At 40.9% G+C, this 144179-nt stretch overlaps 1 protein-coding gene across 2 annotated transcripts; it reads left to right on the top strand.

Moving 5' to 3' along the window:
• The first annotated feature begins 41942 nt into the window (after nt 1-41942).
• Nucleotides 41943-120622, top strand: LOC126258921 (zinc finger protein ZFP2-like). 2 transcript variants are annotated; one of them, XM_049955681.1, is made up of 5 exons: nt 41943-42710; nt 64932-65133; nt 68138-68299; nt 82773-82915; nt 119378-120622. In XM_049955681.1, exons 2-5 carry the CDS (start codon nt 64951-64953, stop codon nt 120573-120575), a joined length of 1686 nt encoding a protein of 561 aa, XP_049811638.1. In that variant the 5' UTR covers nt 41943-42710; nt 64932-64950; the 3' UTR covers nt 120576-120622. The 2 variants fall into 2 exon arrangements, with proteins under 2 accessions (XP_049811638.1, XP_049811637.1); XM_049955680.1 differs by lacking the exon at nt 119378-120622 and adding an exon at nt 112381-114053 and having other exon boundaries at nt 42150-42710.
• Nucleotides 120623-144179: the final 23557 nt, after the last annotated feature.

Raw genomic sequence — 144179 nt, 5'->3', positions numbered from 1 at the left:
TTGGCTGAGGGGGGCAAAGTCAGTCGCGAGCAGCGATCTCTGGGGCAGCGGCCGACGCTCCTGTGGTAATAGGCTTACCCAGGCGAAGCGGGGCAACGACCTGGGCGTACCGTTATCCCTTCCTGTTCGTGGGACCAAGATGACTACAGCTGAAGCTTCTTCTTTTAATTTAAACTAACAAACATCACAGATTAGACAAGAAGTGGAACTTGGTTTTATTGCCTCTGCGCAGTATTTCAAGGTCATGGGATTAATTGACTCTATCAGTGCTGCTAATGGGAAGGTGACAGCACAACAGTTGAAGACTCTAAGAGAGAACTTGGTAAATTGGGCGGTAACAACAGCCTAGCTCGAATGACAGGTGGAGGAATTGCAGAGACAAAATGAGATATTGGTAAGAACTCCACCAAAGTCTTATTCCGCAGTTGCTAGTATAACTGTTGGAAAGGAATCCATTGAAGCGCCAGTGAAACCAATAACGACCTTATTTATAAAGCCTAAAGAAGGAAATGATATCAAGGAAGTAAGAGAGACATTTATTAAAACAGTGGATCCTAAAAAGGAAAAGGAAAGATTAATAAAATAAGAATGGCAAAAAATGCATTCAGAGTTACCAACGATTGAGGACTCTGCGAAAATTTTGAACAATGGTGTGCTGAAAGGTAAGTATTACTGTGAAACGCCTAGGAAAAGGCGTCCATTGTCAATAATGTACGGTGTTCCATCATACAGGAGGGATGAGGACGTTGTGAGGCAATGTACAGTCAAAATTTTGCAGAGGTTTATGCCACGGAACAATTTATGAAAGAATTTAAATTTCGTTTCAAACGAGGACAGAAGGATAAAGAAACTGTCCATCGTGTATTTGAGACAGATTTAAGGAAAAAGATCTTTGTGACGGGAAGCCTGTATGTAGGGTTCAGTTGTGTTGCTGTTAAGGACTACTCCGTAGTGCCAAGGTGCAATAAATGTTGTGATTAGATCCATTTGGCCAGATTCTGTGATAATGAGAAATCAGTGTGTGCCCATTGTGGCGAAGTCGAAGGACGAGAAAGCAATGTGTATTCCGTGCAAGTATTGGCGCAAAAGGTGTGAGTCACCAGATGTTGACTGTCCGACAAATAAAAAGCTGCTGACAAGATTGAAACAACGAACGGATTATGGCTAGTGCAGGTGCAAGGCTAAGGTATAGATCACCCAGTAAGGCTAGGAGGGACGTAAGGAGGGGACATTTAAGACGAACAGCTCTTCATGGGAGCGTTTCGAGTGTTGAAGTTGGGAACAACGATGATGTAGATAAGTGTGGCGAAGCCTGGCAGATTGTGTCGATGGGATTTTGTCATGAAAGTAAACATACCACTCGGAGTGTTGGGATTCAAACAGGGGATCAAGATGTCAGCATGGCTTGGCAGGCAGCTGGTAGAATGAAGATCGTGTGGAGACTGGCAGCCGATCGAAGTCAACACAGGTTACTGAACAAGACTTAGATGTACAAAATAAGAATCCGGATGAGTTGAGAGCAGTAGCCTGGGAAATTTATACACGTTATGCGAGGATGCCTTGCGTTTAGCAAGGCTGCAAGATCCGAATGTGTTGATTGTGGCTTTAAGACAGCTTGTGAGTTAGAGGAACCCGGAGGGAAATAGAATTACCTATCCTCTTCTGGAGGATGTTGATTTCATACAGCTGGCTTCTTTAAATCTCCCAGCAAATCATGAACAGCTTTGGAAGTTAGTAGAAAAGTATACAAAAGGCGGAGTAGGAAGTTAGATTTAACAAATCTGTACGAGTAGATGGTCGTGGCATATGGTAGAGTAGCCTTCGATGGCTCTAAAACGTGGTCTGACTCGTCTGTTTATACGGGTCATTCGCCCCCCCCCCCAAACGCCTTGATCATTATTTAAAATTAAAATTTTACATTTAATGCTATGAGAATCCCAAGTTGTAACACAAGAAATTAGAAAAGTGGCCTAAGAATGGCAAGGAGACATACTATTTGTTCAAGAACCTTACAGCCGGAGGTGCAGACTCCCAAACATGCCCGTTACATCTCAAGCAGTTGTAGAAGGAGATGCTCCAGTGACTGCTGTAGTAATACTTAATAAATAAATATAAGTAGAGAAGTTAACTAATTATTGTAACGAGCCGGCCGCGGTGGCCGTGCGGTTCTAGGCGCTCCAGTCCGGAGCCGCGCTGCTGCTACGGTCGCAGGTTCGAATCCTGCCTCGGGCATTGGTGTGTGTGATGTCCTTAGGTTAGTTAGGTTTAAGTAGTTCTAAGTTCTAGGGGACTGATGACCACAGCAGTTGAGTCCCATAGTGCTCAGAGCCATTAGAACCATTTTTTGAATTATTGTAACGAACATGTAGTCGCATTGCAAATATTTTCAGCTGTCACTGGTTTGCAGTTAGTATGTATTACCAGTACAGGTATAAGAAATATACATGGCACAGTTGAGAGAAATAGTGCGGGCATTAGAGGGTAAAAGAGTCATAATAGGTCTTGATGCGAATGCTAAGTAACTGATGCGGTATATTGGAACACAAAACGACAAAGGCGCGGCCTTAGAATATTTTATAATGGAATTTAATTTACATGTTGTTAATGAAGACGGGAATCCTCCTACCTACTCAAATAGAGCTGGAGTGAATACTAATACAGATGTAACGCTTATAACTGAGTCAATGGTGACGAGAGTTCAGGGCTGGCGGGTCCTAGATTCTGTTACCAGCAGTGATCATAATGTGATTGAAATAGAGGTACGAGATGATCAGGAATACTCACATCAGTGGCAAACAATCAAGACTTACACTAAAAGTAATTGGGAACTTCCTCTCCGGGAGTTTCACCCTCCAGAGCAGGACGATGGTCTTTTACCCGATGTTGACATAGCCGCAGAGAGTGTGACGTCTTCTATGAAGGACGTTATAAATAGGACAGTACCAGAGACGAGGGGATCACTTGCTCCGAGTCTTGAACCATGGTCTCCAGGATTGGATGAACTACACCGGAGTATGTGGAGCTCAAGAAGGACATACCCGAAAAGCTATATACCGGATGGAAGACAATTTTCATTACAAATTCATAGAAGGAATCGTTAAGCGTATAAGGAAAGAATAAGGGAGCTACGAAGACGAAGCTGGGATAAATTTGTTAAGGAAAACTTTTGTCTGGATCCTTCCATCCTAGAGAAAATTCGAGTGCCCATAGTCCTCTCCACCATCAAAGCAGACAATAGGGATGCTGAGACCACTCTGGACTGGGATAGTACAGCAGATGAATTATTAAAGGTTTTCTTACCAGACGATAATCCTCAAGAGGACATATCTGTACAGGTGGAATTAAGGCTTGCTACTGAAGAAAATTATGAGAACACTGTTCAGATTTATCCTTATTCGATTCGTGAGGTAACAGAGAAACTAATGATCTTTAAAAGAAATAAGGCATCCGGTCCGGATGGTACACCAGTTTTTGTGCTTCAAAAGCTAGCACCTAAATTGTCCCCAGTGTTGGCTCAACTGTATAATGCTTGTTTAGAACAGAGGAAATTTTCCAAGTGCTGGAAGAAGGCCAAAGCAGCAGTTCTTAAAATGGAAAGGACAGAGATCCGGCGAATCCAAAGTCTTCCAGACCAATTTGTCTACTGGACATAATGGGGAAAACGTTTGAAAAGCTTCTCTGCGATAGACTGGCTAGTTCATCGGCTTTTGCACGGCATGAATGAGTGGCAGTTCATATTTCGGAAAGAAAAATCGACAGAAGACGCTATTACCAGGCGATCAGTGTCGCACACTCCTCGGCGTGCAAATACGTACAAAGGGCGTTCAGAAAGTTTTGCACAGTCGTCTCTAAATTTTTATTTTTTTGCAGCAGGAGAATGAAATTTTTTGTGAACATACTTGGAACATTTGTCTATAAGTTGGTGTATAAAAGTATTTTCTTTTATTTGCAGTTGAGCCACAATGGACCGTGAAGTAGATGTCAGGTTACGACAACGGTCGGTGATGAAGTTCCTCTTCACGACTGGCGATGATTTTGCCACATCGATTCACAGGAAGTTGCTCCTTGTTTATGGGGATGACACAGTGGATCGCAGCAATATTCAGCGGTGGTTGCAGAGGTTTAAAGAAGGCGATTTCTCTCTACTGGACAATTCACGATGCGGTAGACCATCGACGGCAGTGAGTGATGCGAATAAGGAGACCATTGATCAAATCATCCAAAATGACAGATGTGTGGCGACACGACAGCTTGCTGTAATGACTCGTTTGTCATTGGGTAGTGTGGTATCACTGGTTCCCTCGTAAGAACAAACCTAGACTTTCACGAACAGCAGGCCAAAAGGTGATGGCCTCCTTCTTCTGGTTCAGTGTGGTGTCATTTTCATTGACGTTTTGGAACCTGGCACCACAATTAACCGGGACCATTACTGTTTGTCATTGGACAAGCTGCAACGTGCCATCAAGACCCTAAACCACAGCTTTAGGGTCAGCTCATCAGACTACAACATGACAATGCCAAACCCCACACAGCCCTTATGACGCAGGAGAAAATCAGGAAAATGGGTTGGAAAATTGTTCCTCAAAAATGGTTCAAATGGCTCTGAGCACTATGGGACTCAACTGCTGAGGTCATTAGTCCCCTAGAACATAGAACTAGTTAAACCTAACTAACCTAAGGACATCACAAACATCCATGCCCGAGGCAGGATTCGAACCTGCGACCGTAGCGGTCTCGCGGTTCCAGGCTGCAGCGCCTTTAACCGCACGGCCACTTCGGCCGGCCAAAATTGTTCCTCATCCTCTCTATAGTCCGGACTTGGCTCCATCTGATTTTTACCTCTTTGGTCGTCTGAAGGCCCACCTGCACGTAAAACATTTGATAGTGAGAGAGACCTTATTTCCTGTATCAAGCGATGGTGTAAAAGTCAATACCCAGAATTTTAGCAAAGTGCATTTACATCACGGAAAGAACATTGGGCCGGATGTGTCACAGCTGATGGAGGCTACATTGAGTAGGCTCAATGTATAACTAAATGTTCCAAGTATGTTCACAAAAAATTTCATTCTCCTTCTGCAAGAAATAAAAAAATGAGACGACTGTGCAAAACTTTTTCAATGTCCTTTGTAACTTGAATCATGGTCGATATTGCTGAAGCCTTAGACAACCTGTGATGGCCCTCCCTCTTCTCTCAGTTAAGGGAGATGAAATGTCTGGGGCTGGTAAAGTTAGAGGCCCCAGGGCGTTCTGTCTTAAAAAGGATAACTAAAGGTTGCCCTCAAGGCTCGGTATGTGGTCCCATATTTTTGGGACATCAACATGGGGCCGCTGCTGAACACCTTGCAGCAAGATGCAGCCGTCCTAGGGGCTATGGCTTATGCAGATAATCTGCTAGTTATGGTCCAATCCAATTCTAGAAGGCAGGTGGAAGAAAGAGCAAGAACAGCAATGCTAAGGTTAATGGAGTGGTGTGAAAGATCCAAATTGAAAGTGGCACCACAAAAATCTAGTTTTATAATGTTCAGAGGCAGAATCCAAAGAGATGCAGATATCAATATAAATGATGTGGCGATAAGATGTCAAATAGAGGCAAGATACTTGCGTTTCCACCTCGAACAGAGACTGATCTTTGACTCACATATGGAGCAAGTTCTGAATAAAACTCTTGCTGTATGCAATAAAAGAATAAGTACAGAGCAACGGACATTTCATCTCCCATCAAATGCAATAAAGTTCTATTATAAGAGTCAGCTTGCATGAGTACTTCGGTACGGGGCAAGTGTCTGGGCCCATAGACTCAGGCTGGTCAGGTGGTCTATGGCTGTTAGATGAGTCCAGAGAAACATAATTATAAGATCGATCAGGGCGTTTGGAACTTCCCCACTGACGGGATAAACTTTATAAGGTTACTCTGCACGTCGTGTTTCGCAAGAAGTACCTTACCCTCCTCCAACGCTCCTCTCAGAACATGGATGAGTAAAATTATTATCAAGTGGAAGTTTGTTAGTGCTCTCTGATAAGTGGATGCGATTGATTTTGGAATCTGAGCTCCTTAACTGTGAAGCTAGCAGAACTTACACCTGCTCAAATGAGAACAAATATCCCTGAGAGATTAGTCCACAGTGAATTCATGAGAATCCTCATGCGGCTCCGAAGGCAATTAAAATATCTTTACAGACCTCATTATGAAGCTGAAAACAGCAGCATCACATTGGAGAAAGTTAAATCATCGGAAGAATCTAACGAGGTAAGTAATAGTAAATTTTGTGTTCGTAGCCTTGTACCTAACGATGCAGCAGAGCTTCGCGCCCTTAACTATCAGCTAAGGTTCGTCACTGACGTCATTTCAGCGACCAATAGCAAATCTTCGTTGATCCATTATTGACCGTGGGACAACGGCTGGCATGTATTTCTTGATGCAATAATTTACCAACAGCCGTATGTGTTGTAGAAATTTATTTTATGAACTTCTTATGTGCTACCAGTTTCGGCATTACATTGATGCCATCTTCAGGCCCCACACGTCATAGTCGTAAAATCATCACACACGGAAGGAGCCATATAACTGGATCCGTGAATCAAATCGTTATACAACAGCTCTTGGTGGCCAGGTGACACAGACGATATAGCGATTTTATGACTATGACGTGTGGGGCCTGAAGAGACATCAATGTAATGCCGAAACTGGTAGCACATAAGAAGTTCATAAAATAAATTTCTACAATACATAGGGCCGTTGGTAAATTATTGCATCAAAGAAATAGCAAATCTGGCTCTACCGTTACAGAAAAACTTTGGTTTACATGATTCATGAAAACACTGGACTCCGACGACGGATAACCACTAGGAAAAAAAGTGTTATAAAACAACTCACCATTTTAGCCTCTTGTCTTTCGTTGGATGGAACAGTTCATTCTTTCCCAAATTTCCTGTTTAGGGTGTTCCCTTGGCAGAATGTAGTTCCGCCATCTCTTTACTCCTGTTCTTTGTCCTGAAAGAAGCAGAAATAAAACTGCAGTGAACGGCTGATGAAACTTCACTTCAGCACAGTAATGCACTCGTACTGAAATTATGTTTTTAAATGCGTTGTACTAAAATAAACTACTATTTTTTACTGCAGACAGGTTGCTGTATTAAGTCGTTTTCATCATGGCCAGTTAAAAAGAAATGCCTTACCTTTCTGTCCTCTCAGGAATTTCCACTACATATACTGGGAAACAAACTATTGAATACTATGATAGCGGGCTTATATATATATATATAAGTTGTCTAAATATTCCAGGCAAATATAGTGTTTAAAAACTGATGTTTCTGATGATTCGAAAGTGGGGGTTCTCGAGCTAAATAAATATTCGACGAGATCCAAGCTGTTCAGCACACGAAAGTGCTGCGAAAGAAACACTGTCCCTTGACTGCAATGATGAAGATAATACTATACATTCTAGTTAGGAAAAACTTTCCGTCCTCTACATTGGCGGAATTTTACGCTACTAAACAATACGTTTACACGAGGACATCTAGAACGTTTATTTCAAATCATCGTGTGGAGTTCCGTAGCTAATGGACATAACCGAAACGTATGGAATAGCTCAATATTGATACTCACTCACCATGTAGCCCAAATGAAAATCTAAAGTACGAAAAAGGAGACAAGGAATTTTGCCAACCAAACACAATCTACATCTTGAAACAAATGCGTTGTTATGGAAATGAAATATGCGCCCAAGTCATTGTTCATAGCTCGTTACCTAACCATATTCTCCCGGTGCCTCTTTCCCTCCGAAATCACGTTACGCATGCATCCGTTACCTCAAGTTACCTGGATTTCCAGTTTGCTCGAATGTTCTAAGTATTATAAATGGCTTTCTATTTCCCGTCGAAGAGCACCTAAAATACGATGGGATTCCAAAAACAGAGTTACACGTTATTATGGCAGGCCAAGTAAGTTTTATTGAATGCTCCTCTACACTTCAAAGTGACACCGATGCATGACATTTTTTCAACAAAGCATTCTCCATCCTCATGTGTCATATGCCCTACATTCAAATTTTACTTTTTTTCTATAAGGGACGTTCAGGAAGTTTCCGTTTGAGGGCATTGCTGCAGGATATAAACGACGTAATACGACACCGATGCGGTAAGCACCGATGCAGGTATATAACACCGACATGTAGGTAAGGGATTGGTGTAGCATTCGTATCCTTACGATGTGCCAGTGGTTAGCACACTGGACTCGCATTCGCGAGGACGACGGTTCAATCCCGCGTCTGGCCATCCTGACTTAGGTTTTCCGTGATTTCCCTAAATCGCTCCAGGCAAATGCCGGGATGGTTCCTTTGAAAGGGCACGGCCGACGTCCTTCCCTGTCCTTCCCTAATCCGATGAAACCGATGACCTCGCTGTTTGGTCTCTTCCCCCAAACAACCCAACCAACTTTCCGATGTGCGTGCGGTAAATGCGGAAACGTGAACTATGGCGACATTATTACCAAATCCGGTATTGGGTAGCATGTTTGCCGAAAGACACAGTAGTGCAACGGTGCGCCAAGGGATGATGCCGCTGCTTCTTGATAACGCACGTCTGTATATCACAAATGTCGTAACGCAGAGGTTACGCCAACTCAGTGAAGACTTCTTTTTCAGTTAGTCTAAGCATTAATGTCACACGCTCTTTGAAGTTCGGTGTGACAGTTCGGGCGAATATGGTGGCAGTACGAGAAAACGAGTTTGTGCAGTCGAGGTATGCGGTCAGATGTTGCCCAACACACTCCGGTTTCAATTTCTGTACAGTACTCTCCGAATATGCCGGCTGTGAAGCAGAAACAGTTTAAAAACTGTCACGGAAAATTAGCCGTTGCCTTAGGTGCGAACTTCCACAAATCGTTCCAAGGCTGTCGAAAAATGTGATCAATCATTTTTGATCCTGTACACCAATCCACTGGTTGTCATTTGGACTCTCAGCCATACTGGTAGCTTCATTTCTATACCTACATCTACACTACGCAAGCCCCCTTATGGTGCGTAGCGGAGGGTACTTTGTATAGTCCTTTCAGTTTCCCTCTTTCTTGTACCAGTGGAGACGATTTGCAGGAAGGAAGATTGTTGGTAAGCTCGAAGTCTCTTTAGTTTTACCAGCTGGACATTTTAATGGACCATACGTGTTGTTGTTGTGGTCTTCAGTCCAAAGACTAATTTGATGCTGCTCTCCATGCTACTTTTCCTGTGTAAGATTCTTCATCTCCGGGTAACTACTGCAACCTATATCCTTCTGGATCTGCCTACTGTATTCATCTCTTGGTCTCTCTCTACGATTTTTACCCTCCTAACTCCCTCCCCCCCCCCCCCCAGCACTAAATTGGTGACACTTTAATGCCTCAGAATGTGTCCTACCAACCGATCCGTTCTCCTACTCAAGTTGTGCCACAATTCCTCTTCTTCCCAATTCTATTCAGTACCTCCTCGTTAGTTACGTGATAAGCCATCTAATCTTCAGCATTTATCTGTACCACCACACTTCAAAATCTTCTATTCTCTTCTTGTGTAAACTGTTTATCGTCCATGTTTCACTTCCATACATGGCTGCGCTCCATATCAATACTTTTAGAAAAGACTTCCTGACACTTAAATCTACACTCGATGTTAACAAGTTTCTCTTCTTCAGAAGCGCTTTTCTTGCCATCGCCAGTCTACATTTTATATCCGCTCTACTTCGACCATCATCAGCTATTCTGCTGTCCACGTAGCAAAACTCATCTGCTACTTTAAGTACCTCATTTCCTAGTCTAATTCCCTCAGTATCACCTGATCTAATCCGACTACATTCCATTATCCTCGTTTTGCTCTTGCGATGTTCATTTTATGTCCTCCTTTCAAGACACTGTCCATTCCGTTCAACTACTCTTCCAAGTTCTTTGCTGCCTCTGACAGAATTGCAATGTCATCGGCCCACCTCAAAGTTTTTATTTCTTCTCCGTGGACTTTAATTAGTACTCCAAATTTTTCTTTTGTTTCCTTTACTGCTTGCTCGATATACAGTTTCAATCACATCCGGGATAGGCTACAACCCTGTCTCACTCCCTTCTCAACCACTGCTCTCCATTCCTGCCCCTCGACTCATAACTGCCCTTTGGTTTCCGTACAAACTGAAAATAGCCTTTCGCCCCCTGTGTTTTACACCTGCTACCTTAAAATTTGAAACAGAGCATTCTGGTCAAAATTATCAAAAACTTTCTCTAAGTCTATAAATCATTGAAATGTAGGTTTGCCTTTTCTTAACCCATCTTCTATCAGAAGTCTTTGGGTTAATATTGCCTCGCGTGTTCCTACATTTCTCCGGAATCCATACTGATCTTTCTCGAGGTCGACTTCTACCAGTTTTCCATTCGTCTGTAAATAATTCATGTTAGTATTTTGCAATCGTGACTTATTAGACTCAGAGTTTGGTAATTTTCACACCTGTCAGCACCTGTTTTCTTTGAAATTGGTATTATCATATTCCACCTGAAGTCTGAGGATATTTCGCCTGTCTCAAACATCTTGCTCACCAGATGGAAGAGTTTTGTTAGGCCTGGCTCTTCCAAGGCTATCAGTAGTTCTAACTGAATGTTGTCTATTCCCGGAGCCTTGTTTCGACTTAGGTCTTTCAGTGCTCTCTCAAATTCTTCATTCAGTATCATATCTCCCAACTCATTTTCATCTGTGTCCTTTTCCATTTCCATAATATTGCCCTTAAGTACATCACCCTTGTATGGACCCTCTATATACTCCTTCCACCTTCCTGTTTTTTTATCTTTGCTTAGGACTGGTCTCCAATCTGAGCCCTTGATATTCATACAGGTAGTTCTCTTTTCTCCAAAGATCTCTTTAATTTTCCTATCGGCGATATCTGTCTTACCGCTAGTGATATATGCTTCTACATCCTTACATCTATCCTCTACCCATTCCTGCTTATCCCTTGTGCACTTCTTGTCGATCTCATTTTTGAGACGTTTGTATTCCCTTTTGCCTTCCACCAGTTAAATTCAATATTTCTCGTGTTACCTAAGGATTTCTACTAGATCTCGTCCTTTTGCTTACTTGATCCTCTGCCGCCTTAAGTATTTCATCTCTCAAAGCTACCCATTCTTATTCAACTGTGTTCCTTTCCCCTGTGCTTATCAATCGTTCCCTAATGCTCCCTCTGAAACTCTCTACAACCTCTTGGTTTTTCAGTTTACCCAGGTCACATCTCCTTAAATTCCTACTTTCTTGCAGTTCCTTCAGTTTTAATCTACAGTTCATAAGTTATGAGTTGTGATCAGAGTCCACATCTGCCCCTGGAAATGTCTTATAATTTAAAACTTGGTTCCTAAATCACTGTCTAACCATTATATAATCAATCTGAAACCTTCCAGTGTATCCAGGTCTCTTCCACATATATAACCTTCATTCATGATTCTTAAACTGTTAGCTGTGATTAAATTATACTCTGTGAAAAATTCTAGCAGGTGACTTCCTCTTTCATTCCTTTCCCCCGTCCATATTCACCTACTACTTTTCCCTCTCTTCCTTTTCTTGCTATCGAATTCCAGTCCCCCATGACTATTAAATTTTCGTCTCCCTTAACTATCTGAATAATTTCTTTCCTCTCATCATATATTTCTTCAGTCTCTTCATCAGCTACAGAGCTAGTTGGCATATGTACTTGTACTACTGTGGTGGGCGTGGGCTTCGTGTATATCTTGGCTACAATAATGCGTTCACTATGCTGTTCGTAGTAGCTAATCCGCGTTTCCAATTTTTTTATTCATTATTAAGCCTACTCCTGCATTACCCCATTTGTTTTTGTATTTATAACCCTGTATTCACCTGACCAGAAATCTTGTTTCTCCTGCCACCGAACTTCACTAATTCCCACTATATCTAACTTTAAACTATCCATTTCCTTTTTTAAATTGTCTAGCCTCCCCTGCCCAATTAAGAGATCTGACATTCCACGCTCTGATCCGTAGAACGCCAGTTGTGTTTCTCCTGATAACGACGTCGTCCTGAGCAGTTCCCGCCCAGAGATCCAAATGGGGGACTATTTTACCTCCAGAATATTTTACCCAATAGGACGCCATCGTCATTTAACCGTACAGTAAAGCTGAATACCATCGGGAAAAATTACGGCTGTAGTTTCCCCATGCTTTCAGCCGTTCGCAGTACAGCACAGAAAAGCTGTTTTGGTTGATGTCACAACCCAGTTCAGTCAATCATCCAGATTTTTGCCCCTGCAACTACTGAAAAGCCTGCTGCACCTCCTCAGGAACCACATGTCTGTCTGGTCTCCCAACAGATACCACTCCGTACGGCTATTTGTATCGCCGAGGCACGCAAGCCTCCCCACCATACGCAAGGTCCATGGCCTATGGGGAGAAGGGGGGGGGGGGGAATTATACGTAGGGGGAAATAAAATGTGTATTGATTCTTCTAGGAAAGCATGTTTACAGATCTTCAACAGTAAACCGTACCGTGAGGCACAACGTCTGGTTTGTAGCGTCTACCACAGGTTGGACATTTTCGTGAGGCTTTCACGGGTCCTGAGCGAATCTGTGAAGAAACACGTTCCTCTTCTTCTCGATTTCGCCTATCCATTCTACCTTGTACGGGTCCAAGAGTGACAAGCAATATTCAACAAACGACGGTTTTGTAAGCTGTCTCTTACGTGGGTGAACCAACCTTTGATAGGATTCTTCCAACGCGTCTGTCTGGCGTCTGATTTTCTTGTTTGTATCAGGTAACATTACTGCAGAAAGGTCATTAATATGCAAAAGATAAAGTAAAAGCCCCAAGATGGAACCTTGTGGGACACCACATTTTATTAGTACCCTGATGGATGGTGGCTTGATAGCTTAATATAATACTCTTACCTGTTGAAACCCTTTGTTTCTTCTCAGAAAGATATGATTCAAACAATTTTGAGAAATTTTCTCTTATACTACAGTATTCTAATTTACTTAAAAACAGCCTATAGTTTGTAGCATAAATTAAGTACATTCTCTCTGTATATGTAAATAGTCGTCTCAGTATCGGAACGCTTTAGTCTCACGAATAAAAGCATTGACGAATTCTCGACCTTTTCCTGACATGCTGTCTCATTTCCATTCTCTCGTAGTCATTGAAGTACGTAGAAGGAGGTGTTACGGTATGGGGACGTTTTTCGTGGTTAAGGTGTGTGCTCCCCTTACTGCGCTTAAGATTATACTAAATACGAAAGACGTGAACACGTTTTGAAGCATTGTGTACAGCCTTGCAGTAGAGATCGGAGACGGTGATTGAATCAGCATGTTAATGCAACCTGTGATAAAGTAACATCGGTTAGGCTATGTTTTGTGGACAATAACATTGCTGAAATGGATTGGCCTGCCCAAAGTACCAACCTGAACTCAATGGAACAGCTTCATGATGAGTTACGATGGAGACTTTACTCAGACCCCAGCGTACAGCATGACTACCTGTTCGGATTCCGGCTCACGAGGAACAATGGGCTGCCATCCCCCCCCCCCCCCCGGACATTCAGACATATCATTAAAAGTGTTCCCAGCCGAGTTCAACCCTTCATAAAGGCGAAGGTCAACACACCCCAGTAACAGCATCCATCAATAGATACCCAGCTCACAATGGGGCTTACCAACAATTATTCTTCCGGTGAATTATTTGTGATTAGAACAGGAAAGTGGGGAGTCACAGTGTTACACAAACAACCTTCCGACACACAATACTATGTGACTTTTGGAGTCGAGACGTAAATGTAGATGCATATCAACGTACGAAATATAAGGCCCCATACTGACTTGCAATGAACGATCTTGTTATAAGCAGGTAACGAGATTATTTTAGTAAAAAGATTGTTTTTCCAGAAAACGTGGCACAAAGATATCGTAATTTTGCGTGCTGTGAGTTCAGTTAGAATTAATAATGAGACCTGCGATTAAACTCTGGTAATTGATATGGTACTAAATTCATTTTAAAAAATCACGCTTTTGTCTTACGTAATAAACACGATTTTAATTTGTAATTGAATACTACCACAGTCGTTACTGACTACAAAAATATTCATTATTATTATGTTTATGAAATTTTTATTTTTGTCTTGTTTGTACTTACTTATTGATTCTGCTGTGTACTTGTGTGTGAATGCGGTCCCAGATTACAACAGTATTATTTGTTGCCTAACATATCACGCAGACGAAGCCTCGGGGTAAGTCAACGATCGCACCTACAACAACATTAATTAAATTATATTTTCCGATTTGATTGGTTTGTTTTCAAAACTATGCACTTTAGACTACAGTACTCGGAAAAAGCGCTTTCGTATTTTCTTAGTTGAAATACTATGTGTCAGATTCGCTTGTGGTCGGTATCATATTTGTCATATATCAACAGAAAAAATGACTTTCGTCATTCTTAGAATAATACTTTCATTAAAATTGATTTTAATCACAAAAGGGGTGAATAATGCTGCTTGCTTTAGTCCGAAACCGCGCTGCTGCTACGGTCGCAGGTTCGAATCCTGCCTCGGGCATGGATGTGTGTGATGTCCTTATGTTAGTTAGGTTTAAGTAGTTCTAATTCTAGGGGATTGATGACCTCAGATGTTAAGTCCCATAGTGCTTAGAGCCAATAATGCTGCTTTGGAGATCTTTATTCATTTGGTATGGACGAAAACAAACAGTCAGGTAATAACTTGGAGACTGCGAGTATATATTCTTCACACCACCGACCAATCGTAAGTGTACTCTGTTGGAGCTCTGTGTACCAGTATGGTGCAAAAGCAGGAACACTGACACAATAAATGTATACTTAAATGAGTCAGTGCAATTTGTATCTGAAGCCACAGTGAGACTTTGGTTCCATGTACTTGCAAACCGCACTCTGCCAGACCTTAGCAGACGACAGCCCACAATTCAAAACTGAATAAGTGGCAGACTCCCAAGAACAACTCCAATCCACAATTACCCAATAATGCTCCATGCTCCCATTTGAAGTCCTGCAGATATGCAGTGAGATGATGTCCTGCTTCAGCGTCAACGCTTTATTCTGGAGAAAGAATGGACAGATAAATGGAAGTCGAACAAAACCCCTCTACACCAGCGTTAGAGCGTAAATTATTTAGGTACATTTCGTGCCCTCTAAACAAGTTCCGAACACACCATGCCAAACCTAGGGCAGCCCCGCATACATGAGATATTGTCAATAGCCCTGAACGTGACAGTAGAGAAGAAGAAACCTCTAGAAGTGCACTGATGTCTTAAGATCAACATCTGAATCTGTTCATTGGACAGCTAATATTTGTATGGATTAGTGAAAGTGTATGTCTGCAGCAAAATGATATTTTTTACATAATTCATGAGCTGTATTCTTTTAGAATTCGGGGTATGAATTTTTTGTTGAATTTGTGATCAGCAACTTGGTTTTCTTTTACAATATTTGTAATATGTATAACCTAGTTTGCCATATGAGAAAGAAGTGATACAAAATAATATACCAAAGATAGCTTAAAAGTCTTCTTCAGGATAATTTCTTCTATTTTACTAACAATGTATATTTAGCTACTTGTGGTTATTATGCAAAAGAATCAGTTACTTGCATCTGTTGTTCACATAAGAAACTGTTGTTTCGTCGACTTATCTGTAAAACGTCAGCATACAATCATATTCTTGAAGTAATGGCACAAAGAGTTCGATGTCCTTATCAAAGGGTGAGCAGTAGAAACGGTGAAGACCTAAAGCTTTCGCTTATTTGATACCCCAATAACTATAATGCAGGTGGCAGAAAAATTTCTTTCAGTGACAAGGCAGAATGAGGATTCATATTCTTTGGCTAATAGTAGAACTCCTCGGACCGCTATTAACTGTTGGCGTACTGAAAAATACTCTAATACAGAGTTTTCATATGGGCAAGGGGGTGACTCATCCAGCCTTTTTGCATTCACCCTTTTACCTTCCTCGAAACTGTGTCCTTTGAATAATTGATAGCTACATGGGATGCCGTGTTGAGGAGTTCATCCAGCACGTGACAAACTGTCTTGTTGAGTTGAAAAGAGACAATTTTCTGTATGTTGAACTCTAGGTTGAGGCTGATTGGTTACTGCAAGAATACATTAGCATTTAGATCCTGACTTGTCTGCTTATGCTGAATACTGTGAGACTACCAGCTTAAAAAGAGAACTCGCCTGTGTAGTCTTTGTGTGTTGTACGTACACTAATTATTATATGGAACTAAATAGCGACAACAGAGGTTAGAGGCCAGTTTTTACAAGAAATTTTTCTCTGTAAAGGAAAGCACGAAATTTGCTAAGCACATATATTATAGTGAGAGACTCCACCTCAGTGTGCATGTAATGAACTTCATTGCATTTAGATTTTAAAAATGTGGCTGCACCATACTGATTTGTTTCAAGTGGAATAACACTGCACTAATAACATAATTTGACGGATCCACTGCGACAACCAGAGGTTTGCAGGACAAATATGGTACAAGACACAGTGCTAATCGTAATTTCTGTTTTAGCGTTTGAAATATCTCTTCAGACTCACGCATCTATTTGAAATATACGCCTTTTATAAGTGCCTGTAGCAATTTGTTACCCTAAAATTTGTTGCCTGTAGTTCTTTCAGGTTATGACACGTCGCTTGTTCAGCAGGTGATAAACATTTTTACTGCCAATAAAGCCTGGACGAACCATCAGTCTTTGAAAGTATAGTCGTTTGTTTGGATTACAACTAATTGTAAGACCTCCAAATTGAAAAGTTCCATAAAATTCCTATAAATTTTCTGTATGCTTCTGTCTTTAGCACCAGTAACAATAACGTAATCAATACAGCTAAAAATATGAATTGTTCTTTGAAAAACGGATGGAACACGGAAAGTTTGAAAAGACAGAGGTTGTAGTATTGGTGTAGTCGGAAATCAGTGTTTCATACCAATAATTCTTGTGGCGGTTCATCTGATAAATCAATATTTAAAAAAAAAATCAGACCATTCATAATGCCATAATGCAAGCATAAATCTTGTGATCACTGACAGCTCTAAAGTCGTCAAAAACGTGGAGAAATCGGATAACTAAAAGGGATACCCAAGGACTCATTGGTATGGTCGTGAACACGTTCACATTCTGTCAGTTCTCTATCTCTGCCTTTGTGACATCTTGCATCACATGTGGGATGGGACATGCATATGCCGGTAATGCTTCTAAGGGCATGTGAATAAGAACCAGTTATTTATTCCTTATCCTAGCAAAAAGGAAAACACTCCAGGAAAATTGCTTGAAAAAGTGTTTTTTCGCTAATGTGGTAACTGGCCATTTTATTGAAAAAAAAGTTCTGAAAACATCTGTTGAAAATTCTTGACATTCATTGAAGCAATGATTAGAAATCGAAATTCAGGAGATACTTGTCTGCAGACAAGACAAAACCGCATTGCAACAAGAAGCTTGTGCTGACCATATGGAGTCGCTGAGGTGCTAAAAGACGATAACACAGGAGACCAGTGGAGAAAATTGGTATTTCAATCTATTAAGGACACTGAGGCGTATCCATTTGTAAAGTCATTGAGGTATGCATCACTGCTTGCTTATCTGCCTTGCGGCAGTTTTAGAGTGAATAGCCCCCCATGCTTCCCTGTCATCTGCTTTCCTCTTCCTTCTTTGGTTCTCGCCTTGCGGTCTGCTGACGTCATCCAGTATCTGGTATCTTCGTCTGCCGTTCCCTCTCTTCCCCGTAACAAAATCTTCATTTGCCTCTACTAGAGGGCAGTCTCGTCTCAAATTATGTCCCATCCAGTTTAGCGTCCTATTCTTCACTGTCAGCAACTTCCTCCGATGTTCTCCAACTCTTCTCCGTGCCCCCTCGTTCCTAACTTTATCAGTCCATCTGATATCCATTGGGTGGCATGTCCACATTTCACAAGCTTCAGTTTTCATCTTGGCCCGTTTTCCCAATGTCCATGTCACTGCTCCCTACAAGGCCATTCTCTAAATCAGGCTTTTCGCTAGTCAGTTTCTTAATTCTGAGTTCGAACCACTAGCTAATAGTATTTTCTGTTTCTGAAATGCCTCTTTCTCCAGCGCCATTCTGACTTTGATGTCATGTTCACAATGCATAACTTCCTTAATTGCACTTCCTAAACACCTGCATGCTCTCGCCTGTTCTGTAGTTTCAGGCCCTAACTCATGCTTCGTTCTTCTTTTATTTATGCCTTTAACCATGCATTTCGTTTTTTGTTATTATTTTTATCATACCGTACGCTACACAGGCTACATCCAGAACATTTAGAATTTGAATCAGTGTCTCTTCATTTGCGACTCGTACCCTTCCCTTCTGTTTCAAGAACAGATTTGTTGTCTTCTCTCCTTCTACTTGTGACACCGAAAATGCATATAAAATACGAGGGTAATCCCAAAAGTAAGGTCTCCTATTTTTTTATAAGTACATAGACCTGTTTATTTCTACAATGGTTTACATCAGTTTACAGCTTGAACATTTAGCTGTTTTTCTACAAAATCACCATTTCTGTCGATGCATTTTTGTAGGCGCTGTGGCAGTTTTTGTATGCCCATGTCATACCAGCTCGCTGCCATGCTGTTCAGAAAGTTATGAACCTCGTCTTTCACCTAGTCGAGCTGAATCGCATTCCGGCCAAATGTTCTTTTAACTTAGGGAACAGGTGATAGTCACTGGGCGCCAAGTCAGGGATATAGGGTAGATGGGTGATTATGATCCACTGAAACTGTTGCAGGAGAGCAACGGTGTGCTGAGCGATGTGTGAGCGAGCGTTGTCATGGAGAATGTGTACGCCCTTGCTCAACATTCCTCTTCTCCGGTTCTGAATTGCCCGTTTGAGTTTTTTCAGAGTCTCACAGTACCTGTCAGCGTTAATTGTGGTCCCAGTGCTCTACCTTTGACATGTCTCCTCAGAAATTGACGGCCTCGAGCTCCTTTGTTCGTCGTGAATTTCGGTCCGACCAGCTGCAAACTCTCTTATGAACATTTTTGACATCCATGCACGACTCACCATACACTTCCGTCAAGTGGCGATGGAATTCAATCGGCGCAGTGCCCTTTGCGTTTAAAAACCGAATAACTGCGCGCAATTCCCACCTGGCGGTAACATTCAACGTGAGCTCCTTTCTCAACGGCTGCCAAGTCAAGACTGAGCGCCTCAGCGCTGCGTCTGCATGTTTACACACAGCGCGTGAAGCACTCTTCGTAGCAGTGTGACCAACTGCCACACAAACAGAGTTCTGTACTTATAAAAAAATAGGAGACCTAACTTTTGGGATTACCCTCGTACCTTCTGCATTATCCAAAATTTTTCGCCGTTCAATATCCGTTGATAACTTTTACTGTACTTCGGATTCTAAATATGTAGGCTTTATTGCAGAAATTATATTTAACATGTAATGGAGGTAATACTGTATTTATTTCTGGATGCATATCACTGATTTTAGTTATAATGTAAATACTGTAAATTGCTGGGTAATAGCCAAGGAAACGTTAATTTTCATGTATTCATAGCAACGACGAAATGGCAGTGGTTGTGCCGTTGTCCATCATTGTCTCAGTCGCACTGCGATCAGAGAGGAAGCAGAGCAGCTTGAGTCATGAAAAGAGTGCGGAAGTGTTTATTGGGCGCGCCCGCAGACGCGGTGTACAGCTGTGATCGCGCCAGTGTTGACGCATCTAATTCGTTAACACGCGAGTAGTGAGAGGTCGGTAGGGGTGGACAGGTGGAGGAAGCTGCAGTTCTAACTGTTGCCTGTCCTGTAAGTATCCGTGGCACTGGAGACAAGACGGGGTCTCTCATCGAGCAGCAGCAACAGCGGCAACTCACCATTGTCGTCGGCTGCATTCCTCGACGTCCGCGCAGCTAAAACATCGTAAGACTCTTAAGTGAAAAATATAATATTGTACAGGCATTAACCAGTTAACCAGTCACATTTCTTTCACAAAGTATGACTAACTTTAATAATAACCTGCAATACTTAAAACTTGTGGGGCACCTGTGTTTTCATTGTACTCAGACATTATTATCAAGCAGGGTCTGTTTCCTTTCCATCGTAAGAATATGAAAACTGTTTAACTATTTACTGCCAGTTTTTTTTAAATGACCAGTTGCAGTATAAATTTTCTGCCTAGTAACTGTTCATTGTTGTATTTCACAACAAAGGCTTAAGTGATATGTAGTTTTGAATATTAACTTCATTCGTTTGAAGTAACGTAAAATTTCACTGGCAAATCTAATAACTGAAGATACAGTATAAATCAAGAGTGCACAATTACATTTTTTCCGTATTTAGCTTACCGACTGACTTCTCCTTGGTTGATATGTATTTTACTGTTTTTATTTCAAAAGTAAGGGAGTGAGACAGGGTTGTAGCCTCTCCCCGATGTTATTCAATCTGTATATTGAGCAAGCAGTAAAAGAAAAAAACAAAAGAAAAATTCGGAGTAGGAATTAAAATCCATGGAAAAGAAATAAAAACTTCGAGGTTCGCCGATGACATTTTAATTCTGTCAGAGACAGCAAAGGACCTGGAAGAGCAGTTGAACGGAATGGACAGTGTCTTGAAAGGAGGATATAAGATGAACATCAACAAAAGCAAAACGAGGATAATGGAAAGTAGTCGAATTAAGTCGGGTGATGCTGAGGGAATTAGATTAGGAAATGAGACACTTAAAGTAGTAAAGGAGTTTTGCTATTTGGGGAGCAAAATAACTGATGATGGTCGAAGTAGAGAGGATATAAAATGTAGACTGGCAATGGCAAGGAAAGCGTTTTTGAAGAAGAGAAATTTGTTAACATCGAGTATAGATTTAAGAGTCAGGAAGTCGTTTCTGAAAGTATTTGTATGGAGTGTAGCCATGTATGGAAGTGAAACATGGACGATAAATAGTTTGGACACGAAGAGAATAGAAGCTTTCGAAATGTGGTGCTACAGAAGAATGCTGAAGATTAGATGGGTAGATCACATAACTAATGAGGAGGTATTGAATAGAATTGGGGAGAAGAGAAGTTTGTGGCACAACTTGACAAGAAGAAGGGACCGGTTGGTAGGACATGTTCTGAGGCATCAAGGGATCACAAATTTAGCATTGGAGGGCAGGGTGGAGGGTAAAAATCGTAGAGGGAGACCAAGAGATGAATACACTAAGCAGATTCAGAAGGATGTAGGTTGCAGTAAGTACTGGGAGATGAAGAAGCTTGCACAGGATAGAGTAGCATGGAGAGCTGCATCAAACCAGTCTCAGGACTGAAAACCACAACAACAACAACATTTAAAAAGTAAATTGAGTTCCTCATTTGCTTCAATTAAACACAAGTCAGTCTTTCAATAATCAAATGTAAATTTCCTGCATTACGTTACTCGGAGGCTACTGAAAGTATTTTTTTACGTATCAGAGTTTTAGTTGCATTTATTTAACCAACAACTTCATTTAATTTTACTTTCAAAATTTAGTATTTCAGAACAAGAAACTGCAAACTCAGTTCTTTCTGATTCATTTATTTCCTCGTGAACTATTGTGTTGCAGAAAAGCTTGACAACCTTCTGTTGCTAAGCCAGTGATTATTGACTTAAGTTTCTTTGACATTACCTTTCTTAAGATTCTGGAGATTCATTGCTCATCTGCACCTTTTAGCTAATCAGTGTTTTTTGTATTATCAGTATTTTTTGTATTAAATATTACGTGGTACCCTTTTCCCCCCTATGTGTATCGTGAGCGTTTGCACTACATTCCACCCATTTCAAAATTATCATCAGTGTTTAGATTAGGTTTAGAATATATTCTTCCTTCAGAAGGGTCTGTTGCACGCTGTCCTCCTACTAACCAGTACTATTTTCCTTCAGTAGCTATAGCCTTGCTCAGTGTAAAATGTCATCAGACATATGCCATCACAGTCAATTATATCACGATCCAGTTGGCCGATTAGGAAGGGGGATGTTACACACTTTAACTTCCAAGATATCCAACAGCTTGTCCCACTGCATTCCGTCAAATACTTCTTTCCCTTTTCTATCTTTAGCCAATAGTCCTTAGAAGACCAATGGCATCGAATGCCCCTTTTCCCATTCTGAAACCATGTTGTTCCTCTTCAAATGCATCTGCGAGCATTCTGCACAGGCTTCTGTTCAGAAATCTAAGAAGAACGTTTGCTGCCTCCAGTATTAGGATGATGGTCCTGTGTTGTTCGCACTTTTTAGAATTTGTCCTTTTTGGGAGTGGGACTGATGAATACAAGAAAGGGCTCCGGCCATCCCTTTTGTCGTACATGTAATTGCAAAGAGAGGTCAACACCTTTTCTCAAGTTTCTCTTAAACTTTTAAAGATTTCTGCTGGAATACAGTCTACATCAATGTTTGTTGTTTTTCATTTCCTCCAGTGCCTTACATACCTCTGGTCCTAGGATAATGTCTTCTCTTTCCTTCTCAGTATGTAGATCAAATGCCTTTGATCAGTTCCATAGAGACTTTAAGTATGTTCTTCCCAACTATTCCGAACTTCGCGTGGGTTTCTTATTAGAGTTCCGTCTTTTCTGTGTATGTCTACATTAGGTTTATTCTTCCTTTCCCTGTGCGGCTGGTCCGACGGAGGTTCGAGTCCTCCTTCGGGCATGGGTGTGTATGTTTGTCGTTAGGATAATTTAGGTTAAGTAGGGCGTAAGCTTAGGGACTGATGACCTTAGCAGTCTCATAAGATTTCACACACATTTGAACATTCTTCCTTTCCTGGAACATTATTTCCTTGGCTACTCGAGGCTTCTTTTCGTACTCGCACTCTTTCTCTAATGCCTCAATTTCTGAACAGATTTCCGTCATCCATTTTTCCTGGCCTGATTAGTTACTCTTCTCAGTTCAGTTGTTCAGTTTTCTGTATTGCCTTTCTCCTTCTTCAGTTTGTGCATTTTTCCACCTTCTCCTTACTGCCATCTTCAAGATCATTTAGTCGGCAACTCATGGTTTGTTCTGCCCTTCGCTTCACCAATATAACAGCTTCTTTACCCGTTGTTTTCAGGGGGTGATTGAACTGTATCAACTGTTAATACCTACATAATTCCTTCCTTTTTTCCTTATCTGAAGAGAATAGTTTTTAGTTGTCACTTTGTAGCTCAGCTCTGCCTCTTCCTACAGTCACTGAACCAGCATTAGACTCAACTACCAGCCTTTGTCACTATGGCCCACCAGGCCGCCAAAACTAGACTCATCAGGAATGATGGCCACATCCACAGACTAACTGTCTGTATGTTTAATTCAAACAGTCTCTGGCCCCAGGAGGGTGAATTTCGCCAGTTCCTGCAGGGAGAGGTGACTGACATGTCTCGTTCAGGAAATTTTTCTCGAACTTGGGGCTATGTGGGCAGCCAACTACAGCTGCTACTGCACCGACTGGCTGACTGTAGGAGCCAGCCCTGCCGTCTACATGAAGACATGGCTACAACATAACCAAGTCCAGCTGCCAGAGATAGGCATGCAGCAAGCCACAGGGATATCTGTCAACACCATCACTGCGAAGATCGTCTTTGTCGTGACCTACCATCTGTCCAGAGGACTGCTCCAGGTGCCGGGCTTCGACGCCCTGGGGGGGGGGGGGGGGGGGGGATGAATTCTTATTGCAGACGACTTCAATGCAGGAAGCATAGGAAAGGGCGCCGTCTGTCTCGCGCTGTACAACGAAAAGACGACGTTACCCAGGGGCCATTTGACCCCATCTGCTGTTCCATAAATGACACCAAACACGAAACGCCACGTTAATCGCATGATATGGAAAACTGAGGCGGCTGCTGAGAAGCACAGAAGCCAGGACTGGGCAGATACTGTGTCCACACTCAAGCCTGACGACGGCAGTGCCTGGAAAATCGACAAAAGCATCCTGCGTTGCCTGCAGCGCATCTGCCACTGCAGGTCAGCCAGGACTGCATCTGCAGACCAGATACAGTGCCAGCGTACTAGCAAACATATTCACAGCCAACTTCATGCTGGTGACTGACGCTGTGGACGATAATCACATCCACCAAGTCAAAGAGCAGTCACCCACCTTACTGGCAACCGGAGTAGAAGAAGAGGTCATTCAGCCGATTGCAAAGAAAGAAGTTACCATACAATTCCAATCTCTGAGCGCCGGTAGGCCAAGAGGCAATGGTGGGGCCAACAGCCACCTGCTGAAGAACCTTCCATTGGGGGTCCATCGACCATTAACCATTATCTTCAGTCTGATACTTTAGTTTATTCTTCAACACAGAAACCTGTAGAAGTCATGGACCGACGTCAGGCAGCCAACCAAGGCCCATCTGCTTGCTCCTGTCCCTCTATAAAATGTTCAAGAGGGTGTATGCAAAGAGGCTGAAGCAACACATCACTCAAGAGAGCGTCATACCAGACAAACAGTTTGGATCTCATAGCCCGTCCACCTCTTACCAACTGTAGCAGCTGGTGGAGCTGGCAATGAGGGCTCTGGAAACAAGGGAGTATCCTGAGTATGCCCTGTCTAGGGCATTTGACTCTGTGTGACATCACAGCCAGACTCTTTGCACTCGAGATACTGATGTCAAAAGGGGTTCTTCTTCAGTTCTAACTGCTGGAAGGACATTCGATGTGAGGGTAAATGACAGGTCGTCCACAGTCCGGCAGATACTCGTGGGGGTACTACAGGAATGGGTGCCTGGCCCCTTGCTATAGTCCCTCTACACTGCAAACACACTGTTGGTAGGGAGTGTAGAATTTTCGCTTTACGCTGATGATACAACACTGTTCATCTGCAGCATGAAAGTGCAGATAACGGAATGCTGCCTACAACTTGGATGCATTGCACTGGGAGCATGCACTACAAAGTGGCGACATAAATTCAACGCCACCAGGAGCCAGGCATTAGTCTTCACCCAAAGGATGCTGCTGCCAGATCTGCACCTATCAACATCATGGGAGACATCATCCCACACATACCTCAAGGAGACTCTCGACCAGAGACTCATATGGGCCCAGAAAATATGTGACGTCGGGAGCTGAACAGTGGAATGTGTTCATACTCTGTATCCTCTATTTAACCTTCAGTCATGGCTGCCTCCGCTCCACAGCATTACACTTTATCTAACACTGGTCAGACCAGTGCTAGAGTAAGTGCCGCAGTGTGGGTAAAGGCCACTGACTAAAATATCACAGTGCTGCAGAGGGTGTTGAAGTGAGCTCTGAAACTAGGTCTGATTCGGTATTCAACTCCTGTGTTCCACAAAGAAATAGGCATCCCACTGCTGTAGGACAGGATATGGTAGACTGCTTGTGCCTTGTACGAGAATTTGGGTTAATCCCACAACAGGTCCATCCTGGAACTGGGCCACCAGCAACAGCGCAGATCAACAACACGTTGGCTTTACGCACAGAGAGAACAACTTTCTCTTCGGCACCACGAAGACAACTCAGCTGCACACCAAAAGGGACCGGTCTTGCTGCGAGCATAATTGTCTTCACAACAGCTAGAGCACAAGCATCTCCACATCACCTTAGACCAGTCCAGCAAGTCAGGTGATATAACATCACATCGAGAGATCTAGTGTGAATAACATTCTGATGTCTAACCTGGACACACATCAAGCAGGGAATGCTCGCCAGACAAGCGAATAGTGCCTATAGTGGCTGGCACTATTCAAGGTCACGGCCGCTGCCTGCCGCCAGCAGGGGCTGCGGGCTGTGATTCGCCCACCTCTCGGCTTTGTTGCCATGTAGATACCGTTAGCAGTGCGGTAGGTCAGAGCAGCTGAAAGCTCAGTGTTACCATGCTATATCGAGTGTTCACGTCTGATCTCAGTGTCTTACTGTCTTTAGAAAGGTGCTTTGACGTGTGTTCGGTGGTGAACAACCATGCAGGAGCAATGGCCTACTTGTAGTACTCCTCCAGTCGCTGTGCGTAAAGGGCGGAAAGGCATTCGTAAACAATCGAAAATTATCACATCGAATATACTCAAGTTTTTTACTGATCTGGCCGACAATGAAGAAGCGAGGAATTGCTTAAATTTAGCGCAAATTCATAAACTTACTGCTAAAGTTTGCGGTGTCTCCAAGTCAACTGTAGGCCTATTAGCAAATCTGTGTCATTTACAGAATCTCCAGACATAAATTAGTGTTTAGATTCTCCAAGAAAGGGATACGAACGTGAACGGAAATCAACCGAATTTGACGATTTTAACAAACTGTACTTGGATATTACGACAGAGGGGAGTATCCAACGGCTACAAAAATACAGGCTTACCTCCGTGAAAAAATTAATTGCTCGGGCTCAGACACCTCCCTTCTTCGTCTTCTCCGCTCCTTTGGTTTCGGATTTAAGAAGTGTAATGGCGGACGGAAATTCTGAATGGAACGCAGAGACATTGCAGCAGCAAGAGCGAAGTTTTTTTGTACAATGCACTTCTTGCGTGCTGAAGACACCAGGCCTGTAGTGTACATGGATGAAACTTGGGTTTCACAGAACCACACCAATAAGTATATATGGCACGACTCCAAAGGAAACGACGGTTTGAAAGTGCCTACTGGTAGAGGTGGCAGATTAATCATCGCCCATGTTGGTTCATGAACCACAGGCTTTATACCAGAGGCCAAACTTGTTTTTCGTGGTGGGAAAAGATCTTGCGAATCCGATTACCATACAGAAATGAATGGGGAAGTTTTTAAGAATTGGTTTATTCAACTGTCTGCGCTGGAAGAAGGGTCAGTTATCGTGATGAATAACGCCAGCAGCCATTCCATTCGGATAGAAAAGCTGCCACGTTCAAATTGGCGCAAGACAGATATTATGGCGTGCTTAAAGAGAAAGAATGTTTCATTTTCAGTCGATGAAACGAAGGCTGAACTCCTGTCTAAGGAAGAAACCGAAGGTGCCAAAAAGACTTGCGAGTTAGATCAACTGGCAAATGAAATGGGACAAGTGGTACATCTACCACTGTATCACTGCCAGTATTTGCTCTTCATCTTCCTTTTTGCATTTTCAAGTTTGCCAGATTTTAACACGATGCAAACATCTCCATGTACCAGCCCACAGCTTTTCCTTTTCCTTTTTATTGTCTTTACTTCTTCCATTAACTTCAGTGTACAGGGGAGTTATAATTAAGCTTTCACAACTTGAGAAGGGTCCCACGCTAACGAATGATCATAGAACAATAGAACTTCGTTGAAACTTTTGTGAGGGCACGTGCAAGAGATATAACAAATAAACCATTAAAAAACACATATTAACTTCTATGTGAGGAGGTAACACTTGTTAACTGAGTTCCATGATTAGATTCCAGGTTAAAAATGTTGCACAATATGACGACTATCTACGTCCACAACAGACTGGAACCACACGGAAGATTGCTGTACTGCTGCCTGAAATATCTCAGGTGGGATGTTGACTGTTTCTGTTGCTATGCTCATCTTCATCTTCCAATGTGTGTTAGAGACCCAGTGATAAATCCTGTCCTTAACGTAATCCTACAGTAAGAAATCACATGAGTTCAAATATAGTTATCTTGGTGTCCTTCCAGTTTGAAACGATTGGCCAACAATTCGTTTTCTCCAAATGTGTTACAGAGTGACCGCACAAGTAATGTGGGGTGTAGCTCCATTGTACTCAACAGTTGAGTCCAAAGCACCTCTCTCCCATAGAGCAGGGACCACATGTTGGTGAAGCCATTCATGTTGCATGTTCTTGGTCCTTGAGGTCCAATTTCCTCCCTGCATCACAATACCAGTACCAACGCCTAACGGTAAGTCATGACACTAACACTACTAACAATGCAAATTGTGCAGCAGACAGTCTGAAAATAATTCCTGTAAGGTTGGACACTCAAATAGTGTTCCATCTGTAGTGGCTCCAGTAGTGATAGTTTAATTATAATTGCCTGTACTCCTCTCCTGGTGACCTGATTGATGGGATGTTTTACGTCTAGTGTCATTACTTTGCATATAGATGGCCATGCCAAATGTACCTTGCGAATAGCGATGTGGTAGCGTTCAGTTGCTTTCCACATACGATATTAGCCACCCAATCTGGGTCAAATTCGTTTGCACTCACTCACTCGGAGTCGGACACTGCAGTTGCCTGTTGGTCTGCAGAAGATATTTGATTGCCCTCCTACCACCCATATCTGGGACACATTCCTCAATCCGCTGCCCTTGCTACAAATTAACTGTAATTCGACAAACAGAATAAGTGCCATGACAGTTTATAGATTACGATGGGTTTGGGTGCATTGGACGCTCAAGGCCAATTCTCACTGACCATCACATCACAGAACCGACACATCAGGATGTATTCAGACACTCACTTTATTCTCTTAGCAAAATATTGATGGCGAAAGTGAGGTCACGAGTCACAGTATAGTGTCAGAATTGAGGAACTAACAATGATAAAGTTTATTAATGGCCAAAGTAAACTTCATAACGTATGTTCTTGATCACTTTTGTGTGATAAAGTGCTAAGAAGTGTAACAACAGTTCAAAACATCAACGTTTATTTGTTAGCGGAAAAATATATATACAAACACATTGTATAAGGGGATAAATAGAGCCTGTATGCCTTACCCATTATGTTTTTTTCCTTGTATTGCAAATAACATCATAAACAACTGATTTTTTTCCTTTATTTGTTGACTTTTTCACTTGAAACGTTTTTTTTCTGAAAACTGCTTCATCAACTTACATTCTTATTTATATACAGTATAGGCATCAGCTCTGTTCTGTTACTGTATGACCTAAATACGAGGGCCGTTCAGAAAGTAACCTCCAGTTGATTTAAAAAAATACACCAAGTTAAATAAAAATATTTTAATATATACATCTTACAACTACATCTTTGCACTGTTTTTCTACATAGTCTCCATAGCGATTGAGGCACTTATCGTATCTCTTCACAAGCTTTGAAATTCCTTCTGCATAAAAATCACCCGCTTGTGCCTGGAGCCAGCCTGTGACCGCATCTTTGAGCTCTTCGTCGTCATCAAACCGCTGTGACCCAAGCCATTTCTTCAAATGCATGAAGAGGTGATAATCACTTGGCGCCAGGTCTGGGCTGTAAGGTGGATGGTTGATAACGTCCCACTTGAAGGACTCAAGAAGGGCCGTTGTTCTGCGAGCAGAGTGAGGACGGGCGTTATCGTGCAAAAAAACGATACCGGAAGTCAGCATACCACGGTGTTTGTTCTGTATAGCCAGTCGTAACTTTTTTATTGTTTCACAGTACACGTCTTGATTAATGGTCGTACCACGTTCCATGAATTCAACCAACAACACCCCTTTGGCATCCCAAAGCACCGTTGCCATCAGTTTTCTGGCAGAAAAATCTTGCGAGGCTTTTCTTGGTTTGGTAGGCGAATTTGAATGTGCCCACATCTTTGATTGTTCTTTTGTCTCAGGGTTCACGTACTTAATCCAGGTTTCGTCACCGGTCACGATTCTGTTTAACAATGGTTCTCCTTCGTCCTCATAACGTGACAGAAAGTCTAATGCAGAGGCCATTCTTTGAGTTTTGTGGTGGTCGGTAAGAATTTTGGGCACCCATCATGCACAGAACTTACGGTAACCCAATCTTGCTGTCACTATCTCGTACAAGAGAGTCTTAGAAATCTGTGGAAAACCAGTAGACAACTCCGACATTGAGAAACGTTGATTTTCACGAGCTTTTGCATCAACTGTCTGAACGAGTTCGTCAGTCACCAATGATGGTCTACCACTCCTCTCTTCATCATGAACGTTTTCTCGTCCACTTTTAAATAAACGTACCCATTCACGGACAACTCCTTCATTCATAACTCTTGGTCCGTACACGGCACAAAGCTCACGATGAATAGCTGCTGCAGAATATCCTTTGGCTGTAAAAAACCTTATGACAGCACGCACTTCACATTTGGCGGGGTTTTCTATTGCAGCACACATTTCAAACTGCCACAAAAACTAAACTAGCGCAGGTACGACGTTCACTCGACCACGGCTTGATGCCGACTGACCTGTTGAGTGCGTGAACGCACAGATGGCGTCGCTACTCCCCCCACAACCCGCACTGTGACCAATCGGAGGTTACTTTCTGAACCGCCCTCGTAATTTTTCGCTTTCAAATGTCTGACCTCGCTTATGGAAGATCACTGCATAGAAAAATTATCCAAGTCATGACGGAAGTTTTGCACTTTGCCACGAAAAAAAGGCACAACAATAAAATAAAGGTTAAGAAGAAACAAAAGCACAAGATCCCATTACTGTGAGTGAGTGCAGCCAGTTAGATTAACTTCAATTGTCATCAGCTGACGACACCATCGAAACTTTCTTCCCAAGAAACATTGACGTGACATTCGTAACGGCCAATGTGAATTGTCCTTCAATCGTCTTCGTGTTGCTTGTTTATTGGAAATGACATAAACATGTTGAATGAGGCCCATTATATCGTGGCGGAAACCAATCGCTTCACTCTTCGGCCTTGGCAAAACGGTGACTGAATGACTCCCAAAATGGTCTGTATGTGATGGCAATCTAATCGATTCCAGTTGCAGTGTCTGTTCACTTGACGTCAGTGAAATCAACAGGCCTACTTTTGCTAACCAAGGAGGTTAAAATAATATTCTAACTCCCTGTTTCTCACCATGGTGCTCACTATAGAGAATAAATATTATAATGTATATAATTTATACTCTGTAGTGCTCATTGGTTGCACAAACATACATTCTTAGACTGGCAAAGGCACATCTTTAACTGAGGTGAGGTAAGATGGCAGCAGCATATTCTACTTGTAGGAGCACTTTCATAACAAATATACTATTCGAAGAGAAGCCAAAGTTGATCAAAACTGGTTAAAACTACATTGATTAAACCCCTGAAAACATACATGAACTATTTAAAGACTGCCGGTTTTTCAGATGAGACAAACTGTAATGTAATTATTTAGGCTTCAATACAGTACAAAAGCAAAAATACGGAAGACGTTTCTAGTCATGCTTGCAATTAGACACATTCCTTGTATCTTCCGTCTGCTGTACGAAAAACTACTGCCAAACACGGTGCATGTATTGACCATTATGTCGAGAATCTAAAGGTAACGAAGCTACATCGGTTTACCCCCATTTCTGAAGACTGTTTTATCAGTAAACAACCGGCTGTTTATACGTCCTTTGCGCACGCTACCACATTGCGATTCTGAAGTACTGGCTTCAGTGACATCAGAGTATTATAAAGTACTGGCTGAGAATTATAGATTATTTAGGAATAAAGGAGACAAGTCACTGAAAGGCAGAAGTATTGCATTGTTGACAGGTACACAAGCAAAAGGTACAGAGTTTTGTTAGCTTTTGGAATGATCTTACGTTTTCAAGCTTGTAGGAAAACCATGCACACAAGCAAAAAAATACTCACAAACATGCACACACCTGTCTCTCTACACTGTGCTCAGTCAACTGACAGCTCTTTCCTGGCTCTTGGTGAGTGTACTAGGGTCCTGGGGTCGCATGGTTGGTGGGGTGAGAGATAGAGAGAGGCGGGATGCAGGGAGGGGGTTGGGAGGAAGCATGTAGCGGATTGTGGGACAGTGGGGAACCGTCTATGGGCTAGCTAGGGGAGCAGGTGGCAGATGGCTGGGCACACGATTTCATAGACTAGGGTGTGAGATAGCAGCACACTATCAGCTGACATAAACTGGCCAGGGGTACTGGGGTAAGGGATGGTGTACACACAGCCACATCCAAACACAATATTGGAGGGAGGGGGGGGGCACAAAGTTACCTTAGGTTTATGCCAGTGAGATTATGAGAGTGAAGGAGACGCTTAAGGATACTTCCCATCTTTGCAACTGAGAAAAGCTGGTGGTGATGGGGAGGATCCAAATGGCATGGGATATGAAGCGGCCACTGAAATCTCACATTTCATGCTTTACTGCATATTGTGCCACTGAGTGGTCCATCTTGTTTCTGGCAATGGTTTGGCGGTGGCCATTCATTCTAGTTGACAGCTGGTTGGGTGTCATACCAATGTAAAACACTATGCAGTAGTTGCAGCAGAGCTGGTATACAGGGTGCTACAAAAAGGTACGGGCAAACTTTCAGGAAACATTCCTCACACACAAATAAAGAAAAGATGTTATGTGGACATGTGTCCGGAAACGCTTAATTTCCATGTTAGAGCTCATTTTAGTTTCGTCAGTATGTACCGTACTTCTCGATTCACCACCAGTTGGCCCAATTGAAGGAAGGTAATGTTGACTTTGATTCTTGTGTTGACATGCGACTCATTGCTCTACAGTACTAGCATCAAGCACGTCAGTACGTAGCATCAACAGGTTAGTGTCCATCACGAACGTGGTTTTGCAGTCAGTGCAATGTTTACAAATGCAGAGTTGGCAGATGCCCATTTGATGTATGGATTAGCACGGGGCAATAGCCGTGGCGCGGTGCGTTTGTATCGAGACAGATTTCCAGAATGAAGGTGTCCCGACAGGAAGACGTTCGAAGCAATTGATCGGCGTCTTAAGGAGCACGGAACATTCAAGCCCATGACTCGCGACTGGGGAAGACCTAGAACGACGAGGACACCTGCAATGGACGAGGCAATTCTTCGTGCAGTTGACGATAACCCTAATGTCAGCGTCAGAGAAGTTGCTGCTGTACAAGGTAACGTCGACCACGTCACTGTATGGAGAGTGCTATGGGAGAACCAGTTTTTTCCGTACCATGTACAGCGTGTGCAGGAACTATCAGCAGCTGATTGGCCTCCACGGGTACACTTCTGCGAATGGTTCATTCAACAATGTGTCAATCCTCATTTCAGGGGCAAATGTTCTCTTTACGGATGAGGTTTCATTCCAACGTGATCAAATTGTAAATTTTCACAATCAACATGTGTGGGCTCACGAGAATCCGCACGCAATTGTGCAATCATGTCATCAACACAGATTTTCTGTGAACATTTGGGCAGGCATTGTTGGTGATATCTTGATTGGGCCCCATGTTCTTCCACCTACGCTCAATGGAGCACATTATCATGATTTCATACGGGATACTCTAACTGTGCTGCTAGAACATGTGCTTTTACAAGTACGACACAACATGTGGTTCATGCACGATGGAGCTCCTGCACATTTCAGTCGAAGTGTTCGTATGCTTCTCAACAACAGATTCAGTGACCGATGGATTGGTAGAGGCGGACCAATTCCATGGCCTCCACGCTCTCCTGACCTCAACCCTCTTGACTTTCATTTATGGGGGCATTTGAAAGCTCTTGTCTACGCAACCCCAGTACCAAATATAGAGACTCTTTGTGCTCGTATTGTGGACGGCTGTGATACAATACGCCATTCTCCAGGGCTGCATCAGTGCATCAGGGATTCCATGCGACGGAGGGTGGATGCATGTATCCCCGCTAACGGAGGACATTTTGAACATTTCCTGTAACAAAGTGTTTGAAGTCACGCTGGTACGTTCTGTTGCTGTGTGTTTCCATTCCATGATTAATGCAATTTGAAGAGAAGTAATAAAATGAGCTCTAACATGGAAAGTAAGCATTTCCGGACACATGTCCACATAACATATTTTCTTTCTTTGTGAGTGAGGAATGTTTCCTGAAAGTTTGGCCATACCTTTTTGTAACACCCTGTATAACATGGCTGCTTTCACAGGGGGCCCAGCCTCTGATGAGTAGGATAAGCCTGTCACAAGACTGGAATAGGTGGAGCTGGATGAGTGGATTGAGCATGGTCTTGTGGCAGGGCATTGGAGGTGGAATTGGCATAGGGATGGACTAGGATATTGTGGAGGTTGGATGGGTGGCAGGCCACCACTTTGGGAGTGGCTGGAAGTATCTAGGGTAAGATGTCCCTAATTTCAGTGCATGATGATACATAATCAAAGCCATGGCGAAAGGCAGGCTTCAGTCCCTTGTGGTACTCAGTGAGAAGGGGGGGTGCTTCTTTTTGGTTGATTCTTGGGATGGGTGTGAGAATCAGGTGTTTGTAAGGATATAGTATGGGAAATCTGTTTGTGAATAAGTTTCGGAGGGCCAGTCTTCGAAGGCCTTTGTGACATCTTCGGCATATTGGGAAAGGGACTGTCATCACTGGAGATGTATCTACCATGGGTGGCCAGGCTGTATGGGAGGGATTTTTTGGTGTGCAAGGGGTGGTAGATGTAAAAAGTGCATGTACTGTTGGTGATTGGTGGGTCTGATGTGGACCGAGATGTGAATGAAGCCATCTAAGAGGAGATCAACATCTAGGAAGGTGGCATGATGAGAGGGGGAGGACCAGGAGAAGTGGGTGGGAGAGAAGGTGTGGGGGTTGTGGAGGAATGAGGATAAGGTGTCCTAGCATTGGGTCCAGATTATAAAGAGATCATCAATAAACCTGATCAAGACCTGGGGTTTGGGGTTTTGGGAAGCTAGCAATGTTTCCACTATGTAGCCCACGAAGAGGTTGAAATAGGAGGGTGTTATGCACCTGCCTATGGCTCTGCGATGAATTTGTTTATATGCCTTCCCTTCAAAGTAATTATGGATCAGCAAGTAGTTGGCTAGGTGTATCAACAATGAAGTAGTGGTTTTGGAATCTGTAGGGCATTGGGAGAGGTTGTGTTCATCAGCAGCAAGATCATGGGCATGAAGTATGTTGGTTTTTAAGCAGGTTGCATCAACAGTGGTGAGTACAGATCCGGAAAGTAAGGGTGTGAGGATGGTGGAGAGCTGGTGCTGGAAGTTGGTGGTATCTTTAATTAGAAAGGCTAGGTTTTAGACAACTGGTTTCAGATGTTGGTCAACAAAGGCCGAGATTCTTTTGGTGGGGGCACTGTAACCAGCCAAAGCGAGGCACCCAGGATTGTTAGGTTTGTGAATTTTGGGGAGCACGAAGAAGGTGGGTGTCGATGCTGTTGTTGAGATGAGTAGGGAGATGGATTCAGGGGAGAGGTTCTGTGAAGGGTCTAAGGATTTCAGCAGGGATTAGAGGATATGGTAGACTTCTGGGATGGGGTCACTTTGGCAGAGCTTGTAGGTAGAAGTGTCAGACAACTGGCAGAGGCCCTCTGTCAGTTAGTCACGCCAGTCCATCAAAACAGTGATGGAATCTTTGTCTGCTGGGAGTATGATAAGGTCAGGATCCGTTTTTAGGTTGTGTGGGCAGTTCTTTCTTCTGCTGAAAGGTTGTTGTTCTTAGAGAGGGACTGGGGAAGAATTTTGAGGTCAAGCTGGAAGTTAGGAATGCCTGGAAGGCGACCAGGGCTAGTTAGGTGGAAGTGTGGGAAGGTCACAGTTGGATGGCAGTATGAATTGAGACAGGGCAGGTTCAATGTTGGAATTGCATTGGCTTTGATTGGAGGGGCTGGTGGCGAAGAATTGTTTCCACTAAAGGTAGTAGGAGAAGGAGAGTAGGTATTTCACAAGTCCAACATGGTTAAACCTGGGATGAGGGCTGAATGTGAGGCCTTTGGATAAGGATGAAACTTATGTGGGGCTGAGGATTTTCGTGGAGAGGTTAACAATGGATAACTTATTTTCTATAAATAAATGCTCTTCCAGAACACCATTATATTGAGGATCTGCTGAAAAGGTTCAATTAATTGATATTAAATGTCAGATAATGAGTTACTGGCTACTGAAGGTTTCTTGGTTCGAGTACTACCATCTCCAAAAATTTTATTATTCACCTTCACAGTTCTCAGGGCTTCTGCGACTTCTCATTGTCAATAATTTACAAATTAAGCTAGAAACACAGAAATGCGGCTGAATATTCAAAATACTTTGATTATCTTGTAGAAACAAATCCCCACTCATCGTGAGAACAAAAAACAAAAACAAAAAAAGACTGGCATGTGAGAAAGAATTAAAAGATGGCTTAGTCTCACTGTCAGCTGCCTGTAAAGTATAATGAAAATTTACAACCTACTTATTTAGGAGACTTCTTTTCCAAACAAGAATGTCTTGAAATTAAGCATATATGCAGACGAAATATATTCTGGTGTTAGTTTAGGCATATTTCTGCTTGTGTTTCAGTTATTTTCGAGAGCAAAGAAAGAAGTTAACTTTCCTGGCAGTGAATTGTAATTTTTCGTGCACATTGGACCCTACTTAACACAACCAGCACATTTATTTGGCAGTAAGGGAGCTTCTCCTTAAATATTTTTTAAATACATACCACTATGTAAACAACTTGTATGTAGTTGACAGATTCTCACTTTCAAAGAAAGGAAATACGACAACATTTATAATTTTTCGCACAAATTAGAACATATGTCACACAACCAGCATACATTCTTTGAAGAGCCAAGGAAACTGGTACACCTCCCTAATATCACGTAGGGCACCTGCATACAGAAGTGCCGCAACACGATGTGGCATGTACTCAACTAATGTCTGAAGTAGTGCTGGAGGGAATTGGCAACATGAATCCCGCAGGTTTGTCCATAAATCCGTAAGAGTATGAGGGGGTGCTGATCTCTTCTGAACAGCACGTTGCAAGGCATCCCAGATATGCTCAATAATGTACATGTATGGGGAGTTTGGTGGCCAGCGGAAGTGTTTAAACTCAGAAGTGTGTTCCTGGAGCCATTCTGTAGCAATTCTGGGCGTGTGGGGTGTTGTATTGTCTTGTTCGAATTGCCCAAGTCCGTCGGAATGCACAATGGACAAGAATGGATGCAGGTGATCAGACAGGACGCTTATGTATGTGTCACCTGTCAGAGTCGTATCTAGACGTATCAGGGATTCAACATCACTCCAACTGCACATGCCCCACACCACTACAGAGCCTCCACCAGCTTGAACAGCCCCTGCTGGCATGAAGGGTGCATGGATTCAAGAGGTTGTCTCCATACCCGTACACGTCCGTCCACACAATACAATTTGAAACGAGACTCGTCCGACCAGGCAACATGTTTCCAGTCATCAACAGTCCAATGTCGGTGTTGATGGGCCCAGGTGAGGTGTAAAGCTTTGTGTTGGGCAGACATCAAGCATACATGAGTGGTCCTTTGGATCCGAAATCCCATATCAGTGATGTTTCGTTGAATAATTCGCAAGCTGACACTTGTTGATGGCGAAGCATTGAAATCTGCAGCAGTTTGCGGAAGGGTTGCACTTCTGTCACGTTGAACGATTCTCTTCAGCCATCATTGGTCCCCATCATTGGTCCCATTCTGCAGGGTCTTTTTCCGGCCACAGCGATGTCGGAGATTTGTTGTTTTATGGATTCCTGATATTCATGGTACACTCGTGAAATGATTGTACAGAATTATCTCCACTTCATCGCTAACTCAGAGATGCTATACCCCATCGCTCATGCGCCGACTACGTCCTCACGTTCAGACTCGCTTAAATGTTGATAACCTGTCACTGCAACAGGAGTAACCGATCTAACAACTGCGCCAGACCCTTGTTATCTTATGGAGGCGTTGCCGACTGCAGCGCTGTATTCTGCCTGTTTACATATTTCAGTATTTGAGTACACATGCATACATGTTTCTTTGGTGTTCCAGTGTATGTGACGCTGAAGCAGCGTGTTAAGTACTTTTCAAACAATATACCACTGTGTAACGAGTATAAATTGGGCAGGTTGTCACTTTCAAGGAAACAAAAGAGAAAAATACTTTCCAAATTTGCAATGAATCAACCAGCCGAACATATAAATAGTTTCTGCTTTAATTCGTCTGCTAGAATGGCTGCCTCTTTCATGAGGATACCACAGTCTAACATAACAGTTGCGACACTTCGTCTCGATTTTGTTCCCTACTGCGCTAGCAGTTTGCCAAGCAACCAGTAAGTTAAACTGTTGAGTTTGGCGCGATCGTGAAAGCGAAAGCGAATAGTAGTTGTTTGTTTTGGCTTATTCAATGATTTTTACAAATAGGAGCGTAGCGTGGCGCAATAAATTGCAGCAACAAGAAGAAGAAGATACCACTTCTGTCTTATTTTAGGTTTCCTAAGTACCCTGAGGGGTACCGGTATACAACATCATATTACTAAACTGCATCGTCAAGATGCGCTTGAAAATTACATGTATATTGATGATTAATGTTTTGTTTTAGGAGTAGAAAATGGCTAGTGAATATCAGACGAGAAGATCTTATGAAAAAAACACCCTGTTTACCTTTATAATAATGTCAAGTTTTGTCCGCTATACATCGAAGAAAACCAGTGTGGAATACAGCTAACCACATTGTTTTACATTCCAAATACCCAAACACACCACCTCAACTGACAATCTGTAAAACACTCCTACAGCACAAAAGCAGCCAGTTCAACTCTCTATATATCAATGCCAGATGCATCTGAATCGTCAATACAGACCTGCTTTGACGATGAAGTGGGAAAATTAAGCGCAGTTACTTGTGTTTAGAAAACGTGTGCGTGGAGTATCAGAATGTGCAGATTGCTATACTTCATGCAAAACTGTTATGGGACAAGGAAAGTGCCTATCACTTTAAGTACAGATATCAACAGAAACTATCAGAAGGATTAAGTGAAGAAGGACAAACAAATTTTGAAGACTATTGGATACCAATATTTAAGAAAATGTGTTCTTGACTTGTTGTTAAACTAGATTAGCATGCCATCTGCAAGATGGAAAGACCAAACTAAGCTGTTTGCTCTAAATTTATTATATTACAGCACTCAGGCATACAGGTTTTGTCAGAATGTTTTATGTTTCCATCAGTGTGTACATTACAGAGGTATGTGGAAGGCATACAAATAAAATGTGGGATAGGTGACAATATGTTCCACCTAAAAGCAGAAGGTACAGCATTTCTCTGATACTGATAAACTAGTGTACACTCCTGGAAATTGAAATAAGAACACCGTGAATTCATTGTCCCAGGAAGGGGAAACTTTATTGACACATTCCTGGGGTCAGATACATCACATGATCACACTGACAGAACCACAGGCACATAGACACAGGCAACAGAGCATGCACAATGTCAGCACTAGTACAGTGTATATCCACCTTTCGCAGCAATGCAGGCTCCTATTCTCCCATGGAGACGATCGTAGAGATGCTGGATGTAGTCCTGTGGAACGGCTTGCCATGCCATTTCCACCTGGCGCCTCAGTTGGACCAGCGTTCGTGCTGGACGTGCAGACCGCGTGAGACGACGCTTCATCCAGTCCCAAACATGCTCAATGGGGGACAGATCCGGAGATCTTGCTGGCCAGGGTAGTTGACTTACACCTTCTACAGCACGTTGGGTGGCACGGGATACATGCGGACGTGCATTGTCCTGTTGGAACAGCAAGTTCCCTTGCCGGTCTAGGAATGGTAGAATGATGGGTTCGATGACGGTTTGGATGTACCGTGCACTATTCAGTGTCCCCTCGACGATCACCAGTGGTGTACGGCCAGTGTAGGAGATCGCTCCCCACACCATGATGCCGGGTGTTGGCCCTGTGTGCCTCGGTCGTATGCAGTCCTGATTGTGGCGCTCACCTGCATGGCGCCAAACACGCATACGACCATCATTGGCACCAAGGCAGAAGCGACTCTCATCGCTGAAGACGACACGTCTCCATTCGTCCCTCCATTCACGCCTGTCGCGACACCACTGGAGGCGGGCTGCACGATGTTTGGGCGTGAGCGGAAGACGGCCTAACGGTGTGCGGGACCGTAGCCCAGCTTCATGGAGACGGTTGCGAATGGTCCTCGCCGATACCCCAGGAGCAACAGTGTCCCTAATTTGCTGGGAAGTGGCGGTGCGGTCCCCTACGGCACTGCGTAGGATCCTACGGTCTTGGCGTGCATCCGTGCATCGCTGCGGTCCGGTCCCAGGTCGACGGGCACGTGCACCTTCCGCCGACCACTGGCGACAACATCGATGTACTGTGGAGACCTCACGCCCCACGTGTTGAGCAATTCGGCGGTACGTCCACCCGGCCTCCCGCATGCCCACTATACGCCCTCGCTCAAAGTCCGTCAGCTGCACATACGGTTCACGTCCACGCTGTCGCGGCATGCTACCAGTGTTAAAGACTGCGATGGAGCTCCATATGCCACGGCAAACTGGCTGACACTGACGGCGGCGGTGCACAAATGCTGCGCAGCTAGCGCCATTCGACGGCCAACACCGCGGTTCCTGGTGTGTCCGCTGTGCCGTGCGTGTGATCAATAGAAAACAAAAGAGGAAATGGGTCCGACAATAGTTAAAAAAAGGAGCGAACGGTCGCATGTTAATTTACTAACTGAAATCAGAATCACAGACCCGAAAGATTTCATCAATAACTTTCCGATGAGTTCTGCTTTGTACAACAAGTCACTAGTGTCGATGCGACACAAAATAGAGAAGTAAAATATATTAATGACAGAGGCAGTCGCGTTCGTCAAGAGATGAGGAGTAACTTTGAGGTGTCTGACGACAGACAGGTCATTCTAATGCCTGTACATGCAATTAAAATAAAACTTTTTTTTTACGCTTTGTGGTTATTCGATGGAATTGACATGCATTTCGCAGACCTCTTAGTAGTCATTGTAGATATACAACCCATTGTTCCAAATGGGAGTGTCTTTGAAAGGTGTTGTGTAACAACAATCTGCACTATATTTTCAAATTAATGAAGTAAAAAATGTCATAGAAAATTCTCCGAAACGATCCTGAAGTGCCATAAACAATAATTTCCCTTGCGTAGGCCTATTAAAATTATTGTATGTTAAAAGACTAGAATTGAAGAAAATATAAATAAATCCTGCACACTAGCGCGGCGTGGCTGGTTCCCGAAGGTCTGTCAACATCTGAATGGATAATATTGTCAAACTGTTAATATTTGGTCTCACATGTTCAGTGTGTGTTGACAACATAGAGTAAATATCTCTGGAGTGAGCACTCACATGCGCAGAACAAATTTTGTGTTGTCAACATACATTGCCGGCCTGGTCACGTGATCTCGGGACGTCGTGTGTTTGTTCGTATAGCGCCCTGTATATTTAGAATATCATTACACCCCTAGTACAGACGGATTCTTTTCGTACGTGTCGTGGACTATTTATATATGTTTCGAAGACATTTTAACAGTATCCATTTGATACCGGGAATAAACCAGCTACGTAACTTTTAAGGGCAAGTGATATTACATTCAGCTTCTTTGCGATAGGTGTCATAGTTCAGATGCACTCGATTTTTGGTATGATACCGCACTTTATAGTATTACAGAGCCTGAAGTACATTTTTGCAGTGAAAGTCCTGCAAAACAGTACTTTCGCAAGTGTCCGAAAAACACCGAATTTACCACACATTAGCGATTATATCGCTGCTAATTGGTCCTTTTTTCTTGTATTTCTGCGTATTTATTTTCTCGTTTTTGCGACCTAAGGCACAATTTTTCTTACTGGTGGCACTTTGAGGTATTTATTTCACGCATTTTAAGTACTTGCTCCCAGTTCATTAAATAAATAGTAGACGGAGTAATCTATATACATAATTGACAAGTCACTGATAAATGCATGGAAGATAGTATTTACTGAAACAACTAACCTTTCCCTTTCCTGTTCCACTAGCAAATTTACGAGAGGGAGCGATTGTTTGTAAGCTTTTGTACGAGCCGTAATATCTATTATATAGTCATAAAATCGTAGAAAAATAGGTCTACAGAATCAAGTCTTAATTATAATGCGTCTCGAAATTTTTAAACGTATACAGTGTCTCTTACTAAAATGAAAACTATAATTAGAGCTATATGGAATGTACCCATGAAAAGTTACTATCCCTCCTTTCACATATTTTTCTTTCCATCCGTAGCAACAACGTAATTCACCATCGCTATTACACTATCAACAAGCGGTGAAACACAACAAAAACTCTTGGTATTATAAAGTTAAACGCTGCAGAAAGCACACAGGCACAGCGAAGTCCCGAGATCACGTGACAATCCTGGTTTAATGCTGACAACATGCGCAGGACGCAATGCTCACTCCAGAGATATTTACTCTATGGTTGACACCACCGAGAATATTTTGAGGTCTATCAGTGCTGTTCATCAAATTTTCTAGTATTGACAGTATGTCAATACGCCCTCAGACGATCAATATATTGACAGTTTGACAATATTATTGTTCGTGTTAGGTCCCCGTTACTAAATCCGATTTTGGGAATCACATGTAAACGGGGTCAGTGATATCTTTGCCCAAGTAACACTTTGGAACGACTGAAGTGTCAAAAGTAAGAGGGCAGCGTTAAGCTCTTAGGACTGTTAGCTCGTTTGTAAACAACTTGATGTTTTTGTTGATATGCGGATGTAATTTGTGACAATGCACGTACCAACATCAAACGTATTTCCACGAATATTATACTGGCTTCTGGAGAAATTGTGCCGGCACTAATTCGCATAGTACCCGATGATAATTATTGAATAATTATTTAAATGTACTAAAGAAAATTGAGACTATATCGTATCAGAGAAAATTAAGACGCAAGTAACAATTTTGTGCACACTTTTTTTTTTTTTTTTTTTTGAAGATGTTTGGCACCATTTCAACACTACGGCATTGCAACAAACCGTAACCTTAATTGTACTATTAAGACCGCTCACTACTGTGCTACACGACAAGAGACGAAAACTCTGTTGTTAACTTTAAGCATTATAATGAAACTAAACACACAAATATCTCTGGTACAAATTCATCGGAGGCGGCGTCAGCAGGTGGTGAATATCTGCAGTAGAATTTTACAGCTACGACTTTGAACTGTCTGAAGAGAGACCTCGGTAAAGAAATTCTGGTATGCGTTTATTTTATCTGTCAGTATCTAATTAAGAATTCTTAGAAAATCTCTTAACAATTGTCTGATTAACTGAAATCTGTAGTCAGTAAATTATGTGCATAAGTAAATAAGTTACGTGTTGTTTAGAAAGAAATTGACCTGCAGTTAGTTTCTAGTGAAAGCAGAGTAATGCAAGATGTTTTATGCAATAATGAAGTAAATTCCTAATGCTAAGCATGAACCGCCTGTCTAGTTTAATGCGACGAAGTTTCCTTATTAATGCAAATGTTTTTGGATTCTAGCTAACACTTTCTTTTGCTGTAGTGTGTGGTTGATGATTTCAATCACGACAGAAAGACTCAGAAGCCATATCTAGATTCTGTAGTATCAAAACATGTTTGCATCATAGCTCCTTGTTTGTCTCTAATACGTTCCATAGATACAGTGAGAATTGATTAAAGCAGTGTAATGTGTCACCTACCAGTGTCCATCAGTGCTTGTAACAGCATTGTAAACAATTCAAGAGAAACATGGCTTTAGAGAACAATAATATGAATGTAATAATAAACACAAGTGAAGCATTTATTGAAATACTTTCAGTGTAAGTTATCATCATAATAATGTAGCTGATTGGAATCATTAGTGTGGAATCATTTCATGTGAAGTATTTGGCAGGGAGGGGGGACATTCCTTTTAACCGTATTGGATGCTGTCATGGGCTAAATTCCAAACCACTTTGTAATGTGGTGAGGAAAAAGCATTCCAAGGCTTTTGTTTTGAGTTTTCTCAGTGTTTCACAGTATTGTACCACATTGATGATTTCACCTCTGGGAAGGAACTCGGCAAGCAGAATGCCCAGTCTGTCCTAGAACACAATGTGCACATGATTTTTTTGTACTGATAACATTGTTTTGAATCTTTGTTTTTTGGGGATTGTGGGTGCCTCCATTCCATCGACTTTTGTTTTGATTCTGGAGCAACATGATAAACCCAAGTTACATCACCAGTCACAATTCTGTTTAAGAATTCATCTCCCTCTTAACTGTATTGAGTAAGAAATGTCAAAGCACTGTCAAGTCACTTCATTTTGTGGGTATCCATAAACATTTTTGAAACCCAGTGGGAACACAATTTGCGAAGACTTAAGCAGTTTTTGGCATTCTCATGCAAAACAGTTTTCAAAATTTACGGAAACTCTTTACAAAGAATTCGTATCATGAGCCACCTGTTTGCATGAATTTTCTCAACCAGACGATCATTGACAATTGAAAGCTGCCCACTTTGTGTTTCATCATGAAAGTTGATTCGTCCATCATTGAATTATCTCACCCATTTCCTCATCATCAGCCATTACATTTTAACCATAAACCACTACAAGTTGTTGATGAGTTTCAGCTGGATTATCTTCTTTTTTTTTTTCAAAAACCATTTTTCAGAATGCTCTTCACTCTTGTTTGGCTCAGAGATTGTCTTAAACATTTTGAACAATCACCAACAAATGTAAAAATAGCAGAATCCGGCTATGATGATGTTAGAGGAAAGACACCGAAACAGAGAGATGAGGGCAAATGTGCTGAACTGTGGCATGACTGCTGTTGGTGGTGGTAGAATGAAATGGTTCTCACTTTCTGGGCACATCTTGTATTTTCAAATACGGACACAAATTCACTATGGAATAAATTGAATTTGGCATTAGCACTTCTTTCTGTATATACCTCATCCTGTTTCAGTTCTGTTAAATTACACTTAAACCACTGTATCCTGTTCTTGTTAGTAAGCCTCACTGCTCTGCATGAACCTGCCGTAGCACTGTGAGATGCTATATTTTTTATTTCCATTAATTGTGCATCATGACTTTGTAGTCCATTAACAATTGTGTACACATTGTTTCAGCATGAGTGCTGTTTGTAAATATATTATCAATCAGGTTCCTGCTATCTTAATGCCCATTAGTTGGAAAATTAGCCACTGAAATAAGATTGAAACACCCAAATGATTCCAGTTCATTTATCCTGTTTGTACATTTTAAGAAATCTACATTGGCTCAATAATGCATCTAGATTTTTCATAAATACCTGAAAGTTTCCTAGAGGGGTTCTGTAGCATGTTAAAATTACCAGGGAAGTGTTCTGGAACAATAACTCACAATCACGTGACACTGAGTTCTGATCAACACAAAAACTGCCTTTTTTCCCCCAATATTTCCGACTTTGTGTCCAACTTTTACTGATGTTAGAATCCTTTTTTCCATGTTAACTCTACACGAAAATTATAGTATTCTATAATACCTGATATTTAACTTTTCCATCCCGGTTGTTTCGTGGTGTTTAGAGAGCCACAGAATGTGTGTCACTTCAGAACTTTCCACATCTAGCTGTAGGAAAAGCTCATCTATCTTGTTTTTCGGCCCCATAATGTTCTGACAAAACAAATTGGTTTTACTTTACTGGAAACTACTACATATATTGTGATTCTGTTCTGATCTAATTTCTTTCAAGACTGTCTGTCCATAACCTGACCAATCTAAAAATTGTGTCTCTCTGGCTCCAGTAATCATTGGGATTTTCTTTTGTTTGCTTGTACTGACGACCCCCCCCCCCTTTTACACTTTCCGCAAGATGCTCAGCTATTTCTATTCAGGAAAGACCATGATTTGTGTATACCCAAATCTTGTAGCAACAGGTACAGCACAGAAATGAGACTTTGTTTCAGTCAAAAGCAACCTACTCAGCTCCTTGTTTACACAGTTTACAGCTGCATTAACCTGCAGCTGGCCATGTCACTGCCAAACTTCTACAAACCCCACGAGTGTTTGCTGTTGCTGCACTTATTTCTTCCAGGTCAGCTTTGATACTATACTCTACCTTACGAGCCAGGCTGTTTCCTACTTCTCATATGGGAAGTACCTGATCCTCTTCTGATTTGATCCATTGTAAATGGTTTTTGAAAGCCTACAACTGTAAAAACAATAAGTTTGTTTATAAATAAATAAATCTTCTGCTACCAGTCACAATTTTTCTTTATTTTACTTTTCGCACGACGCATTTCGAGAAATAATTCCCATTTTCAAGTGCGTTTCTTCTGTGTATTAAGCCATTTCTTTTGATGTTGTCAATGTGTGTGAGTCTGCTTCATTTCGTTGACTTTTACTGCAATACATAAGAAAAACACGATTTTTTAGTTGGGTATCAATTCTTTTTGTGAAGTTAGTGGCGAAATTTAAAAGAATTTGTACGTACAGTTTTCTAATGGTCCATTTGTGCAGAACCTCACACACACTAAACATCACACACAACTTGTTGTACACTTTACACATCGAAAATATCTTATATAAACAAAACAGTTACAAAGATCTTCTTACAGGTAGTCTACAGACTTCCCTCGAGTGTTGTGGACACTCAGTGATCTTCATCCGGGCCGCAGGCCATGTCAGGATCCCGGGGAATGAAGTTGCTGATAGCCTTGTCAAACTGGCTACCAGTAAACCAACCCTTGAGATCAGTGTTCTGGAAACAGACCTCTGATCCACAGGTAGTGCTGCAGCAAGCAACATAGAACCAACACTTTATGACAGCATTTTCAGGCACATCCAAGACATAGTCAACAAGGAGTACTTGACCATTTGCAACACACATAACAAGAAACTACAGACGTTGATATTGAAACAAGATAAGAGATCCAACCTTGAAATAACTGACAAAAGCACACACACATTTGGCAGTAGGGTGGTGAACAACACAGACATAAAGTTCAACCAAATAGAAAACGATCTACTCCAAAAAGGACTAAAATACAATGTAAAACCTAACCTCAACAACCATACACTGAAAATGTTATAGCTGCAACTAAAAGTGCAGTAGATACTTCAAAATTAAATTCAAATACAAAAGCAGCAATAGGTCACAAAGTAAGCAAGCTTCTTGAGAAAGAAATGAATAAAGATAAGTTTAGATCTAAATATACAAGAAATGATACAAAAACTTTAAAATCTATAAATAATAAACTAAAAAACAACTAATGCATAGTTGTAAAGTTAGACAAAAGTAATACATTAGTTGTGATGAAAGAAAAAGAATACATACACAAAACAAATGAATTTTTTGCTGCTAATAATATTCAGCACATTGAAAAATACCCAACCAAACAATTTCGAAGTAAAATTAAGGAACAATTAAAGAACACACATTTCCTGTTGACAGAAACTGAAAAGAAATAGGCTACCTTACATGGATGAATCCAAAAGCACCATGCCTAAGAGCACAGCCGAAAATACACAAAAATGGAAACCCGATACGTCCCATGGTCAACCCTATAAATAGCCCAGCATACAAACTGTCACAAAAACTGAATAACATACCGATGAAAAATTATACATATGAAACAACATATTCCATAAAAAACAGCATGCTGCTAGCTAAAGAACTAAGAACCAGAAAGCTTCCCCAAGATGCACAGTTTATGTCACTTGACATCACCAACCTTTATTCAAACATACCCATACAAGAAGCTCTAACAGTAGTACCAAAGAACCTTATGCAACACAAGAAACTTTCATACACAGAGATTGTTGAATTTATGGAACTCCTTCAGCTAACCCTGAGGTAGAACTACTTTACCTTTAATGACAACACTTATAAACAACCAGATGGCCTGGCAATGGGATCATGTATATCCGGTATCATAGCTGACATATACATAAATCACTTAGAACAAAAATTGTTTGACAGCCAAGAACCTTGCCTAAAGGAAATAGAATTTTGTAGGAGATATGTAGATGACACACTACTGTTAGTGAAAGGGGATACCAAAGACATCACAAACATTCTAAATCATTTCAATGATCTAAATGAGAAAATCAAATTTACAGTGGAAAATGAACAAAATAAAAGCATCAACTTTATGGACCTAAATATTACAAGACACAACAACACATGCACATTCAAAATTTATAGGAAAAACACAATGACTGACACCACAATCCCTGCAACCTCATGTCATCCAAATATCCATAAACAGGCAGCATACAGATCCAGTGCTGCATTAGGGCAACAAAAATACCATTGAACCAAGAAAATATGCAACAAGAAATAAACACAGTGAAAAAGATTGCAGTTTCCAATGGGTACAATGCTTCCATGGTTGACACAATCTTAGACAAAGTGAAGAAAAACCCAGAAATACAAGCTGCACCACAGAAGAAAGAGAGAAAAACAAATATATATCTAGTGTTCCATACATAGGCAATGTTTCACAGAAGATTGCAAATATTTTCAAAAAAAAAAAAAAAAAAAAAACACAGAGTAAAAATAGGGGTTTTTTCATCTAATAAGCTATAACAAAAACTAATACACAATATAAAGTGTAATCATGATCCATATTCAGTCTCTGGAATATACACGGTAACATGCCAGGAATGCACCAAGTTCTGCGTTGGACAAACAGGCCAAAATTTGAACACCAGGTACACAGAGCACATTAGAGCATACACACACAACAAACACACTACACCAGCAATAGCAACACACACACACACAATACTGGACACCCATTTGAAAAAATAGAGCAAAATGTCAAAGTACTCCACCAACTAAATAAAGGACATAAAATTGATTTGCTTGAAGAACTGGAAATATAGTCACATTACAGAAAATAGGAAGATAGAATATTAAATGACAAACTTGAAAGTGAAAGAGTGAATTTCTTCAGATATTTCAATAATATACTTAAATAAAAATAGTAAAACATAGAAATAAGCACAATTGTAAAATCAATATAAGTAATTTTTAGCCAGATTGTTAAGATAAATAACCTCTGTTCCAAAGCATATCATAATCTGTGGAAGGCCTATAATGTTATCTCTGTGGACTACCTGTAAGAAGATCTTTGTAACTGTTTTGTTTATATAAGATATTTTCGATGTGTGAAGTGTACAACAAGTTGTGTGTGAGGTTCTGCACAAATGGACCATTAGAAAACTGTAAGTACAAATGCTTCTAAATTTCGCCACTAATTTCACAAAAAGAATTGATACCCAACTAAAAAATCGTATGTTTCTTATGTATTGCAGTAAAAGTCAACGAAATGAAGCAGACTCACCCACACTGACAACATCAAAAGAAATGGTTTAATACACACAAAAAAACACACTTGAAAATGGGAATTATTTCTCGAAACACATCGTGCGAAAAGTAAAATAAAGAAAATTTGTGACTAGTAGCAGAAGATTTATTTTTTTTTATAAACAAACCTACTGATCCTCTTCATCCAAATCCCTGCACAAAGCTCCTGTGTTTCCTGTTACCTGGATAACCTTGGCAATATATTTCAGAATGCCTATGACCTGGTATTTTGCACCTAGCTTTTAATGTAACACTTGGCCTACATCCCTCCTGTGAATACTACCTAGCAGCAGGACACTCTTCTTTGTACTTGACTTTTCAACCAACCAAGGCTTAAAGTTATTTCTGTGAATCTGCTGCACCCTGCTGTGCTCAAACCCTGTTTGAGGCTCTTAAGAAGTTGAACTGATTGCTAACCGGAATCTGAAATGTGATTCCTGAGTGTTCCCCCCCCCCCCCCCCCCCCCTTTACTTATTGCTTGTCGCCTTTTCTCAGCTCCTGCTGTCTCTTTCCCCCTTCAGCCCATCTAATTTAGAATATGCCATTTCTGGTTTTGCATGAAGAGCACAAATCCTTCTTCCCCATTCCACTACATACTCTACAGTCCCATGGGAGAGCCTCATCTGATACTCTCTTGGCTTCCCAGCTACAATTACCACAACAAAATACCAACCTGCAGTCCTTACAAGTTTCTCCCATACTAATTAATCTATGGCACAACATCACATTAATTTTTGCACACTGACAGTGGTTCAGAACAGTCACATAAACTGATTAAAACTATTCAAATATTACATTGCCATTGGTAATTTTATCAAACAACAAAAGCATATTGTATATGAGAAGTAGCATTGGGATCTAAATGTTTACTTTCAAACTTCATTAACTGAAAACAGCTACAATTGAAGATAACTATCTTTCTTAAGAGAAAGCTTCGTGACTGCAATAGTGTCGCCTAATGAATGAGCTAACAAAAAACACTCAAAGAACCCTGTAACTGATGTACACTGTCACAATAATCACATCTTGAACAAAGCTGATTGTGTATTAATTAATAAGTAACAGGTAATGTATAAATATATGCAAATAATTATTTCTTTCAAATCTGTTCCTGTAACATCTTCAACGCCTAATAGTTAACTTTGAGGTTTCACAGTAGTAATATTGAAATGGAGCTAGATTCGAATTCTAGACCAGCTATCTTGGTGTATTTGTGTTTTGTTTTCAGGAAGTTGCTCTACATTACTGCTGAAAATGTTTGTTCAGTGTTGCAGCAACTAGACTTCCCCTCATTGTTGAAAAAGAAGAAAACAATCTGCAGTCAGGAACCACCCTCTTGACAGGATGTAATGAATTTTAATTATATTTTAATCAGTGAAAACAAGAAAGAACAACATGAATGAGTGGAAGAAAATAATTATTTTTTGAGGAGTGTAGCACCTGCTTGATTCAGAGGTTTTCTCATCATCAGTAGTTTGTTGTTACATTGTAAATGTTGACCCATAACAGATAATTTGTGGCAAACAGGAAGCATATACTGATTCCAAACCACAAGCTGATGTAGAACTAAAGTATGGCAATTCACAAATACATTGAATTGAATTCCATTCTGGCATAAAAGCCATACAGTTTTGAATTTCATGCTTCTACTTACTTGACTGCAAGTGCCATTTGTGGACTCGAATGTGCACTTTAACACTTTGTTGCAAGATGATCATATCTGCCATAACAAATCATTACAGATGTTTAGTTTGAAACTGACGAGATTACTGCAGAACTGGAGAAAGTTCACATTGGTGCTATGTCATAAAGTCCGTGAAACAATTCAAAACCACTATATTCTACATGATAATTACAATAATTCTCATTTATTGTTCCATGTCAGTTGCACATTTTTAATTAGATTACATGTTTTGATCACCCTGGATCATCTTCAGATGCAAAACAAAATAAAACTAAATGTTTACCATCTAATATTTTACAATAAGTATAAAAAGCAAGATTTGTAAATAAACATAGAATTTACCTAGGTAGTCATGTCAGCAACCTATCTTGTGTACTCAGAACCACATATCAGAGAACTGTGTTTTGAAGTTGCAGCCTCTGTTTCAAATAGGTATATGTTGGAGGTAGGGCAGTGGGGGGAATGGAAAATGGACTGAGGCTGATTGGGAGATGGGAAAGAAAGCAGGGAGGGGCTGGTGGAGTTAAACAAGAGAGTCATGCTGAAGCTATAGAATGTATAATTATGTAAAAATACTCATTGAAACATTAATCATGTAGACCAATGGGTATGTAAAATGTAAACAGCATAAAATGATGATATTATGAAATTGGAGTGAGGGGGGCAGGTTGAGAGTGGGCAGAGAAGGCAAGGGAAACGGGGTGGGGAAGGGAAGGATGGAGGCAGAGCTGCTAACGGTTTTTGTACTAAAATTGCAAAACGTTAATAATATAAAAAAGTTTCTGTTAAGATATCAGAATGACTGTGTAAAATGAAATTAAAATTTTTATAAAATTTTATTTTTATAATAAGAAAGTATGACTTTATACTTTCAAAGTTTCACACTTTCAGTATCTTCAGATACTAATTCAATTTTCGCTACTTTATCTCCACTTTTATAATCTACTGTTTTATCCCCCTTTTACAGTTTTACACAACCATTCTGGTATTGTAACAGAAGATTTTTTACATTATTGACTTTTTGCGCTTTAAGTATAAGACCCTCTCTTGTTAAACCCATATCATCCCTGCCACTATCCGTCCCTTCCCCACCCCTCTTCCCTTGCCTTCTTTGCCCACTGTCAATGCCCAGATTTTGTTCCATTTCATAATTTCACTATTTTACGCTGTTTATATTTTATATACCCATTGTTCTACACTGTTAGTGTAGCAAAACACAGTGCTCTGATATGTGGTTCTGAGTAATCAAGATGGAGTGCTGGCACAATTACTTAGGTAAATTATACATTTTTCTACAGATCTTGTCTTTTCTACTTATTGTAAAATGTTAGACTGTGCATATTTAGTTTTAAAAATGTGCAACTGATGCAGAACAATAAATGAGAATTATTGTAACAATTCAAAATACTGATACAGATAAATGGCCATGAGCAATATAACAAATGATACAGTATGTGAAAGACAAACCCTCAAAAGTGTTTTACAATTACAGATTTTCTGTGTCCACTCTTCATCACATGATACACATCTAATGGTAATCCAGTTATGCTTATACCTGACCCTTGATACAGGAGTGACAGTAAGAACAACTGCTGCAGTGTGGTGTCACAAGTGTACAAAGTTCTGTAGTAGAGGTGGACTTCGTGATGTCTCATTCAAGTAACCTTGTACACAGCTGGGAGAATGTAGAGTGACATCATCATGTTGAATGATGAAATCCCTTCTACCAGTTTCAAGTTGTGGCTTGAGCCACAATTGCAGTGTATCAGGAGAGGTGAGACCAGTTACAGTTCTGACAGTAAAGGAAAAGGGCCCATGTACTTTCCTGTTGGGCCCACACAGAACATATTAACTTTCTCAGAATCGGAGGTGTGTTGAATAGCTGCATATGGGTGCTTTGTCCCCCTTATACATGCGTTGTGTGTGTTGACTTTTTCCAGAAATTAAAAGATGCTTTGTCACTGAAGGTTAATTTACTTGTGAAGTCATTTTCAAGAACATTTTGCAATGCAGATGGGGTATTTGGTTACCATGGCTTACAGCTTGTAGGAGCTGCAGTTTGTACAGCTTCATCTGAATAACTTACATGGAAATTTCTACATTGTTTGTTGCTGGATAATCAGACTTTCCTCCTCATCCCATCCCGTCTGTGTCAAGTTTTCAAATCTCATCTGGTGCAGTTCCCTACAGTCAGTCTTTCCTTTTCATTCCATATGGTAGGTCTCTCCTGACCTGGGATTGTGGGTGACTATTCTAAACTCTCCCCATTTCCTAAATCTCACCAGTCCTTCCTTCACCGTTCTTCCTGGACTTCAACTCTTCTGTTAGAAGAAAGTGCCAGTGGCTCTGAAAGTGCAGATTTCAATACCCTTATATGTTTGTTCTTCTGCTGCCACTTGGTGAGTAGATTTTCATCCATTGAGTTGCTTTATAGTTTTTTAAAAAATATTGTTTTTGTTGATACATTTATCTATACTGATTTTTTTTAAAATGTTCCATGTACTTTATAATTACCATGTAGATGTTGTTATGAGGAGTACAATTCCTCTACATTCATATGGTTTTCTTGGTGCAGACCCTCCTTGGACCTGATTTATGATTGGCACTTAAGTTTCCACTTCTGGTGTTCTCTACAATGTTTCATTAAATAAACACATGGTCTCCATTGTTGGGTTTCACCTGCCACTAATTTTCAAAATTCTCCATAAGTGTGGACCATGAAGGGAGGTTGTCCATGCAGTGTCCGCTGCACCTCTATACCTTTCCATCTTTGCACCCTTCCCTTTAATAAAGTAATATATCTCTAACCAGCATGGTTGGGAGACGGTCATCAAGTACTTGCCGGTGGTAGCCCTCTGACTAAGGAGAGATTGCATGGTTGGTGCCTGAGCTGAAAACTCCTCATGTACGCAAGGAGAATATGCGCATCATGAGTGGGGCATAGGGACTCCAACCAAAGTATTACTGGCCAGGTAGTCATTGCTGAGGCTGGGTGATGCCTATGAGGAGAAGCCCTGTTTGGAGTGGATGACACCATGGTGGTTGAGCTGCAAAATGAAGTAGATGAAGTTATCTCCCACTGGTGGTCATATGGCCCCAGCAGTCTCTGTGGAAGGAAAGTCCTCTTTCAATGCAGTTAATGCTATTATGACACTGCCCACATTGACGACGGTACTCCCGCCTGTTACAACACCTACAGTGGGCCCTCAGGGTTGCTCAGCCATGCCTGTCCCTCTGATGTTTGGGGGCTCCCCTCTTGCTGCCTCCCCCACACCTACTTTGAGATCGATGGCTTCCCACCCACCAGGGACATTGGTCCCCACTTCCCAGTCAGAGACGAGTCACCTTGCTCTGGATTCTCTTGCTAGGAAGGGGTCCCTCACGACACTTCCTTCCAAGTTTTCTGCCTGTCTGCAACCGGACACCAACCAGTGGCTGAAGGAGCCAGAGGCTGCTGGTCTCAGGGCTTTGCTGTCATCATCTTTACATGAAACTGATTCAGAGAAGCCTTCACAGTCATCAAAATCCTCTAAGGAGAGGAAAGACAAAAAAATGTCCTCCAAGAAGAAGGACAGTCCGATAGCCCCCACACTACCAGATCCAGCTTGTTCCACTCCTGTGGCTGAAACAGAGATTCTGGCAGCCCCTGAGGCCCTGGTTCGCACCACACAACAGAACCTGGAACCAGTATGTATTGAGGCCATAATCCCTCAACCAGTGTCAGCAAGTCTACCTAGGGCATAACATGCCTCCTTGGTCCCTTCATGGCTTCACAGTACATCGACAGCATTATTCTCCAGTGGAATTGTACTGGCTTTTTACACCACCTGGCTGTGCTATGACATCTTATAAGCACTTCCGCTGCCTCCTTCATAGCCCTTCAGGAGACAAGGTTTCCAGCAAAATGGACCCTGGCCCTTTGTGGATATAGGGATTATTATAAGAATCATGTCACCTATGACAGGGTGTTGGGCGGAGTTGCACATATGTTCTGGACACACTATATAGCGAACTTGTGTCTCATAATATGAGGGGGGACCCAAAAGAAACTGGACTCCGAGGGCGCTGCCATTCGTAGACGTAGTGCAGAGTTCTCACGGTAGATGGTGTTAGTAGAGACCTTCATGAAACAGCTGTGCAGATGGCGGCAGTGTAGAGCTGAACGTGCAAGTGTGGTATTGTGTTTCTCTGACTGTTGGCAGGTTACCTCTGTGAAGTCGGTTATGGCAACTTTAAAAGAACAAAGAGTGTGTGTGAAATTTTGTTTCCTGCTTTAAAAAACTGCAACGGAGACACACCAAATGCTTCAGGAAGCTTTCCAGGAGGACGCTATGAGCCGCACACAGGTTTTTGAGTGGTTTGGGTGCTCTAAACGTGGTGAGATGTGTGTTGAAGACCAAACTCATTCTGGACACCCTTCAACATCGCGAAATGGGGAGAACATTGAAAAGGTCCGCCAAAAGCTCAACGAGGATCATCGCCAAACGATCAACCAAATTTCAGCAGAGACAGGAATCAGTTGGAGCTCGTGCCAGCAGATTTTAAGTGAGGATTTGCACATGAGATGTGTTGCTGCTAAATTTGTTCTGTGCCTTCTCACACAGGAGCAAAAAACCATCCACATGAATGTGTGTCAGGACTTGAAAACAGAGATTGCACATGATCCAAACTTCTTGAACAAAGTCATTACAGGGGATGAGAGTTGGTGTTACTGCTATGACCCAGAAACCAAGCAAGCATCAAGCCAGTGGAGGACTCCCAACTCTCCCAGACCAAAAAAAGAAAGGCAAGTGAGGTCACATGTGAAGACGATGATCATTGTCTTTTTAGATGTTCGTGGAATTGTGCATCCGGAATTCTTACTCCCTGGCCAGACTGTTAACCAGCTCTTTTACTTGGATGTTTTAAGGCGTCTGCGAGAAGATGTGAGAAGGAAATGCCCGGAACTTTGGCGATCAGGTGACTGGTTTCTGCATCACGACAACGCTCCAGCACACACGGCCTTACGAGTAATCCACTATTTGGCATCTCAGAGGTGGTCTGTCGTTCCCCACACTCCCTATTCACCAGACCTAACCCTGTGTGACTTTTTCTTATTTCCATGAATGAAAAAAACGCTAAAAGGGGAGTGTTATGGTGATGTGGAGGTGGTAAAAACAGCTTCGCAAAGGGCACTGGACAATATCAAACTTGAAGAGTTCCAAACCTGCTTCCAACAGTGGGAAAAGAGACTTGACAAGGGCATCGCATGTAATGGAGAGTATTTTGAAGGTAACTGAAGTACTTTTGTAAAAGGCTTCATCAATAAATTTTTTATGACAACAATCTGGTTTCTTTTGGGACCCCTCATACACCTTAGGAGGCTGTGGCCGTTCGGGTAACGGCATTTTAGGATATTACCATCTGCGTTTTTACCTCCATCTCAGTGATGTGTCTCAGAACATTTTTTTTCATTGGTGTTTCAGCCCCCCTATCTATCCAAATCTTTGGTGATTTCAATGCCCATAACTAATTGAGGGGTGGAACCATGATAACTCACCACAGTAAAGACCACAAAACCTTACATGCACAACTTCACCTTTGCCTCTTGAATAATGGTACCCCCACATACTTCAGTGTAGCGCAGGGGACTTTCTCGGCCATTGACCTTTCCATTTGCAGCCCTTGTCTTCTGCCAACCATCCACTGGAGAGACCACAATGACCTGTATTGCAATGACCACTTCCTGATCTTCCTGTCCCTCCATCAGTGTCACTCCCATGGATGCCTGCCAAGAAGGGCTGTCAACAGTGATGTGCTTTTGCCTCTGCTGTGACCAGAATACAACTACAGCCATTCTTTTGGCATCTGATTTGGTGATCCCCTGATCCTCAGACCTGCTTCGATGGAAGACAGTACTGTGGTGATCACCAGATATTGCAGAGGTCATTAGGGATTGCAGGTGGGCTCTCCAGCACCATAAGTGTCACCCATTGATGGAGCACCTCGTTGTCTTTAAACGGCTCCATGCCCAGGTCCGTAATGTAATAAAACGATGGAAACAAGAATGTTGGGAACAGTATGTTTCAACCATCAGCCCACGTACTTCCTTTCTTAGGTTTGGGCAAAGGACAAACATCTCTACAGTTACCAGGCAGCTGCAGGTGTAGTTGGTATTAACTTGAATGGCACTGTCTATGCTAACCCAGATACCATTGCTGAACATTTTACTCTGCATTATGCTCAAGCCTCTGCATATGAGAATTATTAACATGCATTTTGTGTCCTATAACAGTGGGTGGAGTGAAAGCAACTACCTTTTACTGTATGCCACCTGGAGTCACACAAACTCCATTCAATGAGTGGAAATTCACCAGTGTCCTAGCCAACTGTCCCGATACAGCCCCATGGCTGTACCTCTTCCACAACCAAATTATCGAGCACCTATCAGTGGACTGTCTATGTCATGTTCTCACCATCCTTAACCACATCTGGAGCAAGGGTGAGTTCCCATCACAGTGGCAAGAAAACCTCATCATTTCAGTACTGATACTGGAAAAGCACCCTCTGGAAGTGGACAGTTACCACCCAATAAGTCTCAGCTGTGTTCTCTGTAAGTTTATTGAATGCGTGGTGAGCCAATGTCTGTACTGGCTCTGTGAATCTTGGGGTCTTTTGGCTCCGTCCCATGGTGGTTTTCACCAAGGCCCTTCCACTACTGATAATCTGGTTTACCGGGCATCTACCATCTGAACAGCTTTTGCCCATTGTCAACGCCTTATAGCTGTCTTCTTTGACCTACAAAAGTCTTGTGACTTGACATTCTTATCACCTTGCATGAGTGGGGTCTCCAGGGTCCACTCCCAGTTTTTATCCAGAAGTTCCCTGTTGCACCGTACTTTGTGGGTTCGAGTTAGTGCTTCCCACAGTGCATCGCCTGCCCCCTCCCCTAGTTCAAGGAAATGGGGTCTTGCAGGGCTTTGTACTGTGTGTCCCTCTCTTTCTCTCTAGTACCCATCAGTGGGCTAGGAGTAGCTGTGGGGTCCTCAGTATTGTCCTCCTTGTAAGCTGGTGACTTTAGCCACTATTGTTGCTCCTCTGGTATTGGTCTCAGTGAATGTTTACTGCAAGGTGCCACACAAAAGGTGCAGGTGTGGGCCTTCACCCATAGCTTTTGCTTTTCAGCCATGTCTAGACTCACGTCATGCACTTCTGGCAATGTTGTACCATTGCCTAAAACCAGAACTTTACCTCGACAATCAACTACTCAATGTAATGGAGTCTTATCGCTTTTTAGGACTGGTCTTCGATTCTCCCCATCTGCACCAGCCTAAGCAAAAGTACTGGATACACCTTAATACACTTCGCTGCCTGAGTAACACCAACTGGGATGCACATCGAACTACCCGTCTGCAGCTGTACAAAGCCCTGATAAATCCCAACTTGATTATGGGAGTCTGGCATACAGTTTGTCATCATGCTCAGCATTATGGGTACTGGATCTGAGATACCACTGTGGGGTTCAACTTGTGTCAGGAGTCTTTCAAACTACACTTGTGAGCAGCTTACTTGTGGATGCTAGCCCTCCTCCATTGTGGATCAGGTGCCAACAACAGCTTGTCAAGTATAGTACCCAGCTCCCTTAAGCATCTGAACTACCATCTCCTCTTTCCATACATGGAGATCCATCTCCTGCAACGGCGGCCCAGATCAGAGATTACTGTCGCAATCCACGTCTGGTCCCTCCTCTCTGAACTCCAGTTGTTTGCTCTTCCACCTCTTCTCTGGGCCCAGTCACTTATACCTCCATGGTGCATCCTTTAGCCACAGCTTCGTCTTGACCTCTCACACAGTACGAAAGACTGGGTCCCTCCTAAGGCCTTCACCATCAGTTTTTCTCCATCCTCGGTGCTTTTCTCCATCCTCGGTGCTTCTTGGGGCTCAGAAATAGTCTGTATCGATGGTTCGGTGGTTGCTGGTCATGTGGCTCTGCTTGTACTCACATGTGACATATTGAACTGTGCTCCTTACCAGATGGCTGTATTGTTCTCACTTGGAGTTGGTAGCCATCTTTCATGCTCTTGAGCATATCTGTTCCTGCAACAGTGGGTTCTTTCTCATTTTCAGCAACTCTGTGAACAATTTGCAAGCTCTCAACTAGTGTTACCCTTGCCATTCCTTAGTCATTGCTATTCAGGATTCCCTGTATGCCCTCGAGCGTTGTGGACACTCAGTGGTCTTCATCTGGGCCCCAGGCCCTGTCAGGATCCTGGGGAATGAACTTGCTGATAGCCTGGTCAAACTGGCTACCAGTAAACCAACTCTTGAGATCAGTGTTCTGGAAACAGACCTCTGATAGGTATTATACCATCAAGTTTGAGGAATATGGAATGGCTCATTCTGACTTCACCACTCTAACTACAGGTGATAAAGGAGACTATGAATCTGTGGAGGTCCTCCATGCAGACCTCTCACAAGGACTCTACTGTCCTTTTCCAACTTTGCATTTGCTATGCATACTCCTCTGGTCATGTTTACTCATGGTCATCTCCTCCGTTGCAAGGACCCTTTCTACTGTTGTTTGCAGTTCCCATTTGATGGTGGTCCACATTTTGCTGAACTGTCTCAACCTGGTTGCCCTGCAGCAGACACTTAATCTTGCTGACCATGGGAGAGTCAACAACTGACTTAGTTTACATGAAGGGGGGCTTTCACTACTCTCTTTAAGGAAAGGCCACTTAACGTTGTCGATCCATTGAGGTGTTGGCAGAACACTGTTGCCTCCTCTGCCTGGACCTGGCTGCGGCTCTCTGGGCTTAGTGGTCCAACCTGGTCCTCACTGTGCCTTCTTGTCTACTCCTCTTGCTCCTCTTATGTGGTATGTTAGATTTGTTCATCTTTTGTCTCTCTTTGCTCCTCTTGCCCTGTCTGTGTTTCTAGTATATGCTAGGCAATTTCTGACTGGTTTACCTCAGATAATGGCAGGGACTGGGGGATGTATGTCTCCTCATTGGACTCTGCTTTCAGGGGCTTCTGGGGGCTCCATAGATGAGGCACCTTGCTTGCCTTTCTTCCTCTCTCTCCCTTTCTTGTTCTTCTTCTTCATTTTTATTTTATTTTTTGCCTTCGTTGACCGTTTTAGGAACATGAGGTGTTCTCCCCCTGGGTTCTATGTGGTAGGCTATCTCTGATCTACAGTCATGTAGACCTGTCTGTGCAAGGAAAAAGGGATTGATGATGTAGTTGTTTTGTGCCTTTAATCATCCAACCAACCAATCAGCAATGCAGTGAAGTGACATTAAATTACCAAATTACAGTGTTCATTCTAATCATACATTAACCTAAAATATTAAATTCAAGAGTTTCTGTGATACTAGTCTTTAATGGAGTACAAGAAGTTACCCAATAGAAAGTTCTTTAATTTAGTCTTAATGCCGCTACATTATCTGTATGACATTTAAAGTGCTCTGGTAGATTGTTAAATATGTGTGTACCGATGTTGCTGATTCTGTTCTGTACTAATGAGAACTGTTTGTGCTCTTAATAGACTCTGTTTTTTATCCTGGTGTTATATTCATGATTTCCACTGTTTTTTGTGAAGAGATAAAAACTGACAATGACAGGACATTTATTAATATATGTATTGTAAAGTAATTGTCAAAATAGACATGTTTCTTCCATTTTATTTATTTATTTTTCTTTTTTTAAAAAAGACATCTCTTCTCATTGTTCATGACTTAACAACAGATATAATTTTTATAACACACGTTTGTGTTATGAAAATACTATCCCTGTAACTTGAATTCCCCCAGAAAATGATTCCATAACTCGTTAGTGTGTGAAAATGTACAGAATAAATTAGTTTTTTCATTTTTAAATTATCTATATCAGTAATCATGGATACTGACAACCAAAATGCTTCATTAATTCTAGGCAAGGGCTTTTCCACGTGAGGTTGTAATCTAAGAGGGTCATCAAGAAAATAAAGACTTTCTAGCTATACAAAATGAAAAACACAATATTCATTGGAGAAAAAAAATCTGTTGCATACATTAATCTTCCTCTACTTCTGTACATAATCACCTTCTACACTCAGAAACATTTATCATATATGGTCATGAGCTTCAGAATTCCCTTGTTATGCTCTTCTGCTGCCAGTTAATTAAGCCAGGTGGTAAGTGCATTCTCCAAAACATTTACATTCCAAAAACAGTTTTATCATAGGGAAAAGGTGGAAATCACTAGGAGCAAGGTCTAGTGTACAGGATGGATTATCAAAAATTTCCCATCCAAATTGACCCAGCAAATCTTGAGCTACAGAAGCAGTGTGAGAGTAGGCTTTGTGATGAAGCAGTGCAATTTCATCAGAAAGCATTCCTCGCCTTCTGTTTTGAATCACTCTCCTTAGTTTTCTCAAAATTCAGAACAATGATTTGCACTGACTGTAGTGTCTTTTGGCATAAAATCCACCAAAAGAACACCTCTAAGATCCCAAAAGATGATTGCCATGATCTTATGTGTTGAGTGAGTCTGTCTGAATTTTCTTGGTTTTTTTGGGTGACGATGGATGATGCCTCTCAAGTGTTTGGTGTGTACTTTGTGAGTTAATGTGAGATAAACAGATCTCATCACCAGTCACAACCTGACCAAGATAAGTGTCTCTATCCCTCAATATGTGTGATGTTAAGTGAAAAATTTCAGTGATGACACCATTCTCTGAGTTTTGTGTTGCTCACTCAGTTGTTGCTGAACCCATCGTAACATGTTGCAATACAATGTCAGCAAGCAAAGAACAAGAGGTGCCTGGAAACAATGTGCAATTCATTTAAAGTTACACACTTGTCTTCCAATGTTCTGTTTCCACTGCGGTCTTCAGGTCTTCTGTGCTGAGTATAGGCATCTTGGGAGAGTTTCATTGTGCACATTGTTGAAATTTCACATCTTTTCTCACATTTCTTTTATTCATTACATTATCACCATAGACTGCTTTCAGTTAGCAGTAAATATCTTCTGGTTGCACCTTTTGAGTGTTCAGAAATCAAATAATACGCCTTACCTTAGATGGTGAAATTTTCGATTGGGGGGTTCACTTTTAATTACTTAACAGCTGGACAAGGGTGACTTCTTGCAACCTCCACTCATAGCATAATGAGTACAGCTGATATGGAAGCCTGTTCAGCTAACAGTCCTTTTTGAAATCCAGATTCTTTGGAACTGAGTGTGTTTTTTTGTATTAATATTGTGAAAAGGAAAGTTGCTACTCACCAAAGAGCGGAGATGCTGAGTCGCAGGTAGGCTCAATAAAAAGTGATTGTCCTCTCCCTTCCAGTCTCTTCTCTGTTCCCATTCTAGCACTACACATCCCTCATTACTGCATCGCACCCAGTCTCTTTACTTCTCACCTTTTCCACTATCCCTCCCACCCCTCCCCACTGCTCCGCTGCCCTCCGCCTTACCTCCCGACTGCACATAGCTGCCCTACCCTCTTTCCACCTCATCCCTGCGCGGTCCCCAACAGCACGACACTGCCTGCCACTCCTACCCTACTATCCCTCCCCCTTCCCCTCCCCGCCCCAGCCTCCTCCTTAAACCCACCCATTTGCCACTCCCATCATGCACTGGTGCTGCTCGCAGTATGGCCTCAGTTGCCTGAGACTGCAGTAATGTGTGCATGAGTTGTGTTTGCGTGGGTGTGTATGTGTGTGTTTGTTGTCTAATTTTGATGAAGTCCTTACTGGCCAAAAGCTGTATTTGTGACAGTTTTTTTGTTGTGCCTAACTGTGACTCAGCATCCCCGCTATATGGTGAGTAGCAGCTTTCCTTTTCACAATATTGCATTTCATCCAGGATTTTCCATTGTTTGATTTTTTTTCCTGTATTAAGAGTGTGTAAAGTCTATTGTATGTTATTTTCTTGTGATTTTTTGAAAATAATGGCAATAATGCACTGAATCAGTAATCGCTTTAGCTAACTTTTTTTGGCTCCTTTTTTGAGAAGTGGCTTGTCAATAGCATGTTTAATTCTCTCTGGAAAAGGACCACTGTGAAAAGCTTCAGCACTCAAGTAACTCAATGTATTCCTGTTCAGCTGAACAGCAGTCCATTATTTTACTACTGATTTCATCTCAACCTTGTGAAGATTTATTTTATAAGGGTGCCGATAACATTGAAAACTTCATTTTGGAGGTGTTGAATGCAGTTGAATTTTCTCAAACTTGTTTTGGGAGGCTATTAGGCTATTCTTAGGAACTGCAGGCTATCTGCTAAGGAAGCGTTCAAACCTGAATCATCTGCTAGGGAAAGAAAAAAATATTATCATCATCATCTTTGATCAGTTCATTGTCTACCTTTAAATTTTTTTTGTGATTTGTTTTTCCTGTCTGATTTTCTACTATCTTCCAGATAATTTTTATGTTGTCGCTGGAGGAGTTTACTTCATGTCTATAGTAATGGCAAGTAGCCATCTATTGTGGTATCACTATTTATGTCACACAAAAGTCTGGAGAAGAATGTGACACAAAAATTTAGCTTAAACTGTAATGTTCTCACATCAGATTTGTGCTGGATAGTGACACTTTGGGGGCTCCTTTGTTTGTGAAACTTGCAGCATAAACCTTTGTATGGGATATGGCACAGAACACGTTGATGTTTGGTGAGTCTCTTTCGTGTTGCAATGGTGAATGTGGATTTTCCATATCTCATATGTGAACATTGCGTCTGTTGACTTTTCCACAAAGATGGAACATTACTTCATCACTAAAAATTACACCCTGTAGAAATGCATCATCCTCCATTTTTGCTATCCCATAAGCACACAATGCGAGACCCTTTGCTTTGTCATTGGGGTTGAGAGCCTGCACAAGTTGTAATCAGTAGGGTTTGTATAGCAAACGCCTTCTCAGAACTTCCCATACAGTTGTACAGTTGGGTGGGGTATTTTAAGTTCCCGACTGGCTCTATTGGTAGACTTACTGGGGCTGCACACAGAACTTTCTTAAATCTGTCGGATACCATCCTCTGACATATGCGGTCGCCTTGTGCTTTTTCCTTTGCACACACAACCAGTTTATTTAAATTACTTAAACCAATGGCTAACGCTTTTGTGAGTTGGTGGTTGAATACCGAATTTGGTTGAAACTTCCTCTTTTCATTGGTATAAAGCTTGTTCATTTTGTATTTGTTCTTGAATACATAAGAATTTTTGAAAATGGGTCCTTCATTTAGAATAATCCAGTATATTAAGTGCATTTCTGTATAAATCCTTTTTAATTTAACAACTGTTTCAGAATGGAAACTGTACCACCTGACACACCCCAGGTTAGGAAAAATATGCTGTACAAAAGGATTGTGATGAGGACAAATGTTATGCATGACTAAGTAAAAGCTTTATGAATGCATGGTGTTTTTTCCTTTTTTTGGACATATCTGAAAGGACAGACAGAAAGTGGAATCCACAGTTGTAATGATACATACTATGTAAATTGTAGGTGGATGGGGGAGAAAGGAAAGGAAAGGGAAGGAACTAATGATATGAGCTGCATCAGGACTCTATGCGGAATCAACAGCAATGAGTGTAAATGTGTGCAGGGCTGGGAACTGAACCTGGGATGTCCTGCTTACTAGGCATGCTTTAAGCACTGTGCCACCTGGACACAAGGGTTTATTGCAAATGTGCAAAGTATCTCAGATGCTCTACCAGCTGATCCACACTCCCATATACTTGAGTATGGATTGGCATAAATGTAGAAACAAGACTCTTAGCCTGTTACAATATGAAATCCAGAAGGTATCTTCCACTGACAATATAACAGTACTTAACTGACAAAATATTGTTATCAAAAATTTCCTGTGCAATCTGGCTATGGCATTCAGATATTGAAGTCACAGTCTCTGTTTGGATGAAATGACGATTACATATTTTGGTGCTCTATAATGAATATATAAAAGCTGTTTGTAGACCACCAAAGCAAAAGCAGAAATCACACTTAGATAACTATAATGACTTCTTATTCAGAATAGTGCTTATATATGCAGTTTCAGTTGATGTGTGCCACTACTGTCTACCTTCCACATACAGAATATTCTTCTTAATAATTGTCTTAGAAAAGCACAGGATTTTTATGTCAGCTGTTGTATTATCTTTGCTGTAGTATGTGTGAATGCTATACTGAATCATGCTCTTTCTAAGTTAAGAATTTTGCTTTTACCTCTGAATTTTAATCAATATTATAATAATATTTATAGGAATTGATGCTATTAGTTACGCATAACCTTTTTCAAGTGTGCTGTGGAATACAGTTTCGGCATAGAAACATTTTCTCATATTTCAAAATAAATTGGGGGGGGGGGGGGGGGGGGGAAGAAACTAAGAATATAATTGTGTTACTGGAAGACTGAAAAAACATACACAGTTACTACAGTGTTCATTTCTGTTTACAAGAATAATGTTGTTTACAGGTCAGTACAGCTAATCACCATGCAGACAACAATAGTCGAATGCCACAGATCTGTAACTCCAGATGAAGATGCAACATCTGATCAGTTTCATCAGCTCTGCAGATTTTGTGCAAAGAAGAACAGCTGTATGATGCCCATATTCAGAGGACAAGGACTTACTGATGACTTACCATCAAAAATAAAAGCATATGTGCCAGTTGAGGTAATTATAAATGAAACCTGAAACCAGAGGGAAGAGTGATACAGTAGTACTAAAAAAAGTATTTTGAGAACTTACGTAGTTCACAAGTGAAGAAAATCCTGTCTATTCTTACTACACATTTGTGATTCAGAAGATTGTTATCTGGAAAAGATACTTCTCTTTATTTATAAGTTTTACCTTAAAAGCTCAACAAAGTTATCTGCTACAATTGCTACCTTAAATTTTATATTCCAGAGTTTAAATAAATGCTTGCAGTACTGTAGGAGAGGCAATAATGGATAGACTACAAAGTTTACTCATTATTTGAATTCAGTCAAAACTTTTTTTTAAATTATATTTATCAGTTTGAAAGCCATAGAGAAAAATTAGAAATGGGAAAATTGTTTGTAATACCTACATTATGCATCTCCAAGAAAGGAGAACTTACTTTCCAGATGTGCTTGATACCAATCACACTTACTTACAGTCCCTTCTGTTGTAGCCTACTTCTTTCAACTAAACATGGTGGTGCAGTGGTAGGAACTAGACTTGTACTTGGAAGGGCAGCAGTTCGTATTCCTATCCAGACATCATAGGTTTTCCCTAAATAATTACAGGTGAATGCTGAGATGGCTGCTTTTCTTCCCCATTTTTCCTCAGCCTGAGCCTCAGCTCTGTCTTTAATAACTGTGTTGCCAACAGTATGTTAAACTCTGAATCTTCCTTCCTCCCTTCCTGCTTATTTTTCACTTCTCAGGTTTCCAACATTTCCCAGAATATCTTTGTGTCCTGTTCCATTCATAATATGTTTTCATCTTTACTGACCCCCTTTTCCTCCCTTGCCCTCTCCTTTATGTTTTAAAATTGTGTTGATCTGTTTCTGGTTTTCCTCCCTAGTACAGCTTTTTTTACCACATCTTCCTAATTGTGTATGAATAGTGCATTTTGTTTTAAATTGTTCCAACTGTATCTCTTGACTGCACTATCTGTTGCTCGTGAATTCTCTGGTTTCCTAATGTAAGCATTTCACTATGAATTGCCACCTTGTTCTATCCTTACTGTATCTCACTTGACAGATTTCTACATTTTATTGTTACTTATCATTCTTTTCCAACTATTCTATTTCTATACATGAGGTTGAATGAATCCTTACTAAAATATGTACACCAGAAAAAGGACACAGGAAGCATTTTTTGTCACATTTGTTCTCGCTTTATTGTTCACCATATAGTGAAGATGCTGAGTCGAAGACAGGCACAACAAAAAGATTGTCAAAAAATGAGCTTTCAGCCAACAAAACCTTCTTTGCACATACACACACGCGAGCGCACAACCAACCGCCCGCCCGCCCGCCCGCCCGCCCGCCCGCCCGCCCGCCCGCCCGCCCGCCCGCCCACCCACCCACACACACACACACACACACACACACACACACACAAACACAAACAAACAAACTCTCATGCACACACATGACTACTGAGTTGAGTGTGATCTCAGCAGCTAGAGACTGCCTGTCTCTCTCTCTCTCTAAAAAAAAAAAAAAAAAAAAAAAAAAGTGGTTTTGGATGGAATGGATGGGTGAGAAAAGGAGTAGATGAAATGAAGATAGAACCAGAGGAAGAGAGAGGCAAGAGCTTAATAGAGAGAGGCTAACAGAAGAAGGGAATAGAAATATAGTGCCCAAGAAATATTGTCAGGGCACTGGTGGAAGTTACCTGTGACAATTTTTAGGAGGGACAGAGACATTGGAGGATGGAGGATAGTAGGGGAGGTGAAGGTCTCTGAGTGAGTAGTGTTGTTCAGGGTCCATAGACCTACACATACAACTAAAGTTCAGGTTGTAGAGAGGTAAGAAGTTGGAGAATGGAGGTCATGAGAAATAGGACTCTTACCTAGTTCGTAAAAAAAAGAGGAAGAAAGGGGATGGGAGAAGAATGACTTTGACTTTGTTGATTGAACCATCCAGCCATTTTTGGAACCCTAAACAGATTGTAGTGCAAAAATGCACCTGTCTTGTGCTAAATAGGACATGTACTTTGCCATTGTACAACATAGAGCTGGTTCTGGATCACTATACTGTTATTATAGCCAGCTTTTAAGTAAGGTGTGCAGTATGACGATGTTTGCTTATGGAACCAGTGGTTTCCTTGGCCATAGTGTCAAGAGATTAGGTAACAATGTCTGTAGGACTAGATGTTACAGTAGGCGGGCAAAAATTGTAGAAGACTGAGGTTGAAATATATATGACATACAAGTAGGTGTAAGTACTATTCCAAGATGGGAAGGATCAGCACAGGAGAGCAAATTTTGACAGGCCGCATCAGAAGACTGAAAAATGGGTGTGGGAGTCATTCTCTGGGCCTGTGCTGTCTCTGTGATGTCCTCATTATAGATGGATCATTAAACTCCACCTTCCTTCCATTATTCAACTTGATGGGACTCTGCCTTACATAGGAAATATGCTTTTTAATGTTGGAACCATAATTTTCTAACTGAACAGAGAACAGATTTGAAAAGCTTGACATAGGGAAAGCTTTCTTTCCAGATGTTTCTGTTCTTTGATATTTTTCTTGTGTATCATAAAAAAAAGCTTTATCAGCTAGAAACCTGTGAAGAACAAATAACCTGTTACAGCTAAACACCTCACTGCTCTGCTAAAATATTGCTGGAGATATCTAACCGTATGCAACTACTTGTTACAACATTGTTGATCTGGTAATAAACTCAAGTCCGTGTACTGAAGAAATTTATTGGAACAGTGTTCCATGCTTGAATCATCTTCTGTTTGTCCTTTTTTTCTTTAAAGTTGTTCATGTTGGGTGTGCATATTTCTTGATAAGCGTGTGCTCACATTACATTGGTGTTTTCTTTCCCCTCTTTTGTTTTCACCTCTCTGGTATAAGGCCTTCCTGTCACCACACCAACTTAACCTAAACTGCTATAGAATGGAAGGGTGTTTTGAACTACATGAATTTCCAGACCATTAGTGTTAATACCATGTTTTCTTTCACTATGTGTGTTGCAGGTTTCTGAGGATGACACCTTACCTTTACAAATCTGCAGCCCTTGTGTTCAGTGCCTTACAATGTGGCATGAATTTATCACTGGCTGTCTAAAAGCAGATGAAAACTTAAGAGTCACTTATCAAGAAATACTGAAAGCTAAAGCTGGTAGAGATGGTTCTAAGGTATGTTGATTGTTTGTAATACAAAAAACCGTTTCATTTGCACATTTCTCCAGGAAAATAGTTGCCTTATAAATATGTAATATTGTTTTGTATATGGATGTATGATATTTGTTGCTATATAAGAAATGATCAGAAACTACTTATATTACCACTTCTTTATTTACATTAAAGAACAAATATTATTACAGTTTTTACATTTGGATTCATTTAAGCATATTGTATCATCTGAGTACTTAATTATTTGTTCTTTTCATGTGGAAAAGAATTTGCTCGTTAGAGGAAAATAACATTGTCAAAGAAGAAATTAGTGATTGTCTAACATTTCAGCAATATTATTTACAGACACAATACCTTTCAAATGTTTGCAGCTGTTAAGTTTTGATCATCACTGGTCTTCTTCTTCAGGTCTAATAATAATAAAATAAAAAGAGAATCCTGTGCAACTACTTAAAAACAAATGTAATTTCACATGGGTGTTGTACACTTTTATAACAAGCAGTATGCTACAACATTTTGGGGCCTGCACTAGTCATGCATGTTCGCAGTCAGTAGAGTTTGCTGGTTCTTGTACAGTGGAACCTGGCTATAACAACATTCAAAGGACCATGAAAATTATGTTGTTAAAAATGAGTCTTTGTAACTGAGATTCATATTTTCAGTCTGTCGTGGTGCTAAATGGAAAACAGTAGATTTATTTAGCCATATTTTGCACAGTTTTCACTCTTAAGCTTACACGAATACAATACGTACAGCAGTATGTCGAGTACTTACCAGACTTCTTTACTTAGGAGTAAAGTAATCAGTCATTTTACTCTGCTTTCTATTTGCCCAATACACACTTTTAAATTACAGTCTATGTTCGTTATTTCATTTGCAGTGTCACTGCTCCCTTCCCTACCTTCATAGACCATGTTCACAATTGTAATAGCTTCTAAAGTGTCACTTATAGTAGTTATAAGCTCTTTATTTCTTCCTTCTTCTTCTTCTTCTTCTTCACCTGCTTCACTCACTCCATGGTCACCGTGGCCCTGATTCTTCACTTCATTTGCAATTTTGTCTTCAGTTTGCACTTTGGTTGTAACAAAGTCATCATCTACTGTTGCATACATTTCATAGTTATGCTGTTTGAGAATACGACAATTGATTTCTGGAAGCAATGCAGATAGCAACAAATCATCAGTATCACTGAATGTGTCATCAGTTTCAGCAGCATTTATTCTTTCATTTGTGTTTACCACATGATGTAAACAGTTCTGTTGTGACCCGGCTCCAAGCTTTGGTAATGCAACTGATTGCATCCATCAGTGTAAGAGAGTAATCTGCTTTTTCTCAATGCATTGTGTCATTTTCAGTAGTATGAGCTTAACAATAGTGACATTGTGGACTCATAGTCACTCCTTGGTCTATGGGCTGCAACAAGTGTGTCATATTTGCAAGAAGAAAACAAGCTTAATATTCTCCAGACCAGAGAAAGCCGGATGCGCTGGACAGTTGTCAGCAAGAACCAGTATCTTTCTTTTTTTACTTCCAAGCTCTCGATTCCCATGCCTTGTTTCAGCTTCAAAGAGTTCGGAGGTTGTCTAGGACTTTTTATTAGCATTGTAGTACACTAGTGGATTTTTTACATGCTTAAAAAACATAGGACTTTTTTATTTACTTATCATGAGCAATTTTTTCTTCTCAGTTCCATCTGTGTTAGCACAAATCAGAGTTGTTGTTCCTTCTTTAGATAACTGACCACCAACACATTTTTTGCCCTTGAGTTTCAGAGTTTGTCAGGTTTCAAGTTAAAGAAAATTCCAGACTCGTCTGCATTAAAGAATTGACAGTGTGCATATCATTCACAAATTGTAGGCCACATGGTAATGAGCCATTGTTGGATTGTTTCAGTGTTTACACTGTTGGCTTCACTGCTCACTTTGCCAAAAGTAATGCCGCCACATTGCTTGAATCTATCAATCCAGCCCTGCTGCACACAAATTCTTTATCTTTTAATTTTTTGGCAAATTCGTCTGCTTTCACCATAAGGAGATATCCACTAATGAATACATTGATGCTTCCCTGTTGCTTAAACAACGTAAGCAGAACTTCATACACATTGCTCCACTCAGCTTTCCATAACTGCTTAATTTTAGATCCATTTTGTTCAAACACAGTAGCAATTTTATTCTCTTTCTTCCAAATCATTTGGACTGTGAAATTTACAAGCCAAATTGGTGACACGTCACCTTTTTAGCTGCATTCTAGATTTCAAGAATCACTTTCACTGTTAAAACTCTTCTTTTACTGGCCACACTGTTGTAAAATGCATTTACTTCATGCAGGAGGATCGTACAAACATACCGCCGTTTGAGTCTCGTACAGATTCCCATATGGAAGACATAGTGATAGACATCCCTGGGGTTGTGAAGCAGCTGAATGGGTTGAAAATAAATAAATCGCCAGGTCCTGATGGGATTCCAATTTGGTTTTACAGGGAGTACTCTACTGCATTGGCTCCTTACTTAGCTTGCATTTATCGTGAATCTCTTGCCCAACGTAAAGTCCTGAGCGACTGGAAAAAAGCGCAGGTGATGCCTGTATATAAGAAGGGTAGAAGGACGGATCCTCAAAATTACAGACCAATATCCTTAACATCGGTTTGTTGCAGGATTCTCAAACATATTCTCAGTTCGAATATAATGAATTTCCTTGAGACAGAGAAGTTGCTGTCCATGCATCAGCAGGGCTTTAGAAAGCATCCCTCCTGCAAAATGCAACTCGCCCTTTTTTCACACGATATCTTGCGAACCATGGATGAAGGATATCAGACGGATGCCATATTCCATGACTTCTGGAAAGCGTTTGACTCGGTGCCCCACTGCAGACTCCTAACTAAGGTATGAGCATATGGGATTGGTTCCCAAGTATGTGAGTAGCTCGAAGACTTCTTAAGTAATAGAACCCAGTACGTTGTCCTCGATGGTGAGTGTTCATCGGAGGTGAGTGTATCATCTGGAGTGCCCCAGGGAAGTGTGATAGGTCCACTGTTGTTTTCTATCTACGTAAATGATCTTTTGGATAGGGTGGATAGCAATGTGCGGCTGTTTGCTGATGATGCTGTGGTGTACGGGAAGGTGTTGTCGTTGAGTGACTGTAGGAGGATACAAGATGACTTGGACAGGATTTGTGATTGGTGTAAAGAATGGCAGCTAACTCTAAATATAGACAACTGTAAATTAATGCAGATGAATAGGAAAAAGAATCTTGGAATGTTTGAATATTCCAGTAGTAGTGTAGTGCTTGACACAGTCATGTCGATTAAATATTTGGGCGTAACATTGCAGAGTGATATGAAGTGGGACAAGCATGTAATGGCAGTTGTGGGGAAGGCAGATAGTCGTCTTCGGTTCATTGGTAGAATTTTGGTAAGATGTGGTTCTTCTGTAAAGGAGACCGCTTATAAAACACTAATACGACCTATTCTTGAGTACTGCTCGAGCGTTTTGGATCCCTATCAGGTTGGATTGAGGGAGGACATAGAAACAATTCAGAGGTAGGCTGCTAGATTTGTTACTGGTACATTTGATCATCACAGTGTTATGGAAATGCTTCAGGGACTCGGGTGGGAGTCTCTAGAGGAAAGGAGGTGTTCTTTTCGTGAATCGCTACTGAGGAAATTTAGAGAACCAGCATTTGAAGCTGACTGCAGTACAATTTTACTGCCGCCAACTTACATTTCATGGAAAGACCACAAAGTTAAGATAAGAGAGATTAGGGCTCGTACAGAGGCATATAGGCAGTCATTTTTCCCTCGTTCTGTTTGGGAGTGGAACAGGGAGAGAAGATGCTAGTTGTGGTACAAGGTACCCTCCGCCACGCACCGTATGGTGGATTGCGGAGTATTTATGTAGATGTAGATGTAGATGTACTTTGTTACAGATTGTTATGGGAACTGACATCACGTGTACTGTTGATGAGTACTGTGACTGTCACTACTTCTTTAGTATGAATATGCTAGGATAACAATGAGGTGAGGAGTCTGTACTACACCTGTTGTCGACGAAAGGGCTTTTCCTAGCTTGTCATATGAGAAGATGAAGGCTGGTGTCTTTGATGGGCCACAGATTCGGCAACTTATTCAAGATGAACGTTTCACAGAAACAATGACTGAACTTGAAAATTCAAAAGTATTGTCAAGGACTTTCTAGGAAATACACGAGCCCAGAATTACATCAAAATTGTTCAACAACTCTTAGGGAGCTTTAAAAAGCTTGGCTGTAACATGAGTATCCAACTGCATTTCTTACGTAGCCATCTTGCTAACTTTCCAGAAAATCTTGGTGCTGTTAGCGATGACAGGGTGAGCGATTCCACCAAGATTTGAAGGTCATGGAAGCAAGGTATCAAGTCTAGATGGGATGTCAGTATGATGGCTGACTACTGTTGGAGCATCAAGCGAGAATGTCCTCAGATGGAACATTGTAGGAAAAGTTATGAGCAAAAATTTGTACCCTAATATCTTTGTTTTTATTATTTGTACAAACACAATGTAACTTTGAATATTATAACCTTTGAATGAATAAAATATTCTAATATTCTAGTATGTTTGGTTAGTACCCACTTTATTTTCCTTTGTATGCCCAGTTGTAATAACATTTAGGGTAAAGAGAGAGTATCCTGTAGTTTAAAAACTTGACATGGTAGAGAAAAACTGCTAACAATTTTGAATTCAGTGACCAAAAATTAGTTAAGAACAAGTCACAGATCTAGGACAACAAAATGGCTGTTCCCCAGTGTTATTTGTGTGGGGGAACTAAGGTCTCCAAGGAGTTGTAGCAATCAGGAAGACAGGTGACATTCATCTTTTTTTGTCATTCCTCAGCAAGTGAAGTACTATAACTGTTATGCTATCCGAAGACTCTTAGAGGCTGCTTGTGTCATACAACACCTAGGGTCAGTGAGTGTGAAAAAAGTTCAATGAAAGAAAAAGTATCACTCCGTAGATGGTATTAGAACCTAGGACCGACATTTGGAGATTTGTTTTGAGTAAGTTTGTCACCTTCCCCCATGAACCATGGACCTTGCCATTGGTGGGGAGGCTTGCGAGCCTCAGCGATACAGATGGCCGTACCGTAGGTGCAACCACAATGGAGGGGTATCTGTTGAGAGGCCAGACAAACATGTGGTTCCTGAAGAGGGGCAGCAGCCTTTTCAGTAGTTGCAGGGGCAACAGTCTGGATGATTGACTGATCTGGCCTTGTAACATTAACCAAAACGGCCTTGCTGTGCTGGTACTGCGAACGGCTGAAAGCAAGGGGAAACTACAGCCGTAATTTTTCCCGAGGACATGCAGCTTTACTGTATGATTAAATGATGATGGCGTCCTTTTGGGTAAAATATTCCGGAGGTAAAATAGTCCCCCATTCGGATCTCCGGGCGGGGACTACTCAAGAGGACGTCGTTATCAGGAGAAAGAAAACTGGCATTCTACGGATCGGAGCGTGGAATGTCAGATCCCTTAATCGGGCAGGTAGGTTAGAAAATTTAAAAAGGGAAATGGATAGGTTAAAGTTAGATATAGTGGGAATTAGTGAAGTTCGGTGGCAGGAGGAACAAGACTTTTGGTCAGGTGATTACAGGGTTATAAATACAAAATCAAATAGGGGTAATGCAGGAGTAGGTTTAATAATGAATAAAAAAATAGGAGTGCGGGTTAGCTACTACAAACAGCATAGTGAACGCATTATTGTGGCCAAGATAGACACAAAGCCCATGCCTACTACAGTAGTACAAGTTTATATGCCAACTAGCTCTGCAGGTGATGAAGAAATTGATGAAATGTATGATGAGATAAAAGAAATTATTCAGGTAGTGAAGGGAGACGAAAATTTAATAGTCATGGGTGACTGGAATTCGTCAGTAGGAAAAGGGAGAGAAGGAAACATAGTAGGTGAATATGGATTGGGGGGAAGAAATGAAAGAGGAAGCCGCCTTGTAGAATTTTGCACAGAGCATAACTTAATCATAGCTAACACTTGGTTCAAGAATCATAAAAGAAGGTTGTATACCTGGAAGAATCCTGGAGATACTAATAGGTATCAGATAGATTATATAATGGTAAGACAGAGATTTAGGAACCAGGTTTTAAATTGTAAGACATTTCCAGGGGCAGATGTGGATTCTGACCACAATCTATTGGTTATGAACTGCAGATTGAAACTGAAGAAACTGCAAAAAGGTGGGAATTTAAGGAAATGGGACCTGGATAAACTGAAAGGACCAGAGGTTGTAAAGAGTTTCAGGGAGAGCATAAGGGAACAATTGACAGGAATGGGGGAAAGAAATACAGTAGAAGAAGAATGGGTAGCTCTGAGGGATGAAGTAGTGAAGGCAGCAGAGGATCAAGTAGTTAAAAAGACGAGGGCTAATAGAAATCCTTGGGTAACAGAAGAAATATTGAATTTAATTGATGAAAGGAGAAAATATGAAGCAGGCAAAAGGGAATACAAACGTCTCAAAAATGAGATCGACAGAAAGTGCAAAATGGCTAAGCAGGGATGGCTAGAGGACAAATGTAAGGATGTAGAGGCTTGTCTCACTAGGGGTAAGATAGATACTGCCTACAGGAAAATTAAAGAGACCTTTGGAGAGAAGAGAACCACTTGTATGAATATCAAGAGCTCAGATGGCAACCCAGTTCTAAGCAAAGAAGGGAAGGCAGAAAGGTGGAAAGAGTATATAGAGGGTTTATACAAGGGCGATGTACTTGAGGACAATATTATGGAAATGGAAGAGGATGTAGATGAAGATGAAATGGGAGATAAGATACTGCGTGAAGAGTTTGACAGAGCACTGAAAGACCTGAGTCGAAACAAGGCCCCGGGAGTAGACAACATTCCATTAGAACTACTGATGGCCTTGGGAGAGCCAGTCATGACAAAACTCTACCATCTGGTGAGCAAGATGTATGAGACAGGCGAAATACCCACAGACTTCAAGAAGAATATAATAATCCCAATACCAAAGAAAGCAGGTGTTGACAGATGTGAAAATTACCGAACTATCAGTTTAATAAGTCACAGCTGCAAAATACTAACGCGAATTCTTTACAGACGAATGGAAAAACTGGTAGAAGCGGACCTCGGGGAAGATCAGTTTGGATTTCGTAGAAATGTTGGAACACGTGAGGCAATACTAACCTTACGACTTATCTTGGAAGAAAGATTAAGAAAAGGCAAACCTACGTTTCTAGCATTTGTAGACTTAGAGAAAGCTTTTGACAACGTTAACTGGAATACTCTCTTTCAAATTCTGAAGGTGGCAGGGGTAAAATACAGGGAGCGAAAGGCTATTTACAATTTGTACAGAAACCAGATGGCAGTTATAAGAGTCGAGGGGCATGAAAGGGAAGCAGTGGTTGGGAAGGGAGTGAGACAGGGTTGTAGCATCTCCCCGATGCTATTCAATCTGTATATTGAGCAAGCAGTAAAGGAAACAAAACAAAAGTTCGGAGTAGGTATTAAAATCCATGGAGAAGAAATAAAAACTTTGAGGTTCGCCGATGACATTGTAATTCTGTCAGAGACAGCAAAGGACTTGGAAGAGCAGTTGAACGGAATGAACAGTGTCTTGAAAGGAGGATATAAGATGAACATCAACAAAAGCAAAACGAGGATAATGGAATGTAGTCAAATTAAATCAGGTGATGCTGAGGGGATTAGATTAGGAAATGAGACACTTAAAGTAGTAAAGGAGTTTTGCTATTTAGGGAGTAAAATAACTGATGATGGTCGAAGTAGAGAGGATATAAAATTTAGACTGGCAATGGCAAGGAAATCATTTCTGAAGAAGAGAAATTTGTTAACATCGAGTATAGATTTAAGTGTCAGGAAGTCGTTTCTGAAAGTATTTGTATGGAGTGTAGCCATGTATGGAAATGAAACATGGACGATAACCAGTTTGGACAAGAAGAGAATAGAAGCTTTCGAAATGTGGTGCTACAGAAGAATGCTGAAGATAAGGTGGGTAGATCACGTAACTAATGAGGAGGTATTGAATAGGATTGGGGAGAAGAGAAGTTTGTGGCACAACTTGACTAGAAGAAGGGATCGGTTGGTAGGACATGTTTTGAGGCATCAAGGGATCACAAATTTAGCATTGGAGGGCAGCGTGGAGGGTAAAAATCGTAGAGGGAGACCAAGAGATCAATACACTAAGCAGATTCAGAAGGATGTAGGTTGCAGTAGGTACTGGGAGATGAAGAAGCTTGCACAGGATAGAGTAGCATGGAGAACTGCATCAAACCAGTCTCAGGACTGAAGACCACAACAACAACAACAAGTTTGCCACTTCACATTGCCCCACATTTGTGTAGTCCTTCACAGTCAAAGGGTTTCTTAAATTAGTCCTGGAGTGGATTTTTTATTCTTACCCGGTGCTCTGTATATCCACCCTGACCCTAAGGGGATTTTATATTTGTCAATTGCGTTGTTTTAATCCTGACATTTTGGTGATGGAGTATGCCCTTAAAAGCTTATTCCAATAATGCTTCAAAATGTAAGAAACAAGAACAAGAATGATGGGCGAGCTGGGAGCCCTTGCCAACAGGGTGGAGCTCCAAATTGACTGCCAGATTTTGGTATCCTCAACTTACCCTTACAAAAACTTGCCATTAATTTTGCAGTGGAGAGGAAGGATTGGTGTATTGGCAAGATATGTCCCACCTCCACCTGTTTTTCTTGATGTGTTCGCTCTTCTTGTTTCCTCTTAAGACAAGGGGGCTGATTTTATTAATCCCTTCTTCATCACATGTGTGTACCCATACTGACAAGGGAACCTCCCCATCGCACCCCCCTCAGATTTAGTTATAAGTTGGCACAAGTGGATAGGCCTTGAAAAACTAAACACAGATCAATCGAGAAAACACGAAGAAGTTGTGTGGAACTATGAAAAAATAAGCAAAATATACAAACTGAGTAGTCCATGTGCAAGATAGGTAACATCAAGGGTAGTATGAGCTCAGGAGCACCGTGGTTTCGTGGTTAGCGTGAGCAGCTGTGGAGTGAGAGGTCCTTGGTTCAAGTCTTCCCTCAGGAGAAAAGTTTACTTTCTTTATTTTCACAAACTTATGATCTGTCCGTTCGTTCATTGACGTCTCTGTTCACTGTAATAAGTTTAGTGGCTGTGTTTTGTGACCGCACCGCAAAACCTTGCGATTAGTAGACGAAAGGATGTGCCTCTCCAAAGGGAACCGAAAAAATTTGATCGCAAGGTCATAGGTCAACCGATTCCTCCACAGGAAAACAAGTGTGATATATTCTATACGACACTAGTGACGGCATGTGCGTCACATGACAGGAATATGTTGTCGACCCACTTAACTTGTACATTTGGCGAATGGGTAAAAAGATTCTTCTACCTTGCCCGATTTAGGTTTTCTTGTGAATGTGATAATCACTCCCAAAAAAGTGATGAAAATATAAGCGTTTGTCACATAAACTGAAAATAAAATGTTAAACTTTTCACCCGAGGGAAGGCTTGAACCAAGGACCTCTCGTTCCGCAGCTGCTCACGCTAACCACAGGACCACGGCACTCCTGAGCTCACTCTATCCTTGGTGTTGCCTATCTTGCGCATGGACTACTCAGTTTGTATGTTTTGCTTATTTTTTCATAGTTCCACACAACTTCTTCCTGTTTTCTCGATTGATCTGTGTTCAGTTTTTCAAGGCCTATCCACTGTGCCAACTTACAACTAAATCTGAGGGGGGGTGCGATGGGGAGGTTCCCTTGTGAGCATAACTACATATTGACGACCACTGTTCTTCCTCTGCTAGTATCACAAGTGTAATGGCATCGTCTTATTGGAATATTTGATTGTCTTCAGGGCACTGGCACTGCCAGGATCATGCTCCCTTGTCCTCTGGTAAGATAACTGGGCATGATGAAGATGATTCCTTGACGCTTGATAACATTGCTGTGAATGGCAAAATAGAAATCTCACAGTTGATGGTCAGTTCGTCGTCCTCCCAGCAGCTGCAGCTCGGTGTCGCCTCCACCACTGCCGCTAACACTGTATCAGCTAGCTATTGCTTTTCAAAGTACCTGATCTAGGATTATGTTGCAAGGCTGAAAATATTGTGATCTCTGTGGGCCGTCAAAAACCATGTGCCCTTTTCTACTACAGGCAAGCAAACTGCCTTGTTTCCGGTCATGTTGCCTAATGATAGTGTAGGTAGTAACATGCAGCTTGGGCAGACTGAGACATCTTAAAGTATCATTTATGGGTTAGTTCCACACTCCAGAAAAAATATTCTCGCAGATTTTGAAGGAGACATTTCATTTGTAATCTCATTTGAAGAGAGCCTTAACAAGGTGGCCGAGTTGCAGCAAATAGATATTGCACTCTGATATTGGCAAAAAGTAAACAAACAGGTTGAAAGGCACTACTTTTCATCTGCATTTTTAGGGCATACCACTGATGCCGATGTGTTAAGTAGTTTTTAGAAATAAACTTCTGACCTGAATATTACAAACTTCTTCAGCTAACAGTGGATGGCCAACTTGGGCATTCTTAAAGGACTTGCATCTTAATCTGAAGAGTATTCATGGGGACAGTACATCAGCTTTTATTGGTTTGGGATCTTGTGGTCTGAATATAGTTCACCAGAGTTTCAAGAATGCAGACTTAAAACTGGGGTGTTGTATTTTTTCTGAGAGAAATTTATAATGTATTGAAGAAACCACCTGCACAAAGAGCTGATTATAAAAGATTTAATAAGCCCAAAAATCTTCCCTTCCCTAAAAGGTTTTTCTCTGTGTGCTGGCTTGAAAATGAGAATGAGGCCGATCGGGTTGTAAAAATCACCTCCTTTATAAAGATTTACGTGGACAAAGTAAAAGAACTCAACATTAAAATAGATACTTACAACTGGCGAATGATGTTGAAGTATCTTGAAGATCCTGCTGGCTAAAATATCTTTTTTGGCTTTGTTTCAGGGCAGGTCACACCCTTCTTGAGGGAATTCCATTGTAAAACCCTCATGGCACCTTTCCTGTACAAAGCTCCTTGTCTTCTATTCTTGCTAATGTATTGTCCAAAGCAGCTAAGCTTGATGTATTCTCTGCGGCAAAATCGGTATGTAATATAAAACCTGATGATGATGCTAGCCTAATTCCTGCCAAAGAAATTAACTTAGGTCATGCTGTATGGTCTGATCTGAGAAATGTAAAAGTGCCTGTCAAAGATATTTTAACATTCAGGACTGAGTGCATGGACTTTGTGATCAAAATGTGCTCAGACCTCCTCCAAAATTCATCTTTGAAGTATAGCATTTGTAGATACATAACCTTTTGTGATCCAGCTGTGATAAATAGCAACCCAAGAACTAGCAAGAGTATAATCTCAGATGCCTTGCAGACATTCTCTTTACAGATTTAGATGAGTGCTAAGGACTGTGATGAAGTTGAGAAAGAATCCGTGTAACTTCTCGGTAAGCTAGAATATTTGGATCTCTGGGCAAGCTACAAGGGAGGAGAGAGAGAATCGATCACTTTTGGGGAGAGATACTGGATGGTGGTACCACCTGTCACCATTTGTATAGTTTTCCTCAAAAGCTTCTCATTCTGACCCATGGTGAAGCCTCCATAGACCAAGGTTTTTCCATTAATAAAGAGTATATGACAGACAACCAAGAAAGCAAGATGTTGGTAGCCATATGTTGAGTATATGATGGCCTGAAATTGGCTGACAGTGTCTTCAAGAATGAAACAAGAAAATGATTCACGACTATTGCAGTGCGTGAGATTAGTATGGTGAGGCTCTAAAGCAGGAACAATGTGAAGGGAATGACGCAGCCATGAGAAATACATGGAAGAGGTCCATCGTCCAGCAAGTTAATGAACTGAAAGCCAAAAAGTCTTAGATACTAGCCAAGATGGCCACAGAACTGAGTGGAATTGATGAAGAGATTGCTTCTCTCACAAGGAGTTTTGACTGGTTTTCATTGATTGATTTTCATTGTTTGTCTGACTTTTTAGTGTTTAACAAAACACTGAGAATTATTTGGAAGAGAAAATGTCACCATATATATACCCCAGTGCTGCCATGTTACTTTTGAAATTTAAATGTTATCTCATACAATATATTCCTTTTATGTTTCTTGTCCAATCTGATGCATTATATCGCCTGGAAAGTTCATAGATCCTGTATGGGAGAAGGAGTAAAAACATGCTCTTAATTCAAAGTTTGTGTGGACTCATTAATAAACACATAAATCTTTTACCTAAAAATGGCACATTTTTATGCAACTTGCCTGTAAAGAAGGCAATAACTTGTTCATTCAAGATTAGAGGTAAAAACATGTTCAGAAATACAGAAGTCCTTATATTTTTTTGTGAACTTATCTGTTTAATTACCCTTCAGGTGTCAAAATTTGTCAGGGAAAAATGCTACAACTGAGTCTGGAAATCAGGGAATTTCATTTTGGGGAACTTGTGGTAACCGATTTTTCCAGATATGAAATCTGGCTTGGTAAAGTGATGTATTACTTTAGTCACAAATAAATAAATGATGATGTAACCATTGAAATAAAAAGAAAAACTGTCAGTTTGCCAGGAAGAAAATGATGGATGTACCTGTTACCAGTGTGTGATTGTTGAAATCTGTGGGGACTGATGACCACAGATGTTAAGTCCCATAGTGCTCAGAGCCATTTGAACCATTGAAATCTGTGATATGTAGCACTTAAGAAACCAACTGGGAGTTTACTTGCTTAAATTCAGATGGTCTTTCAAACCATATGGTTAGTCTCAAAGGCCATACTATCATTACAACAGTAATCCAGTGTACTAACCAAAAAGTTATGTGCACATACATATGCCCAAATTAGCAAATGATGCCAATTGTAAATATGTTCATATGTGTGTGCACTATTACAAGGGCCACTGATGCCCATGGAGTTTTCTGTAACATTTCATTTACATTATGCTATAACATATGATATTTTAATGCTAGATTTATGTGCTTGTGCTCTTGAGAACAACAGAAAAGTTGAAAGTCACTAATCGTTTCAACCAAATTAACAACATCAATGAGGGGAAAAGTTTCTTTTAACTAATTTTGATTGATGTTTTGGTAATACAGAGGCTTGTGAGCAGTTCTCATCTGAATGTGAAAGACTATGCACTTATTGTGTTCACCTATTTTTGTGTAGTCTCTTTTTGGGGCAAAGCACTTTTTGAAATGTTTTCCACAAGTAGATTTCATTAATGGAAAGTGATTTTGGAAAGTCTGCAAAATACTCACCGCTATCACAACCTTCCCATTGTGATTGGAGCATTTTACTGCCAAAGATATTAAATGTGGGAAACAGGTGGCAGTCAGAAAGTGACAAATCTTTCTGGTCCAACTCTTTACTCACGAGCAAAGTATCTTTTCAAGTAGGTGTGTTGCCCTATAGAAATGATTTCTTTTTCTTTTCCTCTAGGTCTCAACTCATGACTTTTTTTCCATCCAGTATGTCCAGCAGACCTGTGCTAGTTATTGTTGTACCCATTCGAGATTATCAATAAGCAGAATCCCTTTTGCATCCCACAAAACATTGGCTATAACCAATCTGGCAGATGACATTAGCTCCACCTTTTCTGCTACAGAACTGCTGATTTCAGCCCACTGCACTGATTACTGTTCCATTTATGGAATGAAAACCTGTGCCTCGTACATGCTAAAAAATTGTGCACCATCAATTGTGTTTCTTTGTAAAACTATTTTTGAAAAGTGCTAATAAAATTATTTTCTCATTTGCCTTTGATGAGAATTTAACAGTGTGAATGGGCTGTTGTTGCAGTTTTGGACCACAGATCAAATTTCATTGGCTGTAAACTGTGCAAAATATTGAATTTAACAATTCCTCATTAACTTTTAACAACTTTGAATTAGTTATCATTGGCTGTAAACCATTCAAAATATTGACTTTAATGTCAGTTCATTAATCCAGTGTATCCATTTGAAGAAAGCACTGACCACACAACAAAATGATATTTTTAAAAACCATGTAAGCAGAATTATATTCCAGGCAAGAGGACACATCATTTGCATTATTGTGTAACATGTAACAGCTTGACAAAAATAAAGTTGCAATAATATTAATGCAATTTCTGTAAAGTGCAAGCACCACTCACACATTTAGACTTCAGGCCTATTCTGACTGACTGAGTGCTGCCTACAAGGCAGTATGAGGAATGATCTATGATTGTGGAATGTATGATCAACATGTCACTGATTCTTCCTGCTGTTATTGCCAGTAGATGAATCTTAATGGTGCCACTGCTTCTTTATTCATTTTCTGTATCAGAACATTTCACCTCTCCCTGTAAAAATTTTACCTCGTCATTCTCATTTATAATTGGATAACCATTACCCTGATATATTGATTTAGGATTTGTGTGTGTGTCCTTTTTTTTTTCTTCTCTAACATGACACTGCCATTTAGTCTGTTTCAGAAGAGAGAGATAATCAACAAATTGCAGAGGCCGGGACTCCTGTTCAACAACAAGACAAAATGTCTCTCAGTACAGTGGAAATGACAAATGAAAATGAGGCTGACACTACTCCAGAGACTGGATCAAATGAGAGGTAATTCTCAAGTGCTGTGGTTATTTATCTTGTATAAACATTGTTTCTTGTTCCTATTCTTTTCCATTTCATTAGTTTATTTATAGTCATTTAGTTTATTGTTTTTCTTATAATCAGTGGAGAAAAAGCTGCAAGGAACTCGTATTTTATAAGATTATTCTGCTTAGACAGTGGAGCAGAGCTATTGCCATTCTCGTAATTTATGCTTGTGTAGCGTTTCATCTCATGTAGTGGAATAAGTGGCAACCCTAACAGATCCAGTTATTGGAAAGATGGGTCCCAGACTGAGCTTTACCCCCTGTGCTATTGGAATTTGACAAAATCAGTTATTTGTGACTCTTTAGAATAAGTAAAAGCAACATAATGTAGAATAAGTAAATGCAACATAATGTAAGTGTGAAAATTAAAAAAATGAAGTGCTTCATGTGTCTTTCGTCAGTATGGCACTAACATACTTGCACATTTTTGTGGTTATTGTGGATTCTAAGCAGGAAGAAAGACAAACATACACACCTGTTATGTATGGAAAAAATCTTGTACATGGTTCTTGCTGCTCAGTCCTGAGAACTGTATATTTTCATTGATAAAACAGAAATGTATGGAATACATGAGAGTGAATCCTGTCATCTAGCACGAATAATGTTGCTATAATTTTCAGCAGCGTGAAATATGACATGTTCTGAGAGAAGTGCCACATCTAATGCAGAAAATGCTCTTGGATTTATCAGGTAATATTCTACAATAATTTGGAGGACTTCTAATCATTGTACTGTACTACTGCTGTTGAAGAATCATATCATAAAATAACAGGTAAAAATATTTGAGATATACCTTACTAGAATGAAATGATGGACAGGTAACTCAGGAATTAGGGAACGGTAAATTGCAAATTGATGATGTGCTTCCAGGTGTTCTGCTGAGTTGTTGTTTCCAGTTTATGCACAGTATTTCAATGACCTACCCACCTGCCTTCTTCATGTGCTTTGAGTTTTGCTGTTATGTGTACTCATTGCCTTGACTCCATCCAGACTGTGAAGTATTGTTGATCTCTCACTACTATTTATAGCCGAGTTCAACTTCTGACACCCACTATGCCCTTTGATGGATTTTTGTTTTTCAGAACTCTCACTGAGTTTCCATGAAATGCAAATTCTTTCACTGTTTTCTGACTAAGGTGGATTTGATGGCCAGCAAAATTTCAATAAATCGAGTGTTAGACCCAAGCAATATTTCAGTGGAAACAGGTTCCTTTGTTTTTCTGACATCTTTATTTTGATAGACTCCTTAATTATGCTGTCCCAGAATCTAGGTATTTGCAACACAACACTGCTCTCATTGTGTTTCATTTCCTAAATAAATTTTGAGATGAACAAGTTGTACCTAATTTGCTAAAATCAAACATCACATTATCATGCCATTGCCAAATAGGGTTATGCACTGTGTAACCCAGGATCTTGTATGAGAGAGAATTTGCAACACCCAAAGAATGCTAGACATCACTTCAAAAGAACTTCTTCATCTCTATCTTTACATGTTGAATTAAACTCTTCGAAGATTCTATGGCTGGGTTGACAATATGACATGGTCAAGCAGAATCAACGTAGCTGAAAATGTCTGCATGCCAGGAAGTGAAAGTCACAAAAAGCCAAGACAAAATGCAGGCAGCTGTGCTATAGTTAATCTCACTGACAAACATTTGGCCAAAGATACAGTGAAGATTCATGCTAAAGGGCTAAATATTGCACCCACTCCAAAAGTGCTATCAATAGCATATTACGTCAGCTCTGTGGAGCTTCTTGTAGTTCACTCCCACCAAAAGTAGCACAAGAGGTTTCCTGCAAAATCTGGAGAGTGCTCACCAAGGCAACAATGCTAAGATCAAACATCTCCTAGGGAGAACAAGTAGCATTAACAAATCTGTGGGAGAACAAGGAAACTATAGTTCTGCCAGAATGACAAGGGCAATACTATGGTCCTAAGGTCATGTATGGACTACAATAAGAAGGTTTTCAATCCCCTGAATGACATTGTATATACATATATCTAAAAACAAAGATGATGTGACTTACCAAACGAAAGCGCTGGCACCTCAATAGACACACAAACAAACACAAACATACACACAAAATTCAAGCTTTCGCAACAAACTGTTGCCTCATCAGGAAAGAGGGAAGGAGAGGGAAAGACAAAAGGATGTGTGTTTTAAGGGAGAGGGTAAGGAGTCATTCCAATCCCGGGAGCGGAAAGACTTACCTTAGGGGTAAAAAAGGACGGGTATACACTCACGCACACACACACATATCCATCCACACATATACAGAAACAAGCAGACATATTTGTTTCTGTATATGTGTGGATGGATATGTGTGTGTGTGCAAGTGTATACCCGTCCTTTTTTCCCCCTAAGGTAAGTCTTTCCGCTCCCGGGATTGGAATGACTCCTTACCCTCTCCCTTAAAACCCACATCCTTTCGTCTTTCCCTCTCCTTCCCTCTTTCCTGATGAGGCAACAGTTTGTTGCGAAAGCTTGAATTTTGTGTGTGTGTTTGTGTTTGTTTGTGTGTCTATCGACCTGCCAGCGCTTTCGTTCGGTAAGTCACATCATCCTTGTTTCTAGATATATTTTTTCCCACGTGGAATGTTTCCTTCTATTATATTCATAACATTGTATATACAGATAGATAGCAGTCAATCTTGTAAATAAAATCAAGAAGATTATACTGACTCTTCTTAATCAATATAGCTTGCCATGTAACATCATTAAGGATCTCAAAACAGGAACAGCAGTGCCATTGCAACTATAAGGCATTCCTAAGGTACACAACAAAGGAATTCTTTTAAGACTCATTGTTAGTATTCTTGACACACATACATACGAGCTGACAAAATACCTGGAATGCATTGTCAGCAAATAAGTGCGAAAGTGCAAACAAGCCATCCACAACTCCACTGACTTTGTACACCACCTCAGTCAAGTGCAGCTCCAGGATACATGTTCAGTTTCAATGTAGTCTCCCTCCTTATGAGTGTTACACTTTCTGATTCCTTGGAACTAATCACAGAAATTTTTGACAGTTGTTTCACAGAACTTTTTACATCTACCTATTTCCTGTTCAACAGGAAAATATTATAAACAGATTGATGGCATGGCAATGGGTATTCCATTATCAGCTGAAGTGATGAACCTGTACATGAAGCTAAGGCACTAGAAAATGCCAACTTGAAACCAATGTGTTTATGTCCGTATGTGGACAACACGATTGTGTTGTCACCATGTGGAGTGGAAAAGCTTCAAGAGTTGCTGGAACATTCAAATCCATCCATGGTAATATAACATTGATGATGGCATTTGAAAAATAATGCTACCTATCTTTCCTCAATGACTAAGTTAAGAGAAGAATGGGCTGATTCCTGGGTCACACTGTATGTAGAAAACATACACACACTGACCTCTATCTCCATGTCTTGAGGCATCATCATAGAGGCATCATCATCCATCACAAAGAAATTCAGCACTGAAGGCTCTGATCTCTAGAGGTCAAACAAAGAGAGCATTGCAAAAGAATTGCGGCACTTACGAATAGTGTTCCAAAAGAATGGGTACTGAGATCATCAAACTGAATGGGTGATGCAGTCTAAAATCAAGAACGCCTGAGAAAGAGGTTGAGGCTGAAACTGAGGGAAAAAAAGCCAAAAATTACTTATCTACCTTTCGCTGGCTCAATACCTGAAAAGTTCGGTAGACTCCTATGGAAACAAGGCATCCAGCGTATTTCACTCCCTTCACCTAAGCTAAAAAGTATGCTTTGTAATGTTAAAGGTGATCAAAGTATATGAAAGCTGGGTGTGTATCACATTCCATGCAAATGTCTTACGGAGAGACAGATTGTCAGAACAGTCAGGATCAAATCTGCAATGCTTGGATACAGTATAACTAGTATGCTGCTTGAACCATACCAGGTCAGGTTGAAGGAAGACATGGAAGCAATTCAGAGGCAGGCTGCTAGATTTGTTACCGGTAGGTTTAAACAACACGTAAGTGTTATGGAGATGCCTCGGGAACCCAAATGGGAATCCCTGGAGGGAAGGCAACATTCTTTTCAAGAAACACCAGTGAGAAGATTTAGGGAACCAGTATTTGAAGCTAACTGCCAAATGATTCTACTGCCGCCAATATACATTGTGTATGTGAGGACCACGAAGATAAGATATGAGAAATTAGGGCTCATATGGAGGCATACAGATAGTCTTTTTTGCCTTGATCTGTTTTTGAATGGAACAATAGTGGAAATGACAAAGTAGTGGTACAGCGTACCCTCTGCCACGCACCATACGGTGGCTTGTGGAGTATCCAACCAAGTGCCGGCCGCGGTGGTCTCGCGGTTCTAGGCGCGCAGTCCGGAACCGTGGGACTGCTACGGTCGCAGGTTCGAATCCTGCCTCGGGCATGGATGTGTGTGATGTCCTTAGGTTAGTTAGGTTTAAGTAGTTCTAAGTTCTAGGGGACTGATAACCACAGCAGTTGAGTCTCATAGTGCTCAGAGCCATATCCAACCAAGTAAACCATCTGTCATAGAGCATGCCTCAAATATAATCATGAAATGAAGTACAATGGGACCAGTATCAAGGTGCAGATGGCTACTCTCTGGAACAGCATAATTAAAGATTTTATTGAAAGAAAGACATCAGGAAACCTAATAAACAGGGGTGGTGGTTTCAATTTAAATAATGCTTGGGGTCCAGCACTCAATTTATTAAAATCTTGCTGACCTTCTCATTCACCAGTGTAGGAACACAATGAGAGGAATTGAATTTCATGGAATATCAGTATGAGCTGAAATACAAAGGACCACCCAAGGGCATAGTGGGTGCCGGGAGTTGAACTCTGCTGTAAATAGCAATATGAGACCAACAATAGTTCACAGTCTGGTCGGAGTCAAGGCAGTAAGTGCACTTAATAGCAAAACTTGCTGCACCTGAATAAGATGGCTGGGTCGGTCATTGAAATATTGTGCATACAATAGAAACAGCAACTCGGCAGAATACACAGAAGCTCACTATTTATCAACTGTCCCATGAAAGAGATCCAAATTGCAAGATGGTCATAAATGATTATTTCAGATGGTGCGAAGTCTTCCAAGAGCAATGCATGTGAGGCACATGATTGTGTTTCATAATATACATTTGCCTGCAACAATGATGTTAGTGGCACTACCGAGGGAAACGAGGCACAATCATCTCTGATGAGTCCGTAGTGGGATTTACCACCATTTACAGTTCAAGGGTGGTTGTGAAAGATGGAGCATTGTTCTTTGTAGGACCACAGAATGAACAAACAGAGAAATGTTTCAGAACAAGCATAATCATAGTTGGAACAAAATTTTGAGAAATTAGATTGTTCAAACAACATATAGTTAGCCAAGGTTTTCAACAAAGAATTTTTCACAGAAAAATGTCTGAGGAAATCATGTAGGGGAAGATTCATCAATAAGCGCTTGTCTACTTGCAAGTGAAATGCAAATGTCAAAGAATTCTGTGCCGAGAGTACTGGTGGATTAGTAGTTATGTTTCATAAACATTGTGTACAGCTGATGAGGTCAAATAATTGTGAATTCACTTCTCTCAATGGATTGTGTTGAAATGGATGCATTGAGACTGATATTTCTCACTCTGAACAGTAACTACACACTTTAATTGTTAACTCACCATTTATAAGTTAAATACCTGTTGATTTTCTGGTCTCGTCTGACACTGTTATGATAATTCTGATGTGGTCTCCCTTTATATCAATATTTTCATGTATCTATCATGTATTAAACATATTCTTAATTGGTTTTCATTGATGTCATGCTTAAATTTTGATTACCACAGTGTACATCACTTTCAACAGTTACCTTGCATTAAAGAGCCCATTTAACGATAAAATAATAGGATATTCTCTTGAGTTAACTTTTTCACTTATTTAAACAAGTCAGCCATTCATAAAAGTCTGTAGATAATCATCCAGTGTGTTGATTTGTTTTTATTTATGTTGTCTTACTGACCATGTAAACTATTGGGTAAACCTTGTAATTCAGTTACCAATCCAAATTATTAAAATTTGGTGCTGATAAGTGATATCAGTTATTAAGAAAACTGTTTAAACAATGGGCATACACCAAGTAATTGGAAAATCAGTTATAATACAATGACACACAAGAAAAGAAAAAAATTATGGTTGCAAAACATACAGGAGTATAAAAGTTACCATAAATATCCTCAGTAGACTTTATGGAAAAAATATTGAACATTTCTTAGAACAAGGATACAAAGGAATATGTATATAATTTCTTAGACATCCCTGGCGATTCATTATTATCATCTCGTCGAATGAGGTGTACTGCTGGTATTCAACATCTTTCCAACACAATATTTTGAGATTGTAACTCGGTGTCTTCATTAGGTGTTTCCTAAGACTGGTTGCTTTACTGCAAGGTCCCATATTTACGCCTGAGTGTGCCGAGTGTTCATTATGATGTTCGCACATACTGCAGCCGTTGCTTGTGATGGTATCCATCTTCATGTGTTCCTTATTCTGTGTATGTCCATTGTGGCTGTCATCTGCAGTGATGGCCAGTGCATGGGATTACAAATTAGGTCTGTGCCTACCAGATGCATTCCTAGCACTATCACGACACTCTAGATGTTTCTTATGCTGTTTGTAATGGCTGCAGCTTTCTCTCGTGGCCATGTCATCCTCCTTGTGTTCAGAATTTGGTATGCATGTGTGAGGTGCACTTCCTGCGGCATCTTTCTGCTGTTGATGTTTCATATTATGTCCACACACCTTGCAGCAATCTCTTGTGGTGGTAGCCACCATCTGGTGTTCCATGTTGTGTCTACTCCCAGGTTGCGCAGTGCTTGGAGTTTCAGGTGTTGATGTTCCCTATCGTGTCTGTGATTGCTGTGGCTGTCTCCCTAAGAGGTAGTTCCTGCCTGGTGCTCCATTGGAGGTCTGATCCTGTTAATTATGCCTCGGTCATCTGAGGTTCATTACCAGAGAATGGAACTTTTTTTCCACAGTTTCTATATAGTTCGAAAGCTATATTCCTTTGCCATACTGAGTTGGTATCCTACTTCACAGCTGATCAGGTTCTCTGGCATCTTGATTTCAATAGATTCATTGATAGCACTATCCAAGAATAAGGGGTTTGAGCCATGATCCTGGTTTCATCATAATTCATGGGGTGTTCAAGTTCCAGGCAATGAGACACACAGGGCGCAAACGAGAGCCATGCTGCCCAGAACTAACATCTCAGAAAAAGGGAGGATGGTCCTGATGAGTTTGTGGGAAGATGAAAATTTAGTGGTGTTACTGGTGGATAAGAGAAATTCCAGAAGACTGACTATGACCAGAGTATCTGTCAACTTTCAGTGGACCCTGCTTACATTCTATTAGAGAACAGAAAACCAAGTCTCTTTTTAAGGGGACAGGATGTACTGACAAAGTTGTCAAGCATATCGAGATATTTGCTTCCTGTAACAGTGCTCTTGGCAAAGAAAAAAAAAAAGACCATACACCTTTTCCCATGAAACTGCACGAAACACATTAAATTTTGGAGAGTCCCACTCATGTTGTACAACTTCATGTGGTTGTTCCATACCTCATATTCTCACATTATGACGGTTCACCTTTCCATTTAAATGGATGTTGCTTCATCATTAAACATTAAGTGTGGAAGAAAACTGTCATCCTCCATCTTGCGAAGAACAAAATTACAGAACTTCACACGTTGTTGTTTGTTACCTTTATGAAAAGCTTGCAGTAACTGAATTTTGTATGGTTTCATGTGTAAACGTCGACACAACACACAGCAGATGGACATTGGGGGCATGTTGAGCTGTCGAGCTGCATGGTGAATGGATTTCTGCAGACTCCTTGTGAAATTACAGCAGATGCATTTGACATCTGCATCAGACACTCAAGGACGGCCCAGTGATGTGCCTTTACACAAACAATCTGTTTCTCAGAATACTTCATGCCATCATCTAATGCTATATGCTGTAGGAGGATCCAAACCATACCGAGTGCAAAAGTCAGTGAACCGTTATTACTGACCCGCACTGTGCAAAATGTAGAACACAAAATGCTTTCTGTTGTTCCAACACCATTTTTACTAGAACTGAAGTGGGCACATGCTGCTGTATACCTAGTGGGAACCATGTAAAACTCAAGAGTTTTCTCTTCCCAACAGCAAGTAGTTCATGCACATATATCAAATAACGTAATAGTTATGACTTTTTTTTAAAAAAATTGGATGATTCTTTTTGATACACCCAGTATTTTAACATCAACTTAGTTCCTATGTGGAGGCCAATTCTGTGAACAGACTGGAGGAGTGGCAGTGCACAGCTCCTTATTTCTGATAATGGCAAATTTGGTTATGGAGAAATTCTAGGATGAGGCCCTTACAACTTCTGCCTACCAGCTGAAGTGTTTCTTCAGATATGGTGATGGGAGGTTCGTCATCTAGCCACACAACCAGAAAAGACTGGATGATCATTTGAACCATCTGAACTTAAGAAATCCTAACATTAAGTTCATTAAACTAGAGAATTGCGGTCATCTCCAGTACTTGAATGTTCTGGTGAAGAGGAAAGCAGATGCCACATTCAGCCGCAGTGTGTACGGGAAAGCAACACACACTGACATACATCGACATGCCGACAGCTGCCACCACTCACCACAGAAGAACTGGGTGCTCAGAACACTTGTACGTGTATCCTATACACTCTACAACCCATACAGCGTAACAGTGGAGTTGGACCATCTACAATAAGTGTTCACAAATAGTGGATATTCAACCAGGTGCATCCACAAAGCATTACATCCCACCAGACTATCTGATACAACAGAACAGAAATAACAAGAAGAGACCAGAAAAATAGCATTTATACTGTATGCAGTGTGTATTTCTCCTAAGATCAGCAGAATCCTGAAAAAACACAAAATCAAAAGTAGGTTCTGCCTACCCAGCAAAGATCAGGCCCCTCCTTGGAACAGTCAAGGATGACCCGGGATTAAGCAAACCTGGTGTTTACCATATACCTTATGAATGTGATGTGCCTTACATTGGTCAAACCACCAGAAGAGTGGACAAAAGCTGTAAAAAACACCAGAAATATACCAGGATACAAGAAGCCACTAAATCAGCTATAGCAGAACATTGCCTGGAAGTTGAACACCCCATGAATTGTGACAAAACCAGGGACTTGGCTCAAATTCATAGATTCTGTGGTATTGTCATCAATTAATCTATTGAAATCAAGTTGGCATTGAACCCGATGAACTGTGAAGTGGGATACCAGCTCAATATGGAATGGACTCTGGCCTTGGAACCACTACAGAAACACTGAAAACAAGTTCTATTCTTTGGTAATGAACCTCAGACAATTGGGGATGTAATTAACAGGATTAGACCTCATATGGTGTTCAGGCAGTAATTACCTTATTAGGAGGCAGTGGCCTAGTCATGGACAAGATAGGGAACATCATCAGCCACCTGAAAAATCAGGCACTGCACAACCTTGGGCCAGACTCATGGAACAGCAGATGGTGGCTATTGCCACAAGAAATTGCTGCAACATCCACAGACATAATATGCAACTACTACAGCAGCCTGATGCCACTGGAATTGCACCTCTCGTGTTCATATGAAATTCAGAACACCAGGAGGATGACATGCACACAAACAGCATAAGGAACATCTACAGTGCCATGATAGTGCTAGGAACACACCTGATGTGTGCGGACCTTATATGGAATGCCATGGGATAGCCACTACTGTGGAAAACAGCTACAACTGGTGTGAATGAAAGAATGAATGCCTGCATATGGATACCACCACAAGAAATAGCCACAGCAGACATAGATGGTGCAGTGAACACCAGACATGCCAAGGCATAACTATAGGACACAGTTAGCAAAGCAACCAGTGTCTGGAAACACCTGATGAAGACACCAAGTTATGAGCTTGTATTATTGGGTTGGGAAAACACAGATCACTGGCAGTACACCCAGTTCTATTCGTTGACAATGAATTGCTGAGAAAGTCTAAGAAATTATTTTGCAAAACTGGATGAGTAGGAAGTGTGCCTGAAGCCGAAGCTAATGGGCAAGCTACGTCAGGGCAGAGGATGATGAGTTCTCTCAACTTCCTATTCAGATGCAGAGAAGATCACGTGGTGCCTGTGTTTGCCAAAGTTAAACATAATATCACATCTAAGGTAGCTAAAAGGGTCAACCATCCTGTCAGAATTGCTATGGTAAGGAGCGCATCGGTGACATGCAGCAAAGATTGGACATCACCTCCAGGGAGCTGCCCTCAGGGGCTCAGCATTTGTTTCTGGGTGTGGGCTTTGTGACTCTGGGGTGTCTGAGATGGGGACTGATTTCCCTAGCTTCTCATGGGTCCAAGATGGAATCCTCAAAATCTCCTTCTCCTCTTCATCCTCCCAGCATGATGTGTGTACTACCTGTGTGTACTACACCCTCTCATCCAGATGAATGACGGAGACAACTCGCATCTAGTAAAGGGGCTTTAGGTGTCATAAACCAGAATGTTTCTGTTGTGATCAAGAGGAAGGAGGTAACATTTGAAAAACTAACCCTCTTCTATATCCATAAAGTCTTAGAAGGCCTTGTTAGTACCTTAAAGCCCATAAAGCGATTGCAAAATGGTTCCTTACTGACCAAGACTGACAGGGCAAAGCACGCGGGACTACTTGGGAAGTCACAAAAATAGGTTGACTATGACATAATTGTTGAGTTGCATAACTCCCTTAACTTATATAAGGGAGTGTCATATGCCGTGACATTATGGATGTGGAGATTGCAGAACTGAAACAAGAGTGGGCATCACGGGATAGTGGAAGTGGAGTAGGGGATGCAAAGAATAATAGAGAAACTGAGAAGACTGCCACGTTCATTGTGACCTTCAATTCTCCAACACTGCGTGAAAACATCATGGCAGGATTCCTCTGACATGGGATCAGCCTTATGTACCTAACCCTACGCATTGCTACAAATGCCAGCATTTTGGCCATACCACACTGACATGTGGAGGTGAAGTGACCTGTGTGGAAGTGTGGAAAGGCAGCCCATGAAGCTGGGACTGACTGCCCATCTCCAGCTGTCTGCGTTAACTGTTCTGGGAGCCATCCAATTTGGAGCAAAGACTGTCCTGTTTTTGCTGAGGATTGCAGAATTACACAGAAGCCAAAAAAGAGTACAAGGTGACGAAACCCGTGTCTTTGCCAAATCTTGTTCTTCCATGGTGCAGAAACATGTTCCCATGGTCAAGTCTCCGACACAAACGACATCCACCATCCCACTTTCCACCACCAGAACCTGTAGTTGCACCTGTACATGACACAGAAAAGTTAGTAAAGACATGGCGACCCTGGCAGCTACACCAGTAGACACAAGAAATATTTTTCGATCGAGTATCCCAAAAGCACACTGAAAGCAGAGTGCCTCTCAATGCCTCCTTTCTCTCATCCTCAAGAAGGGAAAGGGAGCCGGGAAAGGGTCTCAGCATTTGGATCAAAAGGTGTCCCAGGCACCATCAGACATCATTCTGGCACGTCTGACTGATGATGATGATGACGACATCGTGAATTTTGATACCTTGTCATTGGATCCAGCAGCCCATCCATTCCCCTGCCCCTCTGCTCTACAGCATCACCCTGATGTAAGGATAGGGGTAAATCAAAACCACACTGCTGAGTTGGCTCCCGTACTCCTGTGGAATATGAATGGATACAGGACTCATCTGGAGGAACTGCGACTCCTTGTGCAGCACAGACCTAAAGCCTCTGTCTCCAAGAGACTAATTTTAAACAGACAGACACACCTGTACTTGGAGGCTACCACCTTTACAGGAAAGACGACCTTTTTTGGTGACAGTTGGTATGATGAGTTGTCCTGCAATCAGGGACAGGAGAGCGGCAATGCACAGATTAAATCAGTACCCTGTAGATGTGAATCTTGCAAACTTCCAGATGGCATGGGCAAAGGCAAGGAGAATAATTTGGAAGAGTAAGCAGAGGTCTCGGCAAGAATTCCTGAATACCATCAGCAGGTCCACATCCACAAGTAAAGTATGGTAGGCCATCAGAAGGATCCCGAAGCGCAACTCATGACCACCAATGTCAGTTGTATGAGAGTAGGCGTCACTCCTAATGTCAGTGAGAAACATTGTGCAGACAAGGGCTGAATCATACAAGTCCGTTATGGCTGTTTGTAGCCAAGATCCAGCTTTTTTCCACTATTGGGAGACACAGAAGAAGGCTGTTTTTTATTTCCATTCCACCAACATAGAGAAATATAACCAGATTTTCTCTCTGTGGGAGTTGGATTCTGTATTTTCAGGGGCTCGTAGTACTGTACCCAGACACTATCTTATAATCTACAGCATGTTGCAACAGTTGGACCCATGGTTGAATGATCTCATTAAAGAAATCTTGGTGACAGTGGCCTTTCCCATCTCATGGAAAGAATCTATTTTAATCCCAATTTTAAAATCAGGGAAGGAATCGGATGAAACCCAAAAGTTATAGAATTAGCCTGACAAACTGCATAGGTAAAACACTGGATATATAAACAAAATCTACTCACCAAGCGGCATCAGAACACACACATAAAAGAGGGTTGTAATGAGGCAAGTTTTTGGAGCCAGTTGCTCCTCCTTCAGACAGAAGGGTTGGAGGGAAAGGAAGAGGGGTGAAGGAAAAGGACTGGAGAGGTCAATGAAGGGGTAGATTTCGGGAAAGACCCAGAACAGCAGGTCAGGGAAGACCTACTGAATGGGATGAGAAGGAAAGAGTGATTGTTGTGGAGTGCACCAGACAAGATTTGAAAACCTGAGAGCTTAAAGGTGGAAGACAGGGTAATAAGCAAGACAGAGATTACCGCTTAAACATCATTCATGAGTTAATAAGAGTGAAAAGCTAAGTGCGTTCTATGAAACAGAGGTTGGGGGGGGGGGGGGGGTGAAAAATAGATGGGTAAGGCAATGAAAGATGTAGAAAACTAAAATGGAGTGAAGAAGTAGGTACTGTGAAGAAATGTTGAGATGGAAGAAATTGACTTAAATTAAGGCAGGTGGGTGGTAAGAACCAAGGACATGTTGTGGCACTAGTTCACAACTGCAGAGTTCTGAGATACTGGTGTCTGGAGGAAGAATCCAGATGGCGCATGTGGTGAAACAGGCACCGAGGTCACGATTGTCATGTTGTAGAGCATGCTCTGCAACAGGAAATTGTGTGTTGCCAGTATACACACTCTGCTCATTCACCTTAATTGATAATTTGGCAGTAGTCATGCCGATTTGAAAGACCGAATAGTGTTTGCATAACAGCTAGTATATGACATGTCATTTCACAGCTGGCTCTCCCTTTGATAGCAAAGAGCCACCTGTGAAATGACATGTGTCACATACCAGCTGTGATGTAAACATTGTTCAGCCTTTACATCAGCATGACTACCACCCAGTTGTCAGTCAGGATGAATGGGCATAGGCAGAGGTTGTATACCAGCAACACATAATATCCTGTTGCAGAGCATGCTCTACAACATGACAATCGTGACCTCAGTACCTGTTTCACCACACGCGCCATTTGGATTCTTCCTCCCGACACCAGCATCTCAGAACTATGCCGTTGGGAACTAGCGCCACAACATGCCCTTGATTCTTGTCACCTACCTGGCCTTAATTTATGTTAATTTCTTTCGTCTCAACATTTCTTTGCAGTAATTACTTCTTCACTCCGTTTTAGTATTCTACATCTTTCATTGTCTTATGCATCCATTTTTTACCACCCTGCCCCCCACCTCAGTTATGTACAATGCACTTAGCTTTTCACTCTCATTAACTCAGGAATGATGTTTAAGCAGTAATCTCTGTCTTGTATATTACCCTGTCTTCCAGCTTTAAGCTCTCAGGTTTTCAAATCCCGTCTGATGCAGTCCCCAACAATCAGTCTTTTCATCTCATCGCGTGCGGCAACTCTCTCCTGACCCGCAGTTCTGGGTGATTTTATTGAAATCTACCCCTTTTCCTAGACCGCTCCAGTCCTTTTCTTTCACCCCTATTCCTTTCTTTCAACACTTCTGCCTAAGAAGGAGCCACTGGCTCCGAAAGCTTGCCTAACTACAACCCTCTTTTATGCGTGTGTTCTTCTGCCACTTGTTGAGTAGATTTTTTTATCCATCCAATTAAATTATTTTGTCAAAAATCTATTGTTTTCGTTGTTATACAGGAAAGACACTGTCACATTTGGTGAAATGGCACCTTGTATGGCTTCTCGATACCAGATCCCTAGTAAATCATTCCCAGTGTGGTTTCAGGAGGTATCACTCCTCACTCGATAATCTGACACTGCTCAGAAGCAGCAGTTCAGCAAGCTTTCCTCCATAAGCAACACCTTATCAGTATCTTCTTCAATTTGGAAAAGGCCTATGATACTGCCTGGAGCCATTAATGTTTTGTTGCAACTCTATCAGTGGAGGTCCATCCACCTTCCTACTGTCCTTCCTCTTGTACAGATATTTTAAATACAAGATTAGGAATGTCATGTCTGACCATTTTAATCAGGAGAATGGTGTCCCTCAATGGAGTGTTTTAAATGTCATGGGATTCACTATTGCAATAAACAGTATTAGGTCCACTGTGTGGCTACCCATACTGTGTTCTTTGTTTGTTGATGACTTCCCCATCGTCTGTGCATCTTCCAACCATGCAGTGGCTACTCAGCAATTGCAGTTGACAATCAGATGGTTGGAGGAATAGTCTTACACCACAGGTTTCAAACCCCCTTTGGGAAGAACTGTTTGCTTGATTTTAATCATTTGCGCTCTGTTTTTAATTTACAGTTTTTAAACAAGGGGATACCATTCTCACTTTTAACAAAAAGGTGAAAGATCTGGGCCTCACTTTTGATGAGAAGCTAACATGGCTACCACATCTTAAATGACTGAAACTGGTATGTCTCAAGGTCTGAAACATCATTAAATGCATTAGTCATAGGTCCTGAGAAGCTAACAGGAACATCTGCTGTAACTTCAGAAGGCCTTTGTACGACCATGGATTGAATACAGATGTTGGGTTAATGGCTCAGCAAGTCCTCCGTACCTCAGAATGCTTCACATTGTTCAGCCCAAGAGTATTAGGCTGTCAACAAGGACCTATTGCTACCCCATGTGCAGAGGTTGATTAGCTTCCTCTGTCTATTTGATGTGTTCTTCTCATGATACACCAAGCCTATAGGGCTTTCTTTGTCTGTTCCTACATCACCAGCATCCAGCTACATTGCACAGCTTGCCACTGGAATGGCTATTCAGTTACCGACAGTGGCAACAAGGCTGTTTGTGATACTTGCAAGGGATAGCCTAGAGCTACTATAAGTGTGAGGGGGGGGGGGGGGGGGCATTAAATTCCAAAGCCAGAGGTGGAGTAGGGCATCCTGCTGGCTACTAAAAAGGACCAGATTACTTTTAGAATTGACTAAGGAAAATCAAACTTAATGAGAATTTACCATGCGACTTGGATTTCATAACTGTTTACGCAAATGGATCAAAGCAGGGAAATTTTATTGATTGCTCTGTTGTGTTCCCTTACTTTGTCCTCATGATAGGGCTCTCAGAGCAGTTTTCAGTTTCTTGCACAGAGTCGTTTGCTATACTGAGGGCAGTGGATTAGATGAGACAGTGTCTTGACAAGAAATTCCTCATCTGCCCAGAATCTCATAGTGCTCTTCTCACTGTTAGTCAGATGTACCCAGCAGACTGGATTGTACAAGAAATGCAGGATGCTCTCCTTCTCTTGCAAAGGCAGGGCAAGGAACTAATTTTCTGCTGGGTTCCAGGGCAAGTAGAGATTCAAGAAAACAAATTCGATGTGTAGCTGCCAAGGAGGCTTGCTCCCTTCCACTTTCTGCTCGATGTTCAGCCCCCTGCAGGCTGTCACCTGTTTTGTGTCCAAGAAGACCATTTGTTGGAGGGAGATTCAGTAGCTGGAAGTGTGTAACAATGAACTATTCTGTCAAACCTGCAGTGCAGCCGTGGCTTATCTCCTTCCAACTGCAACAGGCTAAAGAAGTAGCCTTTATGCGGCTTAGAGTGAGACATTGCCCACTAACACAAGGCTGCCTCTTATGTCACTAGTATCCCTTGATGTGACACAGATGTGGGACACAGCTATCAGTACGTCATATTTTAATTGAATGTGTTTTATATGACAACTGGAGATTTGATATGGATCTCCCACAGAACCTACCTCTATTTTAACTGATAACTAGGAGAGTGTAGTTTCTGTTTTAAGATTTTATGTGATGTCCAGAATTCTTCCAACCAACATATTGGGTATGAGATTTTAATTACTTTTTAATAGATTTTTCACCACGGTCTTCCACATATCACTCATGCATGGGCACTGATGACTTCGCTGTGTAGTGGCCACCACCACCACCACCACCACCACCACCTCTATTAAGGGAGCTACTTTGCCCACATCTGGGTGTGGAGGCCAATTCTATGAGCAGATTGAAGGGGTGGTGATTGTTAGCCCCTTATCTCCAGTAGTTACAAATTTGTTTATGGAGAAATTACAGGATGAGGGCATGACAACTGCTGCCTTCCAGTCAGTGTGTTTCTTCAGGTTTGTTAATAACACATTCGTCATCTGGCCACACAGCTGGAGAAGTGGGGACAAGTTCCTGGAGCATCTGAATTCTAGACATCCCAACTTTAAGTTTATTAGACTAGAGAGTGATACACAGCTCCAGTTTCTGAATGTTCTGATGAAGAGGAAGGCAGATGACACATTCAGCCACAGTGCATACAGGAAAGCAACACACACTGACTTACATTTACTCACTGACAGCCGCTACCATCCACCACAGAAAAATGGGTTGCTCAGAATACTTGTTCACAGATCCAAGATACCCTCCAACCCAGACAGCTAGACAATGGACTGGGAACATCTACGACAAGTGTTCACAGATAATGGTTATTCAACCAGGGACATCTACAAAGCGTTACATACCACCATACTACCTGACATAATGGAACAGGAACAAAAAGAAGACACCGGGGAAGTAGAATTTCTACTGTATGCAGTGCTTATTTCTCCTAAGATCAGCAGAATCCTGAAGAAACAAATAATCAAAAGCATGTTCTGCCTACCCAGAAACATCAGGCCACTCCTTGGAACTGTCAAGGATGATCTGGCATTAAGAAAACCTGGTGTTTACCATATACCTTGTGAATTTGGTGTGCCTTACATTGGTCAAACCACCAGAAGAGTGGACAAAAGATGTAAAGAACACCAAATATATACCAGGATACAACAAGCCACTAAATCAGCTATAGCAGAACATTGCCTGGAACTTGAACACCCCATGAATTGTGACAAAACCAGGATCATTGCTCAAACCCTCTGGACTCTGGGATAGTGTCATCACTGAATCTATTAACATCTGTATAGCAGAGAACGTCATGTACCTTGAAGCGGGATACCAGCTCAGTATGGCATGGAATCTGGATTTGGAACTACTACAGAAACACTCAAAAAAAGTTTCATTCTCTGGTACTGAACCACAGGTGACTGGGGGTATAATTAACAGGAACAGACCTCATATGGAGCACAGGCAGCAACTACCTCCTAGGAAGACAGCCACAGCGATCACGGATAAGATATGGATCAACATCAACCACTTGAAACCTCAGATACTGGACAACATGGAAGCAGACAGAATAGGGAACACGAGATGGCGGCTTTCACCATAAGTGATTGCTGCAATGTGTGTTGACATAATATGCAACTCCAACAGCAGCATGATGCTACAGGAAGCACATATCAAAAGTGTGTACAGAATTCAGAATGGCAGGAAGATGACATGCCACAAGAGAGAGCCACAGAGGTCACAAACAGCATAAGGAAGGTTCACAGCATATGATAGAGCTAGTAATGTGCCTGACAGGTGCAGACCTACTACAGAACGCCATGGGATGACTGCCACCACAGAAGACAGGTGTGACGGAGAAGAAGGAATGCCTGCAGATGGATACCATCCTAATACTAACCACAGCAGATGTGGACGGCATAGTGAACACCAAGCTCCGCCCAGCTATGAATATGGGACCCGGTCAGCAAAGCATCCAGTTTCAGAAAACTAATGAAGACATCAAGCTACAGTGTTAAAAGATGATGTTGGGAAGGGCTAACGGCAGTTCACCTGATTCTACAAGATGAAGGAATATATGCTGAGTACAAAGCAGGCTTTAGAGATGACAGAACAATAATTGTATTTGTTGCCTTGAACAGATAATTGAGAATATATTGAGGACAGCCTCTTCCTTTGGTGTTTTTCTATGTAGAAATATTAAACGGTAGAGTACCTTTAACCAATCTGTGAAAGAATTTAAAATCATCAGAAAGTAAACCCAGTTCAAAGATTACAAAAAAGTTCTATATCTAAAATAAAAATGGCCAAGCATTTATCACCTGCATTTCAAGGATTACATCTGGAATGTTTTTTAATCCATATTTCATAAAATATACACGGAAGAAACTCTACAGCATTTGAAGGAAATTGTAAAAAATATGGCAGTGCTATTAAATGAAAGTGGAGTGTACTTATTCAAATTTGCAGATAACTCACTGATTTTACCCCAAGACTGTAAGCAATAGAGTGTATGACTAAAAAAATTAATATAAGAGTATAAAATGTAAGTCTCAATGTAAACATCAGTAAAATGACACATTTGGTAATTGGCGGAAGGTACTTTATTTGCCTCTGAGGGGGGAACATCATTCAGCCGCAAGAGTAGCACAGTGGTTAGCATAGCGGCTTCACAATTTTGCACCCCTTGTTTGAAACCCAATTATTATTTTTGTTTTTCGTTTAGCTACCCTGTCCGTAGAAGATTGCTGCATGAATGTTTTCCAGTCTATATTCAAATAAGGTGGTTCTTATTCATCTTCTAATGGTGTACCTGGTGAATGAATTAAAAAAGAAAAGAAAAATTAATGAAAAATTACTTGAAATTGTTTTCAGTGAAATTCCTGTAGTGTATCTTGCTTCTTAATCAATTACAAGCACCAGTTTTCAGAAAAGTGACCCTTTATGTGTGTTTTACTGTGAAATTATTGCCATCATATGAAATATTCAGCAATTTTAACATTTCTTTCCCAAATGTGATTTGTACAAAGAGAAACCTGCCTTTGTGTGATGCTCGTGGTGTTCTGTATTTCTATGTGTCAAATGTTTCTATAATTGATATAATCCAAGGGAACGCACCAAATCTTCCTGAAGAATAAAAATAGGAATGTAATATAATGACAGTATTATAAAAAGGATAGACTGCTACTCTCTACATAGTGGAGATGTTGGGTCATAGACAGGCACAACAAAAAGACTACTAAACACATAAGCTTCCAACCAGAGGGCCTTCTTCTGAAATAGATTACACACACACACACACACACACACACACACACACACACACACACACACACACATCCAAACTTATATTAAGTGATCAAAAGTATCTAGACACCCCCAAAAACATACTTTTTCATATTAAGTGCATTGCGCTGCCACCTACTGCCAGGTACTCCGTATCAGCAACCTCATTACTCAGTAGACATTGTGAGTGAGCAGAATGGGGCATTCTGTGGAACTCACGGACTGCAAACGTGGTCAGGTTATTGGGTGTCACTTGTGTCATACGTCTGTACGTGAGATTTCCACACTCCTATACCTCCATAGGTCCACTGTTTCTGATGTGATAGTGAAGTGGAAACATGAAGGGACACGCTCAGCACAAAAGCATACAGGCTGACCTCGTCTGTTGACTGACAGAGACCGCTGGCAGTTGAGGAGGGTCGTAATGTGTAATAGGCAGACATCTATCCACACCATCTCACAGGAATTCCAAACTGCATCAGGATCCATTGCAAGTACTATGACAGTTAGGCACGAGGTGAGAAAACTTGAATTTCATGGTGAGCAGCTGCTCATAAGCCACACATCATGCTGGTAAATGCCGAATGATGCCTTGCTTGATGTAAGGAGCATAAACATTGGATGACTGAACAGTGGAAAAAATATTGTGTCAAGTGACAAATCATAGTACACAATGTGGCACTCTGATGGCAGAGTGTGTGTGTGTGGCGAATGCCTGGTGAACGTCATCTGCCAGCGTGTGTAATGCCAGCAGTAAATTTTGGAGGCGGTGGTGTTATGGTATGGTAGTGTTTTTCATGGAGGGGGCTTGTACCTATTGTTGTTTTGCATGGCATTATCACAGCACAGGCCTACATTGACGTTTTAAGCACCTTCTTGCTTCCCACTGTTGAAGAGCAATTCGGGGATCGCGATTGCATCTTTCAACACGATCGAGTGCCTGTTCATAATGAACGGCCTATGGTGGAATAGTTACACAATAATAACATCCCTGTAATGGACTGGCCTGCACAGAGTCCTGACTTGAATCCTATAGAACACTTTCGGGATGTTTTGGAATGCTGACTTCGTGTCATGCCTCACTGACTGACATCGCTGTCCTCAGTGTAGTGCTCCATGAAGAATGGGCTGTTATTCCCCAAGATACCTTGCAGCACCTGATTGAATGCACACCTGTGAGAGTGGAAGCTGTCATCAAGGCTAAGGGTGGGTCAACACCATATTGAATTCCAGCATTAACAATGGAGGGCACCACAAACTTGTAAGTAATTTTCAGCCAGATGTCTGGATACCTCGATCACATAGTGTAGCTCTCACACACTTGACCACTGTCTCTGGCTGCTGCGACCAGACTGCAAGCAATTATGGATGAAGGGAGAAGTGATCCGGGTGATGGTGGTAAGGAGGAGGTTGGGATGGGGAGGGGAGGTAGAGCAGGATATGTGTGGGGGACAGTAAAGTGCTGTTTGTTGGAGCATTTTGGGATGAGGTGGAGAGAGGGTAGGGCAGCTAGGTGCAGTCAGGAGGTTAGATGGGGGGCAGGGTGGAGGTGTAAAAGGAGATAAATAAAAAGACTGTGGCTGTGCTTGTGGAACAGAAGGGCTGTGGAGTGGGAACAGGAGTGGATAGGTGGGTGAAGAACAATGGCTAACGAAGGGTGAGGCCAGGAGTTAAGGGAACTTAAGATAAATTGCAGGGAGGGATACCACCTGTCCAGTTTAGAAAAGCTGGTGTTGTTAGGAAGGACCCAGGGGCACAGGCTGTAAAGCAGTCATTAAAATGAAGAAGGGTCAGGATCCGGGGTTATGTAGGGATGGACGAGCATATTGCATAGGTTGGGTGGGTGGTGGAATATCACTATGGAAGGGGTCAGGAAAATAACGGGTAGGACATTTCTCATTTCAGGACATGACCTGATCCTCCTCCAACCCAACAAGTGACCTTCCTCAATGTTGACCTCCGCCTCAAAGATGGCTACATCATTACCTCCTCTGTCTGCGGCTCTTGGTCTAGTGGCTAGCATTGCTGCATCTAGATCACAGGGTCCAGGATTCGATTCCCGGCCGGGTTGGGGATTTTCTCTGCCCAGGGACTGGGTGTTTGTGTTGTCCTACATCTACATCTACATCTACATCTACATGATTACTCTGCAATTCATATTTAAGTGCTTGGCAGAGGGTTCATCGAACCACAATCGTACTATATCTCTACCATTCCACTCCCGAACAGTGTGCGGGAAAAACGAACACCTAAACCTTTCTGTTCGAGCTCTGATTTCTCTTCATTTATTTTGTTGATCATTCCTACCTATGTAGGTTGGGCTCAACAAAATATTTTCGCATTCGGAAGAGAAAGTTGGTGACTGAAATTTTGTAAATAGATCTCGCCGCAACGAAAAACATCTTTGCTTTAATGACTTCCATCCCAATTCGTGTATCATATCTGCCACACTCTCTCCCCTATCACTTGACAATACAAAACGAGCTGCCCTTTTTTGCACCCTTTCGATGTCCTCCGTCAATCCCACCTGGTAAGGATCCCACACCGTGCAGCAATATTCTAACAGAGGACGAACGAGTGTAGTGTAAGCTGTCTCTTTAGTGGACTTGTTGCATCTTCTAAGTGTCCTGCCAATGAAATGCAACCTCTGGCTCACCTTCCCCACAATATTATCTGTGTGGTCTTTCCAACTGAAGTTGTTCGTAATTTTAACACCCAGGTACTTAGTTGAATTGACAGCCTTGAGAATTGTACTATTTATCGAGTAATCGAATTCCAACGGATTTCTTTTGGAACTCATGTGGATCACCTCACACTTTTCATTATTTAGCGTCACCTGCCACACCATACAGCAATCTTTTCTAAATCGCTTTGCAACTGATACTGGTCTTCAGATGACCTTACTAGATGGTAAATTACAGCATCATCTGCGAACAACCTAAGAGAACTGCTCAGATTGTCACCCAGGTCATTTATATAGATCAGGAACAGCAGAGGTCCCAGGACGCTTCCCTCAGGAACACCTGATATCACTTCGGTTTTACTCGATGATTTGCCGTCTATTACTACGAACTGCGACCTTCCTGACAGGAAATAACGAATCCAGTCGCACAACTGAGACGATACCCCATAGGCCCGCAGCTTGATTAGATGTTGCTTGTGAGGAACGGTGTCAAAAGCTTTCCAGAAATCTAGAAATACGGAATCAACTTGAGATCCCCTGTCGATAGCAGCCATTACTTCGTGCGAATAAAGAGCTAGCTGCGTTGCACAAGAACGATGTTTTCTGAAACCATGCTGATTACGTATCAATAGATCATTCCCTTCGAGGTGATTCATAATGTTTGAATACAGTATATGCTCCAAAACCCTACTGCAAACCGACGTCAATGATATAGGTCTGTAGTTAGATGGATTACTCCTGCTAACCTTCTTAAACACTGGTGCAAGCTGCGCAATTTTCCAATCTGTAGGCACAGATCTATCGGTGAGCGAGCGGTTGTGTATGAGTGCTAAGTAGGGAGCTATTGTATCAGCGTAATCTGAAAGGAACCTAATCGGTATACAATCTAGACCTGAAGACTTACCCGTATCAAGCGATTTGAGTTGCTTCACAACCCCTAAGGTATCTACTTCTAAGAAACTCATGCTAGCAGCTGTTCGTGTTTCAAATTCTGGAATATTCCATCCATCTTCCCTGGTGAAGGAATTTCGGAAAACTGCGTTCAATAACTCCGCTTTAGCGGCACAGTCGTCGGTAACAGTACCATCGGCACTGCGCAGCGAAGGTATTGACTGCGTCTTGCCACTTGTGTACTTTACATACGACCAGAATTTCTTCGGATTTTCTACCAAATTTCAAGACAATGTTTCGTTGTGGAACCTATTAAAGGCATCTCGCATTGAGGTCCGTGCCAAATTTCGCACGTCTGTAAATTTTAGCCAATCTTTGGGATTTCGCGTTCTTCTGAACTTCGCATGCTTTTTCTGTTGCCTCTGCAATAGCGTTTGGACCTGTTTTGTGTACCATGGGGGATCAGTTCCATCTCTTACCAATTTATGAGGTATGAATCTCTCAATTGCTGTTGCTACTATATCTTTGAATTTGTGCCACATCTCGTCTACATTTGCATAGTCATCATCATTCGTGACAGTGGCTAGATTGCACTGTGGAAACAAGTTGGATTGTGTAAAAATTGGCTTTGTAGGGGTGCCCCATAAACCAAATATCATCATCATCTCATCATTACCTCCATCCACATCAAACCTACCACCCACCAGTAATAACTCTATGTCGACATCTGCCATCCATTTCATACCAAGAATTCCCTTCCATACAGCCCAGCCACACATGGCCGTCACATTTGCAGTGGTGAGCAGTCCCTCTTGAAACATATCAAGGGTCTCAGTCTTGTACAGAAACAGATCTCCCATGCCTTCTCTCACCAGACACCCACTGCCTCTCAAAATCCCACTGTCCAGACACTGAGGAGCATACCTGTCGTGACTTGGTACCACCCAGGCCTGAAACAACTTATTCACATTCTCCATCAATGTTTCGACCACCCCTCATCGTGCCCTGAAATGAGGAATGTTGTTCCCCACTACCCTCCCCACCGCTCCCAAAGTGGTATTCTACCACCCACCAAACCTTCCCAATATCCTCATCTGTCCCTACACAACCCCTGCACCCAACCCCTAGCCTCTTGGCTCATATTCCTCTAATAGACCTAAAGCAAGACCAGCCCCTTACATCCTCCCACAACCACTTACTCCAGTCTGGCCCAAGCATCCCCTATCCCATCAAAGAGAGGGCTACCTGTGAAACCAGTCATGTGATCTACAAGCTAAGCTGCAACCACTGTGCTGTGTTCTATGTCTGTGTTTTATGTGGGGATGACAACCAACAAGCTGTCTGTCCGCATAAATGGCCACTGACAAACTGTGACCCAGAAATAGCTGGACCACCCAGCTGCTGAGCACACTGCCCATCTCAATATTCTTCATTTTAATGACTGACTGATAGGAAGGATCCAGATGGCAGAGGCTGTGAAGCCTAATAGACATAGATGCAAGACCAACCCCTTACATCCTCCCACAACCACCTACTCCAGTCTGGCCCAAGCATCACCTATTTCATCAAAAAGAGGGCTACCTGTGAAACCAGTCATGTGATCTATCCCATCAACACCAGTTTTCTCTATTGTGCTGGTGAAAACTCCCACTGCAATTTATCCTTCGTTCCTGTAACCCTCCTGGCCTCAACCTTCATTAGTCATTGTCCTTCACCCACCTATCCCTTCCCTGTTCCTACTCCACAGCCTTCTGTTCCACAAGCACACTTTTTACTTCTCTCCTTTTCTGCTCCCCCTGTCCACTCCATCTAATCTCCTGACTGCACATAGCTGATTACCCTCTTTCCACTCATCCCTGTATGCTCCCACTAACAGCACTTTACTGTCCCCCACTCATACTCTGCTCTCCCTCCCCCTCCCTGCCTCAGTCTCCTTCTTACTCCCACCATTCAGACTGCTTCTCCCATCATGCGCAGTTGCTCACAGTCTGGCCTCAGCAGCCACAGACAGTGGTCATGTGTGTGAGCTGTGTTTTCGTGAATGTGTCTGTATGTTGTCTATTTTAGAAGAAGGCTTTCTGGCTGAAAGCATACATGTTTAATAGTCTTTTCGTTGTGTCTGTCTACAATTCATTTCCACTATATAGTGAGTAGCAGTCTATTCTTTTCACAGTATTTTCATTATTCTGTCCTAGAATATAAGAATTAAGAATAGGTATAAGAATGAATTACAAGAATATAAGAATTTAAAAAGATTGTAAGGCCTGAAAATATGATACACACACGTATTATATAATAAATGTATGACACTTGTTGTGAAACCCAGTTATAATTTTAAAATCAGTATAATGCCCTTGTAACCCGTAACTTGATAGGAAAACATTCATGTAGTAATTTTCTGTGGACATCAGTACATAAACAGTAAAATAAAATAAAAACAGTAATTGGGTTTTGAACATGGCACACAAATATGAGAAGCTGTGATGCTAGCCACTGTGCCACCAGTTGAACTGAGTTTATTGACCGCTAAGAGAGATCTAAATTACATTGTAAACTTCGACAGTTGTTTTCTCAGAAATAGTCAATTATCAATGGATAAGCTGAAACAAATGTTCATTTATTTTGTCTACTCTTCCACTGAGTGAAGTTTCGGGGAAACTGGGTTATGGCACCAGCCATGTTATCCTCATTAGTAGCATAAGTGCATATGTTTCAGGAGTCTGAACAATTAAATAGTAATTAAGTTCAGAATTATAGCTGCAGAGATGGATTTAGCAAGAAATTCAGCAGTGAAATAAACAAATGCGAAAATAAGACATGAAGTAATAAGAGATACAGTGAATGTTAAAAGTTCAGTTATTAATTTTATTCAACAGTAACAGCTAAAATGGTATGGGTGTGTTAAAATAATGCAATAAGAAATGCTTCCAAAATATGTTCTGAACTGGATACCAAATGGAAGAAGAAAATACTTATTCAGGGTACTGTCATTAATGACCAAACTTTGTTCAAATCGAATGTTAAGTACTTGCTGTTATAATTATCTCTATGATGTCCAGGTTGCTTTGGAACTTACATGTGCATTAAAACCAATAACAAATGTACCTAGTGTTAAAATTTTTTGTTCAGTGTACAACATTACTGGCAATACTTCCCATGCAAAATGTAAATCATACACTTTCCTACCATCTTTCTTCCATCTTACATCAAACAAAATAGTTGGCATTATGTACCAAATAACTTGTTGGAGGGCCAGCATTAATTATCAGCTGATGTACAAAGATTATTCATTTTATTATCCATTGATGAACAAGGGAGAGTGCTGAATGTCCAGTGTCAGTTATACTGTCAATGTGTGGCAGGCTACAAATTAATGTGCTCAATGAAATAACAGTGCGAACATGAGGGCAGATTTCATTGAATTCGTGGGGTTTGTGACTTTTGATTCCAATCTCATAGAGTATCATTTGTGAACTCTCAGCCCAGTAGAAATTTTGTTTCTTACACTCAGATGGACTTCAACCCATCCTCTTCACTTCACGACTCCCTGTGCCTCACTGAACACGGCATTGTTCTTCATCTCACTTGAGTTTTTATCCTTCTCTCAACATGAGGGTTATTATAGTTCTCCATCTTACTCTGGTATTGCCTGAAGTGATTTATGGAAACTTACAACAATATTGCTGAAACATGGAGTAACTGTAAGTCTCAAATTATTTAATTAGAAAATAAACCACAGGAAGAAAATAATATATTTTGTTAGAAGTAATGATTGACTATAGTACAACAAACAACTTATGGAAATGCAGTCTTCCAGAAGACATTTGAACAAAATAGAAGTAATCATGCTTGATATATATTCTTTTTGATGATTTCATTAAGTTTACTGCTGAGTATAAAACAAATGTAATATATGAACTTGAGCTTTTCTGCTTACTTGTTGTTTTGTGATAAAAATAGTGGCAACTAAAACTGTATAAGATTGTGTTCTTTAGTAGACAACTCTCCGAATCACCTTGATGTTATTGTACAGTTATTTGAGTGTGTGAATGCCACGTTACTAGTTAACCGTGATAGGCAGTCTGCTTGAAGAACCTACAAACTGTAGGAATCCTGTTGGCACATTGCCTATCATAGCTAACTACTAGAGTGGTACCTGTGCACTCAAATAACTGGACACTGATGTCGAGTCGATACCTGTTCTGATCTCTTCATGTTTATTGTTATTGTAAAAAGAGAATTCTTCCAATTATAGTGATAGTAAGGCAGAATTAATATTTTCAACATCTCACCAAGCCTGGTAGCTTCCAAACCACTCAACTTTGCTACTATTCAGTATTATTCCTAAATTAGTTACATTCTGCCAAGACTTTTTATACCAAATTTACAACCATATACTGTTACTGGCTTTTGATAGCTGGGAGTAGAAGTAGACCCAGTTTTGGAAAAGTAAAAGTGGAAGAAAAAGGGATTGATGGCTTTACATTTGGGTGACAGAATATTCACTGTATGAGGACTATCCAGGAAGTAGATTACATTTTCACCTGCAGCAACAATGGGTATGGCTGGTACTGTTGTGTCATCTGAACTTTTGTCCACGAAGTTGGCTTCCAGCCATACCAGTGAGACATTCATGTCTTTTCATGTTATTTTGTAGTAGAAGTTTTATACGTGTGCCTTATTTGAAAATTGTGAAGTGTGGTCGGTAATAAGGTTTTTGTTACCAAAAATCCATAAACTAATTGAAATTTATTGGAAACTGTGTGAAGTGCACAGAAACAGTGTAATCATTGAAGATGAAGTGTACCAATGGTGCATTAGGTTTAAAAGTGGCCAAACTAATATTCACAATGAAGAGCAAGATGGATGACCAACCATTGTGACTAATGAACTGCTTGCAAAAGTCAATGGAAGATTCAAGAAAACCACCACTTAATAATGAGAGAGATCTCATTTGGTTTTCCTCAAATTTCACAACATTTGTTGCATAAAATTGTTGTACAGAAGCTAGACTATCAAAATATTTGAGCAAGATGGGTACGAAAAATTTTGACAGAAAACCACAAGAACCAACACATGGCCATGTCACTGACATTTGTGGATTCTTATAAAAAGATTGTGACTCATTACTTGACTGAGTCATAACTACAGACAAAAGTTGAGTCAAACAAGTGAACTGCACACCAGATTTCAATCTGTGGAGTGGAAGCACACAAAAACCCCCCAAAAATTAGAAAATTCTTGCAAACACTGTCTCCAAGAAAGATTATGATGACTGCTTTTTTGAGACAGGTAAGATGTGCTTCCTGTTGATTTTCTTGAGTGTGGCACAATAAAAAGCTCTGTGAGGTATTGTAAAGCTTTGGAAAACTTAAGAAGAGTGATTCAGAATAAGCAAAAAGTTAAACTCAAAAATTATGTTCTTGCACAACCATGCTTGACAACACAAGGCAAATCATGCTCGAGAAGTATTCAGTGCTTTTAAGTGGGATATATTTCCTCATCTGCCATACGGTCTGGATCTTGCACCCAGTGTCTACCATCTGTTTCCAACGATGAAGACCTGGCTTGCAACACAGTGCTTTGGTGATGAGATGGAACTGCGGAAGGGCTTCTCTAACTGGTTGAAGTCTCAAACCAACGAGTTGAAATTTCATGCAGCTGAATTTTATGACAAAGGAATATCAAACCTTGTTCACTGCAGTGAAAAGTGCCTAAATTCGTGTGGAGATATCGTAAAAGTTAGTATTTAAGTGTCACAATTTTTTTCCTGTGCTTAGTTATACCAAAGTGTAATCTATTTTCTGAATAGCTCTCATATTTTGCTTCTTATAATAATAGTTATGTATGATATATGAAGGAGAGGGATAAGAAGCATAAATGACTTGAGGATGACAGATTGACAAGGCAATTGATAGAAAACAAGAAAGAAAGTTACAAGTGATGTCTTATGTTTCTTGTCCAGACAGATAAATGCTGTTGTTCGGGCAGTGAGTTCTCAGTGACAGTTGCTGGCATAATTTAGACTCTCTTGAGCCTCAAAGAAGAATCCATGTTTTAACCCTCAGAGACTGAGCGTTTAAAGGAATTTGGGCCCATTTCATTCAACTTTTCTGATAGATAGAGAGTGGTTTTTTCTGAATGAACAGTAGCAACATGAGTGGTGGTGAGTGAGTACCTTAATAATTTGCTTCAGTTAGATCTACTGATGATCTCAGTGTGTGTGTGTGTGTGTGTGTGTGTGAACAATGTGCTCATAAAGTATGATTTGCAGGCAGATAATAAAAGATGGTGACATTTAATGTAACATATACGAAGTTAAAATTTTGTGCATTAGGTGATTTACCACCATTGTAACAGCACTGCACACCTTGTGTTGCAGGTCAAGAGAACTGAAGATACCAACTGTTGATGAATCTGCAGTAATCAAACGAGAGGGAAAGGATAATGCAGCTGCTCAGTTAACTGTAGGAGAAAGTTCAGTGGTATCAGATACTAATGGAATACTTATTTATTCAATCTATGTTGCAACAGAAGGTGGAGAAGACGAATACTATCTATGTGATGTTACTGGGGAGAAAGGAGATATACACATCACAGAAAATGCAACATTGGCTAGAAAATGTGATGGAATAAATGTACTAGATAAAGTACTAACAGAAAATGGTACAGTGGCTACAGATGACACTGCCATGAGTGATCACAACTACATAAAATCAGATTATGTGGTTCAACAGAGTACCAGTGAAGAAAATAGAGAAAGAGAAGTAGTGAGTCAACCCCTCTTTATTTTCAAATGTGTTAAAAGTCAACTTGGTAAAAGTGGTAGAAAGTGTCATTCAAAGTTAGTTCAAGTAAGGAAAATTATTTCTTGTCCACACTGTGGAAAACAATTCAGAAATGAGGCTGTGTTTCTGACTCACATGAGAATTCACACTGGTGTTACTCCATTTTACTGTAGATATTGTGGGAAAAGCTTTCGGTTGTCACTGTCACTTAGAAAACACATGGACTCTTGTAAAAATATGGGGAAAGGGCCATTTTCTCATCCGCTTACTTTAACAAACAACCGTTTTGTGTGTACACTTTGCAGAAAAAATTACAAGTTGAAGTCAAGTCTTAAGCAGCATATGAGAAGTCATTTTGGTACATTGAAAGCAAAACTAAAATGTGAAATTTGTGAAATGAAATTTTGTCGCAAGGCAGAACTTCTAGAACACAAGCGGCAGCATCCAGAATCCCCACCCAATATTTGTGAAATTTGTGGTAAGCTCTTTTTGCACGAGAAAGATCTAAGTGAACACCATATCAGCCATAGTGAAGATCGACCGTTTGAATGCTCTCTTTGTGGCACCTGTTATAAACGAAAATCACATTTGTCTCGTCATTTGAGTAAAGGCTGTTCCCAAAAGCCTAACAAAAGGAGAACTCATGTGAAAAAACTAGGTAAAGAATTTATATGTGGTGTTTGTTTCAAAGTGTGCAAAAGCCAAAAGCTCTTGCTGCTGCATAATATAAGTCACACAGGTGAAAAGAGATGGCAATGCTCCCAGTGTGAGAAAAGATTTGCCCAGTCAGGGGCCCTACACCGACATATTCGTACTATTCATGGTGGTGTAAGGGATTTTATTTGTAAAGTGTGCCATCGAAGCTTCACTGCAAAAGCCACCCTCCTGAATCATTCTCGAATTCATACAGGTGAGAAGCCATTCCTTTGTCAGTACTGCCCAAAGACATTTCGGACACAACAACAACATAGGCTTCATCAAGTTGTCCATACAGATGCCCGGCCACATTCGTGTACCTATTGTTCAAAAACTTTCCGGCGCAGGCCTCATCTTGTGGTACATATACGTACTCATACTGGAGAGAAACCTTATCCATGTCCAGAGTGTGGGAAAGCATTTGCTCAGAAGAACGACATGACAAAACATCTCAATACTCACAAGAAGTTTCAGTGAGGGACTTTGAAAATATATAAAAAACTATATCAATTTAATAAATATTGTAATCCCTTAGAATCAGACACAATAAAGAACAAATGTGAACAATAAATGTGCAGACTGTTTATTTACCACAATTTTCATAATATGTAATAATACAGAATGACTTCTAGAATAGAATAAAATATACAGTCATACTCATTAATATGTAAATAATACAAGGGCTGGATTATTAATAATTGATACATGGTTGTATTTTTGTTCTTACATATGTTGCACTAAAATATTTGTTATAAGTGGAGATCTGCAAAGTGTGTACAGTATTCAAACACCACCTAATATGGATGAGCAGTTAGGCAATGTTGTTTTTTAGATTTCTGTACTGAATGAATTTCTCATTGCAAGATTTGGTTGCCTTTTTTGATTGAATAAAATTTTGTTACATCCTGTATTATCTTCAGCGTGAAAATTATAACTGGTTAATGACTCATAACTGGAGTTCACAGTTGTGTAAAATCCTTTAGAGGTCATCATGGTCAATAAATAATTTTATAGGCAAAGGTTATCATCATGCCTTTTGAAGAATTAGAGTTACATTTACTAGTGAGCTTTCGACTTTTGTGACAACCAGAAGAAGAACAGTGATGAAGGATTTCAGTTCGAGTGCTTTTGTTGCATCTAAATGTGATTTATAACAAAAATAACAATTAAAAGAGTCTCATAGTAGCAATAATGAACTATATTTGATATTTAAAATCAACAAGATGAGTTTTCTCAGACATGGGGAGGGTGCAGATGATCAAAAATTTCTTAATAAGTTGAAACACAGCAAAAAAGTTCAAGACACATGTGAAAGACATTCCTATTGTATTCACAGGGCATTATGTATGCATCTTTGGAAACTTGTGAAGTGATGTATGCCAAAAGTTGGTATCTATCCTTACAGTAGTTGTATTAGCAATCGCTGCTTTGTTCGAGAAATTTTACTAGCTTGTCATAATGGTGACTACAGTATCACAGGGATGGGATGTTGCCACGCTTTGTATTGTGAATCAACATGACAATGAGTTAAGGATGGGCAAGACATTGTGATACCAATGCATTTTATTGCAAGTATATTGGTTATGCTAAATGCATGAAACACACTGTCTCCAGTGTTGGTTGGCTACCAGTTTTTCAAGTGCCTCTGCAGCCAGAGTGAACCAGGAGTATCTCATTCCAGAGAGAACTGTTGCTGCCATGATTAACTTTATATCATTCTGGCAAATCACTCACCAATTGAGTGTTGGACAACCACATCCAGCGAGCAGCCTGTACGAAACAGACACTGCTATCGGCAGCTTCAAATATTTAAAAAACCATAGGCTGATGACCCTGGTAGAATACATATCGATAACTGGGATCAAATACAGGACAAAGCAGCCAAATGAGAAGATTTAAAAAATCACACAAACTGGAGATTTAAATTTTTTGCATGAATCGAGTGTACATGGGTGTGGAAATTAATAGTTTATGTTGAAAGTTATCAAACTTTGAGTGTGGTATCACTCATATTGCATACTTGGTTTTGCACATATTACCAGAGTCTGGGGATGAATCCACCCATGATGTTCCATAGTTTTCTGCTGGAATGTTGTTTGTTTCTTGGTGATTTGACCCTTTTGTATTGTCTCTGGTTCTTGCATGGTTTTCCTGGAAAACTCTCAACTTGATGTAACCGCAAAAAAAACTTCTGGAGCCAATAAACCTGACAAATTGAGAGGCCATGGAATATCACCATTTCTGCTGACGAGATAAGCAGGAAACGCAAGTCTACTTGCCCCATCCTACTGGAAAAATATTTCTTCATTTGGATCACAGGCATCAAGTTCAGCAAAAAAAAAAAAGTTACGAATGTGTCAGCTGAGTGTTTACAATTTGCCATTATCATGTTCAAATTCAAAAGTCAGGTCTAATTATTGCCCAAGATCACATTGTGTACCAAACCATTACTTTTCCTGAATGGAGAGCGGTTTCATGGAGATGGTGTGGATTTTAATTGGGCCAGTATCAAAAAGTTGAAAGTGAGCTTTGACCGTCATCAATATGTTGTGTTCTACCTTCATTTTCTCCAGTAACATTTATCATCACTTGGCAAAAGCATAAGTGGCTACTGTAATTTTGAGGTTGGAGGACCTACACTTCTTGCATCTTGTATGGATGGTAGTGCAGATAGTTCTTCACTAATCACTAATTGATTTCTGAGACCAAGTTCTGTGCTGTGCTGTATAGCTGATTTTCATGGACATCTTTGTAAAGCTTGATACGTATGATCAATTTCTGTAGGATCTGGCTTGTTTTTACACTACCACCTCTCTTCTTTGTAGTGCTACTAGCAGCTTAAAAATTTTTCAACCAAAGATTGACAGCATTGGAAGGTGGCATGGGATCCCATGGGGTTAAATTAAACTTTTGATGGAAAGAATGTCAAGCTTCAACAAAATTATCGTAATTTTTGTAATACACCTGTACAGTAAATGAACATTGCACATTAGACCAATGCTCCATGGCTACTGAAACTTCTACCTGTCTACAGGCCCAAGGTCAGTCCCCCACTCCCATAACCCCCACCACAGCAGCCAGTCAGTCCTCAAATCTTCCCATTTGATTACCTCACCCTGTGCATTGAAAACAACATGAGTTAGTGAATCTCTCTTGACAATAGCACACAATTCAGGCAGGTTGTGGAGCATTCCCACGTGAAGGATGATTTCATGAGATGAAATGAGGTCATTGATGTATTTTCCTTTGTTTCTCAGCAGGTAATTAAATAGGAACCTATTGACAAATTACATTCAACTAGGTGACTGCGTACAACACTTCACAGTGTGTTTTCAGTAAGGCAATGCACCACTCATCATTTCTGAATTGCGACAGAATTATCTGAACAATATTCCATGGACATGAAGGTGCTTGTACCCAAGTGATTGAAGAATGTATCTTGTAAAATGCAAAGAAAGTGTATATTGTCAAACAAACATGTCCTCCATTATCAGGTTTAATGGCTTGTTATTGAATGTTTATAAAATGTAGTGTTGCTTCGGATTCAGCCCTGTCTAGAGCTTGCAGTATGTTGTTTCCAGAAATAAACTTCGAAAGGCTGCAGTTCCTTGATAGTGTTAGTATGTTTTGTGCTGTGTTATATTAATCTCATACAAGACAACATTCCCCCCATACAAGACAAAAGTCCCACTATTTCATATTTGTAACAAATGACAGTATACATCTTCCCCTACCCCATGCCAATTTAGGTATAATTCAAAGAGCAGAATGGGGTCAGAATGTTAAAAGTGTGCTCTCTCTCTCTCACTCTCTCTCTCTCTCTCACTCTCTCTCTCTCTCTCTCTCTCTCTCTCTCTCTCTCTCTCTCTCTTCCCCCCCCTCCCTCTCCCTCCCTCCCCTCCCCCTCCATGTGTGCCCCCCCCCCACACACACACACAGAGAGAGAGAGTGAGAGAGAGAGAGAGAGAGAGAGAGAGAGCCTGGGGGGGGGGGGAGGACACAGGGGAGAGCTGAGTACAGTCTGTCAAAGACAGTATGAGGGAAAGGGAGCTGCTGAGGATGGGTAGTAAGAATGGAAGATGTGCTGGAGAGGAAGTTCCCTCCTGCACAGTTCAGAGGATCTGATGCTTAGGGAATGATCCAAAGGTACATGTATTGGTGTTACAGTGTGTAACATTTACAGCATCTGTGTGGTAAAATGTTTGTGGCTAACCACAGTGGCCAATCATGCATTATTAGTTGTCACTCGAACTTAACAACAATAGTGGAACATAGCTGATGCGTGATGGCGAACAAACAACTTTACCTCTGATTGGATAGGAAATGCCTTATAATGGCTGTAGCAGGAGATAATAGGTAAAAGTATGTGACAGGTTTGGGACCTGGACCATCCACAGAGGAGACATGTAAGATGGAGTATTTGAATCAGGGGTGGCATAGAGTACAGGAAGAGACAGTTGAAACCCTAACAAAGGTTTAGTTTTAGTTTTTCAATGCCTTGCTAATATTTGTTGATAAAGTGCTGGGTCACTGTGGTGACAGATTTGTCAATATCATACGAGAAATGGTGCAGTAGGTCTGGATCTGTTATTTTGGCAGCCTTTGAACACTCTGGTAAGTTTATCCATATACTTGTATAATTAAAACAGTGGAAAATCCAAGATGAAGTAATTGCGATAATGACATATTATGAAAAGGATAGATTACTACAAACCATATGGAAGAGATGTTGATTTGCAGACAGGCACAACAAAAAGACTGATAGATTTGAGCTTTCTGCCAAAAGGCCTTCTTCTAAAGTAGGGAACACACACAAATTTGCTCACACTGAGGCCTCAGTGGTCAGAGGCAGTCGTTACATGTGTGAGTTGCCCTTGTGTGAATATGTGTGAGTGTGTTTCCCACTTTGTAAGGCCTTTTGGCAGAAAGCTGCTCCAGTCTATAGCAGTCTTTTTGTTGTGGCTTTCTGCAACCCAACAGTTCCTGTATAAAGTGAGTAGCAATCTATTCTTTCTGTTGTAATGACTGCCATATTATTGGGCAGTGACTTTTTGACATGGATTCAGGGACTGTGTCAAAGTGGAGGTGCTGTTATTTGGTGGTATGTCTGATGTGGGCAGAGGTTTCCCTTGAGACATCGGAGAGGGAGATATCGACATCCTCATTGTTTTCCATTAAACAAGGCACTTTCCTGACCATTACTGTACTCATTTCTTATTTTGCCACTTACACTGCAGTCATGATACTAAATATGCTCTGTTGTTATACACCTGATGACGATATTTGTTTGAACTGTACTGCCTCTGAAGACTGTCGTTACCGTAATTTTAATGATTGAAATTTTAAAATTGTAGTTGAAGTTTTTGCAGCAAGGCTTGCTAGTATGAGTTGGTCGTGTCTAGAAGGTATCAATAATTCGTGCTTTTTATTATTAAAGTTGGCGTATTCTAACTTCCTGACATACATTTCTATTTTTACACAACGTGACAAGTTATCTGAAATTTGCATGAAGTCTCTCAAATGAACTAACAACGTCTGAGGTATCCTATAACCACACCTGTTTATTCCTCCCTGTTTTCTTTATTTTTGTATGTACAATATGCACTAGTTTCCATGTTTCATCAATTTTTACTTTAGCGTGTTCAACTATGTGAGGTTTTAAGAATGCTTATGCAATATTTGTTTTATTTGAAAATGTTCATTGAAACTTGAAGCACTTAAAAGTTAAAAAAAACTAAGGTGTCTGACTAACTTCCAAGAGTTCATATTGTCAGTTACATTACAACTCCAGATTTGTTTCTGACTCCAAGGCATGATACCACATATTCGTATGAATCTTGTGGTGAAGAAAATTACAATGTTATTGTAATATTTTTTGTGTAATTTATCTTACAGGTGCAACACTTACTGTCCAGACAGTCATTCTTTTGAAGTGAGAGGAACAAATGTGATTAGTGATACGTTCAAGAAGAGGTCAAATATTGAAAATGAAAACAAAATTGCACTTGAAGGTAATGTGTGCCTCAGGAGACCTATTGAAAAAGACAATGTTAAATCATATATTATGCAGAAGTCCTGTCACGGCAGAATAGAAAATACCACTGATATTATAAGTGAAACAAATAATGGTTATGAATGCCAGACGAGAAATGATGCAGTTCAAAATACAGGAAGCACTGTAGCTGCCACTGATTTTAACAAAATAAATACCTCAAACTCTGACTGCCCTGAAATGGAGATGGACATTCAGCAAACAATAACAGAAGATTCTAGAGACAAAGAAATGCTTAATTTGTGCAACTCTGAGCATAATAAGATAGTAGAATCCAAGAAACAAAGGAAATGTGACAAAGGAGAGAGCCCAGACCTGGGAGCACCTCTGAACTTACAGTCTGATGCTGAAGAAGATATTTTAAATCAAAATGGTGCAGCAACAAAACAAAATCCAATTATGGGCTTAATAGAAAGACATGATGTGAAGAAGAAAGATAAAAAGTCCTTTCGTTGCAGTGACTGTGAAAAAGTGTTTTTCCAAAAAGATAGTTTCCTACGGCATTTGCGAATTCATACTGATGAGCGCCCTTTTACATGTCACATTTGTGGGAAAGGTTTCCGTGATTCAGGAGGCTTGACTCGTCATCTTAGAGATGTCCATGCACGTGTCAAGAACTTCAAGTGTGATATTTGTGGTACTTTGTTTGCTGCTAAAGCAACTTGTGATGACCACAGACGAACTCACACTGGGGAACGTCCATTTATTTGTGCTATATGTGGTAAACGCTTTAGTTCTAAAGCATCTCATTATATGCATGCCAAAACGCATACTGATATCTTTCCATATAATTGTAATTTCTGTGAAAGACATTTTAGAAGACGTCAGGAGTTACTCGTGCACAAAATGACACACACAGGTGAGCGTCCCTGTGCATGTGATATTTGTGGTAGAGAATTCCGTGTGTCTGGAGAGCTGCAGAGGCATAAATTCGTGCATTCAAAGGATAAGCCATATTGCTGTTCAGTCTGTGGTATGTCTTTCAGACAGAAACGCTATCTTGTCAATCATTTCAAAAAGCAACATAAGGCTCAGTCATAATGTACTAGATTTTTATTGTGTGTGTATAACAGATGAAAATTGTTTTTACATGTTATTAAAATGCAAACTATACTTATTAAAGGAGATTTATGTTAAAAAATTGTATTAACTAAGGAACATAATACGTTTCATAAACAAAGATATTTTGCTGAGCAATATTTGTAAAAAAAAAAAAGGGGGGGGGGAGTGTGAGTGATATGATAGAACAAGTAATAGAGATGATATTCCATAATTTATTATTAAAATCTTCACATAAGAGAACAAAATCAACATGGTCTCTGGTAAGTTTCTAGCTGTTCATCACACAGTGTATGTTGGTGATATAATTGAGGAAGGCATGCAACAGTTATATCTTTATATTATTGGTTTCTATCACAGATGGGCATTGTCAGATCTAAAAATGAAAAATAAAAGACTCAGCCTCTTTCTAGTTCATACATTACTAGTAACTTAAGAGGTAGTTCTGCTAGATGTTATTTGTCAACATCAAGAAAATAAAACAGTTTTATTAGAACCATTTGGAAGTGGCTATAAACTAATAGAAAAAAGTCACTCAGCATGTGCTAAAATGTGTTATGCAAAGTGAGCAACCTTATTGAAAGTCATATTTTCTACACGTTTTTTTAAAGATGTTGATGTGAGTACATCTAGAACCCTTCTCACGTTCATGAAAATACATAGTAAGCTGTTTCATGAATATGAAAAACAGCAGATCAAAATTTTTACTCAGTTGCTAAATCAAGTACTTTCTTATAATATAGGTCCACAATTTCTATAATTTTTAAAGATGAGATCACTTAACACAATTACATTTCAGTTTTTATAAGTATAATAACATTCAAAACTGATTAAGTACTTACATGGGCTGTTTTTAATCAGAACTCGAGCTTTAATTCTGCAACAAAGTGTGCACTGCTTTTTAAATTTCTTGTTTGATTAAACCAAAGAGCCAGGCCATAACTCAGATCCAGAATCATACATTTTCCATGCAATAATCATACTGACAGAGCTATCCAGGCACAGTAGGAAAAACCAGAGCACATCCTGCAACATGTTTAAAGAATCAATATGAAATTAACCCCTTGTCTTTTCTAAGTCATTCCTCCTTTCTGCTTGGAGTGCAAGCCCAGTGAGGTATGCAGCAGATCTGTGAAGTCTAACAGGTAGGAAAGAGATTTTTGACAAAATTGAAACTGTGAAGAGAGGCCACAAAACATACTCAGATAAAGCCTGTTTGCAGGAGGCAAGTTCAAATCCTGGTCTGGCATGCTGTTTTTGATCAGTTAGGCATCACTTTATATAATTTCCCAGTCTGAATGGTTATATTGTTGATTAGATGAATCATTATTTGCTAGAACAATAGTATTGCTGCAAGCTTCACTGCGTTCAGTGAGGTATAAAACTTTGCATTGCTGGCTGACATGCTTTAGGTTGCCACTTCAGTCCCACCATCAGGAGTTATTTGTTGTTTAGTCTTTATCATTTCTGGAAGTTTCTTGAAATTTCTCATGTTTGTAGTTTTTGCATAATGTTTGTACAAACAACAGCACTCTCCCTCCAGGAGTTCAGTTCTGTCTGTGTGGTACTGTTCACAATGAATATGCTTTCAGTGCTAAGTGGTGTATTTCACTGATGACTCTGGTATCGGAATTGAACTTGATTGTGGCTATGATGTGACATTGTGTGGTGGATACATCAGGTATTTCAAAACACCTACATCACCATGACTCCAAATAGACCACATAAAAGCCATCACTTACACAGACTGGGACCAGAATACAAGCAATACATTGTTTCCTAGGTCCATATATATTCAGAAAATCAGTAGATCGCCAGGCAGCAGCAAGTCAACAACACATTAGACTTCCTTCAGTGTTTTCAGAGACGCTGGTCAGGACTTCACAAAATGGCTGAAATAATTTGACTGAGTCACCAAATACAACAAGTGGAATGATATGACATGTTGTTAGCAAATGTGTACTTTTACTAAAGCAGAGCCCACCAGTGGTTCAAGAACAACAAAGAGAGGCTTGATAGCTGTGACAAATTCCGGGGCAAACTGAAGGAAACATTTGATGACAGCAATTCCACTTAGCAGAGGAACAACTGATGAACAGGACCTAAAGTCATGTCAAAATAGCACAGTCTTAAGTACAGAATGTTTTGGCCCTATGCTACATTGTGAATCCAAATAGGACAGGAGCCAATAAAATATCACACTTTATGATAGGAGTCACTGTACCAAGCTTTTCTTGTAAAGGATGCCACAACAACCAAGAAATTCATCAAGTGGTGCCAGTGCATCAAGGAAATGCAGCAGAAAAATAGTTGGACAAAAGGGGTGTGACTGACTCCCAAATGTGGTCCATATGGCAGTGGCAGAAGACCACCATGACCTCATTTATCTCATATACCATGTAATAAAAGCTAGTCTACACAATGACATTTTGTTGCATCACTCATTGTGTGAAATAAGTTTCATGCAAATAGTTTCATATGTGACTAGACACGGTGACACCAGTGTACACTTCAGTTTGGTTGTTTTGTGAGTGCTGTAGTCGTGTCCTCAGTGAAAGTTTTGACAGCTGCACAAGTTGTGGTGAAGTCAATGCCAATTTGCATGAAATTTCTGTGGAAGAAAAGAAATAAAAGTGCATTTGAGCTCATGGCTGGATTAAGAAAAGATGCCAGCAACAGTAATGAAGAAAAATATTGTTATCCATGAAGCATTATCACCATAACCGATATTACAGATAAATGGTGTGCAATGTAAAGTGCAGAACTCACCCTGTTAGAAGGTGCAATTTTAGTTGATGATGAAGCATTTGTATTAAGTCTTTTTCTGAGCTTGATCGATTGAGTTTCAGTGAAGAAATATAGCTCACCATGTTGTGGAAAATGCATTTGGAAATTGCATTCCAAATTTCACTTGTATGTGAAGCGAACACTGCTAAGCCTGGAAATAGTTGACAATATTGTCAGAGCTATATGTATGTTTCATAACCATCAGAGAAAAACAGCTCCCCAAAAATATGCACAACCATAGCTAATATACCAGGGTCTTGTTGACTATGGAATTTACCAGTTATGAACAAGAGTAAACATAAATACAAAGCTGCAATAATTATTTGAAGCAGCTCACATTAAGGAGAGAATGTTTGCAAAATTTTACTTGAAGTGCCATGGCAACATTTCAAAATTTAATCATATGTACTATGATTTCTGCATGGGAAGCACTGTTGTGACTTTTAAGTAAATGAATATTGAATAAAGAATTCAGCTTTCCAGATATCGACCAACTCAAATCATGAAATTGTTGTTTTGTGGAAGTGGGCTGTTGCAAAGCCAGATATTTTGCATGCCTGTATTTTTCTTAGTTCATATGTATATGTACTTCTAATTGTATGAATGTTGCTCTACAGCTCAGATATTGTCAGTCCATCCATGTTCAGATCACATATGACAACTCAAGTGTAGTAACACCTATGCATAGCAGAATATCTGAAAAGCAAACAATTTCCTCCATTCCCCACTTGTATTTCAGTTTGCTTACACTCCACCAACCACCAATACAGCTCACCTTAAGACTCAGGCAACTAGTCTTGCAAAAGTTGGAACAAGCCAAAAGTGTTTAGTTTCACCAAAGGGTTGTGCAAACCTGCACCATGTATGTTGTTAGTGTAGTTGCATGCAACCCAGTTTCATCATGTAAGCTGGGCTTAAGAGAAGAGGTACAGCAGCTTAAGGCATCCAGAGCTGTTGGACAGAATGATCAAGAGATAGCCATGAATGTTGACCCCCATGTCAGAAGGTAATAGAGAACATTGCAAGAGAGATGTATTGTTATTTAGCACCGATCTCTGCCTCTAATCAAACACACCAGTAAGAATGGACTTGGCCAACTCGGACTTATGCCTCATCTGTCAAACTACCACCCGGCATCTGAGCAATGCAGACACAAACAACTCCTCCACCGACTGTAATACCCCATAGATGAACCAATATTTGGAGAATGGAGGGCAACACACCAGTATGTTTTCACTGTGGATATGCTGTGAGCTAGTGTAGAGAAAGAAGATTGGTGTTCAACAACTAATACACTGCCAGACATCAACTGTCATGACAGTCTTATTCATGGCAGTTAACTGTGGAAGATTGTAGTTGACCTGTCAGACAGATCACCGTACTATGGACAAGGTCACTCCCCAGACCTGCTGTAGCTGTTGAAAATCTCCAGAAATAGGTAAGAGATGCTTGTTTAGCTGCTGAATTTAGGAAAACTAAACGAGGTGATCATCTATGGAGATGAGGCTGCCACAGATGAAATCCTCCATGTTCAACAGTCACCAAGTTGTCAGGAAATCTCAATGATATCACTGTTGATGGCCAACCTGTCTAGGTGCTAGTAAACTTTGGCTTTATTTTCAGTAATGTCAGATGCTTATTGTCATCAGGTAAAGAAGACGATATTCCATGAAAGAAAATTGATTGTGCTGAAAGTTGCAAATGGGAAATATGAGGGTTGCCCAGAAAGTAATGCACTGCATTTTTTCTTCAACAATTCTTTATTGAATATCATCACAGTTACACACACAAAAGAATAGTGTTTTATCTACATACTCCATATAATCTCCACCCAGTCCTATGGCCTTCCTCCAGCATGAAACAAGGGCATGTATGCCCTGTCGGTACCAATCCTTGTCCTGGCGGCATGGCAGAGTGTGTGAATCACTTCCAAATGCCTTCCACAAATTGCATCCTTTAATGGCCCAAACAAGTGGAAGCCCCGCAGAACTGCCTTCTGATGACCTCACCCTCTGTGCCCAGTGACTAACTGTACTTCTGTCAACAGCAGATGCTCCATAGACTTTGCACAAGCGTTTGTGAATATTCCCCACAGTTTCTTTTTCTACAGTGAGAAATTCAATGACAGCATGTAGCTTGTAATGTACATCATCTACAGATGCCATTTTGAAACAGTGCTGCAGGTACACTATCTGTCAGAAGTGATGGAAATTTGGCACACTCACTCAAGAGACTTCAAGTAATATATCCGTAATGTTTTTTGTAGCATTGTTTTTGACTGAGGGAAAAAAATGTGATGAATTACTTTTGGGCAATCCTCATATCTCCAGCTGAGGAACATGTATTGCAAAAAACAACTATCAATTACAGAACACAGCCCTTCAAATTTGTATTTTCTATAGAATGTAGTTGTATTATTTTCGGATGAGATTTCATGCAGACATCACAAAGTCACAGACTATGGAAGTGTGGAGCTCCAGACTCATTTGTGGAGCTCCAGACTCATTAAGCTACACTCCTGGAAATGGAAAAAAGAATACATTGACACCGGTGTGTCAGACCCACCATACTTGCTCCGGACACTGCGAGAGGGCTGTGCAAGCAATGATCACACGCATGGCACAGCGGACACACCAGGAACCGCGGTGTTGGCCGTCGAATGGCACTAGCTGCGCAGCATTTGTGCACCGCCGCCGTCAGTGTCAGCCAGTTTGCCGTGGCATACGGAGCTCCATCGCAGTCTTTAACACTGGTAGCATGCCGCGACAGCGTGGACGTGAACCGTATGTGCAGTTGACGGACTTTGAGCGAGGGCGTATAGTGGGCATGCGGGAGGCCGGGTGGACGTACCGCCGAATTGCTCAACATGTGGGGCGTGAGGTCTCCACAGTACATCGATGTTGTCGCCAGTGGTCGGCGGAAGGTGCACGTGCCCGTCAACCTGGGACCGGACCGCAACGACGCACGGATGCACGCCAAGACCGTAGGATCCTACGCAGTGCCGTAGGGGACCGCACCGCCACTTCCCAGCAAATTAGGGACACTGTTGTTCCTGGGGTATCGGCGAGGACCATTCGCAACCGTCTCCATGCAGCTGGGCTACGGTCCCGCACACCGTTAGGCCGTCTTCCGCTCACGCCCCAACATCGTGCAGCCCGCCTCCAGTGGTGTCGCGACAGGCGTGAATGGAGGGACGAATGGAGACGTGTCGTCTTCAGCGATGAGAGTCGCTTCTGCCTTGGTGCCAATGATGGTCGTATGCGTGTTTGGCGCCGTGCAGGTGAGCGCCACAATCAGGACTGCATACGACCGAGGCACACAGGGCCAACACCCGGCATCATGGTGTGGGGAGCGATCTCCTACACTGGCCGTACACCACTGGTGATCGTCGAGGGGACACTGAATAGTGCACGGTACATCCAAACCGTCATCGAACCCATCGTTCTACCATTCCTAGACCGGCAAGGGAACTTGCTGTTCCAACAGGACAATGCACGTTCGCATGTATCCCGTGCCACCCAACGTGCTCTAGAAGGTGTAAGTCAACTACCCTGGCCAGCAAGATCTCCGGATCTATCCCCCATTGAGCATGTTTGGGACTGGATGAAGCGTCGTCTCACGCGGTCTGCACGTCCAGCACGAACACTGGTCCAACTGAGGCGCCAGGTGGAAATGGCATGGCAAGCCGTTCCACAGGACTACATCCAGCATCTCTACGATCGTCTCCATGGGAGAATAGCAGCCTGCATTGCTGCGAAAGGTGGATATACACTGTACTAGTGCCGACATTGTGCATGCTCTGTTGCCTGTGTCTATGTGCCTGTGGTTCTGTCAGTGTGATCATGTGATGTATCTGACCCCAGGAATGTGTCAATAAAGTTTCCCCTTCCTGGGACAATGAATTCACGGTGTTCTTATTTCAATTTCCAGGAGTGTATTCTAACAAGAATTGTTTGTTGTTGAAGAACTTTTTACCCTGCAGTCATTGATGAGATGAGTCCCAATCATCAATTTAGATCTAGATGTGCAGTTAAATGGTGAAACTTGTGTATTGCAGAAAGCTGTTCAGGCTCACAAAATAAATCTACTTGTCAATGATAGTTGTAGACAGTGTGAGTGGTAAAGGGGAGCTATGAATCCCTAAAGGTATGTGCATAGGAACAGCCTAAACAGTTTAGGAAGGGCACCTCCACTACCACCACAAGCAATGCAGAAGAGGATGCTACTTTGAAGACTGCCAATAGAATCTGGCCTGACCAAGGAACGTCGTCAGCGAGTGTTAGCTTTTTGCACTAATTTTCAGGTGCAAAAAACATACCAAATGGCCCATAGTAAAACACCATATCAACACAGCGGATCATCCACCAATTATCCAGTGCTTGTTTCAGTTTCTGACACTAACATAATGCAGAAAATTCTGCTGTGGTTTATGTTCACGACTAGCTTTAAGAAATTTTAACAAAAGTCAGAGGCAGAAATAACAATCTAAATGGTCAAGACAGTGGCTTCTTAAATAAGGCAGTATTCACATAAGGTATTAATTTACTTTGCAACTTACATTGCAAATATTCATTGACACTCATAACTCCTCATAAAATACACCAAAATACCTGTACCAGAGTAATTTCACTACATAGAAGGCTGATAGTGGCATTGCGGTTCCTGTCGACTGGAAGAAGCTACAAAGATTAGAATTTTTGACAGCAGTGTCCAAACTAGACTAAGTGGAATGATACCCGACACATGCAAATCTGAAGAGGGCTTTCATGAAGACAAGTCAGGTATCTTGATTATGCAACATTTAGATATAATATGTTACATATAAAAATTTTTACATTTTTGAGGCATTTTGAGCTCCATATGTTCTAATAAATTATAGGAATGGCTAATGAGGTCCCTTTTACTTTGTTTCTGACCATAAAGGGGTTTTCAATTCCCTATCTGAAGTGTATCAGCAACCTATCGTAAACTTTTACACCAGAATATAAAGCTCTATTCTGAACTCTAGATAGGAATTCAAAGTCTATGTGAAAAGTTTTACTTTTAATATTATGGTAGTAAATTGCACAGTTTCCCTTTAATTCACTCTTTGTTATGAATCATGTTTACCATTAGGCAGTTCAAGTATTGACACACACGTATAGGGATCCATATGTCCCTGAAGACACTACTCCAAAATGTTCCTTTATCAATTTAACACAACATTCTGACTGCACTCTTCTGAGGCATAAATACTTTTTATTTTCCCTACACTACCACAAAAGATCTGTCTCGCGTCTTTTATAGAGATTAGTGGCTTGCCTTGGCTAAAAGTAATGAAGCACTCTATTAATTCAGAGCTGGTCTCTGCAACAGCATGAACAAAAAGGTGTGGTAGGACTTCCACAAAACCTCAGATGTGGGTGAGGATGTTCTTCACTTTTCAAGAATTGCCTTTTGATGATTGACTTTTGTAAACATAACGCAATACCTGGAAGAACTTTTACGTTTTTGTAAAGTACTCAACAGTAAGTGATCCTTCAAAATATCCTTAATGAGACAATAGCTGCTTCCTGCTGAAAATTCTTCTTTAGACAGAAAAATGGTGGGTCAGCTGTAGATTCCAAGTGTGTCGTCAGGGCACATGAAGTTTGCAGTGATATCTGCACTGATTGATAGGTGCATGTTCGACTGGCTCTCGAGTAGTGCCGTGAAGTCTTGGGTTCTGTGTGTCTGTTCAGAAATATATAATGTAACAAGAATGTTTTTGAACTTGTCTGTGGAGTACTTTCACCAAACTTTGTTACTCGTATCATAATTCAAACCATAGCTTTTCAAACAATGGGAAATCCAGGATGGAATGAAACAATATTATGAAAAGGAAAGCTGCTGCTTACCATGTAGTGGAGATGCTGAGTCACAGATAGGCACAACAAAAAGACTTTCACAATGTAAGCTTTTGGCCAACAAGGCCTGTGTCGAAAATAAACACACACACACACACAAATGCAGTTCACACACATATGGCTGCAGCCTCTGGCTTCCTAAACACGCAGAATCCTAAACCCCTCACCTGGTTCAGATTAATTGATGATATCTTTGCAATCTGGATCGAGGGTGAGGACACACTATCCACATTCCTCCAGAACCTCAGTAGGTTCTTCCCCCTTTGCTTCACCTGGTCCTTCTCAACCCACCAAACCAAGTTCATAGATGTTGACCTCCACTTCAAAGATGTCTAGATCAGTACCTCTATCCATATCAAACCTACTAACTGCTTCGACAGCTGCCACCCATTCCTTACCAAGAAGTCCCTTACAAACAGCCTAGCCCCACATGGTCCACATTTGCAGTGATGAGTGGTCTCTGTTGAAATATACTGATGGTCTCACTGAGGCCTTCACAGACTGTCTGGGGGGAGGGGGGGGGGGGAAAGAGGTGCTGTGCCTTATCTTTCCTGTCTCCCACAACCTCCCTAAGTCTCACCGTCTGGCCACAGAGGAGCATTCCCCTCGTAATTCAGTACCACTCAGGACTGGAGCTACTGAATTACATTTTCCACAAGGGTTTTGGCTACCTCTTGTCATGCCCTGTAATGAGAAATGTCCTGCCCACTATCCTTCCCCCTCCCACTGGTATTCTGTCGTACACCAAACCTACACCAAGTACTCTTCCATTCCTATACAACCCCGGCTCATGGCTCATATCCCTGTAATAGGCCTAGATGCAAGACCTGTCCCATACATCCTCCCACCACCACCTCCTCCAGTCTGGTCACAAACATCACCTATCCCATCAAAGGCAGGGCTACCTGTGAAACCAGTCATGTAATCTACAAGCTAAGCTACAACCACTGTGCAGCATTCTATGTGGGCATGACAACCAACAAGCTGTCTGTCCCCATGAATGGCCACCAACAAACTGTCACCAAGAAACAAGTGGACCACCTTGTTGCTGAGCACGCTGCCCAACACAAGATCCTTAATTTCAGTGACTGCTTCACAGCCTGTGCCATAAGGATATTTCCAAGTTGGGAGCACGCTGCCCAACACAAGATCCTTCATTTCAGTGACTGCTTCACAGCCTGTGCCATAAGGATACTTCCCACCAACACCAGCTTTTCTGAATTGCGCAGGTGGGAACTCTCCCTGCAATATATCCTATGTTGCTGTAACCCTCCTGGCTTCAACATTCATTAGTCATCTTTCTCAACCATCCACTCCAGCACTACACAGCTCTCATTCCACTTATGCACCCGGTCTTTTCACTTCTCTCCTTTTCCGCTACCCCCCCCCCCCCCCCCACCCAACACCTCCCCCTGCCCACCTGCACCTAGCTGCCCTATTCTTTCTCCACATTGTCCTTGTGTGCTCCCCATACTGTAACAGTCTTTTTGTTGTGCCTGTGTGTGACTCAGCATCTCTGCTATATGGTGAGTAGCAACTTTCCTTTTCATAATATTGCTACAAACCATAGCTTTTGATCAGTATGGGGTATGTGAACCTATGAGTGTTACTCAGTTCACATCCTGAAAAAAATTGGTGCTTATACAACACAATGCTTTTAATTAGCTTTAATAATAAATGTTAAATAGTTATACATTTCTGCTAAAAATAAAAAAGTTAATTATGTATCTCATAAAATAGCATCAGTTGTCAGTTACGAAAAGAGATATACAAGTGTGATAGCATTGCTTTATATTTTTGTAGATCAAATGTTTTTTATCATAAAAATAATTTTAGTGGAATGCTTTATAGACCCAAAAATAAAGATGTAACATAATAATCAATTATTGTGGCACATGTAATTGATATAATCGATTGATTTGTTTAAATAATCAAAAAGGCAACTAATCAACTGTTAATCATAATTGCCCATTCCTACTATCGACGACTGAACAAAATAACAAGTACAGGTGTCTACCCACTGCTGATTTCCTAGACTATATGGAAGGAACAACTCTGATATGCAGATAGCCTCCTGTCGAATAAGGGTTGACAAAATCGACTGCAAAAAGACTGCCATCATAACGCCTTATGGCTTCTACGAGTTCAAAAATATGCCGTTTGGACTAAGTAATGCCCCAACATCTTTGAATGTGTAATGGACAGTCTACTGTGAAATTTTAAATGGACAACATGCCTTTGCTGTCTGGATGATTCTGCAGTTTTTCAGTTACATTTAAAGACTATCTAAGTCACTTGACAACAGTGGTGAAGTGTGTTCTGACAGTAGGTCTCTGCCTGAATGTGAAAAAGTGTCTCTTTGCCGGCCAAGAAATATTAGGGTCATTCAAAAAGAAATGTGCCAGATGCTGTAAATGAAAACTGCTTAAGTCATCATAATGCCATTGCCTATGAAAGAGGCTACACTGAGGCCTGAATTTTGCCACTAGAGGGACATGGCTGCACACCCACCTGATGATAGAGTGAGTGTCTGAACATGTCAATCCTCCCCTGCACTCAATAGTGCTACAAGTAGAGAAATGAAAGCTTCAAAAGAAGAGCAAAGAAATGCAGTGCATTTCCTTACAGTGGGAGGAGTCTGGGGGAATGGAAATTTATCAAAGAGAGTAATGAATGTGCATGGCAGTTCTGAAGTTCAATATGACCTGTGGGGGCAACACACAATCAAATGAGGTTTCATGTAACCCCTTTTCCTGACATGGTAGTTAATTCCAAAATTTTGGGTCTAGTAACAGAATGCATGGTGGTCATCAGAATGTATTTTTAATAGTGAAAAGGAAAGAGAGCAACTTCGTAAAATTTTCACTTTTCTATATTCAAAAGGGCTTAGAGGGCATTGTTGGCAATGTAAAATCAGTTAAGTGATTGTACAATGGGTCACTGCTGGTAGAAACTTCCAGTTCCCAACAAGTTAAAGTTTAGTGCCTTAGGGAACACACCCTCAAAACTGAGCTGCATGTCACCTTGAATTGCAGCAAAGGTGTTGTGTCTTGCAGGGATCTGGTGAGCATCCCTAAGGAGGAACTAAAAGATGAGTGGGGCTCCAGATGGTATAGTCAATGTGCAAAACATTGTGAAGAGGATGTATGGGGATCTTGTAAAATGTGATTCCTTTATCCTGGCATTTAATGGCACATAACTTCCTGAGCATGTTAAACCATGTTTCCTTCTCCTAAGCATACGGCCTTATGTCCCCAACTCAATGTGCTGTTTCAAATGCCAGCACTTAGGACATACTACTCTTGGGTAGTACAGCTTGTTCATCTCTGCTGAAGTGTTTGTATTTCTCTGGAGCTCACTATCTCTGGAGTTGGGACTGTTGTGTATATCTGGAAGGAAGGAAGATACAACTTAAGACTATGAAGCAGCATATCACATAGTGAAGTCAAAAAAATGTATAAAGCTATGCTGTTCCCAGTGTTCGCTTTTTCTTTTGCCTCAGTTCTTAAACAGGTGGTGCATAAATCTGAAGCTGCTACACAAGTGAAGATTGGTGGTCTCACCACAATTACCTGTGTCTGTCAATCCACTTGTGCTGTTGCAGTTATTTCAGTGCCTTTTCCCTCCCTCCAGAACCATAAGAAATGCCAAGGTTGCTGACATAGCAGAGCTCCCTACCCCTCCAAAGATTCAGTCTAGTAGACCATACAGTGCTGCCGCAATCACAGCCATGGTTATTGCTTCAAAGGCAAAAAATCAAAAGTAAAGTGGCCACCACTGATGGAGTCAGGAAGTAAACAGTCTGGTAATGTCAACACCATAATGTGTTTCCAGGAAACACATGTTGAAGCATTTGGTGCACCAGTCCTACGGGGCTGTACACTCTATGGCAGGGATGACCCGACTGTAGAAAGGGCCGAGGGAGGACTTGCTGTGATTCTCAATAACACACCATTCCTCTGTTCCTCTCCCTCTAGCTGCTGACCTGTAAGTGGTTGCAGTTGCAATTCTTATACATCACAAGATAACAGTTTGTTCACTACAATTACCTCCACATGATGCAATTGACTCTGAGGCTCTAACGGATCTTACAGAACATCATCACACAGACAATGGCAGAGCATTTTGTGTTGACTACAGCTACTGTCAGCTAGGATTCAGTGTTCCATCACGACCATGCCACCATGGAAATGGGTGAGTTGGACTTCGGGTCTATCAATTCAGAGTCCTGTAACTGTTGGCAGTAGTTACTGGAGCATTTCCTTCATGAGCTGAGTAAGAAAGACCTTGGAGCGAATAGTTACCCATTGTCTGCCTCCTAGAGGTGACTATTCAGTAAGCTTACCTGTGTCAGCAGCATTGAATAGGTATATTTTTTTGATATCAGTAAGGCGTCTGATACTACTTGGCAACAGAGTATTCTAGGGCAGCTCCACCAATGGAGCTTCCATGGCCATCTCTCCATTTCCATTTGGTCCCTCTCATCAAAGTACTTTTTATGGTACTGAGTTCATGATACTATGTCGAAAAGTTTCAAACAGGAGAATGGTCTTCCTTAGGGCAGTGTTTTAAGTGTTACCCTCTTTGCCATAGCTGTAACAGTATCATGTCTACAGTAAGGAGTCCTGTGCAATGCACGCTTATTTGTGGATGATTTTGCAGTTTTCTGTTCCTCCTCCTGTATTGCACCAACAACCTGTCAGTTGCAATTTACAGTAGAGATGCTGGAGGAGTGGGCTGAAGAGACTGATTTTACAATCTGTGTATGTGTTAATTTCAATTATTCTCACCATATTTTTTTATTTAACTGAACTGGGTATGTGGAACACCATTCTCCATTTTCAAGACTATGTGCAATTTTGGGGCCTCATTTTTGGCTCCAGACTGTCTTAGTTACCACACCTGAATGACCTGAAGACAAGGTCCCAGAAGCCACTGAACATTTTGAAGTGCCTTAGCCACAGGTCTTCAGGAATGGACAAGGTATGTCTGTGTCAGTTGTAGAGGGCTTTTGTGTGATCACAGCTGGACTATGGGTGCATAGGATACAGGTCAGCTAGGCATTCATATCTGGAGATCATTGATGCTGTACACCAGGAGAGGATCAGGCTGACCATAGGGTCTTGGAGGACCAGCCTCATACCCTGTCTCTGTGCTGAGGCTGGAGAACTGCTACTTACCATCCAATGGCAGCTTCTCATGATGTGTCAGGAGTGTCAGTTCCTCACTACACCCAATTCCCCAGGATACATCTGGCTACTGGAACTCCTCTTCACCAACCATGCATGGGCAACAAGGTCGTTTGGGATCCATGCAAAGTGTGTGTTGGAGTCCTTTGGGATGGGGCTCGTACGGGCTCAAATCCAGAGTTTTAACCAACTGCCACCCTAGTTATTGCAGAAGCTTAGAGTCGTCGTAGATTTAGCACAGTACAGGAGCAAATGCACGCCTGCTTCTGCTTTTAACACAATATTTTCCAACATTTTAAATGAGTACCCTGAGGTTATGTAGCTGTATATATGGACGGGTCTAAACAGGGGGACTCCATTGGTTGCTCTGTTGTTTTTCCAGATTGTGTCCTCAAGATTTGGTTGCCTCTGGAACTCATTGTATTCAGTGCTGAACTATCACAATCTTAAAGATGCTGGAGCAAATGAGATGTGCCATACCTGCTAAATTCCTTGTCTGTTCCGACTCCGTGAATGGCCTTCAGTCTCTGCAACACTGTATCCAGTTGATAAAGTAGTCTGAGATATCCAGAAAACCCTCCTCCAGCTACAAAGGCTCAGAAAGGTGGCGTCCTGCTGGGTGCCAGGGTACATGGGTATTCCAGGGAATGGAAGGGCGAATGTAGCAGCCAAGGAGGTGCGTCATGTTCCTTGGCTAGTTCTGTGTGTCATCCACTTGCATGCTATCGTCTCACTGTTGAGGTACAGAGGTATGCATTGATGGTAAGATGAGTGACTGGAAGTAACAGACGAGCTCCATCCAGTTAAGCCCAAAATGCAGCTGTGGTGTACTTCTTCCTAGCCACACAGACTGGACGATGTTCTCCTTACCCACCTTTGTGTGGCCAAAGTCCTATGATGCACGGCTTCTTAGTACAGTGAGGGGACCATCCAATGTTTGGTGCTTGAGTCATGCAGATCTCTGTGTGTCACATTTTACTAGACCATATTTTATTTTCTGTCCAGTGGGTAGCAGCAGATTTGTTGACAGATCTGCCCTCTAATTAAAGTAATTTTCAAATTAATGTGGTGAGAGTTTTAAGGTTTTGTGATTTGTCTAATTTGTTTCCAAAAATTTTGGTGAAGAGTTACAGTGTGAATGGCTCACCCACGTTTTTTCGAGTGGTCAGCCAGTCACATTTCCCTGTGCCTTTCTTTTAACTCCTCTGTTGTTTTATATCTGTTTTAATCCTAGGTATAGCACTTTCCAACCATTTTCTATTTTCTTAAGGTGTTTGAGATAAGGTGGTGGTGTAGGTCGAAGTGAGCGAGGTAGGAGTGAGTACATAAGTGTCATTTTATAGGTTTCTCCCTCACTGTATAACAACTATTTTCATAATTTTATCCACATTTGTTTCTGTTAATGTGTGTAAGGGTGCTGATAACCTCACTATTGTTGTAGTGTTGCCACTCTACATCACTATGGGAACTGAGTAGCTGAGATGACAAAATTTTTAACTGTGATGGTGCCACTACTCAAATGGTGCTTGTCGTTGGAAGTGCACTCTGATGGCATCACGCCAAACTCCTGTATGTAAGCTGGCTCCAGGCCAATCTAAGCCAGCTGTAATGCAATTGGTTAAGTGTGTAATGACTGGCATATTGGTTTGGTTTCTGTTATTTACATTATGGGCTCTGGTGGGTTTTGGTAGAACTCTGTTTGGAATGATTACTTAAAAAAGCTTTCTCTGTTTGGAAAGTTTTCCATAATAGATCTCATCTTTATAAAAGTGGTGATGCTTTGGAACCTGAGAGACCTGTAAATCGGTCTTTTTTTAAAAAAAGGGTGAGATTTGTTTTCTCAGCTATTGAGGAACAACAGCTGCTTCTAATGCAAACTGAGCCGGATTATCATATGCAAATGGCAGCAGTATTACAAGCAGTGCAAGCAATAGTGCATGTAACAGGTATAATCTCTGCAACATGAACAAAGTGAAAAGTAGGATGCTACTGCCGATTACTACAGTTTTATTTTATGGCTTGCCAGATTTCCAATGTGGAAAGAGAAAACATCATGCTCTTATCAGGAAATCCTGAAATATATCATCTAATACAGAAATTAGAGCTGTTATCAAATCTGGCAGAACTTGAATTGCCAATAATATTTTCCCTTTGTTTGGGCAGAATTCCAAGTACACTCTAATCAGGGACAGTATTGTGCATCTTTCTCCTTATTTGGAAGTGAGGAATTTGCATTAAGGAAATCAGGTCCTCCTCTGATGGAAGCAATGCAAATAATTCAAGGCTATGAAACTGCCCACAGAACCAAAAGTTTGTTTATAATGGAAGAAGACTTCGTTGCACTCAGCTCTCTGACACCGATAGTGCAGGACATCATGCCAAGTGCAGGAGAGCCCTCACCTGCACCACGGCCCAGCCAACCCCGTAAACAACTACACTAGTAGCAATGGACCCTCTCAGTACCTGTAAACATTGGTTCCTTTGTTATTCACGCAGAGTACGCCCCTTTCGATGCGCAACATGCCACAGGTGCAGCATAAAGGGACACTTGAAAGAGGTTTCTTATACCAGTTCCAATGAAAATATGTGCCAACTTGTGGAAGTGAACCAACTGGGGGTAAACCTATCGAAGTGCATACTCCTCAGAATGGAACGCAGCAAATGTGCTTAGATTGATTTATACACTCGGTGAAGTTGCTACATGACACTGATGCCCCTGTGCCCTTGCAGGCTACCAGGTTAAACCTTTATGCCTGTGGATGCCATCATGTGTGCTTGTTAGGAAAACTTCAAGTTTTGCTCACAGCCAAGTCACCCAAGTCACTTGTCATGTTAATTTTCTTATTTTAGATCATCCCGGTGTGGATGTTTTCAGTATAGGCTCTTTTCACACTGTAGGATTTACAGTTCATGAAACAGTACATGCCATGCAATCTGAAAGGCCCTGTGCTGCTCTAAAGACTGTCTATGATGGATACTTACAAATTGTCTTGCAAGGATTAGGGAAGGTGAATAATCTTGAAGCCCACATAACTTAAGGCAATGCTGCACCACACTTTTTTAGCTCAGCTGGTGCCCCTAGCTCTACGGATTCCCCTTAAAAATTAACTGGACACACTGGCTAATCAAGATATATTAATCCCTATTGTTTGTGGGCTCTATGATTATATCTGTCCCTTTCACACTAGAGCATATTATCAGTATCTGATCATATGATCAGATACTACAAGTATTCCAAACTGTGCTGAATCCTTGGTGGTCTCTTGTTTACAGACACAATTTCAAAGGACCATCTCCATAACCTTGAACTCTTGTTCCAGACACTGGCACCAAGTGTTCTATCATGCAACTGCCCTTGACATATTTGGAGTTCAGCCTCTTGGACAACAGGCTCGAACAAGCAGAACTTTATGTTCGACACCATACCTAAATTCTTCTACAGTTTTCTAGTGACTTAAGGGCCACCCTAACTGATTGCCACAACCCAGTGGAGTTGCTTTATCGCCACTCTCTCACCACTGACTCAGATGCGTTGCACCTGTCCCACGGGCCTGTGTCATCATTGAGGCCTCTTACTTCTGGTTGGTGCCCGCAGTGGGGCCCGTGAGTTATGGATGCTACCCAACTGGGATCCTTGGGATGTTCTCTGTCTGCCATGGGCCCATCGTGTATACCATGATCTTCACCGATAGACTTCTGTGGACTATGAGATTCTGGGGGGACTCATGCAACTTCTATCAAGCCTTATTCAGCCCCATTATGTAGTGACACCCACAGACATTGATCTGCCATCCCTCCCAGTGGCAGCTCCTCCGGACCATGCACCACCTATGTTTTTCTCACAAGAGAGAAAGAGGGTGGGGAAATGATGTAGAGTCACTATCTGGCATCACTATGGGAACAGAGTAGCTTGTGCAACATTACTGTTGTCTGTCATGTTGCCACTACCCAGATGGCAGTTGTCATCAGGAGCACCTTCTGACAAAACTACATAAGACTCATGTGTATAAGTTGGCCTATGGCCAGGATTAGTCAGTTGTAATGTGATCAATGAAGTGTGCTAGGACCAGCATATTGATTTGGTTGTGGTATTTACCTTGCAGACTCTGACAGTTATTGGGTGAACTCATGGTGCATGAACTGGACTTTGTTTGGAATGCTTATTTAAAATAGTGTGCATTGCTTGGATAGTATTCTGCAACAGGTCTCACCTTGCCAAAGAAATTGGGGTAAGCCCCCATTAGTTTTGTGCATGACTCACCTGTACAAAAATTTTATTTGTTTGATCCATGTGCTTTGATATATAGTGTACTACAGATATTAGCCAAATATGCTAATATTTACATTGGCAGACAATGGTTTAAGTACATTACAACAATTTTTATAAGATTTGTTGCATTGGGCAATTCAGTGTTGTGTTTTATCACAACCGGCACATTTTCTGTTGTAGGTATTCCTTTATAGAGAAAAATAGTGACACAGCAAATAATATGTCATGGATTTACGGAATTGTGTATTGTTTTCAGTAGAGTTTGTACCAAGACATAGCAGACTGTACTTATTTTAGCATTTATTTGATCAATGTAATTATTCCATTTTACATTATCTTACATCCAAATATTCAGTTGCCTATTAACAGTTACAAATGACTGAGATGTTCTGTGTGGTGTAGAATCTCTTGGGTACAGTTTTTCTGCTGTTCATGCTTCATCTGTTATTTGTAGCTCATGTGCTGAGATGTTCAGCGAACAAATTTACCAATTTATTTATGACCTAGCAACTTGGATGTGTAGAAACTCCCAAGTTCTTGCTTTATGACTGATGGATGTTTGTTGGAAGATATATGTACCAAAATAAGATATCCTGTTGTGAACCCTCTAAGGAGATAAAGACTACAGGAAACTTAGTCTTGTTCCTTTTAATATGAGTGTATAAATAACTGTTCAACTGAAACTGATTATTATTTATGGTGAAAAGCACCAGTAAGTAAAATCTACTGATAAATGAGTGTAATAATTACAAGGTATTTAAAGAAGCCTGTGCAAAATTTGCTGAATAACATCTGCATTGTCCTAGTAGAAAATTTCATAAGACAGGTCCTAGGTGTCAAAATAGCTCACCATCCTTATTCTTCATACCTGATTCAATTAATGTTTTTCTGTTTTCTGACATTAAAAATACCTTAAAGCAAAGGACTTTTTTTGTCAAACAAGAAAATTATTTATGCTACAAGGTAGTATTATGAAGAGATAGAAAGAAACTTAAACTCTAGACAAATAAATTAAAGCTTCTGGACAAGTTGTATTGTGCTCATTGGAGGTTATCTTGAGATTTCTTTTTAATTGAAACTTATTAACCCACCACTGAAGCATGTTAAAGAATATTTGAAGAAGTAAGCTGTATTCTGCATTTATGTGAAATGATTTTATGTGAGCCACAGAAAGAAAAGACAGGATTTTGATCCTGTTTCCCCTTTGTCCATGGTATTTAACCACTGTGCGTTTTTCCTAACATGTATGGTTCAGTGTCATGTAAAAAAGGAAACTTCATTTAAGAAAACTATAAAATTATAAGACAGAATTGCTGGCCAATATGTCCACCCTGGAGGTGAAATTTTTTGTATCGTCGGTAGACACACATACATAAAACTATCTCACCTTCTCAGTTCACTAGTTCTTCTTCAGAGAGAAAGATATGGTAAGGAAGGTTGAAAAGGTAGGGCAGATCACTCAGACCATAGAATTAGAGAGCGTCCTCATCTGTTGTGAGAACAGAGGGGAGATCTGACTGTCTTTCAGGGGAACAATGGTTTTTCTAATGGAAGGTAGTGGCCCACAGCATCTGTTTGACACTGTTTATGCCTGTTATGTCAGTGGAGGATGTTGAGGAAGAAGGCTCCAGGCTTCTTGGACTGAACACAATTAAAAGACAAAAACTACTTTAAATTAAATAGTTAGCTCATTTTATTTTGTCCTTCCATCTGTACATAATAAATAATATTATTGGTATATTATGTGTATGCATTCTGTTGTATGTAATCCCTACAATGTCTTCTAATACCTCTTTGCCTTACAGCAGTTTAAAAAAATATTTTGATAGTGCATGGAGAAGTAAATCAATCAGCAAAAGAAGACTTAGTTCATGAATAACAAAGGCAATGATAAATAGTAACTTATTTTGCAACACTGTGACTAATCACTGACTACTAAGTACTGTAATTTCCCTATACCAAGACTGCTGAATGGTGCAGTGGACAAAAAAAAATTAAATATAAAGTTATGAGTCAAGTAGTCTCAGTTCATTTTTTTATGTAATGATGTTACTTGAAAAATACATTCTCTTTTCAAGTTATGAGATAAAGAAGGTACTACATCCTAAATGATCTGCAGCTTCTAGTGAGAAAGAACCAAGTTAAGAGGAAGTTTTCCTTCTCTCCCTAAAAACTGCCACATTTCAAATCTGCAGGCTGTTAAAAAGACATTATACTGACAGTATTAAAACTATCACAAAATGTGTGCCAGTACATGAGCACTGAGAAGGAACTATGCCCACCACTGGCACAGCAGAAGTATGGTACCTTGCACTTGTGGTCAAATATGCAAGGGAAATACTAAAAGGAGCACTAGTATTGAGGTTAAAGAACACAAAAGCAACATGCTAGGATGCACAGAGAGGCTATAGAAATTCAAACATACAAAAACAACTGTGACAGAAAAGAAGAAAGATGAAATTATACAAGTTGTGGACTTTAGCATTATGAGGCCCGTAACATGTTTGTGTGTGTCTGTGTGTATACAGGAATCAGTCTGCTGATATCACAACCTGACGTTTGTGTACGCGCATAAATAGTTCAGCTTGCTGAGCTTGTTTGAGTTTTAAAATACTATCTGAGACTTGCATCATCACCACCACCTCTGTATCCTCCCGATGAGCTTGGTAGGGTGTTTATGAATAATTTGCCTCCATTTTGCTCTATATTAATATATTACTTGCCTTGATATTGTTCCCAGCTTTCTCGTCTAGTCTTCAGATCTTACTCAATCTGATCGGGCCATCTTTTTCTGCGTTGTCCTGTTGGTCTTTTCCCTTGCACATTTCTATACAATATTATTTTGGCAGGCAATTATCATTCATCCTTCACATGTCTAATCCACTTGAGCCATGCAGTCTCAGTATCTCAGTCACTGACAGATCCATTTGCGTCTCTCCTCTGTTGTATTCATTCCTATCTCTTTTAGTGCTCTACAAGGCTGTCTGCAGAAGCTTCATTTAGCACTCTTGTGATTTGCTCAAATCTGGCTTGTTAACTGCACGGCACTCCAGGCTGTATGTCATAATTGGCAGGAGATACATTTGGAAGATAGTTTGTTTGGCTCTCACAGGAACTCCCCTGTCCCACACTAGATTCTGCACATGAAAAAATTTAGGTCCCTTTCTTAGTCTGTTCTGTACTTCTAGTTTGGCAGTTGATATTGTACTTCCCAGGTAATTGAAAGCTTCCACACATTTAATTTGTTCTCCTTCTGGCATCAGGTTGCCCTGGCCAGATGTCCTGCTCATAACCATTCCTACAGTTTTGCTCTTGTTTACTGTCAGCTGAAACACTATAAACTTGGAGTTCTAGGCATCTAATCTTTCCTCTATCTCTAATTCTGTTTCTCACCAAGTAGCTACATCATCAGCAAAGACTGAAGCATTGAGATCATCATTTTCTATCTCCTTGGTTTCCTTAAGTGTAATGAAAACTAATTGGAAAAATGCACTACCCTGTTGCTCTCCTCTCTCTGCCCAGAATCTAGTCTGATTTATAAACAACTTTTGAAGCCATCATATGGCATTAGGGAACAAAACATTTGGCACAGGAGCACACCTCAGACTATGGCCTAACACTGATTAAATAAAAATTTCCAAGGAAGCATATAGTGGCTGTAAAACTGTGTATTGTGTGGTTTGAGTAATATGTCAGAAAAATTGAAATTTTTGTGATTTTTTTTTTTGTATTTCTTTCCAGAAATTGAGATAAAAAAGTTTAAGTTCATAATCAGCACACCAAATATATAAATGAGGAAATTTTCAGAACTTCTACAAAATTTCCCATGTAAACCCTTTGCCTGGACCAATAAAATATATCAAAAAGTTATTATTGACCCTTGGATCATATTGTAGTGAGAGTATTTATTTTGGTATATGAGACCTAAATTACACTTTCATTTTAATAAGAGGGTCAATGTTGAGCCTTCTACTGTGATTTTACAAGTGTTTATAGATTTCAGACCAATAATTTTGATATTTATGTGGCCTAAAAGTATGTATGAGTCATTTTCTTTTGTTTTTTTGCTGTCTCTTCAGTAATAATTTTGATGAGCATGTTTCTCTACATACATCAGCTAATAAAAACATAATTTCTAAATGATGGTTGTTATCAGTATGACCATGCATTTATTTAATCTCTCTGTTAAAATAATGTAAATCAATAAATAATGACAATGATAATTTATTATAAGATATAACTTAAATATTTATTACACACTAGATGAAAGGAAATAAACATTATACATACAGTAATATTTTCTGTGTGCATCTCAGCCCGTTGAGCCATACCTGAAAGTCAAGTGAAAATGAGTTCATGTTTTGTGTCTCCAAACAGTTGTTCCAATTCACTGTGCTCTTCATCTGGACATTCAGAAATTTTATTTATGATGTTTCATTTAGTTTATCTCATCAACGGGTATATCTGGGGTTACTGAACTGATTAACATTAATTTTCACAAGCTTAAGAATTAGTCAACCATTTATGTACATCTTCAGCTGTTATATTTATCTTTCATATCATTCTGATCTATTTTTTTAATCACAGAAAAAGTTGGTATACTTACTTTCAGGAAGCAAGTTTCTCTAACAACGCTTTTGCATGTTGAATATACTTACAAAGGAACACTTAAGTTCTTAAAATGTTGTTACATAATAAAAATTGTTTCTATAGTAATGAACTCAAATTAATGCAGAATTATTTCTTTTACACTGTTTTTTACTATTCTAGGATTAGTACATTTCCTAGATAAATATTTCCTATACAAACGAAATTTTTTTGGTCATATTTTGACTTTATATTTGTTATAATAATTTCTCTTTCTCTCTCTCTCTCTCTCTCTCTCTCTCTCTCTCTCTCTCTCTCTCTCTCCCCCTTTCTCCCTCCCTCTATCCACTCTTCCTGTGCCACTCCCTCTTGCTGTCTCCCTCCTTCAATCCCTGTAGCCCTCCTCCTCCCTTCTCACCCCTTTTCCTTCCAATAATTTATATTTTATTTAATCTGTTATTGTGTGTAGATGTATGTGTACATACCCCATAGTCTGAAAATTAATATAAATTAGTCACAGAGTATCATTACAATACCTGGTGACCAACAGGAAATGGACGTTTCTGAAATGAGTGGTACACACCTAGTTTGTAACATAAAATTGAATTTACTACAACACCTTTGTAATCACATGTCATTTGAAATGCATGTTATGAATTAAAGATATATGGCAGGTAGTGTTTACTTTCTCAACAGCAGGTTTCAGGCTAGTACTGAAGAGCAGTGTAAGCACAGTCCAAAATTTCATAATTAGGTCCTTTCTCTTCCTGCATGATTGCCTCCCCAAATCAGTCAATGTACAAGGTTTGTGAGAATACACACACGATTTTATGTATCACCACAAAAAGAAGTCACAAGTGCTTAAATC

Source organism: Schistocerca nitens, chromosome 1 (assembly GCF_023898315.1).
Source record: "Schistocerca nitens isolate TAMUIC-IGC-003100 chromosome 1, iqSchNite1.1, whole genome shotgun sequence".
NCBI classification, from domain to species: Eukaryota; Metazoa; Arthropoda; class Insecta; order Orthoptera; family Acrididae; genus Schistocerca; species Schistocerca nitens.
Note: the sequence above shows the minus strand (reverse complement) of the source record. Positions and strands in the feature narration are given on the sequence as shown.

Excerpts from the sequence above, each read along its gene's own strand:
- LOC126258921 (XM_049955680.1), top strand. The coding sequence starts at position 64,951 with ATGCAGACAACAATAGTCGAATGCCACAGATCTGTAACTCCAGATGAA. Across the intron at positions 65,134-68,137 it reads AAGCATATGTGCCAGTTGAG|GTTTCTGAGGATGACACCTT; the intron begins GTAATTATAAAT and ends TGTGTGTTGCAG. Across the intron at positions 68,300-82,772 it reads CTGGTAGAGATGGTTCTAAG|TCTGTTTCAGAAGAGAGAGA; the intron begins GTATGTTGATTG and ends ACTGCCATTTAG.